Source organism: Dipteris shenzhenensis, chromosome 24 (assembly GCF_047967505.1).
Source record: "Dipteris shenzhenensis isolate YYH24624 ecotype China chromosome 24, Dip_SZ_1.0, whole genome shotgun sequence".
NCBI lineage: Eukaryota > Viridiplantae > Streptophyta > Polypodiopsida > Gleicheniales > Dipteridaceae > Dipteris > Dipteris shenzhenensis.
This window is the reverse complement of record NC_141619.1, coordinates 31,085,244-31,229,422: the sequence shown is the minus strand read 5'-3', so window position 1 is coordinate 31,229,422 and position 144,179 is coordinate 31,085,244. Positions and strand designations below refer to the sequence as shown.

Here is a 144,179-nt window from a genome sequence, read left to right as displayed (position 1 = left end):
AAGTCCCAGCTCCATCTCAAATTCGAAGAATTCATTTTCCAAATCCATGGGGAAGAATGAGGGTAATCGAGTGACGAGGGAATCGTGGAAGAGGAAGAGCTGGAGGACATAAACCAACTATGCTAGATGGCTACATGGAAGAGGGTAGGGGGCTGTGAGAATTCTGATAGAATTTTGGCAGAGTCTGGGGGAAACTGCTATGGCGATGACCCAGTGGGATAGGCCTCCTTTATGGGATCTTCAGATGGCGACGGCGAGATATGGGGATGGTGACGGTTGGCGGAATCTTTAGATGGCAATGGTTGGTGGGATCTTTGGATGGTGACAGTCGGCGGGATCTCTAGATGGCGACAGTCAATGGGATCTCTGGATGGCGACGGCCGGCGGGATATGATTATGGTCACAACTAGCATGAAATGTGGATGGTGATGATCAACAGGATCTTTGGATGGCAACGGTCGATAGGATCTGTGGATGGTGATGGTTGGTAGGATACGGTTATGGCCGCAATATGTGGATGTCGATGGTCAGTGGGATCTTTGGATGGCGATGATCAGTGGGATCTATGGATGGCGATGGTCAGTGGGATATGATTTTGGCCGACACGACCGGCATAATATGTGGATGGCGACGGTCAGTAGGATCTATGGATGGCAACGGTCGGTGGGATAGCACTATAGCAACGACTTGTAGGATACTGTCTGAGAAGAGTAGGGAAAGGTAAAGAGGGGGAAAAGTGGGAAGGTGGGAGGGAGAAAGGAGCGGGTGGGGTATATCAGTGAGGAATGGGATGGATTGTGAGGTCAACATGCAAGATTGCAAGAAAATGCAAAAGGGACGTACTGACCCTAATCACCTAGTACTAACCGTGAATGTGTGTGTGTAGGTGTAAGGCAGTGACTTGTGGGCTGCGGGTGCATTGAGTGATATGCCTACCGTATTGACTCACCTAGACCTAGACTTGACGATCATGAGGAATGCATTGTAGACGGATGCTGTGTTGTTGTATAGCATGTAAAAAGCCATGTGGATGTGAGAGTTACATTGGCGTTATGACTAGTCATCACAGAATGGTCCTTTGTCTCGGGAGAAGCGGGCTCTTGTGTGACCGCCTTCGGCATAGACATTTTCTCTCGTGAGTCGAATGGCACCGTTGGAGATGGTATGATCACAACTACCCTTAAGGGTCTGCCTTTGAATTTGGATGGAGGTTCTTGTGTAATTGTAGGGGTCAGTTCTTGTGTTGCTCCTTCACTATCTTGGGCGATTTTCACATTGAGTTGGATGATTCATGGTAATAGAGCACGTTTAGGATTCTAGGGCTGGTTTGCTGTGGTCGGTTCGTTGGTAGGTTCTTGTGGTTCTGCATCTTGGGTCAACACAGATTCTTGTGTTGCTACCTTCGAAACCTTTGTGGTTTGTAACTTAAACAACACCTAGATGGCCTGCTTTGCCTCGATCTTCCAAGAGCTTCATGGGGACCCAGTGTTTGGGGGGGTGTTGTGATTGAGGAGGTGGATTGGAGCCTAGAGTCTAAAGCACAATATGGCAGTGTATCCTTCCTTTGGGCATGGATGCCTTCGGCAGGGATGTCTCTAGAGCAATTACAGACTCCTGTGCTGCGACTCCCTTTGGTCGTCGGTTTCGGTTGAAGTAGCATTAAGAATAGAGGATAGCCTCTTGTACTTGTTGTTCATGACTTTCCTGAGTAGAGGATGGCAATGGTGGAAAAATGGGCAATAGCATCGGGTTGCCATTGTGGTTGGCCTTCTGCTCCCTTTGTGGTTACACTCTTTTTGGGGGGGTTGGAGGTGGATGGGGCTTTCAGTTCGCCCTCCCATAGAACTTCTTTGTCATGGGTCGGTGCAAGTGAAACTGAAGGAGCAAAACTTGGTCCACATAGCGGGACTACCACAGTTCTACCACCATTTGTGAGAGAAGCTATTTGGGCGTGCCAATCGATTTGACAGTTCACTGTGTAACACCAGGTCCTTTCCATATGATATGTTCGTCATTTTCTTCTGTGGGGAGAACATAAAATCATATTTCTACTGCCTGGCAAACAACCCTTAGACTTAAATTCACAAAACCCAAGGTACTTGTGAGTTGGCTGTTAATAGCCCTTACTGAAGTGACGGTGAGGTTTAGGGGTAATTCCACGTCCTCATTTAGATTGAAACTATGAATTTTTGTCAAAACTACTTCCATGGTAACTCGCTCCTTTGGATCAACCCTACATAATAGTGAGCTCCCATAATAAACCAAGATTTGTATTGCAATGCCTCCCTTCCCCGAGTTGTCACCGAGAGCACCTGCATCATCTATGACAAAGTTGGAAATTTTTCTAAATAGCCAACCAACAGCAAAACAATCTCACTCAGATGCCCATGCAGTCGTTGAATTGGGATGTGTATTCATACTAGCATACAATTATGGAGCAAACCATGGAAACGCCTTTGGAGGAGCATGATATGGGTCTTTTAGATACCTCCTTTCAGTCCCCGTGGAGGCTCCCTCCCCAATCAATAATCCCTACTGGCATAGACTCATCATCTCCTATGAAGTCCAACATGTATTTGGTTGCCTTGTAGATTGGTGTGAGCATATCTATGTTTGTGGACTACTCTCAAAACACTGGCAATAATAGCAAAAATGGATAAAGCATGGTGACCAAACCACCTTGCTCACAACCTGGTGAGTGGGGAGTTCTAGTCAAAGCAAGGTCTCACATCTGTTCCACAGCATTGTGAGAGACACATCAACATATCGTGCACAATTCCTCCATTGAAAAATGAAGTGACAACCCAAACGGGCAGCCAAAAGTTTCAATATGGAAACATTGGAAGGTGGGGTGAACATTTGATCACTAACTCACACCATAAATCCTTATTATTTATCCTCCTAGCCCTTTTTGTGTGGGAAAGTGTTCGGATACATTTTGTCATTCGTGTACCAAACTACTTACCTTAAGTAATCTATATTTCCTTTGGTGACATTTTAAGAGGAATGTAGTCGTGTGTTTTGGGAAATTAAACTGAGAGACATGAATAGAGAGGTAACGTGGAGAGTATTTGAAAGTCTCACTCCTTGCATGCATTTTGTGGTCACATCCCAATAGATCCAACTACCTTGGCAGCAAGATCATTGGCATGTTTATATGAAGCATAAATGCATTCACAATGGAACCTTTGAATAATGATGATTCTCAAACATACATGATGATTCTCACACCTCTTTTCCCCTTTTCTTTCCCTTTTCCCCTTTTCTTTCTCTTTTTCCCTCTTTCAAAGCAACAAAGAAGTCATGTCACTAATCCTACAGCTTAGAATACCTGTAAGACATTGAGCAAGCTTAGAATCCTACAGCCTGACATTGAGCAAACATTTACAAACTCCTGCATTCTTTGAATTAGAGTGACAAAAGTCTGTATTTGTTTGCTCAATGGTAGGCTATTGAAGCTTCACGTGGGGAAAAAGAGAGAAGGAAAGAGAGAAGAAAAGAGAGGAAAAGAGAGGAGAAAAAAGAGAGAAAAAGAGAGGAGAAAAAGGAGAAAAGAGAGGAGAAAAAAGACGGAAAAAGAGAGGAGATAAGAGAGAAAAAGAGAGTGAAAAGAGAAAAAGTGGGGATAAAAGAGAGAAAAAAAGAGAAGGAAAGAGAGGAAAATAGAGGAAAAGAGAGGAGAAAAAAGAGAGAAAAAGAGAGGAGATAAGAGAGAAAAAGAGAGGAGAAAAGAGACAAAAAGAGAGAATAAAAGAGAGAAGGATCAAAGAGAGTCACAATTCAAACATACATAGGCTTTGAATAATGATGATTCTCAAACATACATGATGATTCTTAAAACAAACAATATTAAAATAATGAGTCAAATTAATGGGGGAGCTAACCTCATTAAGGCCGAGACACTTATATCCGGCCACCCATACTTTGCTTGCAGATTCAAGATTGAGAGACAAGCCCGTAGTTTAGACATCCTAGCACCCTCGTACAACTATGTTGATTGCAACTCTCACATATTGACCTCAGACTCTGACATCACGTGTACATGTGATGTAGTATTGACCACACATACAAAAATTATAAATTGAAGGCAGAGAACCCTTATTGACCACACACACAAAAGTGTCTATAAGATCCTCCCAAATTTTGTTGAGTCAATGGCAAAAAAAAAAATCAAATCTTTCCTCACTACAATAAAAGTCCCCCTATACATGGCCTTGGGATACTTGACATGTCACATCAAAGAGCGGTCTTGTGAAAAGTTTTCCATGGCTCCACAATCAAATATATTGCACTTTACATCAACCTCTTCTACTTGGAAGTGATTACCATGTCAGCGCATTCATTGAATGAATGATGCTAATGATAAAACAAATTAATAGTGAGTCCTTATAAGTAATGGAGAAAATAACAAGGAAGGTACATAAAAGTAGTATTATGCTTAAGAAATTGGAGATGACAATTCATGAAAATTATCTTTCCCTATCTATCACTTTCCCCTTAGCCTCCATTAGAACTCCCTCCAATGGTAGTGCATTAAGTGGGCATTGTAGATTACTCTAGGGATAAGGCTTGCTTTTGCCATCCTCTCTCCTTATTTATTACACTCCATTTCTTCACAATTGTATGAACAAAGGTGTTGACTTTTAATTCCAAGGGCATTCTCATCTTTCTTTGCTTCCTCTTCCCTTGTGCAATTTCTCCCTTTATCCTTGGATCATCTATATCACATGGCCTCATCCCAAGTATATTCTTATATTTCAATTCTCCAAATAGAGGCAATGCATAGGTACATTTGTACTAAAAACTTAGTAACGTAAAACACTGATACTTGCACAAGCCATCCTTCCACCATGCTACCCTTTGGTCTTTCTTTTTGCCTTGCACATCCTTTCAATTTACCTTCATGAACTTTCAAAAGAGAAACATCCATTGACTATGCACAGTCCCTAGGGCGTAAGCAAATTTATGTGCTAGGTGCATGATTAAATGCAATTGCCATGCATAACACTCATTTGAAATGCCTTCTAAATTAAACATGGAGCTTGGATCAGCATCACCTCAATCAACAAATTTTTCATTTCATTTGAGTATCTCCATCTGTATACATTCGAAAGAAATGGGTTAGCTAATGTAGGTAGAAAGACTCCTCTACATGGATAATGCTATAGTTTCATGTAAATTTGATATCATACCTCACAAAAGAACTTACATTATTTATGGTATTTTTAACATCTTTAGTTAAATAGCCACGTAAAGAAACTAGAAGTACATACTATTGTACATGAGCACTATAATCAATATCAATAATTATGAGCCTGACATAAATCAAATGTAGTAGAAGATTGGAATAAAATATTGGAATCTACAAAAGATTGTGCTAATCATGTGACTTGAGACCACTAGTTTTCCCCGCTACAATAAAGGCAACCTACAAGGAATTTATGTAATGCATGGGAGTTTCTATACTAACAAGAACGTTTTTTACATATATCTCCTCTAATTTGGTAAGCACCCATGGTGCCTTTAATCAATTCACCTTCCCATTTGTTGTTGTTGAACACAAACTCCTCTTCATTCCCATCTTCTTCAAATCATCGCAGACTTGCAATAGGCTTGTAACTTGTCGCTATCATGAATTATATGCCTCCATAGAATTTCTTGAATATATACTTTGTATCCAAAACGTACATAGGCTATAAAATATAGAGAGACAGGGTCAATGCGCGATTGGGTGTCACCAATTGCGAGACTTTTTAGGGGCAATTTTGGGGATGCAATGCGATGCGCTCAAGCAATATTTTGAATTTTGCACAGACTCATGCTCTCACCAAAATTTTTCCTGTCATAATGATTGCCTGACTGGCATAATAATGAGATGTAATCTCTCAAAAGTTGCTAGACTTCTAAACACCACATAGCTCGACACATGTTACTACATGAGTAGTAGTTCTACCCTCCTTCGTGCAGCCTCTATCCTACACCTTTGTGTATCATCCTGCCATCTACCCGTAAATCCCACCTATCATCTAGTGTAGCTTTCCACCTATCATCTACGTGCATCTTTTTCATGCTGATCTAGATTCATGACCATCATGCAGATGTTGTCTTGGTGTGACCACTGTGTTGGTCCTTGGAGTTATTTTAGTGGTGGCTTAGCTACTCCTAATTAAACCAAAGAAAATGTATTTACCTTAATTGTTGGGTCATGTGAGACTTGTGTTGGAGTCCCACAATTGTTCATATATTTTGCATCGAGAGGTATCCTTTCCTAATTTGATGGCTATGTACAAGCTAGCAAAATGGCCAAAAGATGGCAATGTACAAGATCATAGATGCACTAAGGACCCCTTAAGGGCCATGTTGACAATTGCATTTTTAACACTACAAGGCACAGGCCATTTTTCGACGGAAATACCAACCTTTTTTACACAAATATTTTTTTTTAATGGGCGCAAAGGTCGGTATTTACGTCACTATTAGCATCTGAAAACAACGATTACTATATAAGTGTCACTATATAGCGACATTGGTAAACATCGCTATATAGCGACACTGGTAAATGTCGCTATATAATGACAATTAACAGAAGCTTTTAAAAAACATTAGTGAAGCTAAACAGGGCCACAACAAGCCCTGTTTTGCCCCATTAATGTTTTTTTTTTAGTAATTACAAAAGAATGTTGTTTGTTACAAAATTTCCCTTGTGAAAGGGGTGATACAAAATCACTCAAACGAGCCGAGCGACGGAAGCATATACATGCCGAAGATATACAACGTTGTTTGTTACAAAATTACCCTTTTGAAAAGGGTGATACAAAATTGCTCAAACGAGCTGACATACAGAAAGCATATACATGCTGAAGTATATGCAAACTACTACTACTACTATTGCTCATCTGAATCCTTGTCCTCGTCCTCGTCACGCTGGCCTGATCCCTGGCCCTCGTCAAAGTTGTATAAGCCTAATCCCTCATCATCACCACTCACCTTCACTGATGGGACGTTTGAGCTTTGATTCTAAGAAAGAAACCATATTAATTGAAAATTAGATTGGAACTTAAAGAATAAAACAGTTTAAAAAGTGAGATTACAAGTAGGAGTAGACTTATACTGTGCGAGCAACCACCTCAGCCCAATCGACCATCGCTCCTATTGCCTCCTACTCAATAAACCATGGCTTTATTCCTATGTGAAACCCACGTCTCGATCGTCTCTGCGTCTGTGGGAAGGCGACCCATCGTAGCTTGTTGTGGGCCCAATTTATGAGAGTTAGATAAAGTGCATGCAATATGTAATAAAACAAATAGAATAATAAATTAAATATTTATGAGAGTTAGATAAAGTGCATGCAATATGTAATAAAACAAATAGAATAATAAATTAAATGAGAAGAAGTAGACTTACCATGGTTGCCTCGAATGCCAACCATCCACTTGCACCAAAGTGTGAAGTACCTACAGAGTCCAACCATCTCCTTGCAGCCCTCCTCTAACCTTCGAACAGTTCGGGATGGTCCCTGTACTACTTTCTTGAAAAATTTCCAATCACCTTTGTCTGCCCAGCTGGGTAGCCTTCCCCTTTGTGATGGAAGTATGCAAGGTTGACCTACGATGCTTCAAGACCCCACCCATGCGCTCTCGCATGTAATCCAAATTGAACTCCCAATTTGGGGGGTTAGGGTATTATCTTTTCAATTCATCGATGAATGCCTGCTTCTTTTGGTCATCCTGGTACCACCAGTCAGTAGCTATGCCACTCCTGAAGTGGTGGTTCATCAACCACCTCATGGTGGTGGCCATCACTACTGAGCCCTTTTTATTTTCTATTATCTCTCCAACAGCCGTGATTTCATAGGATAGGTCCTCACTTGGGTAAGGAGGACTCATGGTAGTGGCAGAACCAGAGTGAGTGGTGTTATTGGGGTGTTACTGCGAGCACTTACGAAGCAAGGAGTAGCAGTGGGAGAGTAGGAGAAGGCAAGGGACCTAATTGGTACTTGGTCTCAGGACCAAGTGGAGACCTGTAGGGATGTGAGTGTGTTGACTCATCTACATCTCCAGAGTCAGCACAACTTAAGTGACCCTTCCTACTCTTCCTTCCCTTATGATGGGCACGCCCAGGTGATGACCCATTAGTCGAAGGGGCTAGAGGGGATGGTTGGACAGTAGGTCCAGCCATTGGTGTAGGAGAGGGATTTGCTGAGGTCCTCTAGGATAGCAGAGAGAAGAATCTCACTGCCTCCGCATCGGTCATCTATGCGACAAACTTGTTAGGACTCTCGACAAAGCCATGGGTTGCTAGCAAAGGGGTTCCCCAAGGGGTAGCTATAGTGCTAGGTCCGAGAGGACTCGGGCGAGGGGTAGTCATAGGGGTAGGCCCTTGAGGTGTCGCCTGAGTGGAATCAAAGTCATCTGGAGAGTAGAGAAATGATGTCTCCTCCTACGATGGTTTTCGTACTCATCAGATGTGCGACGTGATCCCATGTCTAATTTGGGGGGATTGGACAAACGTAGACACAAACACGAAGACAAAAAACAAAAAACAAAAAACAAGAGCGGGTAAGAAGCGGATAGACAATTAATTACTTAAGACAATTATGAAATTCAAACTCAAGAAATTATGAAAAGGCAATTAATCACTTGTGAAAATTATGAAAGGACATCAACGCATAAAGAATAAATATGAAAGGACAATTATTTACTTAAGACAACTATGAAAAGCTAATTTTGAAATGACAAATATTTATAAAAGACAAGTGGAATCCAAGAAGATTTTCATATATAAAAAATAGAGACCAAAAGTATGTGTGTCTCCAAAATTATGTATATAAAAAATATATGTCTGAGGTAGTTTCCTCCTCTGCATCACTAGGCGAGCCACTGGGGACCTCATCCTCCACCTCTTCTAATATGCGGTCATGCTCTTTAGTGATTATGTACTTGCAATCCACAAATGCCTCCACACAATCCATTATGTCATTCAAACAATCATATTTGAGGCTCCACCAATCGTGGTAGTCTCTCCACAGCCTACGGAGATCCCGTAGGTTGTGTCGTGCATTCCTCAATCGCCCTTGCGCCACTACCCTTCGGCTTAGACCCCACCCAAGCGCATGCACCCCCACGTTGTACTTCACCCAGTCGCTCTCTTGTGCAATCTTCTCTTTTACATGAGCTAGTAGAGAAGCTATGTCTATAATCCATGCGACCTTGAGAATCGGGTTGGGGTTTAGGGAGGACACCCATGGGTGATGGCATGGTTGTTCCATTTAAAATCTATTTGAAAAAAAAAAGAACCAAATACGGCTAAGGAGCATGTGAAAAAAGAACCGAATATGACAAAGGAGAAGTAAATAAGCATATGCATAAGAGGGAAAGCATATGCATAAGAGAAGGAGAAGCATAAGAGAAGCATAAGAGAAGGAAAAGAGAAGGAGAAGCATAAGACAAGGAAGAGGGGGAAATAAGAGAAGGAAGAGGGGAAAAGAGATTGAAAGAGGGGGAAAAAGAGCATAGCATAAGAGAAGGAAAAACATATGCATAAGAGAAAAAGAGAGAAAGCATATGCTTATGCTTATGCATGAGCATATGAGCATATGCTCATGCATAAGCATAAGCATAAGCATAGGCATAGGCATATGCTTATGAAAAGAAGAGAAAAAGAGAGGAAAAAGAGAGGGGAAAAGAAGAGAAGGAAGAGGGGAAAAGAGATTGAAAGAGGGAAAAAGAACTAAATACGTCTAAGGAGCATGTAAAAAAAGAACCAAATACAACTAAGGAGAAGGAAATAAGCATATGCATAAGAGGGAAAGCATATTCATAAGAGAAGGAGAAGCATAAGAGAAGCATAAGAGAAGGAAAAGAGAAGGAGAAGCATAAGAGAAGGAAAAGCATATGCATAAGAGAAAAAGAGAGAAGCATAAGAGATTGAAAAGAGGGGTAAAAGAAGAGAAGGAAGAGGGGGAAAGAGATTGAAAGAGGGGAAAAGAGCATAAGCATAAGAGAAGGAAGAGGGGAAAAGAGCATAAGCATAAGAGAAGGAAGAGGGGAAAAAGAGATTGAAAAGAGGGGAAAAAGAAGAGGGAAAAAGAAGAGAAGGAAGACGGGAAAAGAGATTGAAAGAGGGGAAAAAGAAGAGGGGAAAAGAGCATAAGCATAAGAGAAGGAAAAACATATGCATAAGATAAAAAGAGAGAAAGCATATGCTTATGCTTATGCATAAGCATATGAGCATATGCTCATCCATAAGCATAAGCATAGGCAAACATATGCTTATGAAAAGAGGAGAGCTGTTTCCCACACTCCGAACAACTAGCCAAATCTCCATGCTCACGGAAGAAAGAGAATACAATCATTACGGCAAGCATGGATGGTATCATAATCCATAACCACTGTTGTTAGCATCTTCTTCGCTTCATCTCTTGATGCGGGCATGGTATTTGGTGTAGGCAACATCTTCTGGAGCAACCTATCACAATTCAGACATACATAGGCTTCGAATAATGATGATTCTCAAACATACATGATGATTCTCAAAACAAAGAATATCCAAATAATGAGCCAAATTAATGCAGGAACTAACCTCATTAAGGCCGAGACACTTGTATCCAACCACCCATACTTTGCTTGCAGATTCAAGATTGAGAGACAAGCCCGCAGTTTAGACATCCTAGCACCCTTGTACAACTGTGTTGATTGCAACTCTTGCATATTGTGACCTTGGACTCGGACATCACATGTACATGTGATGTAGTGCCCCTAAAAATAGAATCCATCATGTCCACCATACCGTCGACATCATCTAGCACATCCAGGAGACTATAGTCTTACTCAAAGTGTGAAGATATATGCATACCCTCGCCACCCTCCTTATCCTGTCTCAAGATTTCGTTTAAATATAAGATCTTGTCTCAAGGTTTTGTGTCGTGTACATATGCAATATTAATCACAAACTCAAATAGCATTGACTTATCAATGATCCATCACCACATGCAACACCAACGGTGGGTGGGCTCCTCCCCATACATCCACAAGTGGCACATGACAATACGACGTTGATGTCATACTTATCACTTGCAATGAGTGCAATGACAATACAACCTCTCCGTAAGACACTCTACGCTCCCAGGCATTGGTGCATCATCTGACTTCCACTCATCCCTTCCATCTGCACACCTCCAAAATCACAACATGAGCTGCAAGGAAATCTATTAAGATGCAAAAATAGCCACCCATGAGCTCCTTTCCTCTCTTCTATCAATAAGTGCCCTAAAACGTCGCTATATAGCAACGCTTTGCCTTGTTCCATTGCTATATAGTGACGCTTTTAGGATATAACCATCGCTATTCAAAAAGGATCACATCCAAAGATAGTTTTTGCCATAATAGTATTATGTTAACATTGAAACAAAAGAGATTACATGCAGCGATGATAATCACTCAACCATTGCTGAGAGCCTCATTGACCAAAAGTTGAACAAAACAGATTATATTTAAAGAGGATATTATACAAATCATTCATTACTAAGAGTCTCATTGAGGCTTGCTGTGATAAAAATACATTATCGTATTTATAGAGGCCATCTTGTTGCATTTGAAACTTTGGGGAGCCGATGGAGAGCCCAAAGACCATGTACAATTGTAGGCATCAAAATAATTTGTGTTCATTCATGTTTGAAATTTTCCTTTTCGTGGATGAAAAGTTTGTTTCGTTGATGGAAATTTTTATCCATAGCCCTCTCTAGTGCCACCATCCAAATAATCATGAACCTCAGGGGGGTCACTATGTATAAACCCTCTATATCACGTGCGTTCAAGGCCTATATTTAAAATCCCTTATCTGTAAATTTTTTCATTAATAAAATGTACCCCTTTTCTATATAAATCTGTAAATTTTTTCCAACACTATTTTAAATAGTCCCTTATGTATATTTATTTCTGTAAATTTTAGAAATAAAAAATATCCTTCTATTGAACTCATGTGATAGGGTTACATATGATGAGTGACCCCCCCGAGTCATGAACCATCTTTAACTAACAAAAATTTGAGCCAGCAATTAATCACATGCTTGGCCATCGTGGTGCTGTATTTTGCAACCCTCAAAGGGCTACTTTGCCATACAAAGCTTCATCAAAAGGTCTTACAACATTTTGGGCTTCAAAATAGGTCCCCATTTTGAAAAAAAAATAAAACTTTGAAGGCTAAAGTAAAATTTGTGGGCACCACAATGACTGGCATGCAAGCCCATCCAATTATAGAATCATGAGTATTTAATCACATGCCACCACAGTGACTAATAATTTACTACACAAAATAATTTTAAAAATATCACTTCTCAATGGGGACATAAAATCACATGCAAACCCATCCATATAATCATGAAAGAGCTGCATACCTGGGTGACTGGTAATTAATCGCATGCAAGCCCGATGGACCTCTAGGATTTTTATAGTACAGGGTCATTGTTTGCTTGGGTGTAGCCATTTTTGGTGAGGTTCAGGGACTTTTTTGAATATAGGTATCTTGAATGGCCCATAACTTATGCATTGCTCAACAGAATTTAGCAACTTTAACTTCAAGTTATAGTACACATTCCAAACTTGAACATAAGAGCAAAAAATTATGGAATAAGGATTTCGAATGAGACCGCTAAAGCATTACAAGTGCAATGTCGCATGTGAAGCATGCATCCTGAAGACTATAGGATATAGCAATTTATTCAAAAACATCAAAATTTTGTTCTATACATACATGCAAACAAGTAATCATTCTAAAGTACACTACATGAGCTTCTTCTCAACCCAAGGACACACCTAAATGAGATCATTATGCATGGATCAATGGGCCTCCAATGTTCTGCTAAAGTGATGCATACCCATCTGAGGGCACGCTCCATAACTTTTTTTTAATTTGTTGAAAATCAAACGGATTGAAAATTTGGAATCCAAACTATTGGGACTAGTGCATGGTGGTCTTAAAACATTGATAGTTCTTGGTATTTGTATCTAGATTCACCCTAAAGTGGAAGAAGTTGGAAAAGTGCAATTTGTGCATATACAAATATATTTTAATAAATTCAACACTATTTACAATTTTGAATTGTTTCTTTTTCCATGCACTTGCTTGCTATATGGCTCATAAGCATGCCAAAGGTCATTGCATTTAATAATACATAGCATCAAACCCGACAGCGTGCCCTTTGGCCTATTTGTGTTTTGAAGCATTTTAGGCCACATTGCACTTGTTCGGGAAATCAAGTCTACTGACGTGTATCGTCGAAGGGGGGAAAACCGGCAGCTGAAATTTTGCTACTCCTATGAATTTTGAATTTTCACACCTCCCACCCATCAAATATTGGAAGATTAAGTACCTGCAACTTGTCCCCACCCTGCAACATGCACACACCTCAACATGACCTTGCGTAGACTTTGGTTTGCCATTGTCTTCTTTCGAGTAAGTTGTCTTCTATTCTTTGCTTGCCTCACCAGCTAGCTTCTCTAGGTCTATTCTAGACTGATCGTGGCCATGGCGTCAATGGCAACATGGCTTGCAAGAGAAGTGCACAGAGGCTGCAAGACAGGAAAGTCAAAAACCTAGGTCAAGGCACAAGGAACAGAGTGCGGGTCAAGGAAAGCATGGGCATGGTATCAAATCAGCAATGGAAGACACTTTTGCAACATCTGTAAATGGAGAAACAATGAGAAGAAAGAAGACTCCTTGCAAAGTAGCAGCAAGAAGCAGTTGTAGATGCATGCATTCGATCATTGCCATCGGAGAAAAGAACACGAGTTGTGGTGTCACAATTGGTGGGAGCATTCGAGGCAGCAACATCAGGCCATTCATGTGATTATAAGTCTTGAGTCTTCACAAGCTTTAGCCTATACCCTAAAGTTCATAGAGTAACAACCCTACCAACACCTCAAGAGATGCATGCCCAAGAGGCGATGCTCTCTAAACTAAGAAATGGCCTACAAAAAGTGAAACGGGTGCATAGCTTAAATCAACTAGCTACTGCAAAGAGGGCAACATTAGCTATGTTTGTGTCCCCTGAAACAGAGAAATGGCTTGGGCGTAGAATGTTGACAGTTGAAGATGTTGTCAATTAGAAGGACCAACATGGCTCGAGCGGTTGAACGTAGAGCAGAAGCAATGCACGATCATCCCGATCCGAGAAGGCTGTGCCTCAGCTTGGAGCAGTCAGAAGCTCTAGATTTGATGTAGAAGATATTCCAAGAAGACCCAGTGCTGCATAACCTCCAAGACAAAGGAGACTTGTATGGCTTTGATGACATGTCCATGGAGGAAGAAGCTTCACTAAAACCCTACGACAGTAACCCTACGACAGTGGCAGGGTGGTTGCCTTCCTATCGACAGAGGTAAAAATGCCGATCTCATCTCTGCTAAGAGGAAATCCCATCCTATGGCATGATCAGTCCAATTGGATGAACAGACTATTCCTGCCTCCAATGCCTGCCATCCCTAAGCCCAACCAATCAATGCTAGAAAAGGGGCAGAACTTACCCAAGATTCCCATCAACAAGTTAGGCTAGTATTTCAAGGGTGATGACACAAATTCCTCTATCCCCATAGTCTACCAAAACCAGAAGGTGGAAGCCAACCTAGATGGCAGAGCAGGAGTGAGTGTCTACACCAAGGAATGCTAGGAAAATGGGGAAAACCCGATAGTAAAGCTAGCCAATGGAGGAACCGTTGAACCCCTAGGAGCGTTGATTGGCATAAACGTTAAGGTGTTTGGATTCACATACCCTGTCAGGCTCGTGGTCATGGACTTCACTCGACAGCCAGGATATGAAGCTATCCTAGGCAAGCCCTTCTTGCGAATGTCCAACTCGTGCATGATTGCATAATGATAATATCTACTTGTGGCATGAGAAGCAAACCATGAGAGTGGACTTGCACACCTACAAGGCCCACCCATTGTTAGGACACCTCTTTGCCACAGAGTCCGACACCACCGCCTGAACCATCTCCGTAAAGCTATTCCAACCCTGTGATAAGGAAGAAGATGAGAAAGGGTCTGATGACTTCTGGTATGCAGCTCTCCCCAAGCCCAGAATTCTCACAGAACTAGATGCACATCTTAGCCAATATAGATGTCCCAAAATGAGTAGGGTTTCAAATCACCTCCCTAGAGCTCAAGGGTCTAACCCCAGTGGTCCCCTTAAGAATGTTTAACATGCTCAATCCCCAAGAGGTAAGTAAGGGAACCATAAGGGTAAAATCAGATCTTCAATGGCTGTCCTATGTAGGCACCATAACTGCTCACCACAGGAGTTCTCCTCTAACTAGGGAAACAAGGTAAGTAGGGTAACCACCCCTGTCGGCTCTATAAGTACAATGGAAGAGCCCCCTTCAGGTCCCAAATCCCCTGTATCCAAAGGTAAGGCTAAGGCCAAAAAGTCCACTACTTCGGCAAAAAAAGACAAGGAGATTGAGGATAAAGAAGACCTACAACAGGTACTAGCCCACTACAAGGCCTATACTATTCAGGATCGTAAGATCTTATACCAACAGGCCAAAAGATCTCGAGAGGACGGTTGTTCTCAAGGACATGATGGACCGGCGCCGATCAAGGAAGTAAACCTAGCCTCGAAAGGGCAGGACCCACAACCTGTATTTGTCACCGATGACCTCACTCCTAGTGAGGAGAATGCCTTAATAGCTCTCCTACAAGAATATAAGGACTGCATGGCCTAGAAATACATGGACATGAAAGGGGTACCTGTCGCAATAGTGCAGCATACAATCCCCATGATGGATGATGTCAGGCCATTACAGCAACGCCCCTACCCTATGAATCCTTAATATGCACTCATAGTGAGGGAAGAAATCCCAAAATTCATAGATTCATGATTCATCTATGAGATCAAGCATACAGACTGGATATCACCCATTATTATAGTCCTAAAGAAAAATGGAAAAATCAAATTATGTGTGGATTTGAAGAAGGTTAATGCAGCCACGAGACATGACCACTACCCCCTACCATTCACAAAACATGTTCTAGAAAGTGCAGCCAGAAAGGAAGCATATAGCTTCCTAGATGGATTTTCAGGTTACAACCAAGTCTCAATTGCCCCCCAAGATTAACACAAGACCGCCTTTGCAACCGAATGGGGTGTATATGTAGCCAGGGTGATGATATTCAGATTAACCAATGCCCCAGCTACCTTCCAACGTATGATGATCACGGTATTCAAGGAATACCTGAGGGACTGATTTGAAATTGCATTTGGTTAATGTACGACAACCTAGAGCACCAAAGAGTGAAGATAGGCCTCGAGATAAGAGTGGGGTCACTTGCAATGAATGTAATGAAAAAGGTCACTATCACCTTGAGTGTCCTAGATTGAGAAAGAAAGAAGAAAAACAAGTATCCTTGTTAGAAGCTTCTTTAGGGAATGAGGAAAGAGAGGTAATGATAGCTAAACGGGGGCATGGTAAAGCAAAAGAAGAAGAAGAAAGCAAAGGAAGAAATAGATGAGGAACATCAGGAAGAGGAATGCCGTATTAAGAAAAAGAGCACATCTAGAAGGAGAATTAGCCAGTCAGACTTTCCTTTAGGACAAGGAATTGGAAGCTATGACTTGTTGTCCAACCTTAAAGAAAAGGAAGCTCATATCACTTTGGTCAATTACTTGCTTTGTCTCCAAAACTATGGAAGGAATGGGGAAAGCTAGCAAGCACAAGAGTATCAAAGAAGAAAAAGAAAAAAAGTGTCATTCCTATTGTTCAAAAGGTAGATATAGATGTTGATGATGATGTACCTGTGGTTGATGTGATCATTGATCTACCTCTCCTTATCGCATCAAATTGGCTGACAACACTAGGGTAAAGACCTTGGGAGTTGTGAAGAATCTAGAAGTGGATGTATGTGGAATTTATGTGCCAATTACTTTTCAAGTGATCCCTACCAAGCCAGATGCACATGCCTATCCATTGATTTTGGGAAGGCCTTGGCTACGCAAGGTGAAGGCTATTCAAAAGTGGGATACTAGAGAATTGATTTTGTAGGGAAATGATAAGGTGTGCTACAACATCAAAAGTTGCAAAAAGGAAGTTGTCAAGGAGGAGTCTTCAACATCAGAGAGTTCAATAACCGATGAAGAAGAAGAGACAGGGTGTAGCTCCGAGGAGTCCAGCTCAGAGGGTGAGGTGGAAGGAGTGGCCTTTGTCTTTGTCTTGGTGCTGATCAGGATGAGTCAAGAGGGAACAAGGTGGTGGTACAAGAAGATCCTGTAGAGACACTTCATGTGGAGGATGTGGAGCACACTAAATGATGCCAACACAATGAAGAGCTTCTTGGTGATTCTCTATTAGTAGTGAGAAGCTCCAGTACTTGGATATATTAGATGATTTTCCATGTCTCTTTACAACAAGCTATTCATAGGTTCGACTAGTCTCTCTTGTGGAGCACAAGACTGAGTTGAAGCCAGAAAGCAAGCCAATTGTGCAACGCTTAAGGCGATTGGGTGTGATCCAAGCTGAGGCACTAAAGAAAGAGGTAACACAACTACTTGAGGCGGGATTCATCTTTCCTGTTGATGATTCAGAATGGATATCTCCTGTAGTTGTCACACCAAAGAAAGGAAATAAGTGGCGGATTTGTGTGGACTTTCATCCTTTGAATGCATGCGCTAAGAGGGATCATTTTCCTTTGCCGTTCCAAGATGAAATACTAGACCAAGTAGCAGGGCATGAGATGTATTCTGTATGTGATGGGTATTCTGGTACTTTCAAATTCATATTCGGGAGGAAGATCAAAAGAAAACATCATTTGTCACACGTTGAGGAGTTTTTGCTTACAAAGTGATGCCTTTTGGGTTGACCAATGCACCAGCTACATTTCAAAGGTTCATGAGTCAAGTGCTCGAGCCTTACTTGGGAAAGTTCATAAGGGTATTTTTGGATGATTTTTGCATTTATTCTCGGCGCATAGATCACATGCAGAAGTTAAAGATGGCCTTAGCTAGGATTGATGAAGCAAAAGGGTGTCTAAATCCTAGCAAGTGTCATTTGGCTCAAACAAAAGTAGTCTTATTGGGGCATACTGTGTCTAAAGAAGGCCTAGAAATGGATCCTGACAAGGTTCAAGCAATCATGGCATTGCCAAGTTCTGAGAGTGTCACTGGTGTTTGCAGAATTCTAGGAAAGAGCAAGTATTATCAATACTCAATACTTTTGTGATAATTTCATAGAGATAGTGCATCCCATGAACTTGTTGACAAGAAAAAGAGTTTCTTTCCAATGGGGTGTGGAGCAACAAGAGTCTTTTTAGCAACTTAAGGAGGCCATGAGTAAGGGCCCAATATTGAAGCCCCCTGATTGGTCTCAAGACTTTTATGTAAATCCAAGTGTATCTTTGCATTCAGTATTGCTACAAAAAGGAGAGGCAGGTAGAATGCAACCCATCTATTATGCCAACCGATAGCTTACAGAGTAGCTTACAGAGGTGGAAACAAGGTATGAAGAAATGGAACAGCAAGCCCTCTCTTTGGTGTTTTCAGTTAGAAAGTTTCGGTCCTATTTATTACCTCGGCCATTTTTCTTCCTTACCTCTCAGTCTGTATTAGCATATCTAATTCGCAAGCCTAATCCTGGGGGTAGATTTGCAAAATGGCTGTCAGAGCTTCAAGAGTTCTCTTTCTCTTTTGTCACTAAAAATACCACTAGGTCCACTATGGCAGATTTGCTCACAGGACGGCAGGATCTAAGAGAAGAAAAGAAATATAAGGAGGACATTAATGATGAAAGGGAGACACCACCAATAGCTTTTGTCTTGTATTTTGATGGGGATTTTAGTCCTTCATGCCAACAAGGAGCCGAGGGGATAGTCTTGATGAATTTTGAAGGTCAAGAGGTGTGGGCAAGAGGACAAGAGCTCCAGGTATCACAACTAACAATGCAAATGAGTATAATGCTTTGATTCTTGGTTTACAGGGTTGTCTTCAAAGTCAAGTCAAAGAATTGGAAGTAAGAGGAGATTCTCAGCTTATTATTAAGCAAATGCAAGGGCATTACAAGACAAGAAGTCCTCATTTGAAGGAGCTTAATCAAAAGGCTATGGCACTATGTAGTCAATTTGATTTTTGCAAGTTTGTTCATATAAACAGAAAAGAAAATCAAAGGGCAGATGAGTTAGCTACTCAAGCCATTGTAGTACAAGACCGGGGGGTGGTTTCTTTGGTAGACACTGGATGGCCAGAACTGCAAGATGTTCAACAATATGTGGAAGAAGGCATGTTTCCTCGAGGGCTAACTCCACAACAGAAGTAGAGATTGGTAAGGAAGGCTTGTCCCTATATTATTGTTGATGACGTTCTTTATAAATTGGAAAAAGACAAGGTGCTCCATCGGGTGGTCCATCCCATGGAGACTACAAGAATCCTAGAAATGTGTCATGAATGCTCCAGTCATTTTGCTTCAACGAGCACAGCTAATAGAATTCTTAATGCAGGTTACTTTTAGCCATGCCTCCATAAGGATGTATATGAATGGTGTCGAAGTTGTAAAGTATGCCAAAAGTTTGGAAGGCAACAATTGATTCCTGGGCCCTTGAAGCCTATTCCAGCATATGGACCATTTGAGAGGTGGGGGTTGGACTTTGTGGGACCACTCCCTTGCTCATCTCAGGGCAAGCATTATTTATTGGTGGCTACAGATTATGCGACTCGGTGGGCAGAGGCCAAGGCCACAGTCAATAGCAAAGCAAGCACAGTTGCAAAATTTCTCTTTGATCAAATTTGTTCACGCTTTGGTTGTCCTTTGGAAATTCTCACTAATGGAGGAACCTCTTTTAGAAATGAACTAATTGAAGATGTGGTTCATAAGCTAAAGAAATCATAGCATGTCCACGCCATACTATCCCCAATGTAAATGGCTTGGCTGAGAAAACAAATGGATTGTTGTGCAATTCAATGGGAAAGCTTGTAGACACCAAGAAAAGGCATTGGGATAGGCACTTGGTAGAAGTTTTATGGGCTTACAGAACCACACACAAGCTAGCTATTGGGTTTATGCCATTCCAACTAGTGTATGGAATAGAAGCCATTTTACCAATTGAATTGGAGATACATAGTCTTGGCACTACTGTTGCAAGAAAAAGATAGCAGGATGTCTATGCTGAAACGCTTGGTACAGCTAGAAGCCTTGGGTAAATGCAGATTATAGGCCTTACAAAACTTGGAAGCTTCTTAAAAAAGACACAAGGCCCATTTTGACACCAAATTACGAAAGAAGAAAGATATTGCAGAAGGACATTTGGTCATGAGATTTGATAGCTGTCTGGACAAGTGGCTAGACAAAAAGTTTATCGGCCGATGGGAGGGACCATATCAAGTCAAAAATAAGTTCACGAATGGAACCTATCAGCTTGAGGATGTTGATGGCATGGTGATACCCGGACGCACCAATGAGTATCGCCTTAAATTCTTCTATGCTCGACCACCTTGAGGCCAGCAGACCCTCTCTGTATAACTAGAGAGGATCTACTGGGGGGGAAAGATGTGACGCCAAAAATTGATATTTTTTATTTGTCATTGGTATTGTTTTCTTCTATGTTTGATAAGAGTTTGAGTATCAAGTGATAGCCTAGCGGCTCTCACTTATTTCTATTTTCTAAGATATTGTATGGGATTTAGAGGATGAGTGGAATGGATCATTGTAAATACCATAGGTATCAATGATAAATACCTTGGTATGGGGTGAGAGTTATTTGTGTATGGGATATTATGGGGTTTTAGAAAGTAGGAAAAGTGAGTCATATAAAGAGGTGGGCTCATGTCCATGTGTTCCAATAATATAAGAGAGGCCACATGCCAAGCATGTGGAAGGCATGTGGAGGAGTGTGGAGTCAAGAGGAATCCTTCTAGAATTCCTATGTGGAATAAGGAGGATGTGGACATATGGAAAAGAGAGGGTCCCTATGGGCTCCATGTGGGGAGACTCTTGACTTTCTCAATATTTTAAGAGTCTTGAGCATCTTTTGATGGGACACATGGCAAGAGTAGCCAAAAAGGACATGGATGGTGACATATGGGCTTATGTGATTGATGGGGAAAAGAATCTATAGGCTGCAATTGTAAATGGGTAAAGGAGGGTGACAAAATCTCTATAAAAGGAGCCCTCCTCTCCCTTGTTCATCATCTCTTCGACCATTAGGCCTCATGTTGCTATAGCTCTAGTGTCCTCAAGCCTCTTCCATGAGCCTCCTCTCCCTCTTGTAGATATTCTCTTATGTAGACTCTTGAGTCCATCTCTCTCTAGTTCATTCTCTCTCTATGAGTAGTCTTAGAGCTTCCGCTCCCTCTTGTACATATGAAACCTCTTCTTCTCCCTTGTGTTTGTAGTATTTTGAGTAGCATTATAGTGGAGTCTCACTCTATTGGTAATGAAGGTCACTTCAGGTTTTCTCTCTTGAGTGTCTCTTCCCTTTTTTCCATTGCTTTCTCTTCCAAAGTGCTCAAAAGTGTTGTCTACTCAGCTGCTCATTGCGCATACATGGTTTATCTATTTTCCAAGCCACAAAGGAGTCTCTTTCTTCCCTCCTAGGCAACCTCTATGGGACTTGGATCGTTGATGAAGTCTAAGCATGGAGGTAGTATTCTCCCAAGTCGGCACCAATAGGAGTAGGTGTTTTTCATGACAGTTTCACCCCCTGCCAGTATTTTGCTCATAACTTTTCGCTCGGTGGTACAATTTGGATGAAACTTATATCACCACGAAGCTCTCTTCAAGAAGCATCATTTTATGTCTTTAGTTATTGTATTGGATGTCAAACCAAAAAATCTATGACTCTCTGTGTGTGACTGTTTCTTTTTCAGACAGTTTTTACGCCATCTAGTAAACTATCCATATCTTTCCGACCGCTTCTCTGTTTCTCATGAAACTTATGTCAAAATGAAGCCCATTTCAAGGCACATTTGGATATGTGTTTGAATATTTTATATCATGTCTTTGCTGAAAGTTATGGTTCTCTATGTCTTATGACAGTTTGGAGAGTGTTTTGAGCTAAGTGTAAAGGTGTCTATGAAGGAGGTGCAATGTTTCCTCGGAGCCTACCCATCCAACCCAATCAGCCCCTTCAAAATCCTTGATATATGTTAGTTCATGTCATGTTGAATGACAAGATCTTCTTTCAATAATGTATCGCTCTTCTCTTTGGCGCAGACCAGCTTACTGAGATTATGGCCTCCGTTGATCCTTTCCTTCTTCCTATGCTTGAGTACAACATCACTTAGGATGTTACCATCTTCATTCTCATCTAAGGGAGGAAAGTATGGTGTGGTCTCTTGGTATAAAAGCTTCTTTTAATGTCCCTTTCCTAGTAATAAATATCTCTATCACTCAGTTCGAAAGCAGTAGGAAGTGAAGAGGTGCGTGAAGTTTATTACCCCCAACTTCATGTCACAATACCGACGTTTCTACAAAAGCTTTAAAAAAATTAGGTGGGGTAGGATGGGGTTTGTTTCAGTCCCATCCTACCCCACATGATTTTTTTCCATTAAAGTCACGATTAAATGTTACAAATGCGGAGGTGTACATTACAATTTTACAAAGAAAGTCTAAAAAGTAATGGCAATATGCTACAAAATGGCAAATCCGCCGAAGTAATGCGCTACAAAATGGCAAAAGTGCCGAACTCTAAAATTGGAAATCCGCTAAGGCAATCGACTACAAAAGGGTAGAAGTGCCGAAATATTGAACCACTAAATGTCATATCCTATTATTGCTCCTCCTTGTCCTCCTCGTCCTCCTCACCCTCAGTCTCTAGTCTGCATGTGCCCTCCTCGTCCTCGGTCTCTCTACGTGTGCCCAATCCCTCGCCCTCCTCTTTTGCATACCTAGCCACTTCTTTCTCAGATCTCGTTTCTCCGTTCAAATCTCCGGATGGGTCGAACGTGCCTCCCTAAGAATGAAACAAGTTAGAAAAAGTAAGAGTGTTGATTGTAAGACAATGGTGATAGTCAAGCAATAACAAAGAGGGATAGGGTATACTCAAATGACACGCCGCCACCCTTTCCCAATCAATGTGGACTCCTTCTCCCCTGGCTCCAATCTCGAAGGCCCTTCTGTACTCCTCATTGTCTAGAGGCCTTCCAATCACAGATTCCTATGTATCCAAATTCAATTAGTTAGATATGAATGACAAGACATTTGAACGATTGAACATATCAAAAATTAAGTAGAAGATAAATATATACTTACCACCCATGCCTCATTTTCGAGTCTACCATCACTCCTGAGGTTAGAAGGACCTATGGTCTCTAGGCATATCCTCGCTGGCCTCCGCTGAGGCTCAAACGCATCTAGATTCTCCCTGTAAAACTTCTTCGCTTTCTTCCAATCCTTTGGGTCTGCCCACCCTGGCTTGTGCTTACCCCCCTTAATAGCATCCCTTAGTTTGTATCTACGAGACCTAAGGAGCTCCCCCATGTGAGTAAGCATGGCATTTGTTTCAAACTCAAACCCTTTAGGATTTGGAAATTATCTCCTAAGGGCTTCTATGTAGGCTTCCTTGGCTTTATTGTCCAGTTGGTTCCCAAGGTCTGAATATATAATTGGGGAAGTGGGTGCTCACCAACCTCCTCATGTATCTTGCGACCGCCTTCATCCTATATAACCTCCCCAACGTTGTTCACTCTGCAGGAAAGGTCCTCATGCAAAACAAAGTCCAAAGGATTTGCGATGGATGGAGTAGTAGAGCTAGAGTGAGGGGTGGTGCAAGCGCTTAAGGAGCAAGGAGTAAGGGAGTAAGTGATCTCTGGGGTGCTGCAGCCTGTGAGTGGAGAGGGAAAGAGACTTGACTGGTATTGCATGTCATGAGGAAGTGTGTAGACTCATCTACATCCCTCGAGCCAGCAGAGTAGCCTTGACCCTTACTACTCTTTCTAGACCTATGATGGGTACGCCCACATGATGACCCCTCGGAAGGGGCTACAGGGGACAGCCTTCGAGTAGATAAAGCCATCGATGTCCCTAATCTACCCCCGAGGGGAGTAGGGGAGGGAATAGTTGAGGTCCTCTAACACAGTAGAGAGAAGAGTCTCGCTACCTCCACATGACTCATGGATGCGACAAACTCATCAGAACTCCTGACGAAGCCATGGGCTACTAGAGCAAAGGATTTCCTCGAGGCATAGTCTAGGGGTAGGCCCGAGAGGAGTTGGCTTATGGGGAGTCCACCCAAGGGTAGTCGTAGGGGTAGGCCCCTCAAGAGTCAGCTCAGTGGAAAGAAAGTCGTCTGGAGAGTACAGATCATGACATCTCCTCCTACGAGGGGCCCCATGATCACGGGCTCCATACTCTATGGACGTTCAACATGCTAACATGTCTAATTTGAGGGGATTGGACAAACACAAACACAAATGCAAGAGCGGGTAAAAATCGGAGAGATAATTTACTTAAAAGACAATACTTACACTTTACTTAAAATACAATTTATTACTTAAAACTCAAGTTCAATTTACTAAAACTATGAAAAGACAATTTACTTAAGACTTCATCGTATATTATCATATATCTCCATAAGTTACATTACCATATGTATCCAAAAGAGTAATTATATACCAAATTTGGGTCCAAAAGAGTGTTCAAGTACAAAATTTATATCCAAATGAGGTTTCATATACAAAAATACTCGCAAAAATAGTATTATTAAACAAAATTTGTCTCCAAAAGAGACATTCTCCTAAAATGCCAAAAGAGAGGAGGAGGTCTATTGCTCGTCCTCACCACTAGTAGATGGGTCACTTGGGACCTCATCTTCCACTTCTTCTAATATATAATTATACTCTTCTTGGACTATGTACTTGCGGTCCGAGAAGACGTCTACACAAACCATTATGTCTTTTATAGTGTCCTCCTTACTAAGTAGTCGGTCAAAGTGGCTCTCCAAAGATTACAAAGATCCCATAGGTTGTATTGTTCCTCCCTCAGAAAATGCCTCTCCATGCGTGATCGGCTCAACCCCACCCACGCGCATGCACTTCGACCTTATACTTTACCCAATTTGCATCATGTGCAATATTTTTTGCTACATGTGATAGTGGAGTTTAGATGTCCGCAATGATACAAGTCTGCATATGCTTGCTCAATGTCAGGCTGTTGAAGCTTCAAGTGGGTGGGACCTCAAGCAAAAAAGACAAGAGAGGATATAAGAGATGAAATAAGAGAGGGGAGAAGGACAGGAGTGGAAGAGAGAGAGGAGAAAGAGGATGTGAAAATAAGAGAAAGGGAGAAGGAGAGAGTGAAGGAAAAGAGAGGATGGAAGAGGAAAAGAGAGGGGGGAAAAGAGGGAGGGAAATGCGAGGAGAAAAGAGAGAAAGGAGAGGAGAAGAGAGAGGAGATAAGAGAGAAAGAGAGGAAATAAAAGAGAAAGAGAGAGGGGAGGAAGAGGAGAAAAGAGAAGACGGGAAATAAGAGAAGAGAGGGAAAGAGAGGAAAAGAGAGGGGAGGAAGAGGGATGGAAAGAGGGGAAAAGAGGGAGGAAAAGAGAGGAGAAAGGAGAGAAAGGAGATGAAAAGAGAGGCAAAGAGAGAAGCAAAAGAGAGGAAAAGAGAGAAGGAAAGAGAGGAAAAGAGAGAAGAAAATAGAGGGGAAAAGAGAGGGAATAAGAGAGGGGAGAAGAGAGGAAAAGAGAGAAGAGAAGAAAGAGGAAAAGGAAAAGAGAATAGAGGTAGAAAAAAGAGAATAGATCAATGAAGGAAAAGAGAGGAAAACAAAGAAGAAAAGATAAGGGAAAAGAGAGAGGAGAAGAGAGGGGGAAAGGAAAAGAGGAGAGGTAGAAAAAAGGGAATAGAGGAGTGAAGGAAAGAGAGGATGGAAAAGAGAAGGAAAAGAGAGAAGAAAAGAGAGGGGGAAAGAGAGGAAATAAGAGGGGGGGAAGAGAGAAAAAGAGAGAAGAGAAGAGAGGGGGCAAGGAAAAGAGAATGGAGGTAGAAAAAAGAGAATAGAGGAGTGAAGGAAAAGAGAGGATGGAAAAGAGAAGGAAAAGAGAGAAGAAAAGAGAGGGGGAAAGAGAGGAAATAAGAGAGGGGAGAAGAGAGGAAAAGAGAGAAGAGAAGAGAGGGGAAAAGAGAAAAGGAGGTAGAAAAAATAGAATAGAGGAGTGAAGGAGAAGAGAGGATGGAAAAGAGAAGGAAAAGAGAGAAGAAAAGAGAGGAAATAAGAGAGGGGAGAAGAGAGGAAAAGAGAGAAGAGAAGATAGGGGAAAAGGAAAAGAGAGGAAAAGAGAGAAGGGCAGAGAGGAAAAGAGAAGAAAAGAGAGGGGAGAAGAGAGGGGAAAAGGAAAAGAGAATAGAGGGATAAAAAAGAGAATAGAGGAGTGAAGAAAAAGAGAGGATGGAAAAGAGAGGAAATAAGAGAAGAGTGGGGAAGACAGGGAAAGAGAGGAAAAGAGAGGGGAGGAAGAGGGAGGGAAAGAGGGGAAAAGAGGGGGAAAAAGAGAGGAGAAAAGAGAGAAAGGAGAGGAAAAGAGAGATAGTTGGCCGTTTTGCGAGATGGGCTATAGCGAAGCTCGTGTGGGCATCGTTGATGGTGTCACAATTGGAGGAGCCAAGTAGAGCTATAGGTGGCTTGGAAACCTTTGAGATACTAGGCCGTCGATTGGCCGTTGATACTACATGGAGGTGGGGCTATCAGCCCATGGGCTTGGATCTTTACTCCTTGAGATTTGGAGGCAGTGCTGCACATCGGTGTGGAGGCGAGCTCGTTGAAGGAGCTGAGAGCGTGAGTGTTGTAGTTGATGAAGCGACTTTTGTGAGCTGTCACCTTCAATTAGGGATTGTTCTAGCATACGCATTTGGCTATGGCCTTGCAGGAGCCATGGGAGCCATTTGGAGCTGCAGGTCGGATGTTTTGGGCTATTGTAGAGTCGGTTGTTGGAGTAGAAGGAGCTGCTCACTGTTGCTGGAGTCATAGAAGAGGAAGCTACCTTTGCTATTGTCATGGTGTAGCTTGCATGTGCGCCTAGTTTGGCAACGCAGGAGATCAATGCACATATGAAAAGTCATTGGATGACTCCTGATGACTGAAGAGGCTTTTTAGTTGTAGGTGTATGAGGAAGAGCGAAGCATGCTAGCTATTGAAGAAGCTTGAAGCTATCGAAGAAGCCCTTGAAGGTGGGGTGGCCTTAGCTCTTGAAGGTCCTTGCTAAGGACCTTTGAAGCCCATTTCTCTCAAATACTACAATGAAGTCTCTCTCAAACTGAATGGATTTTAGTCTCTTTCTCTCAATGAACTCACAAGTAATTTCTCTCTCACTCATGAAGAAAGTCTCACTAACACTCAAGAAGAGTGAACGGAATAAATCAAAAAATGGACGGAAATTCTCTCAAAGAACTCTTGATGAATGTAAATTTTCTCTCACAAAAGAGAACACTCAAGAACTCTCAATCTCTCGATCTACCACACTCTCTCATACTCTCGCATACAGATCGTAGTGCCTCAACGGAAGGCAAGAGAGCTCTGATACCATGACAAAATATGAAAAGGGGAGAGGAGAAGAGTGGAGATGAGGAGAGAGGGCATAGCTAGAGAGCACACCACAAATGACTAACTGTACACTAGATTTAGTTGAAAATGTAGAATATATACAAACCCATTTAGGGTTAGGGTTAGGGCATCTAACACTTTCCTTTATAGCACTCTATATGTGTTAGTACTATGCACATGTAATCACATGATAATGAGAGTGGTCTTTCAACACCTTCAACTAGCAACTTTAAGAGCATCTTCCAACCAATCAATGGTGCATTTAGTTGGCATTTCTGATAACTCCAAGGGATACTTCTTACAATTGGCCCTTCACCAAGATTTTCTATCCTGCTCTCTTTTAGCTCTTTCTTCTTCATATTGTTTGATCCATTTCTCCACAATTGTAAAGACAAAAGGTATTCACTTGTTGTTGCAAGGAGTTACTCATTCTCTTCTACTTTCATTCCCTTGTCTGATCTCTCCCACAACACGTGGGTCATCGCCATCATCCCAAAGTCGAGGCATATCTGGAATGAGTCTTACAAAAAACTTCATAATGTAAAACATTGACTCTTGTATGAGCCAACCTTTTGCCATGCTTCCCTCTGGTCTTGCTTTTTGTCTTACATACCCTTTCAACACCTTCATAAACTGTTCCAAGAAAAACATCCATCGGCTATGCAAAGTGCCTGTAGATGCCACTTCATCTGCCAAATGCATGAGCAAATGCAATTGGATGTCCATGATACTCATTGGAAATGCCTTTTTAATCAAACATATGGCTTTGACTGCGGGAAGTCTCATTTGCAGAATGGATGGTTTCGTGATCTCTTTTAACGATATCCACCTACATTTACATGTCGATGGTAAGTAATGGAACTTGCTTTTGCAATGAGCATAAAATTTTGGCATGCATTTGTATATCCTTTAACATAGCTTACAAATACATTGAGCTTGTTGATGGCCTCGGATGCATCTTTCATACTACATCCTTGCAAAGCAATTGAAAGTAGATACTATAGAAACTATGCTTTGTCAATCAAATTCAAACAAGAGGTCAAAAATGGATCAAGCTAAAGTGGAAGCAATGTTATTTGAATCATATTGTGCCAATCATGAAACTTTAGACCACTTAGTTTTCCAAAGTAATTAAAGGCATCCTTTAAGTTATGCATGTATTTAGTTGGGGTTTTCATACCTGCGATAATGCTCTTCACCCAGGTTTCCTCTACTTTTGTCAAAACCCAAGGTGCCTTTGGTAAAATCACCTTGTCAGTATAGATTTCTCATATTGGTTGGGGCTCTCATACTAGTGATAATGCTCTTCACCTAGGTCTCCTCTGCTTTTGTCAAAACCCAAGGTGCCTTTGGCAAAATCACCTTGCCACCACAGGTTTCTCTTGCTCAGAAGGCTCCTTTGGTTTTCATCACTTTCAAATCATCTCATGCCTTTGGGGTGTCTCTATCCCCAATCATATGTTTCCACAAACTTTTAGACACATTTTTAAATATATGCATTGGGTCCAACAAATATGTGACTTTGTGTTGCCTCCAGTAAGGAAGAGTATAAGATATGGAGAGACGTTGCATGCCAGATGGAGGTGTTTTGATTTTTGGATCATGCCAAAGTCATCCCAATCTCCAGACCTCATCACTAGAGTATAGGAGCTAATTCTAGCCCCCCAAAAGATGGATCCACATGATACATATGCTCCATAGAAAGAAACCACCTATGCTTCTCATATACCAACTTGTTTAGGTATTTTGAGTGCTGTGACTAGACAAACTGTCTCCACAATTTGGACACATAAAGTATCCAAGCACTTGGAGGCCTATTAAACTTCCATTGGAAGGACACAAGTTGCATATTGTAAAAGTGAAAGACCACCAAGGCAAAGAGTATTGGCAAAAGTTACATCTTGCATTTTAATAGGCAGAAGAGAATTGAGAGGAATAGAAATTTGGTACTTGACCAATCATGCAACCCAGGATAATCATGCATGGTCCACATTAGAATGCCTTTCACTGTGCAAATGATGTTGACCCAAAGGCTTTGAAATAGGTTTGAAATGTCATAAACTTGCATGCCATTCCATAATATTTGGAACTCGTCCACCAAAGGGGCTAGATACACATCCATGCTTTTCACCTTGTGCTTGCCTGGCATAATGAGTGCCAACATCAAATGGCCCTTATTTATGGTCATCCAAGGGGGAATATTGTATATTGTGACTGCTATTGGCCACGTGGACCATGATGTGGACTGATGTCCAAAGGGATTAACACCATGTCCATAGCCAGCCCAAGACACAAATAATCAACCAATCTCTGGCCACCTCTTCTCTACATGTCTCCAAGCCTTTCCATCCACAGGGATCCTCAATATTCCATCCGTCAAGCAATTGTGAGAATGCCAATCCATAAGTCAGCTACTATCGATCCACAATGAAACAAGTGTGTGATGTATGTTAGGATCAGCATGTGTCACGATACCTTTCCCAAAATCTTGTTTCCTTGTGTGTCTTGTTAATATCGAGATGCACCACATGCAAATAGCTTATAGAGTGCTTGTATGTTCCTCTATAAATGATGTAATCATTGGGACATGCATGAATTTAATGTAATCCTTTCCTAATGATGCCAACATCTTCTTTGCATCCTTTCTTGAGTCGGGCATTGTATTTCCTTTTTGAAGTAGGGTTTGGAGTAAACTTGGAACATTGACCCATTCAATGAATTTGAAGCAATAGTTTGGAAATACATGCATGAAACTATATCAAGACTCTTACCAAAGGAGGGATGTAATGCTAGTGTCTGACCATCCATAAGTTTCTTGTAAATTCAAGATCAGAAGAATCGAGGGAAGATGTGTTGAGAGTTCACGCTCAACATCATGTGATCATGTGTGCATAGCACCATCACGTGATCATATGTGCATAGCACTAACCTTATAGAGTGCTATAAAGGAAAGGGTTAGATCCCCTAACCCTAACCCTAAAAGGGTTTGTATATTTTCTATTTTTTCAACTAATTCTAGTGTACAGTTAGTCATTTGTGGTGTGCTCTCTAGCTGTGCCCTCTTTCCTCATCTCCACTCTTCTCCTCTCCCCTCTTCATATTTTGTCATGGTATCAGAGCTCCCTTGTCTTCCGCTGAGACATTGAGATTCTTGAGAGTGTGAGAGAGATTGTGAGATTGAGAGTTCTCTTGAGTGATTGTGAGATCCTTCCCTTCACTTCCGTTGAGAGAATTTCCGTCCATTTGGTGAGATATTTCCGTTCATCTCCTTCAAGAGTTTGTGAGAGATTTGATTCTTCTTCTTAAGAGAAATAGAGAGAAAGTTTCCATCCACTATTCTTGAGGTGTGAGAAAGAGATAGATTTCTGTTTGAGAGAGAACGAGAGAGATTTATTTTCTTGAGAGTCTTTGAGAGAGAGATTTGTGAGAGTCTCTCGACTTGCTTCTACTCTAGCGCTTCCTCTCCAACAAGAGTGCTTCCTCTCCTTCGAATGTTGCTTCACGGGATGCTCTAGTCAACACGGCTCATCTTCTAAGGCACCTACGCGACCTACAGCAGCTCTTAGTTTTCGGTGTATAGCCAGCTCCTTCAACGACTGGCTCCTTGGCTCTGCCTCCTTCAAGCTCTTTGCAAGAGCACACGGGCAACCAACCGACCATTTAAAGCAAACAGTAAGCGCATACGCACCTCTGCCAGCAAGCAATGACCATGGTTCATCTACGGGCCTCCCAAATCTCCAAGCGCACCTGACTTTGCATTTCAGTCGCTAGCAGCAGCTTCTGCACTACAGCTTCTCCAACGACTCAGTAGCAGCGGCGGCCTCCTACGACCTTCCTACAATGGCTCGCCCGCAACCTTCTACACAAAACGACCAAGCAAACCAAGGCACATCCACCGATTCCAGCGGCTCATGGCAGCAGCAGCTTACATCACGACTCCTTCAACTGGCTTCACACACAACTGATAGCCAGCCTCACGGCTCCTCCGCCAACCACGCCCTGCGCCAACGAGCCTTCGAAAGGCTCAAAGGCCTTAAGCTCTAGCCTTCTTCTCAAGACGGCCGACAATGAACCTTGCAACGAGCTCAACACAGCACTCGCGGGCGCCTCCAACGAGCTGCATCTTCGACAACTCTATCGATCAGCGGCCATCTAACAGCCCATAGTGCTCCTCCTCTGACGGCACCTCCTCGGACTCCTTCTCGGACTGCAAGCCGCTCACTGCTCTTTTGCTACAACCGCCCTTGTAAGCTTCTACGAGGTAACGCCTCCTACAGCCAGCTCGCCATAGCCTCATCCAACTGGATGAAGCTCTCATAGCCCGACCGACAGCTCCTCTACAGCACCTCTGCAACAACGTGCTCCTCCATGATGGAATCGGAACCTTCGATGGAATCTCCAGTAGATTCCGACAGACCACAAGGCGACACGTGGCAGCCCACACTCAACCCAACCTTATTTTCAGGGTCACCACTCACCCCAGAAGTGGTCTGCAGGTTGACACGTGGAACTCTATCCTCCACGTGGCATCCAATCTGCCACATCATCACCTTATCCTTGTGCCACGTGGCAACATCATCTTATCTGCCACGTCAGCTGACACGCCAGCACTGCCATGTCATCAGGCCACGTCATCACTGCCACATCATCAGGCCATGTCATCAGTGCCACATCACCCTGCTGACATCATCTGTGCCACCTCAGCGCTGCCACCTCAGCAGTCCAGTCAGCACTAGACCCCTGCAGGCACAGTCCCCTGCCAGGCACACTGTGCACACACTGCATGTGCACACTCCTGCCACCTCAGCACAGAGCTTCACTGGCACACCTCTTGCTAAGCACAGTGCCACATCATCACTGCATGTGACTCACAGTGACACATTATCATTGAGCACCATTTGCACTCCTTTTGCCCCTCCACCTAGATCAAGTCATATCTCTTGATCCAGGAAGAATTTGAGGGTGCTCCAGAAAGGAAAATCGCTCGATTTTTTGTGCTCTACGCGCTCGTTACATCACGCGCACATTTCGGCGCAAGTTACACTCACATTTAAGCCTCGCCGACAAAACCACTTCCTTCACGCACATTTGCCTCTACATCGACTCATCTGACCCAGCACTTAAAAAGAACAAAGGAAAAGGAATTATTTGCTGCTCTTTCATCGATCGGTTTAGATCTAGATCAGAGTAGACTAGATTGCCATAGAGGGGACGCTTTGAATTCCCCAAGTTGCCAATCTAAGCCATGCCCGAAATTCCCGACTAGTACCTACAGTCCATATGCTCACATCCGATTTCACATCATTACATTACCTGAAACCTTACGTTCATCAGTTCAGTGAGCAGACTTCAGAGTTCAGAGGCATTGCAGATTGATTCAGTGGGCAGATAGCACTTGATTTCACACACACATGTCACCATTGTAAAGCCTATTTGACTATCTCACGGCATCGTGCACATCATTTTTTCAGCCTTGTAAAGCCTCTTGGCTATTCCCGACATCATTGCCACAAGCCTTGTAACACAGGTCAGATCTTATTTACTGCAGTTCTATCTTCACCGACGGTACAGAGATTTCACTTGGCATCTTCAGTGTATTTGCAGTAGTGTATTTGCAGTTGATTCATACAGAGTTTTCCAGGACACTTTTGAGTACATTGTTTGCACCATGTCGACTAGCAACCTCAATCTGGAGGCATCTGCTAAGTTAGACAACTCCAATTACGGTACATGGAAATACCGAATGGAGACCATTCTTGTGCTTCAGGACAAATGGGAGTATGTCGATGGATCTATACCTAGACCATTGGCCGATCCAGCCACCAGTAGCTCTACTCCATCTGTTGTCACAGCACCAGCAACGGGATCTACATCGGGATCTACATCTACACAAACAGTTTCCACACCAGTAGCAGATCCTGCCATTGCCCGAGCTCAAGCAGAATGGGATAAGAAAGACAAGTATGCCTATCACCTGATCAAGCAGAATGTGCAAGATGTCATGCTAGGACAGCTCAACACAGTCAAGACATCAAAAGAAGCATGGGATATGTTCGTAGCTCTCTACGAGTCCAAGAACACATCCAGGATTCTCACCCTGAGAAACCAGATCAACCAGAGTTTCCGCAATAGCAGTGAAACCGGTCATGCTTATGTACTCCGCATCAAAGACTACAACAATCAAAACTTGCAGCAGCAGGAGAGACTATGAATCCCGCAGAAATGGTTCAAGTAATCCTGAATGGACTAGGAGAAGGATATGAGAATCTAGTCCAGAGTATTGCCATCCAACGGCAAATTCCAACACTAGAAGAACTTCAATCAGTTCTACTTGGTGAAGAACTCAGGACTCAGGCCATTCAAGCACGTAAAGGTCATTCTAATGATCAGGCATTCACAGCTTCAGACAGAAGTAGAGGCAAAGGTAGAAACAGAGGTAGATCATATCAGAAAAGTGGTCATCATCAACAAAATCAAAGTCAGAATCATCATCAGCATCAGCAGCATCCTCAGCAACATCAAAATCAGCAAAGAGGAAATCATTCCAACCAAGGAAGATTCCAAGGACGAGGGAATGCATCCACCAATGTGTCAAACATTCAATGCAACTATTGTCACAAGTTTGGACACTATGAAAGAGATTGCCGCAAGAAGCAGTATGACCAAGGCGGTCAATCCAGCAATAATCGAGGGAATTCCCGAGGAAGAGGAAATCATCGTGGTGGACATTCTAGTCACAGTCATTTTGCAAATGAACATGGAAATATGTTTCTTGCAAGTGAGGAATTGCATCAGACTGATACAATGCACCTAGACACTGATTTCAATCCCAAAGAGGATTTCAGCTATCAAGTCGACCAAGTGGAACAGGATCCTTGGTACATCGACAGCGGTGCATCATCTCATATGACAAATCATCAGGAATGGTTCACAGAAATGAAGCCATTAGAAGGTCAAAAGAATGTCATCTACACAGCAGACAATACACCGAATCCGGTTCAAGGGATAGGGGTTATCCCTATGAACAATTTCACTGGTACAAAAGGATTAGTCAAAGATGTGCTCTATGTTCCGAAGCTCAGCAAGAACCTTTTGTCAGTAGGTCAAATGACGGAACACAACTACAAAGTCATCTTCGACGGTGATGAATGCACTATCAGAGACAAATCCAAAAGAGGTCAGCTAGTAGCAAAAGGTGTCAAGGAAGGACGCTTATACAGGATGCTAGCTACAGTACCAGATAAGCATGCCATGTCAGCTCAAATGCAACAGATGCCACTATCTGCAAAATGGCACAAGAGATATGGTCATGTCAACTTCAAGTACTTGTTAGATCTAAGGAATCAAAATATGGCAATTGGGATTCCGAAGCTACAATTTCTTGGAAAAGTTTGTGAAGCATGCTGCTTCGGCAAACAAAAGCGAACCAACTTTGTCAGAAGTACCTCTCGTGCATGAGGTATTCTTGATTTGATTCATACAGATGTATGGGGTTATGGCCAGACCCGCAGCATCAATGGTTCACTTTATTACTTGACCTTCATCGACGACTACAGTAGATATTGTTGGGTCTACTTTCTGAAAGAGAAATCTGAAGTGTTTGCCAGATTTCAAGAATTCAAAGCCATGGTAGAAAACCAGACAGGCAGAAAGATCAAAGTCATGAGATCAGACAGAGGAGGTGAATACATGTCTTCAGCATTCATGAATTTTTGCAAAAATCACGGCATTCGAAGAAGACAATTCACATGTGCAGATACTCCTCAGCAAAATGCAATAGCTGAAAGGAAGAATGGGACTTTAGCAGACAGTGCTAGAGCAATGCTTAGTGAAAAGCATCTTCCGAATCAGTATTGGGCAGAAGCAATAGCTACAACTAACTACTTGCTTAATCGGCTTCCTACCGAACCGATACAAGGTATGACTCCTTATGAAGCATTCACTGGACACAAGCCACGCATTGGGCATCTCCGCATATTTGGTTGCATAGCATATGCCCACATACATGATGATCATCGCAGGAAATTGGATGCGAAGTCACGCAAATGCATCATGGTTGGCTACAGTGAAGAAAGCAAAGCATACAAATTGTATGATCCCATCAACCGCAAAGTCATTATCTCCAGAGATGTAATCTTCGATGAGGAATCAGAATGGAAAACCTCACCTACACAGGAGATAGAAGCATCGACTTCACAGTCATCTACAGAACAGGTTGATGAAGAAGAGCAAGAATTGCCAGCAACACCCCAAGCAGTGCCACAGCAGCTTAGACGGTCTACTAGGGAAAGCAGACCACCAGCCAGATTGACTTATGCTCAGAAAGGCAAAGCAATTCAAGTGGAAACCACCAACTATGCTCTTATGACTACCATCATGGCTACAGAAGAGCCAGTGTACTTCGAAGACGCAGTAGATAAGCCCGAATGGCAAACTGCTATGAATGAAGAAATGGATGCTTTGTATAAAAATAACACTTGGGAATTATGCGACCTTCCACCAGGAAAGAAGGCCATAGCCAACAAATGGGTATACAAAGTGAAGTACAATCCAGATGGCAGTATTCAGAGATACAAAGCCAGATTAGTTGCAAAAGGATTTGCACAACAATATGGCCAAGATTATGATGAGACTTATGCTCCAGTAGCAAAGATGGATTCCATATGGTTCTTGATATCCCTAGCGACACTCAGTAAATGGAATGTGTATCAGCTCGATGTCAAGAATGCATTTCTCAATGGTTATCTAGACGAGGATGTCTACATGCAACAACCAGCCGGTTATGTTGAACCAGGAAAGGAGAACAAGGTTTGCCATCTCAAGAAAAGTCTCTACGGCTTAAAGCAAGCCCCCAGAAGTTGGTACAGCCGAATTGACAAGTATTTTGCTGATCTGGGATACATGAAGTCCAATGCAGATCATACTCTCTACTACAAAGTTCAAGGGGAAGATATTACTATTGCACTTTTGTACGTAGATGATCTCATTGTGACAGGAAGCAAGGATAGCTTCATCAGAAAGCTAAAACAAGACTTATCTGCAGAGTTCGACATGAAAGATCTTGGACTTATGCACTATTGTCTTGGAATTGAGTTCTGGAGAGATTCAAATAGCACATTCATGAGTCAGCTCAAATATGTTGACAATCTCCTGAAGAAGTTTCATATGGCAGATTGCAAGATTGCAGCCACTCCCATGGAACAGAGTTTGAAACTTACTAAAGATTCAGAAAAGCCTACAGTTAATGACAGATACTACAGGCAACTCATTGGATCTCTTATATATCTGACAATCACACGGCCAGATATTTGTTATGCAGTAAGCTCACTAGCACAGTTTATGGCAAATCCAAAACAGTCTCACTGGAATGCAGCCAAAAGAGTCTTGAGATACATCAGAGGTACAAGACAATTTGGGATAGAATACAGAGGAAGTCATCCACGGTTGCATGGATACTGTGATAGTGACTATGCTGGAGATCATGAGACCAGGAGATCGACACAGGGATATGCATTTTTCCTTGGTCAAGGTGCTATATCATGGTTATCAAACAAACAGCCAACTGTTTCTTTGTCTTCGACTGAAGCAAAATATAGAGCACTCACTACAGGTGCATGTGAGGCTATATGGCTCAGAAGACTATTGTCAGAAACAGATTACTTTGATGAGTCAAAGCCAACAACAATATACTGTGATAATCAATCGGCTCAAGCATTGGCCAAAAATCCAGTATATCACTCCTAAACAAAGCACATTGATGTCAGAGAACACTTCATCAGAGAAAGAGTGTTACTTGGTGACATCACACTGCAGCATTGTGATAGCAAAGAAAATGTTGCAGACATCTTTACCAAACCACTCGGTAAAGAGCTATTCGAGAAACACCGACTAGCTCTTGGTTTGATGCAGAGGAAGGACATTCCCATTAAAGGGGTGTGATGGAATGTAATGCTCAGTCCTTCTTCGATTCCCCAGAATCATCATCTTGAGGGAAGGCCTACTTCATGATGTTGATCTTGCGGGAAGGTGTTGAGAGTTCACGCTCAACATCATGTGATCATGTGTGCATAGCACCATCACGTGATCATATGTGCATAGCACTAACCTTATAGAGTGCTATAAAGGAAAGGGTTAGATCCCCTAACCCTAACCCTAAAAGGGTTTGTATATATTCTATTTTTTCAACTAATTCTAGTGTACAGTTAGTCATTTGTGGTGTGCTCTCTAGCTGTGCCCTCTCTCCTCATCTCCACTCTTCTCCTCTCCCCTCTTCATATTTTGTCAAGATGAGAATGGCTTGCCCCTTCATACAACATGGTGCTTGCTACACGTTGCAAGCTCTCCTCTTCAGGACTCATGGTATCCTCCCTATTCACTTCCACATCTTCATCTCTTTCATTTTGTGGTGAAGGAGCATCAAAGTAAGCGTTTATCATGTCCTACATTATTTCATCCTCATTCAGGGCATCTTCCTCTTCACTATTGTTGCTCTTCCAGTTCTCCATCTTCCCTTAGAGTGTTTCGATATCATTGCGTCAACATTGACTCATGTGGATGATTATACATTACATGTGCTCTCAAATTTCTCGGAACAATGTCATCTCCATGCATGAAAATAATTTAGTTAATTGTCTCACATAAGTCACATACAAGCATGGAAAGTTAGTACATGAAATGAATTTAATGAATTCACTCATAAAGAATTAATTCTACCTCATCATTCAACTATATCTCTGGAAAGGGTTGAAAGCGACCATATCTCCTTATTTGTGTTATTGATAAATTGTGTAATCTCCTTATTTATCCTTTGCGTCATGCACAATCACACAAGACTCATTGATAAATATTTGCTCTACTAGTCTCTTCTTCCGACTTTGATGAGCTTGAAGACCTACAAAGGTTACACATGATCATTAAAACACCATAATTTATACACTCGGGGGAACCACCTCAAAAACTTTAGTATACCACATGCATTCACAAGGCGGGGTATTTTAATTCAACTTTTGGAAAAAATTTAACAGGATTACAATAATAGGAGGGGTTTTTTAATTCAATTTTAGAAAAAAATCCATTAGTTCATAAGGAGGGGTGATTTTATTGGACGAAAAAATTAAGTTGAGGGATTTTTTTAATACCATATGAATGCATGTGATACCTAGGGCTTTGTAGTAGTGCACCCCCTGAGTCCATACATGAGAACAAAACATGCCCAAATTGAACCCCTTTTGTTTAATCATTGATCATGCTCTGTTCCATCAATATTTCCATCGAAAAACATTCTGGAAATTTTACCAGAGTCGATATTAACGTTGAAAAAAATGTCAATAATGTTTTTTTGTTGATAGGACCTTGAGCACTATCCAAAAAATAATAATCTATCATAGGGAGCTAATGAGAGCTCCATAACATGTGCTCACAGTTTGATGCATAAAGCATAGCATTATGGCAGTGCATTATGATTATTTATGAATCAAAAGAGGGGATGCATGGGAAAAAACATGGAAGTGTTTGTTCTTGACCATGTAGATGGGATTCAAAGGCCATGACATTTTGTACCGGCCTCAATTTAGCTTATTTTAAGTCTCTTGCAAATTATCGTGACCACCATCAAGTCGCATTTGCATGACTAAAATACCACCGAGGCATTATTTTGAACCAGAAGAGGGGATGCATGGGCAAAATTTCGAAATGTTCATTCTTGACCATGCAAATGGGTTCCGATGGTCATTATATTCTACACGGGCCTTGCTCCTTGCAAAGTATCATGGCCATTAGATCCCATTTGCATGACTGGAATACCATCGAGGCATTATTTTTTGAACCAAAAGAGGGGATGCATGGGCAAAAACATGAAAATCTTTGTCTTTTACTATCGAGGCATTATTTTGAACCAAAAGAGGGGATGCATGGGCAAAAACATGAAAATGTTCATCCTTGACCATGGAAATGGGATCTAATGGCCAGGATATTTTTTATAGGCAGCAATGAAGGTGATTTTAAGTCCCTTTAAAAGTATTGAGGCCATCGGGTCCGATTTGCATGACTAGAATACACCGAGGCATATTTTTAAACCAAAATTGGGGATGCTTGGGCAAAATCATAGAAATGTTTGTTCTTGAACATGCAAATGGGATCTAATGGCCATGATAGTTTGCACAAGACTCAATATAGGTGATTTTAAGTCCCTTACAAAGTATCATGGCCACCCAATCCCATTTGTATGACTAGAATGCCACCGAGGCATTATTTATGAATCAGAAGAGGGGATGCATGGGCAAAAACATGGAAATGTGCATCCTTGACCATGCAAATGGGATCCGATGGCCATTATATTTTTCACATGCCTTAATATAGGTGGTTTTAAGTTCCTTACAAAGTATCGTGGTGATTGCATCCCATTTTCCATGACTAGAACACCACCGAGGCATTATTTTGAACCAGAAGAGGGGATGCATGGGCAAAAACATGGAAATGTTGACCCTTGTCCATGCATCTTATTCATTGAAATTTGAGAACTTTTGTCTTCTTGGAACTTCAACATGCACAAAGTTCTTCTACCCAAAAGTATACAAAGTATAAGAAGAAGCCATGTGATGTCCTCTTTGCCTTAGTTTTTCTTCAATAGACTCAAACACTTCTTCTTTTCTTAAGCCCACTTGGAAGGTGCTTTTTAGTGACCTCTTCATTGTTAGGAAGTTTATGAGACAAATGGGGTTGAGATAAACCATTTTCCTCTATAAAATCATCAAACGTGCTTCTAGCTTAAAGTTGTGCTCCTTGTTTTCAACTTCCTTTGTGTTTGTGTGTTTGTGTTAGCAGTCCTTATTTGGCCTTTCTGACCAAATCCCACTATATTCCATGTGATGATCCCATAATAGGTCAATATGCATTAGTGCAAATCGTCTTCCCATTTAAAAGAGAATTGATCTTGAGTATTAAATTCCTTTTCTTGTCATTTTGAAGAAAGAAAGAAAATTTTGTGAAGATGCATTCATTCCTTTCAATCCCTCTCCTTTACATTTTTTCCACATGTCCTAATATTAAGCAAGTCAACAAAAGCATGCATCTTTGTTTACAACACCTAAATCCCAACATATGCTCCTCATTCATCATTCTCATTCTCTTTGGTGGCTTATGAGGATTTGTTTGGACCCCTTCCTCTTCATGCATCTGTATGTTTGTTTTGGTTCCTCATGCATGTCATTCTTTGTATTTGCTCTTTTTTCTCCCTCACAATTTTTTTCACATTCCATCCTTTTCATGTTGCATCCTTGATAAATGTCTATATCAAAGTCAAAGACCAAATAATCCTTTGGTAATTCTATCCTTATGTTTGATATAATCAAGGATTTTGGAAACCAAGTTTTGTTTGCTTTCATTTTGTGACTACATCCTTTTGCATTAAACGTGTTGTAAGAGTTTGAGAATCTTTAAACTCTACTACCCCCTAAGATAATATCACTCATTGACACACATTGCCTACTTTTCACAACACCACAACTTCCTTCACCATTTGTTATTATCAACAAACTCATCCACACCTAACAAGACATCACTAATGATACCTTTCCCTTTCTTAATGTTCATGAATTCATTTAGTCTAGATAAGGCATAAGTTTTGAAACCTTTTACAATGAGCTAATCACTCTTGATAATGTATCACTTCTGTAGTTGAGTACTAAACATCCATAATTGAAATCATCCACATTTGGGACACAATTTGTATTGTGTCCTTTGATATTGTAGTATCCCTTTGTTATTCATGTCTCATTTTAATCTCCAAAAATTTCATACTCCATATCATAGCCTTGATTACCTCATAGTAGCGACCATCCAAGGAGGTTGTGTTATCATCCATTGTTCATGAATTCATCTAGTCCAGATAAGGCATAAGTTTTCAAACCTTTTACTTTTTTCAATCTCAATGAGTTGATCACTCTTCATAATGTATCACTTCTGTAGTTGAGTACTAAACATCCATAATTGAAATCATACACATTTGGATAATTACTCTAGTATGGTGATTAATTTCTAGAAGACTGTGCAAGCTTAACGTGTGGGAAATATTTTTTGGTCCTTTGATATTGTATTATACCTTTTGTTTGTTATTAATGTCTCATTTTAATCTCCAAAAATTTCATACTCCATATCATAGACTTGCTTACCTCATAGTAGGGACCATCCAAGGAGGTTGTGTTATCATCCATGCCATAATCAGTGACTTTCAAAATGCAAATGAAAAGTTCTCCACTTGTTCAAATTCCAATACTTTTTCTTAAGCTACAACCTCATTTACAAAATGAAACCATTTGTAAAATATCTCCTACTCTAAAATCCAAAGAGATGTTCTTTGTATTCCTTATGACATCTTTTGGATAAGAGTCATCTCTATATCATGTGATTAAAGATTTGCTACATGTATTATAGGGCATAAGATCTCCAAGGGTTCCATAACTCCACATTTATGCTTTAGCTCGACATGCAAGCTAAGAACTTTTGATCAACTTTTCTTTGTAAGGTATTCTAATATCGCACACCAAATTTGGACACTATCTTGAATTGTAGCAAATGCAACTTCTTCTCCTTTACAACGTAAAATCACCTCCATCCCAATAACATAAAAAACCATTACTCTCAACTCAATAATATACTTATTAATTACAAAACATTTACAACTTTTTTCTTTTAGCTTCGTGATAGAAATTTTAAAAGGGCTTATTTTGAGCCAACCAAAATTACAAATTTCTCAAACATTTTTTACATAAGAATTTCCTCTAAGTTTTCTAACATGTATGGAACATGAGTCTATAAAAATGAGCATATGAATAATTATAACCTACATGTATGTGGTGTTACATGATCATGAAACGTTTTTCTTATGGTCATGAAACTTGTTTCTTATGTTCAACAATACACGATGCATAAGTGCCAAAAACTTATGCATCGCAATGCTTATACGATAGGTGTATGTATTCGATGGCCATGAAACTTTGCAAATACCTTTCAATGGGAACGTCCTTTATAAGTTAAAGTTTTATAAGATTCTTGCATCACTTGTAAGGTGGGACATGTACATCTTCTCATTTTCAAGCATGAACAATGCATAAGTGCCATAAAATTATGAATTGAGATGCTTATCCCATAGGTGTATGTATCTGATGGCCATGAAACTCTGCAAATACATTGAAATGAGTAAGGCCCTTATGCTTAAAAACATTGATAATAATAAGACAAGGTTTATGTGGTGGGGCATGCACATTTTCTCATTTTGGGACCATGCATTGTGCACAATTGTCAAGAACTTGTGAGTTGACATACTTATACCATATATGTACGTATATTATGTTCGTGAAGCTTTGATACTCATAGATTTTCATAAGTGTTGTACATAATTTTTATGGTGGGACATGCATATTTCCTCATTTTTTAACATGGATGATGCATTACTATCAAAACTGATGCAGTGTATGCTTATATCATACCTCTATGTACGAAACTTTGCAAAGATATTTCTATGAGTAATAACCTTGTACTCCCAAAGTTTCATAATCTTCGTACACCATTTGTTGGTGGGAGATGCACATTTACTCATTTTCGAGCATGCACAGTGCGTAAGGGCAAAAACGTTATGCATCGGGACGCTTATATGTGTCCAATGGTCATGAAACTTTAAAATGACCTTTAATATGAGTAAGAAAGTTATATTTGCAAAAACTCATAAGGATCGACAATCATTTTGATGGTGGCACATTCACATTTTCTCATTTTTTACCATGCGTTGTACACGATTGTCAATAAATTGTGAATCGGTATGTATGTATTGTATGGTCATTAAACATTTTGATGACTGTTTAATGGGATGTCATTGTAACTCACAAATTTTCATAAGGATTGTACATCATATGTATGGTGGGACATGCACATTTCCTAATCTTTGATCATGCCTTATTGTCAAAAAATTGTACATCGATATGCTTATACCAATCCTCTGTGCGTCTGATAATCACAAAAATTTACAAAGACCTTTCAATGCGTAAGTCCCTTAAACTCTCAAAGATTCATAATGATCAATCATTTATATGTGGGACATGCACATTTTCTCAATTGTGATCCAATATTCTACACAATTCTCAAAAATTGTGAATCAGCATCCTTATATAACATACATGTATGTATGTATAGTATAGTCATGTATGGCGGGAAATATTCTACACAATCGTCAAAATTTGTGAATCCGCATCCTTATATAACATACATACATTTATGTGTCCGATGGTTAAGAACTTTGCAAAGGCCTTTCAATGAGTAAGATACTTATACTTTCAAAGTTTCATACCATTATAACATCATTTTTATGGTGGGATATGCACATTTTCTCTTCGTTTTTTCCTCTCATTTTTCTCATTTTTGATCATGGATGGTACTATCAGCAAATTGTACATCAGTATGCTTTTACCATACCTCTATGTGTCTAATGGCATGAAACTTTTCAAAGACATTTAAATGAGTAAGGGCCTTATGATTATCAAAGATGATAATGATCTTACATCATTTGTATGATGGGCATGCACATTTTCTTTTTTTGGCCACACTTTGTGCACAATTGTCAAGAAACTATGAGTCAGCATATACCATACATGTATGTATGGTATGGTCATGAAAATTAGTAAATACTTTTAATGAGGAATCACCTTTTTCTCACAAAGTTTCATAAAGATCATACATCATTTGTATGGGGGACATGCGCATTTCCTCATTTTTGACCATGGAGGGTGCATAACTTTCAAAAAACTGTGCATCGGTATGCTTATAGTAATACCATAACTCTATGTTCAGATGGTCAAAAAAAATTGCAAATACCACTCAATGAGTAAGGCCCTTATACTTTCACATAGGCATAATGATCGATCATTTGTGTGGTGGAACATGCACATTTTCTTATTTTTGACCACATATTCTGCACAATGGTAAAAAATTCTTGAATCAGCATGCTTATGCCATTTATGTATGGTATGGTCATAAACGTTGGAAAGGCATTTCAATGAGTAGTCTCTTATACTCGCATAAGGAACCTACATCATTTGTATAGTGGAACATGCACATTTCCTCATTTTTTACCACGGATGATGTGAGGATGATGCATTGCTATCAAAAAATAGTGCACCAATATCTTCTATCATACATCCATGTGTTTGATGGACAAGAAACTTTGTATACTTGAAAATTTTCATAACATAATGACATCATTTGTATGGTGGAACATGCAGATGTTCTCATTTTTTACCAAGGATGGTGCATAAGTGCAAGCAATTTGTGCATCAATATGCTTATACCATACCTCTATGTGTCCAATGGTCATGAAACTTTTCAAAGACCTTTAAATGAGTAAGTACCTAAATATAATAGAAAAGATTAATAATGATTGTACATTATGTATGGTGGGACATGCACATTTTCTCATTTTTGACAACACATTGTGTAATTGTCAAGAAATTATGAATCAACATACTTATACCATACATGTATGTATGGTATGATCATGAGACTATGAAAAGACCTTTCAATGAGTAAGGCACTTATATTCTCAAAGTTTCATAAGGATCTTACATCATTTATATAGTGGTACATGCACATATCCTCATTTACGACCATCGATGAAGAACTACTATCAAAAAATGTGTGCATCAGTGTGCTCATGTCAAAGTGCAGATCGTACTAGCCTAGTACACACAAGATCAGCGGAAGAACTAAGGAGGCTCAAAGCACACTAAATAAGACATGAGAGGGAGATAGCAAATCTATATCTCTTGCAATATGTGTGTGTGTGTGTACTCAACCATACATGATAGGCCTCTTATATAGAGAGTGCCCTTTGAATAGTCAACACATGTGGGATCCTCTGATCCACATCTCTCCTTGTGGATATCCTCAATCCACATCTTCACATCTTGTAGTCCACATCCTAGGGTGGTTACTTTAATTCTTTCCTGTACCATACCTTAGCCTTTAATCTATGTGCTCATGGCACCACAACTCTCAACACCTCCCCTTGGTGCCATGATCCTTTGGCTACTGCAAGGTGGTCAGATGTGAGCTTTTTTTTTAACATGTCAATACCTCCCGTGGGTGATTTCATAGCTACTCTCAGGTGGTCAGGTTTGATTACAAAATATAGGCAAGGTTGGCAAGGTTTTTGTTTCTCAATACATTCCATTGATGTCACCATTTGGCTCATGGCTTGATGACGATGCTATGTAGTTGGCTTGCTGGTTCTTCAATCTGCAATCTTCTTCCTTGTGTAGCTTCATGTATGATGCTTTGTTCTTCCATGTGCCTTAATGCTTTATGTGTGGATGCCATGCTCTATGCTATGGTCATCTCATGCACTTGTGCTTTTGGCATGCTTATTGCATTCATGCGTCGCTTTTCCATTTGTTGCAAAGGTCTTACCATGAGTGTTTTTATTTCAATGGCAGTGTCTAATTGCTAACAATGATTCTGATCCGACAAGCATGTAGAGCTCAAAAAGACGATTACTTTTTCTTTTTGGAGTGTGTGCAAATTCTTCCTGGATTGGAAGTTACGCTTTGTTGAAGCTTTTGTGAAGAAGAGGGGGCCTTGATGATGTGGCATAGGGATTCACATGTAGAATTCAAACTGTGCTTAACAAGAGGCTATGTGCTTAGAAGGCACTGCTAACTGTGCATGCTGATGTGGAATAACTAACCCTAACTATAACCATGGTGGGTTAAGTTAACCAGACCAGAGTCTTATCTGCCATGTGTCACATCAGTTAATTAACCCTATCCAAAAAGGTAACCTTACCCTAGTCAGTTTGACCCAACCTTATTTGCCATGTGGTAGAAGGAGGTTAAGAGAGGCTTCTTCATGGTGGAGGCGACGACGATGAATTGATTTGGGAGGCTACGTAGCATCGAAGATGAGGCATCGTTGTTGGAGTAGAAGAGCTTGTAGGTGCTCATTGCTCGTTGTCTAGAGCCCGGTTGGCGCTCACGTTGGAGGAAGCTGCCCATCGGTGGAGGGGTCTAGAGAGTCGCTATTGTTTGCCTCAAATCTGAAGGTGAACTTGGTTACAGGAGGGCCGGTTGTAGAGAATCGGCTGGAGGTGTCCCGTGAGGCAGATGGAGTAGCCACTGTAGTTGCGCTTGGTGGCTAATGCTCGTTAGTAATGCGCTTGCTGCATGTCTTCTACTGTGGAGAATCACAGAGAGCATGTCGTCCTGGCTGAGGCTGGAGCATGTCATCCTGGCTGAATGACAGAGAGCTTTGAAGCTGAGCGTGTGTTGGGAGCAGCCGCTTTGGAGTTTTGGAGCACTTGAAGTTACTGGCTGGAGCCATACGTCTCTCTACTATGCCTTGTCTAAGGCTTTGACACGGGCATTACTGACTACGATGCTATTTCATCGACCGTCAAGGCGAAAGTGGGTTGGAAGCCGATTATGGATGCTGGTCGTGGGCTGTAGCAGCACCCTTGAGCTGTTGTTTCTTGAGCAAATGGGAGCCGTGCTTCAGTTGGGAAGCCAATGGAAGTCATCTCCTGGTGAAGCCGGTGAAGCATCCGTTAGCTTTGGAGGCATGCGTCATTGGAGAGCACTGCTTTCGAGAGTTAGCCACTGTCCTAAGGTAAGCAGCTAGAGCCTCGTATGGCTTTTGAAAGCCTTTGATGGAGAGAGGCAATTGAAGGAGGCTATTCACAGCGTGAGCAGACTTGCAAGTCTTCATTTACAGAGCAACATCTTTGTAGGAACACCTTTTGCAACAACACCTTCTTCACAGGAGCATCAATCTTGAAATGTCTTCCATGGACATAATTTCACACATAACAACTCTCCCTAAAGATACTATGGGTGTGCCAAATTTTATCTTCTCTATACACAAAGCATGGGAAAGAAAAAAAAAACTCACTAATCTACCTAGGCTTGTGAAGCACCTAAGCTCTGATACCATGTCAAAGTGCGGATCGTACTAGCCTAGTACACACAAGATCAGCGGAAGAACTAAGGAGGCTCAAAGCACACTAAATAAGACATGAGAGGGAGATAGCAAATCTATATCTCTTGCAATATGTGTGTGTGTGTGTACTCAACCATACATGATAGACCTCTTATATAGAGAGTGCCCTTTGAATAGTCAACACATGTGGGATCCTCTGATCCACATCTCTCCTTGTGGATATCCTCAATCCACATCTTCACATCTTGTAGTCCACATCCTAGGGTGGTTACTTTAATTCTTTCCTATACCATACCTTAGCCTTTAATCTATGTGCTCATGGCACCACAACTCTCAACAGCTCATACCATACCTCTTTGTGTCGGATGGTCATGAAATTTTTTGAAGTCCTTTTAAATTGAGACTAGCAAGGAAGGTGTTGCCACGTGTAAGGGGGAGGTAAAGCATATATGAAGGGGTGATGAGTTGTGAATAGTGTGATAGCATTTTCAAAAACTTGCCACCATGAAGACCGATCAATGGATCTTTGCCTTGTTTATGACCAAAAGAAAAAATGGAACGTTGTACGCAACACGTGATCTTATTGTGTTTTGTGTCACACGAAGGAGGTGTGGGAGGCTTATGAAAAGTGGAGTACCAGGAGGTAGTTCATGCGGTTTGGACGTTCACCCACTTGAGTTAGCTGCCCACTCTTGATTCCATCGGGAAGAACACCGGGCCACTTGTGCTTGATTCCTTCAAGAAGAATACTTGTTGCCTGTCAACGTAGGCCATAGGAAGTGTGCTGCTCATAGTTGGTCGTGTGAAAAGGGGAAAAAAAGAGACTTCCCCAAAGATGTCTACCAAGAGAGGTATCGCGACATGTAAGGGAGGCAAAGCATATATAAAGAGATTTGTTGTGGTGTGGTGTGAGTTGGGGGCCTATGATGACCCCCAACTCACACCTCATCCTTCTCCTTTCGATCACCACACCAACGCACTTTGCATGAATTTTTTTTGTGTAGTGGCAGAAGGATAAAGTTTGCGTCAGTCTGCATTTGTTCCATCACCATTACACGAATTTTTTAGTTGCCCATGGAAGTGGGTGGCCTTCATGTGCTGGAACACAAATTATAGGTGTGGGTGGGTGCAACCTGGAGGACAGGTCCTTCCTCCTATTGGGTTAGCTAGGATGGCACCCCTTCACCTTACCTTTTTGGAGGGTGGCCACCGGCTTGGCCCAAGACGTTCTTGTAAACGTCTGTAGTCGGCTTAAATCTGAGTTGTACGATCGACAAATGTGCAAAGAGGGAATTTGCACTCCCGACCATGATCCAAGGGTGGAAAAGAGGCGCTCGATGCGCACCATCCGATGACTAATATCTGCATGCCTGTCGTGATCTCATGTGTACAACACGCCTCCCCACGACTATCCGGGATGCACCATGGTCGAGTGTTTCGAGCAAGAAACTTTGGCTCGCGGGGCGGCCGCCGACGATTGACTTTTGGATTCCGGGCAGTGGAAGGCCCTCCCTCCGCCGCTGTCCGTTCGTTCGGATTCCGGGCAGGATTCTACCCTCACCGACGGCGCATCGGATTCCAGAAGCGGTGGTGGAGGAGGTGCTGCCAAGTGTAAGAGGGAGGGGCAAAGCCTATATAAGGGGGTGATGAGTTGTATGTGGATAGTGTGAACTTTGAGCTATGGCTATGGCGACCTCCACCTTGTTGTGTGTGGATACTGTGAGAGGCTTTGGGGCTGTGGCTATGGCGACCTCCAGCTTGTTGGGCACTGCCCATCATCCTTCCCCTTTCCTCCCTCCCTTTCTTCCTCGTAAGCCTTCTTCCTTCTCCCTCTCCTCTCGCCTTCCACTCTCCTCCCTCGTTCGCGCTGCCAGCCAGTTGGAAACCAGCACCCCTCCCACCTCCGATGCCTCCAAGGACATTGTTCCCAATACCCAGTTCTCCATTTTCAAGGCCAGTCTCCTTCTCACTCGCTTTTCAGAGTCCTCGCATCATCTGCCCTTCAGCACTTCCGCTGTCACTCAAAGAAACCATGCGCACATGCGTTCATGTCATCAAAGAATCAACTATTAGCGGTGTCACGGAGACGACGCTCGAAGCTTTTACTGGGGAATGATGAAGTTTCCAAGACTTGTTGCAATATAGCTAAGAAATTTACGAAGTGGGCAGAGTGGAATTGATTACACAAATGCTGGCCTTGAAAAAAATTCCAGGATACACTGCTCTATGACGTTCTTCTTCATTATGAAGAAGCGAGAGTTTTTCGAATGGCTTAATCACCCTCGCAAAGCTGCATATTGCTAAATGTCTCAATCCTGCTACTGTTGTCCCCGAGCCTTTAAAACTGCCAGGAAGTCTGCCTTTGCAACTGCGAAGAATTCTGTATGGTGCTGGTTGCGCAGCACAATCACTTTTATATCAAAAGCCTACACTTACAACCTCAATATTGACCTTTTATTTTACAGAAACTTGATTTCACGTCTCAGCAAAGGAGGTTCATGTTATTTTGCTTTGTAACTTAACTAATTGAATATTTTCATGTCTGTGGCTGGCTACAGACATCCCTAGGTACCATTGGATTGGGGGTCGGAGTTACCCTGCTTTCGTAAGTTACTATATTGAAGCAATTCCTCCCCCAAGATTACAGTTGTTTTATAAGGTTGTTGATTTGCTTGCACGTTTGTATTGAAGATATGGATTTGGGGCTTACTTCAATATTCTTGCCGGATCGGAGTGGTCAGCTCTTATGCTTACTTACGGGTTCCCTCTTGCAATCATTGGCATGGCTCTGAAGGTAGGCGAATCTGTACTGTAGGATTGTCTTTCAGCAGAACTGATATCCAGTGTGATGGGATTGGTTGATGAGAGTGTTTGAAAATGCCAAATAATGTAGGCTAGCCCATAGTGGCATGCTCATTTATCAATTTATAAGTGGACAACTAGTAGTATGTTAGGTTGATTGTTTCTTGCTTGCATTGTCACTCTTTATCATGTCTTGCACCACTTATTTGATACATAACAAATAAAAGCATTGGCTATAATGTTCTCTCTCTTAATTACTTTTTGCATACCATTTATTTTGAAGGCAATAGACAAGCATTCAATTTATAGTCACAAAAGTCGAAATGTTGATTTTATATTAATTGAATGGTCTCACTCGATTGCATTCTTTAACGTTATTTTTTTGAAGTGAGTGATTAGGGCCAGTTGACACGCACATAATGGTGTGCAGCCAGAGAGGAAAGCATTCTGTTCACTCGTTTTAATTCAAAGGAGGAGATTTAAGGTCATTCAATGTAGGCAGAAGTAGTAAGGATGCTGAGAGCCTCTGTCAAGCCTTAGTTGGCATTGTTAGATTGGCTCTTGATCATCCCTGGCAACTGTTCAGGGTTCTCAACCAGTGTGCACAAGGAGCTGCAGGGTTCTGCACCACTGTGCAATGGAACATGATTGGTTGAAACAAAAATCACGCATTGGTGCTCGTTTCGTCACGCCCCGGTCCATAATTAGCAATGCAATTCCATGTAGCTCTCATATCATCGTGATGGATATCCTGACTGCAAGATTGATCTACCAAGTACATACTGTGCATCCTCCAAATCTTGAATCCATATGCTCTTAATTATCGTGGGTTGCCTGAAGTTAGGCATCACAGTTGCCGATCTAGCTTCACGTGTGAAAGCGCATGGACCGAGCTCTCCTATGGACCCTAATCTACTCTAATGACAACACTAATCTAAGGTGGATGAATCTTAAGCAAAAATCAAATGCTCCATTTATGTGTTTGTGCGCCACCACTAATCTGGATTTTCATGCTGAAGCATCCCTGGCTGCGCATCTTCTGCATCGTGTGCACTGGCCCTTAAAGGTTTTTAATTTATTTGACCTTAAGTTGGTGGAATCCAATGGAAAAAAAGTTTCATTTTCTCTATATCTTTCCCCTCTTGTGCAATCTCTTGTTCACATTTTTTATAAGGCACAATTTTACAGAGAGTGAGAATTGACACAAAAGACGAATATAAAATTGGAGAAGAATGTTCATTGGATCTCTAACAAGAGAAAACACTTCTGGAATGAAGAGAGAAGTGACAGTGCGCCACCCCCATGCTCTACCTCCAATATCTCTATCACAATCTCAATCGGATGTTGAAGACGAATCACAATTACAATCTCGTGATCTATGTCTCAGACTTGATCTCACGCCCAATCCGATTCTTCTGTCCAGATCTCTTCAAAATCGTAGAGAAATGTGCATATCAATCTCTCTTCAAAAGCTGAGAAGTGACTAAAGCTATCTTTCTTTTCAAAATCTGACTTTTTCCCAAGTGCGAATCTGCTTTCTTAATCTGGAACTTGCTTTTAAAAAATATATCTACCAATTTGATTCAGAAAGGTTTCTTTTATAAAAAAGGAAGACTCCAAGAAATTAGTCATCTTCGAAGATCCGTACCTCCCGAATGGTGAAGAATCCGAAGATAATGAATACGACAACTTTCATCGACCTACTATTCTCTTTAATTCCCATCTCAATCTGTCAAAACCCACTTTTCCGGGCTTCAAATCTGCATTTTAAAATTCAACACCAAAATCCAAGCAGAAAAACCAGTCTAAATTGCTTTTCCAAGGATCTTTTTACCACTGTTTCATGTTCTAAACAAAATTAGTGTATTAAGATTGTAGCCTATTGAACTTTGTCATACATAATTTCTTCAAAATGAAATGGCTTCCCATGCATATTTTACCTTCCAAGAAGGGCTAACATAAATATTATGGTGACAAAACACCCAAAAAAATGATAAACAGCATAACATAAAAGAAATAGAGCCCAGTGAGCTGAGGACTCAGATTTTTTGATGCTTTCATTCCAGTCCTTCAAAGCCATGTCTTGGGTTTAACATGGAACTATGTAGATGATGGTGACGCGGGATTATTGGATATGGAATGATACCCATATATGTGCCTTTGCTAGATACAAATGATACATTTTCTGTAGCTAAAATACAAACATGAAAATATGACCATACTATGCTGGCGGTCAGATTTGCAGGTGTCAGCTTTTTTCACCCTCTCTTTCCTCTTTTTGACCAAGGCCTTTAGACAGTGCATGATGCAAGAAGGATCTGTGAAAGCATTGACATAAGATCGTATATAAGGAGACCTTGACAAAGAACAAAGGCACAAAAGAATAAATCTCTTGAATAGGCAGCAAGAAAAGAAGCAACAAGAAAAAGCTGTTCCTGGCCTTGAAGCTGGTGAGAAATCTATCATGAGGCGACTTCTATGTTTCAGTATCCTTTCATTGACCAAAGCCCACTGGTGCTTCTTGTAACTAATGGGTATGCTTTTGCTAATTTCCAGTGCTCTAGAAACAGCGATGCATGCACATGGTTCAGACAAATGCATCGTAACTTTGAGAGTGGCTGTATAGATGTTCGTCGATTTTACAATATTTTAATTTGTAAGATACATTCTAGTCTTATGAAGGTTATATATATGTATCTTTGTGGATTTTATTGCTTCAGAATAAGATTTGGAGAGATGGGCAAGTTTCCTGGGAAGTCATGTCACAGTTCCAAATGGACCATGCAAAGCCTTTTGCCACTCCAATGGACACAAGTTATGACAATTTCAATGCAGTAGATGCTACGCATAGTACCCGGTTTGCAGCCTTGTATATTTCCAGAACTCCATTTCTTCTTTTATGGGAGTACTCAGTCAGTTCCTGCATCAGCCCATAAACATTTGTTTGGAGCTGCCCAAATAGAATTCAATACATGGCAGGCACAATTTATGACTTGAAACAAGCAGGAAATTTTTTCTCAATTTGTTTGATACAAGATGCAGATTAGGCAGGAAATGTTTATGATAGATGATCAACAAGTGATATATGACGATCTTAGCCACCTCATGGAAAAGTAAAAAGCAACGTCTTAGCATTGCCATCTATAGAAGCAGAATACAGAGGTTCTACTTTTTTTTTCCCCAAAGAATACAGAGGTTCTACTTAATGTCGAATGTCAAACAATATGGTTTAGATGGCTGTAATCACAACTTAAATCCATAAATCACTGTAAATGTAGACATAAATAAGTAAATAAGGACACAAATGAATAAAAGTAAAAGTGTGTAAATAAATGAATATAAATATAAATATATAGACATAAATATAAATAAATATGTAAAATAACCTATACATGCGTGCCCACACATGCGCGCGCACGCATGCACACACACACATTTTTAAGCGAAAATTTTGTTGCTTTATATTACAAGAGAGCTTCCTAGAAAGGGAAAGTTGGACAATACATCAATAGAAAATCTCAGTGTAGGAAAAATATAAATGAGAATCTAGGTAGTGAGTTTGCAAACAATCAAAGAGAGATTGCTGCAAAGATCTGTGGAAAAACAAGAAAAAGGATAACTGAGGATCACCAAAGACTCTACGATTGCGATCTATCCATAGAGTCCAAAGTGCCCAGTATCTAACCCAAGTAAAAAGTCGCCGTGGATGAATGCCAAAGAGTTAAAAGATTTTCCAAACACAACATTTGAAAAACGAGCTCTCAAATACTGCCCAATGATACCCAGAAAATCACGAGTAAGCGGACAAAGCCAGAAGAGATGAAGCACAGATTTCCGTGGAGTATGACATCGCCGGCAAACAGCAAGAGCAATATGTCTGCGTGCCATAAGCTGCCCAGACAGGAAAACTTCCAACAAAACTCGCCACAAGAAAATTTGTTGCCGAAGAGGAACTTTAGAATCCCAAATATGGCGTAGTCTTTTCCGCCATCACTTTGCATGTCGATGCATATGCCAAATATGATTTGCTCGGTCAGAAACCCAAGGTGAAGGCAACATAACTTTATACAATGCCGATACCGTAATATGAGAGAGTTTCAGTGGACGAGATGTGGATACAGAAGGCTGAATAGTCCAGTCTTGAAGCTTGTCTTCGATGGTATGCCACACAGGAGGATAATGCATCCCTAGACCATATTTTGCAGCTACTAAAGGAAAAGAAAGGAGAGTACCATCATCATGAATGATGTCTGCCACCGAATAAATACCTTTAAAATTGAGAAAATAAGAAAGCTCCTGCATCTCAATAGGCGGATCAAAAGCTCTAGACCAATGTATGCTTTCAGCTCTCAAAGAGTTGCCTTGCATAGAATTACGACCATGCCATTCCAAGTGGGAGAGAATGTGCTTCCAATCCAATAACAGTTGAGAGACAAATAGACAGCCTTTGACCTTGCCTTCAATAGAACCAAAGAGAAAGTCCCACTGCGTGGGCTGCCAATGACCAAAGGCAAGGGTGGTGATTTGCAAAAGCAAAAAACGAATCATGGCAGCCCAAGGCTGATCACCGTGCATGAACTGTAACATCAATGAGCAGCATTTTGTGCCCAAAACCCAATGCTCTCATAATCTGCGAGACAAAATCCCATTGGATAGTGTCAAATGCTTTAGCAATGTCAACTTGTAGCAATAAGACGTCTTGCCCAGTGTATTTGGCATATTCTATGTCAACATATGCATTGGCAATGTTATGTGTAATATGCCGACGAGGAATGAGACCATACTGTCCCGGATGAAGGCCATCATGTAAAAAACCTTTGATATGATCAACAACCATCTTAGCAATGATCTTATAAATAACGGGCATGAGAGTGATAGGCCTCCAATCAGTCAAAGATTCACATAGTTGCTTCTTAGGAAGAAGCTTAACCAGCCCTTTTTTCCATGAAGCAGGCATGCATTGATTCTGCCAGGCAGAATTAATCATACACAGCAAAGTAGACTTGAGAAAATCCCAATACTCAAGAAAGAATTCCACAATGAGACCATCCGAGCCAGGAGATTTCCCTCTGCCACATGATTTTACTGCAGCAGACAATTCTCTTTCAGTGAAAGGACTCCAAAGCCTACACAGGAGCGATAATTGGATTGACATGATGCAATAAAAGGTCTCTTGCTGAAAGAACCTTAGGAGTAGAAAAATCTGCATGCCCAAAATGTCGAGAAAAATAATCAACATAAGCTTCAGCGAGCTGTGATTGAGAAGTCGTCCAAAACCCATCAGGCAAGAGAACTCTGCAGATATTTTCAGATTGTCTCTTGTGATGTAAACTCTTTAAGAACTTTTTAGACGAGCAACCTTTGTCCAAAAAATCCCTTTGCTATGCCCCGGTCTCCCACTTAACAATTTTCCTGTGATCATTGGATTGGAGATAATGTTTTGCCTGGCATAAGGACGTATTTTCTTCAACTGATAGAGCACGAAAGTGGCTGAGTTCAGTCAATGAAAGACAAATACTTCTGGCCTGAGCGACATAGTCTCTCAAAATTTTCATATAAAATTTCCCATATTCATGAATAACTGCTTGCATTCTAGCAACAAAAGCAGTCCAAGCATAATCAATGTCAATGAGACTCTGACGTGAAAGAGGCTGAACAGCATCAGAAACCATGGCCTTAAAAGTATCTTGCCCCAGGTAACTATTATTGATTATGAGCATCCTTTTTTGTGAGAGCCTGTCATCTGGCATGTCATGGAAAGAACTCCTGAACCACAGAGGAGCATGATCTGAGTATGTAAAAGCATAATCAACCCATATTTTGCAAGTAAAGTTATCATAATGTTGTGGATCAACTCAATACCAGTGATCCAAGCGAGCTTGGTAAGAGGATTGTGCATTATGTTGAAAGGTATAACCAGGCTGCATAGGCTGTAATTCTTTCCAAAAATCAAGAAGACCAACATGAAGTAAAAACTGAGACCAACTCTGCCTTTCAGAGGCCAACATGTGAGTATTGCCAGAAGTATTGTCACCTTGATGCGGAGCATTATTAAAATCTCCACCAATGAAGGCATAATGTTTCCAAGGACAAGATTGCATGGCATCCCAAATCAAGCCTCTACTTCGAGAGGATTGAGGTGCATAGACATAAGCAAATTCAAGATCATGCCTGACAAGAAAGAGTACGCCAGAAAAAGAAAGCTGTCCCTGTTATGCTCTAGCCGAGATAGCATGACCTCGGATAGATCGGTGGGCATTTTCTCTTAGATGGCCAACTTTTGTAATAATTAATGTGCGTAATTAAATGGTCAAGAGAAGTAACTGCCAAGGTCCAAGGTGAGGGCGTAATGGCATTGACTAGATAGTTCTAATAGGGCTAGGGCCTAGGTGCATCTAATGTGTAAATTGCCAAGGGGCAATTGTTTTAAAAGGGAACTCCAAGAGAGGGGTGAAAAAAAGGATGCATCTAAGTAAGGGCCTAAAATGTGACATGTGGCCAAGAACTATCTAGGGAGATTGGGGTCTCAAGGATAAGGATGAGAAAAGAATAATGAAAATAGAGACGTAATGAGACGAATCCTTCCTTGAGAGTTTGGCTGGGTGGATAAACGAGTTGCCAACGCCCGTGATTACTTGAGTTTTAGGAACGAACCAAGAGAAGGGTGTTACATTTTGTATCAGAGCACAAGGTAAAGGAAGAGGTTTGTGAACTTTGACGGAAGCTAGGGACGAATACGTGGTTGTAATGACGAACTTCAGGGGTGAATTACTGAGCGTGACGTCCGACGGAGACACAGACAGGGAGACACAGACAACGATGAAGATGGCGAGGTGACTGGTCGTGATGAAGGATTGCAGGCACACGACCTGTGATTGAGTGGCGTGCACGATCTATGACGATTTAGGTGAGGCGCTGCTTAATGTGAGGCGTTGCGCGGTGGTTTGGAAGAAGGAGCGATTTCATAATCAACGAAGGAATAATCTGCGCCAGGAGGGACTTGAAGAGGGAATTGTCGCTCGAATTGCAGAAGACCTTGTCTTCTACGCAGATGGCTTTCCATCCTTACCTCTGGACCTCGCACTTCTAGTGACCAAGCGAAGGCTCAGTCGGAGTTCTCGACCTTTCCTCCACGAGCTCTTTATCCTTTGACAGTGTTTGACTTTTGTTGGAGGAGATCGTAACCGCCAGAGTCAGGAGCGCACGAATTCGGACTGCGTGGAGATTCCAGGGAGTAGTCCTTCTTTTTTGTTAAAAAAATTAAAATCTGAGTTTTCAGTCGAAGTTGTCTGTACAGCAGAGGCTGTCGTCTATTCATTTCTGTGTATAAGAAAAGGGGGAAATCCATTCCAAAAAAAAAAAAAAAAAAAAAAAAAAACCTCCCTTTCAACAAATGGAAGCAGAAGGACAGACTTCAAGAATAAATCCTAGCGAGTCTAGAGTATAGTCAACACAACCAATGTCACATCAGGCAGCACCTACATTGGCTGGTAGGATTTCAATATTAGAGGATGCTTTACAGCAGATTATGAACCAGCAACTTCAGGCGAATGCTGGTCAAAATGAGATTAGGGAGATGGTGCAAGCCTTGTCGGCTAGACCGTCTAGGATTGACAAGGGCAAAGCTCCAGCAGAGCCAGAGCCCAGTGTACATTCCTTAGAGCGCGCTAGGGTCAAAGTGCCCAATATTGCTAATTATAGACCGGAGAAGTACGCTGGTCGGATGACCGAGCGCAGCTCTGATGTGATCGAGGTTTGGTTGCACAAGTGGGAAGAAGCCTTCGCCATTTGTGAGATTAGATCCGATCTAAAGAAGATCCGCGAGGCCACACATCTGTTTATTGAGGCAGCGGATAGATGGTGAATAAAGCAACAGAAGGATCAAGTTGCTCCAACCACCTGGGAAGGGTTCAAAGCTGAATTCAAGAAACACTTTCTCCCACCTGATGAAGAATCCCGAGCTTGGGATGCTTATAGAAGTCTTCGTCAGAGGAGCTTGTCAGTGGCAGAGTACACTGACAAATTCAGGGAATGTGTTATGAAAATAACAGACCCTCTCCCTATGTCGGTTCAGTTAAAAGACTATATCTATGGACTGAACGACAAGATAAAAATGGAAGTTCGGGCTAAATATGTGACTACATTAGATGAATCTATAGCAGTAGCCCTGAACTATGAGGATGCCAGAGGTAGGTCTGGTGGATTTGTGCAGGCAGGGACTCAGTATGAGCACCCGAGGAAAGGGGGATTTCAGAGGAAATGGGTTTCAAAGACAAGTGTCTCGCAGCCAAGTGGCCAAACCAAGCAGGTGAAGCCGGTTGAGGGACCAACAAAAACAAGTACCACCGTTGGGGTGAAAAGGAAAATAACTCCAATGGCAGCCCGGGCTTGGTCAAAGTCCTCATTGACCCCTGAACAAAAAGAGAAAGCTAGGAAAGAAGGATTGTGCTTCGGCTGCCTTCAGCGACATCAGTGGAAGGATTGTCCACTGAACAAAGATCGTCGCACGGCTAATATGATAATATCTGAATGCGACGTAGAAATGCAGGAGAGTCCCAGTGCGGAACATATGCAGATGCAACTGGCGGGACCTTCTCAGAGGTTAGTACCTTGTTTGTTATGTGTATCTGTTGCTAAGTTAGTGACGAGTGCACCTGATAACATCCTATCTAAGCCCGCAGCAACGGGGTATACAGCCTTTAATGATACGGAGCTAATCAAAATGAAAGGGCAAGTGGCCAATCATGATGTCATTGTGTTGTTTGACTCAGCGTCAACTCACAATGTGATTAACTCCAAGCTCGTGAAGAGGCTGAAATTAAAGACAAGTCCATCTGACTATGCGTACACAGTCAGGATGGCAGACGGAAGTTCAACTGAAGTATGGGACCAAAGGGTTACCCAGTTGGAGCTTCGGATTCAGGACTATGCTGAGAAGCTTGATTTTGAAATGACCAAGCTTGCTCATGCAGATATAGCCCTGGGAATGGCGTGGCATTCTAGGAAGAATCCAGCCATTGATTGGAAAAAGCACGTATATCAATTCAAGATGAATGATGTGCTTTATGTCTTGCGAGGTGAAAAAGATATACCTCAGGGACCGTTGGTTTCCGTGATGGAAATCAGAAAGGCTCAAGTAGAGTTTTTATACCTTTGCACAGCATCGGTAGAGTCGGTGGATGAGTCTTCGGCTAGCACTGATGTTATGCAAAGTGATGAGATGGCCAAGCTGGCTAACCTTATAACAGAGGAGTTCTCTGAATGTTTTAGGGATGAACTACCTTATGGGTTACCTCCAGAGCGGAAAGTTCAGCATAAGATTGAACTGATCCCGGGGGCAGAACCTGTAAATAGACCTCCCTATAGAATGAGTTTTACTGAAGAAGCAGAGGTGCGTAGGCAACTGGAAGAATACCTCAAGTTGGGGCAGATTCAACCAAGTTTCTCACCTTTTGCTTCACCAGTGATATTGAAGAGGAAAAAGGATGATACGTTTCGCCTCTGTATAGATTACAGAGCATTAAATAATATCACTGTTAAGCACAGGTATCCGATGGCTCGGATTGATGATTTGCTAGATGCATTACATGGAGCCGTGATTTTCAGCAAGATAGATCTTAAGTGCGGCTATCATCAGATCCGGATTAGAGCCGAGGATGTGCATAAAACCGCTTTCAGGAGCAGGTTTGGTCATTATGAGTTTTTGGTAATGCCCTTCGGACTTACCAATGCTCCAGCGACCTTCGTCATGCTTATGAACGATTTACTACGTCCGTATATCGGAAAGTTCGTAGTACATTTTATTGACGATATCTTGATATTCAGTAAAAGTGTTACTGAGCATTGTGAACACTTAAGAATAGTGTTCAGTACTTTGAGGAAAGCCAGTCTTTATGTGAATAAAAAGAAAACTATACTGTGTATGGTTAGGCTTGAGTACTTAGGATTCATAATTACTCCACAGGGGGTAGAAATGGATCCGAAGAAAGTGGCTGCGATACTAACTTGGCCAATCCCTCAGAGCCTGACCGCGTTGCGATCATTCTTGGGATTTGTCCAGTTTTATAGAAGGCATATCAAAGGATATTCCGAAATAGTATCGCCATTGACTGATCTGACCTCAGATAAAGTACCTTTTATTTGGGGACAGAATCAACAAGAAAGTTTTAACACCATAAAACAAGCTGTGGTCTCAGGACCGGTGTTAAAGATAGTTGATCCCCAGAAACCGTTGTTCCTAGAAACCGATGCGAGTGGCATTGCGGTAGGAGCAGTCCTCCTTCAAGAGGGAAGGCCAGTAGCCTTCGAAAGCAAGAAGCTTTCTCCCTCTCAAAGGAATTGGCCAACTCATGAATTGGAGTTGTATGCTGTTATCCATGCTTTGAAAACATGGAGGCATTACCTGTATGGTTCAGAGTTTTATGTGGATGTAGATCATGATACTCTGAAACATTTTTGTAAACAGCCTGACTTGAGGGGCCGCCAAGCTAGGTGGGCAGAGCTCATGCAGGAGTTTAATTTAACGATTCGGTACCGAAGAGGAAAAGACAATAAGATAGCTGATGCGTTGTCTCGCATTATGCACAACTTGAGTTTCACGGTATTAGAGAGTGCTCTAATGACCGAGATCAGAGAAACTCAGAAGGTGGACGAGTTTGTCCAGAGCTTGTGGCCTAAGGCTCATATGTTAAAACCCGGGGAAAGTGAAAAGGATGACCTGGCATCCAGAAAAGGCCAAACTTATGCAAGATATACCATAAGGGATGGTATGCTAGTTAGAAATGGCAAGGTTGTAGTACCTGGTCAGAATGATCTCAGGCAGAGAGTCATTCGACAATGCCATGATAGCCCGTGTGCGGGACATCCAGGAGTCGAGAAGACATATGATCTCGTGAAGCGAGATTTCTTTTGGCCAAAGATGAAAAAGCATATTCATGAATATGTGACACGGTGTTTCTTGTGTCAGGTAAGTAAGGCCGAGCGGGTGAAGCCACCCGGACTTTTACAGCCCTTGGAAATACCACTAAGTAAGTGGGAGAGCATTTCCATGGATTTTATTGTAGGACTACCTGCAACGCAAGGAGGGTATAATTCTATCCTTGTGGTGGTTGATCGTCTAACCAAGATGGCTCACTTCATTCCGACTAGAGAGTCTATTAGTGCCCCGCAAGTAGCGGATTTATTTATTAGACATATATTTCGTCTGCATGGATTGCCTAGATCCATAGTGTCAGACAGAGATGTCAGGTTTACCGGTCACTTTTGGACAGCGGTATTCGAGACACTGAGGACTGAGTTAGGAATGAGTAGTGGGGATCATCCTGAGACGGATGGTCAGACGGAGAGAGTCAACCAGACTTTAGAGGATATGCTGAGAGCATATGTGTCATTGAGGCAACATACATGGGACAAGTGGTTACCATTGTTGGAGTTTGCCTACAATGATAGAAAACATTCATCTACTGGGTTCACTCCGTTTGAACTGAACTATGGTTATAGGCCAGCCAATCCGACTATAGTTGGAGTACCTCAGAAAGTGCCTAGTGCCGCGAACTTTGTAGTTCAGATGCGGGAGATGCTAGCACTTGCGAGAGCTAATATCCGCCAGGCTATGGATAGAGCCAAGGTGTATGCGGATGAAAATCGGTCTATAAGAGTATTTGAAGAAGGAGAAAAAGTTTTTCTCAGAATTCCTTCGCACTCGAAGTCGTTGACTTCAGGAGAGTGTGCTAAGTTATCACCTCGATACTGTGGGCCGTGGTTAATTCTGAAAAGAATAGGCAGTGTAGCCTATAAATTAGAATTGCCACAGGGGTGTAAGGTGCACCCGGTTTTTCATGTTTCACGCTTAAAGAAATTTTTGCATACAGGTGACTCACTAATCGAAGGTGTGGTTTTGTTTCAGGAGATAGAGGATATTGCAAGGCGCAAACCAACAAGAATCCTGGATCGAGGAACAATGCAAACACGAAATCAGAAGATACCCACGGTGTTGGTTGCATGGCATGGTCAGCCTCTATCGGAAGCTACTTGGGAATCCGTGTACCAGTTGCGGAGAGCATTCCCAGATTTCATCATCGAGGACGCTGATGCTTGAAGAGGGAAGGAATGTTATGCTCTAGCCGAGATAGCATGACCTCGGATAGATCGGTGGGCATTTTCTCTTAGATGGCCAACTTTTGTAATAATTAATGTGCGTAATTAAATGGTCAAGAGAAGTAACTGCCAAGGTCCAAGGTGAGGGCGTAATGGCATTGACTAGATAGTTCTAATAGGGCTAGGGCCTAGGTGCATCTAATGTGTAAATTGCCAAGGGGCAATTGTTTTAAAAGGGAACTCCAAGAGAGGGGTGAAAAAAAGGATGCATCTAAGTAAGGGCCTAAAATGTGACATGTGGCCAAGAACTATCTAGGGAGATTGGGGTCTCAAGGATAAGGATGAGAAAAGAATAATGAAAATAGAGACGTAATGAGACGAATCCTTCCTTGAGAGTTTGGCTGGGTGGATAAACGAGTTGCCAACGCCCGTGATTACTTGAGTTTTAGGAACGAACCAAGAGAAGGGTGTTACAGTCCCGCATAAAAAATATCATAGCTTGCAAAGTGTCCTGTCTGGCCTGCATACACATGCTAATTATGCTCTTGAAGTGCTACAATATCAGGCTGGAGTTTAGTGACATACAGCCACAGCAACTTCCATTTTCGACTATCACATATACCCTGTACATTGAGAGTAAGACATTTGATAGTCTAAAGCATATTTACAGATATGTACCAGAAAGTGAGAAATATACAAAGGCAACCAAAAACTGTTCAGGATTGCATGTCAATCTCAGGATTTGAAGCTCTTCCTTGAGATGAAGAGACAGCTTGAGGAGAAGACAACAAAGTAGCAACTTCCTCTTCCGGGAAAAGAGTGCGACATGCTGTCACTGCAGCCCATGTAATGCCAATGCCGAATTTTCTTCAGGATTATTACCATTTGATGATGCACCATTCCAAGTGCGAGAAAGCAAAGGTCTCCTGGTTGAAATCATTTTCCTGGAATTTTGCCCAGCATCATTCAAAGTTTTCCCCCCTCGAACCTGTGCTGGAGAAAGTGAAGGTAAGGAAGGGGATACATGTACAATAGAGCCATTTGAAACAATCGGCACTTTGCCTTTGTCTTGTGCTGCAGAAATCTGCTTGTTTTTATTTTTGACCACATAAGACAATCTAGTATCTTTAACTGACATGCTGTCACTGCAGCGGGAAAAGAGTGTGTGTCACGAGGACGTGAAATTATGGGACTTTTGATTTGCGACTCCCGTAATTTGCACGTGACTGCCTTGAGCCTTTGGGACGCGAGGGTCCGGCCATGGGGCGGGACTTGGGGAATTAAAATTCCTAGTGGGCCCTTGTAAATAGTGAATGTGCGCCTAGTTACTAGTGGTTTCGACAAAAAGAGAATGGATTCCTTTAGACCTTAGTCCCGGATGCGCAATTTCTGGAAGCGGTCTATGTCGTGCATTGTTGGCCGCGATGTACATGGTGTACTAGTCACAGTGGGTATACTAGTCGCTTGGTTTGCAATGCTATACGGATTTGTTATTTGCAGCTCTACAAATCGTATATGCATTGTTGGTGATCTGTTGGCGGCATGGTTGGCTGTCCACTTAGATTTGGATTTGATATCTCAAGTACTTCATAAGTTCATGATGTACCACTAATGTGGGTCTGAAGAGATGGCCATAGGTGGATAAAGCATGCATGAACCATCCTTGGGAAGTACAGTCTGAGTATCTATGTGCATGCATTAAGTGTTTACATATGCTCATGATGTGCCACTGGCAGTGGGTCCTTAGGGATGGCCATATGTGAGGTGGATCAGACATCGTGGGAGCATATTGTTTGTGAATGCATGTATGCATGTATGTGGAATGTTTGCTTGTCTTTTGCTTAACAAACATTGTAGTATTTCCACTTGGTTTTCTTTTGTAGGTAATTTTAGGCAATCGAGGAGGTTTGCCTTCTTTCAAGAGGGGGGTCTGTCACGAGGACGTGAAATTATGGGACTTTTGATTTGTGACTCCCGTAATTTGCACGTGACTGCCTTGAGCCTTTGGGACGCGAGGGTCCAGCCATGGGGAATTAAAATTCCTAGTGGGCCCTTGTAAATAGTGAATGTGCGCCCAGTTACTAGGCAATTAATTCCTAGGGCCAAAGTGTGCAACAAGGGGGCCAAAAAATTGGTGCAATTAAAAAACGCTGCTTTTTGGAGCCTAGGGCTTTAAAAGAGGGGGGGAGCCCTTCTTTTGGATGCAGTTGGCCAAATCAGTTTTAAAGGAGCCAGATCATGAGTTTCAGGTGTTCCAGAGCCTGCCAGGGAAATTCGTTTTTACCCAGGGGTCAGTTTCAAGTGATCCAGGGCCCTGCCAAGGAAATTCGTTTTTACTTAGGGGCCAGTTTCAGGTGTTCGAGATCCTGCCAAGGAAATTCATTTTTAGCCAAGAGCCAGGGGCCAGTTTCAGGTGATCCTGAGCCTGCCAGGGAAATTCGTTTTTTACCCAGGGGCCAGTTTCAGGTGTTTGATCCAGAGCCTGCCAGGGAAATTTATTTTTACCTAGGGGCGAGTTTCAGGTGATCCAGAGCCTGCCAGGGAAATTCGTTTTTACCTAGGGACCAGTTTCAGGTGATCCAGGGCTTGCCAGGAAAATTCGTTTTTACCCAGGGACCAGTTTCAAGTGATCCAAGGCCTGCCAGAGCAAATTGCAATTAATCTAGGAGCCCGTTGCAGGTGGCAATTTCTGCCAGGGTGTTTGTTCCAGTTTGCGATTTGCTTTTGGGCTGTTCCAGGTGCCTGCGATTGGTTCTAGGGCTGTTTCAAGTGTTCATGACTTGACCAGGCTGCTTTAGGTGAAATGTGACTTGCCTTTTCAGGCTTTCAGGCTCTGTAGGAGATTTCGACCCGACTTCTGGAGCTTTGTGGGTGTTGTGGCTGGTTTTGGTATCTTTCCAGGCGTGGGTGTTCTATTCTAGGTTGCTTCTGGGCTGTGCCAGGGCGAAATCAGCTTATCTCCGTAGGATCTAGGGTTTTCCAGCGAGGGTGACCTTTCTTCTGTGGATTCTGGGTAGAAGAAGGCTTGTCTTTGCCTGTTTTTGCCGTTTCCTGATTGGTTGTTGGCTAGTTATTGTGCTTGGGTTTCTTTCCTCGCGAAGAAGGGTTGATTTATGTTGTTGGGCAGTGGCCAGGGAGGCTATAGATTGAAGAAACTTGCTGGGAAGTGTTTGGTTGTTTGATTGCACCAGAGTTCAGCTGTTGAGGGCTTTGTCTTGCAGTTGTTCAGCTGTGTTTGGCTGGTTGGGCACTTGGATGTGCGATTGTAGGAGTGGTTCAGATAGTGGATGCTATTGGGATCTCTGTTGCATGCTTGCGCTTGGGTTTCTTTCCTCGCGAAGAAGGGTTGATTTGTGTTGTTGGGCAGTGGCCAGGGAGGCTATAGATTGAAGAAACTCGCTGGGAAGTGTTAGGTTGTTTGATTGCACCAGAGTTCAGCTGTTGAGGGCTTTGTCTTGCAGTTGTTCAACCGTGTTTGGCTGGTTGGGCACTTGGATGTGCGATTGTAGGAGTGGTTCAGACAGTGGATGCTATTGGGATCTCTGTTGCATGCTTTGGTTGGAGGAGGATACAGGATTGCCTAGGGATTGGATGCCGTTCACCGTTTGAAGTTGAGCAAGGAATTACAGGGTGGGTTGGATGGGAAATCTGAGGGCGTTGGTTTGCCTGTGGAGTAGCTTCCCAGAGACCTTTGTAATCAGCCTCTTGGCTTCAAATGAATGTTAAATAAATACCGCAAGGGGCACCAGCGTTTGGGGCCAATCGGTGTCTTGTTTCTGAGTAGGAGCGTTCTAGCTTCCCTGTGATTTGTTCTGTGGTGCATATTTACTTGTTTATTTACTGTGTATGCTGTATTTAAGTGGATCCTACCACCCTTTACATTGTTGAGGCTGGTTTCAGTGCGACATGCTGTCACTGCAGCCCATGTAATGCCAATGCTGAATTTTCTTCAGGAGTATTACCATTCAATGACGCACCATTCCAAGTGCGAGCAGGCAAAGGTCTCCTGGGTGAAATCATTTTCCAGGAATTTTGCCCAGCATCATTCAAAGTTTTCCCCCCTCGAACCTGTGCTGGAGAAGGTGAAGGTAAGGAAGGGGATACATGTACAATAGAGCCATTTGAAACAATCGGCGCTTTGCCTTTGTCTTGTGCTGCAGAAATCTGCTTGTTTTTATTTTTGACCACATAAGACAATCCAGTATCTTTAACTGACATCTGCACAAGCATGGGTTCCTGTTGCATTTTTTGCGCACGTAAAGGACATTGAGAAGCCATATGGCCAAATTTTTTGCAATCAAAGCAAGCTCCTGCAAACAAACCCCACTTGAGTTTGTAAAAAGCACTTCCCATGTTAACATTATTCACAGTGACAGAATAAGAATCTGGCATGGGATGATCAGTATCCCATAAGATGCAGAAACGATTGGAATTTCCATTTGGCCGTGGAGGGCAAACTACGTTGCTCAAAGAGGCTGCAATTTTGGGCAAAAGGGAAGCCAAATATTGTGGAAAGTCCACAATCTCAACCCAAACTGGACAACGATGTCGGATGAGGGCTTGGTGACCATGGAATCACATGCACCATTTGCTGCCCATAGAAAAGGGGAGAATGCTCCAAGAGCATGTGCTTATGTTCTTCATGTGTCATTATAACTTCAAAAAAACCCCTTGCTACATAATGGACTTTACGAACAAAGGAACCACCAAGAGTTCGAGTTAACCAATTACCCACATTTGCAGCAGCAGGCATACGTCCTGGGAAAAAAATTATGACAGCATGTTTGGCATAGTCCCGCACAGGGTCGACAATGTCATCCACTTCGACCATGAGACCAACTGTAGGGACTGAATCTTTCCATGCTTTACGAGTGTCTTCAAAACCCTCAGAGTGTCTTCAAAACCCTCATGCATACCTTCATAAACAAGCTTGGCTTCAAAAGAGTCATGAATAGGGTCATCCTGACCCACAGTCTGCTTTTTCTTTTTATTATGGCCCGATCTGTCCTTTTGAAAAGTCTTGTCAAATTCATATCCATCCATCTTGAGCTGATAAGAAGAGAACCTAGAAATTGAAAGGACCAGGTACAGAGAACAGAGGACAGAGAGTAGCCAAAAAAAAAAAAAAGGGAGATTAAGAAAGCAAAATCAGCGACCTTGTGTAAATGGAGAAGGAATGTACGGAACAATGTATGGGAAAAGAACGGAAACTGAACCGAAGCACGTATGGAATATTGAAAGGAAATTTGTACGAGAAAAGGTATGGCAAACAGTACGGAAGTTGCACGGTAAACTGTACGGAAACTTTACAACAAACAGTATAGGAAATAGTATTGATATTAGACAGGAAAAAAGAACGAAAGTATAGGAAAGAAGAAAGGGACGATGAGAGGCACTGGAGTTTGCACAGAAGCCGAGGACCTGTAACGAAGGGAAAATAGGCCATACGTCAAGTTGTATTGAAGTCGTACAAACATTAACAGATTGTACGGAGAGGTTGTACGGAGGCTTGCAGGGGCTGAGGAAGCTGTACGACTCCTCTCATCACACTCTCTCTCACGTGTACGTACGTCACACCACACACACACACACACACAAAAAAAAAAATGAATGCCACATTGTGTCACACACACTTTTTTTTAATTTAGTGAAAGCTTTTATTTCTGTGTGGGAAATCCCAGAAAGAGGTAAAACCCACCAATAAGTACAAAGGAAAAATTTACAAGTAAAGCCTTAGAGCAAAAGTCATGAGGCAGCCAAGTAAAAAGTTACAAGATCAAACTGGAGGAGGATCAAACACAACATCCTCCAGTTTCAGATTGTTGCTTTGCAAAAATTGATGCAGTGCACCGTCAATAAAAACCACCTGTTTTTTGCCCTTGTGATTCTTCTTAATATAAGCGGGGAGCTTTTGAATCACAGGGTCAAAAAGCTGTTGCAACATAGGATGAAAAGACACACAGGCACACACACACACACACACACATGCATTAGGTAACATACCCAAACTCATCCAATGCAAAACAAATAGCGCGGCTTTAATCCTAGGATAGCCATGAACAAGGGAAAACCATGGATCCCATCAAACATAGCAAGTACTAGCTATTATTATTATTTTTTTGGGCAAAAGAATTGATTATATTAATTTTACAAAAAATTGTACATCATCAGAGTCTATCTCCTTGGAGTTCACCTAGTCCATCAGAGGACATACAACATAGCAAAACTTTCAAAAAGGGAACACAAAAATATCTGCATGTAGAAGTCCAGGAAGGTACTTCAGATCCTCCTATAAATGCAAAAGGGAACCTGAAACTACACACTTACACATGAGTATTCTTTTATACAACAATTTTTGCATCTCCCGTTGCTTGGTGGGAAAACTATGGTTCAGATACCCCTCAATTGCAGAAGTTGGCGATCAGGCTCCTCTCACAAGTATCGGGTTCATCTGCAGCAGAGCGGAATTGGTCCACCTATGGATTCATTCATTCTGTGAAACGCAATCGGCTTGCTCATAAAATAGCTGAGGATCTTGTGTATGTGCACAGCAACCTTAGGCTTCTTTCTAGAAGTGATCCATCATATAAGTCCGGCCCTTCTCAGAAGTGGGATGTTCATGAGGGGGAAGAGGATGATGGCACACTTTCCACGTAATCTTTCAACTTGTAATGTCTATGTGCAATGAGCACATTTTATTTATATGCTGAAATTAATGACATTTAGCTTGTGTACATGCATGTGCTCGCTGTAAACTTAAAGTACTTGCATGTGTTGGCTGTAAATTAGTAATTGCTTGTCATGTACTTGCTGTAGCAATTTAAGTGTTAATGGATGGAACAAGTCATCCAGCTTTGCTCAGCCTACCCTTGCCCCTTCATCACCCAGTTTTCTCTTGTCTTTACTCACCCTACCCCTAACGTTTCCTACTGATTCAATCAACATTTGAGAAACGTTTCAAGCACATGACGTTTCCTGCATGGAAACGTTTCGTGCAACCTTGTATATGTATGTGTGTGTGTGTGTGTGTGTGTGTGTGGCTCTCTTTTCTCTGTGTGTGTGGGTTACTTTTGTGATTGTTCGTGGCCTCTAGAAGACATCAATACATCTCTCTCTCTCTCTCTCTCTCTGTGCGCATGTGTGTGTGTATGTGCATATGTATGTGTATGTTTGTGTGTGTGTGTGTGAGTGTAGTGTGTGTGTGTAAAGTCTTTTGTGTGTGTGTGTGTGTAGTGTGTGAGAGAAGTGTGCGAGTGCGATGGCGAGTTCAGCCCCTCCCTCACCTATCCCTGTACCTTGCTTGCAGCTTGCTTGTGCTGCTATGCCTGCATCCGTACCCCATACAGGCTCCCCCCTCCATACAGGTTCCTTTACCCGTTCTTTTTCCTTCTTCTGTACCTGCTCCCATGTCTGTACAGCCAGATTCCGTACCAAATTCGTCTTTCCCTCTGTCTCTGCAGCCTTTTGCTCTTCAGACACAGAGTGGGCTCGAGTCGAGCGCCTACAGATACTGACGTTTGCTCGGATGATCCGCAGCAAACCATCGGTACCACACCAGATCATTCTAGCAGAGTTCGACGCCTCACCCCTACAGCTTGATGCGGCTTTTCAGGCTATCACCTATCTCCACAGAGTCAGGGATTTCAGCTCCTCCGCCGACGGTCGGCTCCGCCTACCTTGGCTAGCCCTATCCTCCTCTATGGCCTTATCCGTTGATGGGGACCAGCGATGCTGGTATAGTCGTCTTTCCAGTTGGTTCACCCGACTAGGCCTAGACTTGGACCGGTTGCCTCCTTTTCAGTACAGCCTCGACGCTCCACCATCTCCCCTCTCCCCCACTGACCAGGAGGTCAACTGGCTCATTCGAGCGAATCTGCTCCAGCTCCACACCTGGCGGACATGGTTTCTTCACTCTGAGCTTCCTGTGAAGCTCGACTTCTACTGCCGACACTGCCTCCAGATCTCACAGGAGAGCTTCATCACACCTCCGGGTTACACACAGCTTCATCTACCACATGCGCTCCGGATCTCCCTCGGTCAGTTTAGGGTCTCGTCACACCGATTACGGATCGAGAGCGGACGCGCAGAGGGTATCCCATGAGAGGGCCGCCTTTGCCCACTTTGCGACTTGCAGGAGATCGAGTCGGAGGAGCACTTTGCTTTCAGATGTCCTATCTATTATGCCATTCGAGGCCGGTACCACTGCCTCTTCCGCGACGGATTCGGCCCCCTCCCATACATGCTGCAGTTCCCGGATCAGCGATGCCTAGCCGCTTTCTTACATGAGATGACTCGCCATCGAGATACCTCTCTCCGAGCACGGCGACACGAGCAGCACACACAGCGTGAGGACACCCAGCGGCCTATCACTGATTTCTTCCAGTCACAGGATACCTCTCCTCAGTCTAGCCGATGATGCGGACGTGAGCGAGAGCCAGAGCCACGACAGTTGCGCCAGCAGACAGACTCACACATCCGGGTCCATGACATCTCATCTCTGCTCTCTGCTCGTCCCATCGGGGTTACCGTTGCCCTCATCCACAGGGCCACCCGCCGCCCCCGACGACCGAGCTCGACTAGGCCGCGTGATGTCAGAGGCCAATCATCTATCGCAGGGTTTTTTTCGGCCTCCCATTCGACGGCCCCTCGATGATTGGTCTCTGACGATCACCACCTACACATATATACTGTATCTCCCCCCTCTGCCCCATTTTTGGAGCCCCCCCCTTCCTTTTTGTATCATCTGGAGGTAGACACATATTTCTTGTATCAGGACTAGACACACCGTCCTTCATAACCTCTTTTTTGTAGAAACGGTTGGCTGGCCCGTTTTGAGACCGCCACCGTTATGCTCATTGTATCAGTTATCTTTAGTCTCATAGACCTTCACGGTCTCCCGAAGACTTTAATAAACTTTCTTTCTTTCTTTCTTCTCACGCCGGGTCTTGTAGTCTTTTCCTGATGTCTCTTCCTCCCGTCTTCCTGCTGCTCCGACAGATGGCTCTTTCATTTTCTCTGCTTCAGCCTCCCCTTTTGCCTCTGCTCCTCTTGCACGTGTCTTCTTTCGATGGAAGCGTGGTGGTTTGCCTCCTTCCACCTTGGTTAAATCGGCAAAGTTGGATATCGCGGATGGTCTTTCGTCTTCCCTTCAACTGGACCTTCTTCGCCAGATGTGTTTTGCTTGTGTCACAGACGTTCCTTCATCGGGTTCACAGCTTGTTTGTTCTTTGGACTCTGTCGTTCTGGTTTTCGGTCTTCGACAAGCTCAGCAGTTTGGGGTCTGTCTCTACTTTATGGGTAGGGTTTCAACTTCGTCGTTGGGTTGAAGTTGCAGTGGGTCAGGATTGCCTTTCCTCCTTTGTCTTTCTTGGCAAAGGTTTTTATTATGCCCACTGCTCTTCGACTGATGTGGTGGAGCGACTTGTCAGTCGTGCTGGTATTCATGGGGCTGGTTTCTTTGCTTATGTGATGCCCTGGGATACACTATTTGATCCGTTTGTCTCTCTTCTGATTCATTGTCCGGTCCGGATTACCCTCAAAGTGTTGCCTCTGCCTCTTTTTCAGCATCTTCCTACTCTTGCAGCTTTTTTGGGGAGGCTTCTACATGTTCCGAGATAGGAGTTTTTGCAGGCTACTCGGGATGTTCGCCTTTGTATTTTATGGGATATGATGCAGCCCGTGCCCTCTACTCTGGATCTTGATTTGGGATTTGCTCATTCAATGCGCATCAGGCTGCATTTTGCCTCTTTCCCTACAGCATGTTATCGGTGCCGGCATGTTGGTCATTTTGCACGTGCTTGCCCTTCGGCTTCCATGACCACTCCTCGTGCTCCTTCTTCAACAGTAAAGTTTACTCTTCCTTCTTCTCCGGTTTCTGCTAAGGCTTTACTGGATAAGCCTTCTTTTACTACTCCGAAGCATTGTTGGAGGAAGGTAGAAAAATCACAAGTTAATCTTTCTCTTGCTGAAGAAGTTCAGGATCCAACTCCCGTTGAGCATCATCAGCCTCATCCTCTAGATATGGATGTGTCCCTTGCAGAGGGGATCATACAAGATGTTGCACATGCTCTTTCTCAGGTTGGTCCTCGAAGTGAAGCTGAAATGCCGAGTCGTGCTTTATCAGATGCAGCTCTTTCGTCGGAGGATACAGATGTTGATCTAGCTCCTTTGCCTTTGATGCCTGTGCCAGAGTCTTCTTCTATTCGGGATGCAAAAGTGCCTTTTTTACTGGAATCTTTTCATCCCATGTTACAATAGGTTTTTGACCTTGTGATTCAGAAATTTCGGGTACCAGCCTATATCAAGAAGAATCACAAGGGCAAAAAACAGCTGGTTTTTATTGATGGTGTGGTTTCATCACTGCATCCGTTTTTACAGAGCAATAATTTGAAGCGGGAGGATGCTGTGTTTGATCCTCTCCTCCAGCTTGATATGTAACTTTTTACTTGGCTACCTCATGACTTTTGCTCCGAGGCTTTACTTGTAAATTTTTTTATTGTACTTATTTGGTGGGTTTTTACCTCTTTTTGAGGTTTTCCACACAAAAATTTCACTATTAAAAAAAAAAGTGTGTGTGTGTGTGTGTGTACATGTGTGTGTGTGCATCTTGGTAGCCTCATGAGTTTTTCTCTTTGAGGCTTGCTTGTAAATTTGATCTTTGTACTCAATGGTGGGTTTTCACCTCATTTGAGGTTTCCCACAAAGAAATATAAGATTTTACTATTAAAAAAAGTGTGTGTACACACACATATAGATAGATAGATAGGTACATACATACATATGTGTGTATGCATGCATGTATGTGCATACTCATATGATACATGTATGTATGCATGTATGTACATGCTCATATGATACACACGGACACATCTTTGGTGTACTAGTGGACATGCCACTTCACCTTTGTAAAGCTTGCAGCATGCTGATATCTGATAGTTCTTTCTGTTTTTAGCATGCTGATATCTGATAGTTCTTTCTTTTTTTAGCAGCAGTGCCACAGTTGATTTCTAAGCTCTTTTTCTTAAAAATAGATGTTTGTGGGGTACACGATGATTTAAGCTTTGTCTTCGCAAGCAATGTAACTGAGATGAAGAGAATGTGTTCTACTTTTTGATAAGCTGTCTGCTCAAATGCTAACACTCTGGACAAGGTAAAAGCACGTGTAGTTTGACCTATATGTGAAAATATGCCACATCTTCTTTCTTTGTAAACGTGTCTTCTCTGTGACTCTTTTCCTCTTGGAAGTATTTTCCACTGTTCTTTAACCCTTGTGTGGCTTCTCTGTTTGTTTCTTTTTTACATGATGAGTTATGCAGGTTACAGGTTCCATCAAGTGACCTCTGTGAAGTAGTGCAGGGGCTATATTTTATTGTTTTCAAAAAGATGAAGTTTGGTAATTTGGCTACGTTGATCTGCCTTGTGCCTGATTCCTTTTGAACCCCTGCTGTATTTTGGTCTGACTTGGTAGTAGTGTCAACATTGGTAAGCATGTTAGGAAATCGTATACTGTTGTCATGATCAAATTTCCACATCAGACACTGGAGCTAGTGGTATTCACTTGTGTAGCTTTGTTTGGCAGTATGCTGAACTCAAGCCAGTGCCTTGTACAACATATGCGGATGCTTTAGCTTTACGTGAAACTGGAGCTACACCTACACTTCAGCAGGTACCATAATTCCTTCTGCAAAAAATCTATGCAATTCTTATTGCATTCCAGTAGCTGTGCAGAAGCATTTTTTACTTTATATGAGAGAAACTGCAGTGGACTGGTGACATCTGAGCTGGTGATTAATGCATATCTTGTTAACATTAGGTGATCATCATAGGTTCCTGTTGTTATCCGTATCTAAAAATGTTCACACATATTTTTCTGTATGGAGAGCTTCTCTTGTAAACTAGCCAGTGAGTTGTATCTCGTTATGAATGGTGTGCTTCAGGTACTCAGTCAAATTCTGTCACTGGTTCATCTACATCAAAAGCATCACTCTTTTCCAGATTTGTTGAAATGAACAATCTTGTTGTTTTATAGTAATAACATGGTCTGAAATCTTAACTTACCTCATAGTAATCATTCATAGTAATTGCATGGTCTAAAATCTTAAGTTACCTCACCTCTCATTGTCAGGTGTATCCATCTAATGCTGTCTCAGTGTATATTACTGTAGGGGTTTAAGAGCCCACAAGTAGTTTGTCAGCATTATGTTACTGTGGGAGGCATAGGAGTCAACAATTAAACAAACAAATAGAGCTACATTAAGACCTGAACAATACAGTCATTAACTGTACCTTGGCATGAACTTCTGTTCAATATCTATTAAGATTATCAAATTGTATGATAACTGTAATGGCAGAGAAATTGTCTTGACACTCTGTTCCAAGTCAGAAAAGAGCGCTTAAATGCTTTGCAAAATGTCTATGAAACCAACCTTCAGAAGGATAACAATCTTTCATGGCACTGCTTTTTGAAAGGAACCATAATTTATGTCAAAGTGGACCTCAACATGTGCAAGTGGGGTGCTGTACATGTTCGGTCTTTTTGTGGCATCCTATAATGTGACATGCAAAAGGGTATTGCTTGGATTTGCTCATGCCTTTACGCATTTAAAAGGGTATTGCTTGGAGTTTGTCATGACCTTCACGCATTTCAAAGAGGATGGGATGCCTTTCAATGGCAGATTGTGTTCGCAGATTTGTGCTATCTAGTATCCAACCAACATCCTTTGTCTCTTGTGTACTCTTCGGTGTTGTGAACTAGGCATCCTAGCTCATTGACAAGAAATCTAAAAGTTCTCCCTCATGCATCCAAATGATGCTTCTAGAGCCTAGCTTGAAGTCTTCCGTTGAAGAATGGGACCCAAAGTCCGAAAAGGCTGCTCTAAGAAGTTAGTAGCTAGCTATTCATGTTTTCTTCCGTTGAAAAGATTCCCAATTTGATTTATTCCAAAGTAGCCTTTAATTGGTATAGTTTGAATGCAGCGATGGAGTAGTCTATAGTAGCTATCTAGGAAGAGTATGGGCAATTTTGCAGGCATGGGCCACTCTCTCAGGGTGTTCTTTCGGCATTGTACTTTCCACAAATTATGAAAGAGTGCAATGCTCCATGACCAAACTCATGTTAAATGGCCCTCACATGTGCAGGGCCCCCGTCTACAATTTTCATCTTTTTGTGGCATCCAATTGAAAGTGAACGAGGATGCCAAAAAGTAAATGAGTAACACACCACCGTACATTTGATCGAACACTCCTTTCTTGGAATTGTTGGGTGCAACAGAGTGTGGAAAGTAAATGCTGAACGGAGAGCACCATGAGAGCATCATTAAGGCCTCAGGAGACAGATTAATCCTGGTCTCCAAAGCTACTAGTAGTCATCCTAGATGGCCATTATGATCCCAATGCAAGGGCTACTTTGGGACAGGGTTCATGTACCAGATGATTGTAGCTAGATCTATATTCAATGGGTGAAAATATCCCTACTAACAAAAACCTTGCCCGTGCGGGGCTAGTAAAGCTTGTAGCCCTTTCTTTTTGAGCTGTACCGAATAAAATTGCATTTGACAGCTTTATCATCCAGCTTTGTTCGTGTTTGAGAAGGCACATGTGTATATGCCAAGCATCCAAAAGTCCTCATGTTAGAAATCTTGGGCTTATGACCTATCCAAGCCTCATAAGGTGTGATGGTTTTCAATGCCTTTGTGGGACATCTGTTCAAAATATAGTTTACACACATAACGGCATCCAACTATAATTTGTTAGGCAAATGTTTGCCTTTCAACATACACCCGGCCATCTCCATGACTGATCTATTCCTTCTCTCAGCTACGGGATTCTGCTGAGGAGTATAAGACACAATGCATTGATGATGTATGCCACGAGAGGCCATAAAATCAACAAATTCCTTACTCACTCCTAGTGTCTATATTGATGTGGGCAATTTTCAGCCCGCTTTCATTCTCTACTAAGGCAATAAAATGTATGAAACATGCAAAAACTTCAGATTTGGATTAGGCAAAAATCCAAGTATATCTGGTGAAGTCATCAATGAATGTGACAAAATAATAAAATCCCCCAATATCTGCAACCCGCATGGGACCACAAACATCACTATGAATCAAATACAACTCGCGAGATGCACCAACTCTCCCATCCTTGGGAAATGCAAAACGGTGCATTTTTTCAAGCAAGCATGCTTTACAGACATGCTTTGAAGGCATGTGCATTCTAGGAAGATCAACAACCATATCATCTTTATATAACTTCACCAAAGCCCCAAAGTTGAGGTGACCAAACCTCTCATGCCATAAATGAGTATTTGCCATGGCAGAAGCATCAACAGCAAAAGCATCTGCATCTGTAAGTCCAGTATCATCCAAGCATCTATCATATGCATCAAGTCTGTAGAGCCCTCTAGTCAATGTGCTAGTCAACACCAGGTAAAGGCATGTGTAGCATCATAGAATGCACACCTAACACCATCAAAGAGAACATGATATCCACAAGTAGCTATGGCTGAAATGGATATAAGGTTTTTGCGGATGCCTGGACCTACATAAAGTACATTGTGTAGAGTGACTAGACCACCAGAAACAGAAGTAATGGCAACTTACCAATGACTTTTACTGAATAAGATGCATTATTGGCACATGTAACTATCCTTCCCTTTGGTGCATTTGAGCTGAATAACTCCTGCAGGAATTGATGTACTTGCTAGTACCACTATCATAGAACCAGGCATTAGAAACATCAGAAATTGTCATGCAGGCATTGTGAATGTCATGATTATATTGACAAGTAACAAGAAAAGTCCAATGCTGATCATGTGCAAAATTAGCTGACTCATGTCGATCATCTGGACTAGGAGTATCAGAAACTGCAAGTCCCGACTCCTCCTTTTCAGATGCAATTCTCCTCTTGCACTGAGTGATAACATGCCTAGGTTTCCTACAATAAGTTACATCTCTTTTTCTTCTTCTTTTCCCCAGAAGTAGATGCATCATGGGAGTGACCAGCATGTGTATGAGGGGGCTCACCAGCTGAAACCTTCCCTTTTTCCTTGTTTTTATGCTGTGCAGTAAAGGCTTGATCACTAGCCATAGAAGCATTTCTATTAGCACGGCTTTGTTCCAACCAGTTGGTCAAATGAGTAATTGCCACTTGCAACTAACCTCAAAGTAGTAGCAAATCCCTGGTAGGAATCATGCAATCCATCAAGTGTCATGGATACAAGCTGAGAATTAGGAACCACCTCATCAATGTTGCCAATTGCTCTTTTAAGTCCTTCACACTGGTAAGACAGGCATCTACATTACCACCCTCTTCAAGCTTTAAGTCCTTCAACTACTTGTAGAGATAGGCAACTCTAGCCTCATTGCGCACCTGATATAAGGAGGCAAGCTGATCCCATGCTTGTTTAGTTGTCTTGCATGAATAGATATGAGGGATAATGACCCTTTTCACTTAAAGAGCAATCAATGCATGTGCTTTGGCATCATGTCCATCCCATTGAATCTGCTCCTGAGTAGGAGGCAAAGTACTTGTAATGGAAGATGCAGGTGCACTAGAAGTAGCATTAGACCCATTACCAGATGAGCCCGAGGCAATACTTATCACCAATTGGTATTTCTGCCAAGAAATAAAGAAGAGTCTTTATCAGATTGACTATGGTCAAAGAAAACTGACTTTGATTTACTAGAATAAGTTTTACTACTTTCTCTTTGCATTGGTAAAAGAGAACTGTGGGGACTCCCACAAGGGACTAGGATTAGTCCAAGAACTAGGAATGCATGCATTTCGTTAACCTTTAATGGGTTAAAGTGTTGGAATTTGTTTGTGCCATGTGTAGGACCTAAGAGAGTGCAAAAAGGATCGAAGAGTGGGGAGAAAAGTATAAAAAGCAGGTCCCACAAGGCTCAAAAAGTAAAGACAAGGGCGTGCCTCATTAAAAGGAGGGTAAAAGGCGCCTAAAAGCTCCAAAACACTAGATTTAGAAGGAAAGACTAAAAGCTTGGCTTTTTCTAAAAGTAGCTTTTAGAAAGCAGGCCCTAGCTTTTTGCTATGCCTAGTCTATAAAAGAAAGGCCCTTGGCCTCCCAGATTCATTCAAGATTGTACTCAGACTTAATGCTCTTTCATGAGCTAGTTGTACAAAGATTATTCTATTACAATAAAAACCTTTGGGGGGGGTCCAACCCTTATTTCTGGGCTCTTGTATTCTCTCTCCTAGACCCCTCTTTCCATTGCTGCAATTCACTTCTACTCCTCCCAGGCTGAGTTGCAATTCATCCCAGTATCATATCTTCGACTCTCTGATGAGTACAAGTGCCCAGAGAGTGCAGCTGCAGCAATCCAGCTCCCAGCCCTTCTGGAAGATCAGCTACTTGCTGTGATTAGGGTTTCCAGCCCTACCTGGCGCCCAGAGATGCTGCGAATTGACTCCAAAGCACCCAGACCTGCTGCGAATTGATTCCAAGGAGCCTAGCATTGCTGTGATTTGGTGTAAGGGTGCCTAGGATCCTCTACAAGCTATTCCAGGGAGTAGAGCCATATTGCGATTTGTTCCAGAAGCTGTTTTGTGTGTTGCAAACTGCTCAAAAGTGTCATAATACTAGTGATTTTATTGCTAAAGTATTTTCAAGTATCTTAAGGTTTGGTTACTATGGTAGCATAGGAAACGGTCCAAGGCTAGCACGGAGCTGTGAATCAAGGTGAGCCACACCTGTTTTTGTATCAGTTCGAGTGCTGGAGGGTGAGGCGCACCGACTGTGACATGATTCTTACTCGAGAAGGTGGGGCGCTCCCGTTATGTGAATTAATACGCATCCAAGAAGATGGGGCACTCTTGTTTGGAGGCTCGGCACTAGGAGTTGAGGTGCATCTTTTAGGAGGCACAAATTCATCTCAGCCAGATGTCTCTTCTCTCTCTATCGCCCTATCTCTTGGGGCTATTTTCTTCTCTTCTTTGTGATCTATCAAGTGGTAAAGACGTCCATCTTGTCGTTGATAAAAGAAAAGAGGGGAAAATAGAGAGAGTGGAAAAAGGGTGAAAGAAAAGCTCAAAAGACTTTTTTTTCTAAAGATTCAATGTCCATTCACATGAAGTCTTCCTCTCACAAAACTATAGATGCAAGATACATTCAGGGAGATCTTCCTCATCAATCAGAGTTATTCCTACCCATTCTTTTTCTATTACTCGTAGAAGTCATTTCCATGAACCTCACTAAACAATACCTCAATTTGGAAACCTTCAAATAGAACCTCCGAGTCTAACTCCAAAGACAGAATCATATTCAACTTCAAAAAAGTACTTATGAGACACAAGCTGAAGGCAGGACAAGTAGGATCAGAAACAGTGTGGGCCCCAAGTGGTGAGGTTATGCACCGGGCTCCAAAGCATGTATTCAGGAACAAGACGTCCCACAATTTGACTGAAAATGGATCACACAAACTCAAAGAGAACCCAAAAACTACACAACCCAAGACATAAACTTCAGACCTAAATTTCTCTTGACAACTTAGAGAACAGTCAGCCTCAAAATACTTCGAACCCATAGCCCACATGAAGGCTATCTTTCCATTTCTATCCGTAGCCTGATCGACCACGAGTGCTAATATTTGGTTGCTCTTTTCACACATCCAATATCCAAACAGCCTACACATAAAAAAGGAGTTACACCTGTGCCCACAGAGCATCCAACGCTTACTCACTCTCTTGTGCTCACACCTCTCCAAAAACAACCAGCTCCCATCGATCACTCCTCCGTGAACACACGCGAGCCAGGCCACACATCCACAAACCTTTCACTTTTGTCTATCAGAAATAAAGGGCGAGCAACATTCTTCAGCAATGATCAGTCAACCATCACCATTCAACCAGGGAGCGTCCAGTTCCCTTAGGATTGTCCCTATCTGTGTGCATGGATTCACTGCTTGATCGCTCCAACGTCAATCTTTGACGACTGCTCCCCACATGACAATCTCAGTGTCTCACTCGTCCATTGCTTCCAGCAGGATCCCCGGCTTGCATAGTAGAGATGCCCAAAGCTAGTAACCCGTCACCCACTATGGCCTTTACGCGATGGTTTCAGCCTCCTGCCCACACGCTACCTCTGCTATCACCCACTAACCTCTAAACCCATAGTCGTTCAGCCCCTCCAATTCAAGAAGCCCCTCGTCAAGAGCAACAAACGATCCTTCCAGCAAGCTCCCATTGATGAGCTCCCAGCCGCCACCTCGCCATCCAGAAGCTCTCAGATCAGCCTCACGATGCCAAGTAGTGCATGGGCATGCTACTTCCCAAATGATCCAGCCACCTCAAGATTTCATTACGTGACACGATCAGCCGAGAATCCTAGATTCTTCATTTGCCGATTTCATCCACATGCATGCAACTCCTTTTGGACTTAGTATTTGCCACGATCACCCACGTGATGCTTTGCTTTTTAGCCCCCTCTACTTTCAAAAGAATTTCAACATTTAATGCCAAGGCCTTTTTCCCCCTTTGAACCTACTAGCACCTAACTTTGCCAAAGCCTTCATGGAACACTTTAACATGAATTTACTCACATACCCTCATGCAATGCTCACAACAAGGGCTGGAAAATGCCCCAACCCATTACATGCATGGAAACATGACCCTCAACAAAGGTGATCATCACCCATAACATTACAAACATGAGAAATAGGACAACAATTAGGAACACATGCCATCCCATCACCACACATACGAAATTGGATACCACGCTTTGGATTACCCTGGCGCAACCGCACTGTGTTTTCATCATATCCCAAAAGTCCCTGCAAAAGCATTGACAATCTCAAAAAAATATTTACATCAGTATAGAGTCTTTTGATGAGAGTGTCCATAAGCTTAAAACTACCACCCACTAGCTATGTGCCTACTCTCCAGTACAAATAGTGCTCAAAAACTTATTATAGATTTTAGTCTATCATCGTCATTCTTGGTGATGTGCTTCCAATTTCTTGCTCAGAATTCTTGCAGCAAAAAGCACTTGCTTTTCACGAAAAGCCTCTGCTTCTCTTTAAAAAAGCACTTGCTTTTCACAAAAAGCAACCATTTTTTGTGCATACGTGGCCTTCTTTTAGTAATGCAATTTCTTTAGTAGTGGATTGTGGTTGTTGATTATTTGTGTGTTGCAGACTCAGTAACTTGCACAAAGGAAACCTTGTTGATGTCGCTGGGCATGCTTTTTCTTCTGGTGGTCCTCTAGTGATTATGGGCTTGGGAAAACTCCCAAAGGATGGGCAGTTGCTGAGACAATCATCGATCAACAAATCTACAAAGAGATTGTCACGAAAGGCCTTCCAGGCAACTGCAAAAGCAGCATAGGCAATAAAAGCAACGAAAATCAGCAGTTGCTATTTTGTTTTTCTCATCATGGACGTGCCCTTACAAGTACAAGCGCCTAAGCAAGATTGCGAGATGAAGAGAAGGTCCCAGGATGAGGATTCCTATATAGAACTATTGGCTGAATTGGCAAAAGCAAGAGAGAACCACTTCTTAGTTGAAGCTTGTCCTTGGACAAAGTGGCTTCAGAGATATGATGGGACATCTAAAGAAAAGTATTTCTTTCATGTTTATTAAGCTTGTCTTATTTTGATTTAAAGATCTAACCCTTGTATCTTATTACGAGGAAAGAAATGTGTTGTTTCCTTGATTGTTTCAGGAATCAAAAGCCAAGACCCAATATTCCTTGATGGGAGAAGCTAGTTATTCCGAGTTATATTTTGGTTTTGGAGGATTCCAAGTTATTGTACATGAGTGATATAGTCTCTATCATGGAACCCGTTTTCTGTGACTTATGTGGTCATGGCTATGGACTATTTTTTTGGTCTCATCAAACTTTTGTATACGTAGTATCAGGACAAAAGAATCTAAAAGTTATTACATCCAGTTTATGGTTTTGAGCCAAAGAGGAGTAGTGTCAAAGACTACTTGTATATCTTTCATGAATTGAAGAGTTAGATTCATGACAGATTCAAGATCAGACCCTATTTGAGGGTAGTATGTTTAAAGTTGGCAAGTTGATAGTCATGCGTCTCATTTTATGATCTTCAATTAGGGAATTGAGTTATGATAACTAGTCATATCATAAGTTATGTCCTTATGGATGATGAGATGATCAAGTATCCGATCCTTCATGGTGGAATTCCATGTGGTCATTATTGACCAAGTATCTGAGTTTCAAGTTATATTATCTCATTTCCAGAGAAGTTTCAGTTATGATTTTCAGTTTTGTTGTTTTCTTGTTATGGAGCATGACATGCTCAAGTACCAGCCCTCAATGTGGCAGTATTTTATGGCCATTATTGACCCGGTATTTTCTTCAAGATTCTATTATTCAGTAGTTTCCATTGGGATTTGCTTTATACAAGAACTCTTATGGTTTCTCATGGATTATTATGGCCAAAGCAAATAATTTTACAGTTCATCTATCAGTTATATGTCTTTTTGAAAAGTTGAGAACTCTCCAAGTTTATGTCTGACCAGCATGAGTATCGGTATGGAGATTATCAATTTATTCAGAAAGATTTGAGAGGATTCTCAAAGAAAGAGGATATGGAAAGATTCCAAGAAACAGTTTTATTAAGGCTAAGTATCTCCTTTATGTTGATAAAGTTTGCCATATGAAGATCTAACCCTTGAATGGCAATACAAGGAGAAAGTTGACTATTTTCTTGAATTTGTTTTAAGAAGACATCTCTCATGAATGATAAGTCAATGAGTGTGTATGCCTAAATATTGGCCATGTGATTTATTGCTTCCTTTTTATTCGAATTTAGAGTTGCAGCCAAAGAAGCCGAGGGGAATACAGAGCCCTTGGAAGAAGCAATCATTTCATAACTATCTCTAGTCCGGCTTGTGAAAGTCAAAGAAGAAGCAGTCAACTCCAAGTGAAAGGAGCATGGATTTGCCAAGAATGAAGGACATTATAAGTACTGGATGGGAAACTTCTCTGAGTGTATCTACAGACATTATGTTGATTCTTAGAAACAGAGATGTCGAGCTTTGTCATTCCAAGGAATTGGACCCAGAATATTGATATGATGGAGAATGGCACTAGATTGAAAGGACTCAGGTGGGTTGATCATAGCAAGAGGATTATTGCATAGCAGTGGCATGGAAAATGCCTGGATGGAATAATCAATCCAGAATCAGAAAGAAGGGCCTATGGCTGCCCAATGCTCTTAAAGAGCAAGAAGCACAAAAAAAAAAAAGGGCCTATGGCTGCCCAGTGCTCTTGAAGAACAGGAAACGCCAAGAAAAAGAAGGGCCTATGGCTGCCCAGTGCTCTTAAAGAGCAGGAAATGCCAAAGAAAAGCAAGAATCTCCATGCGAAAAGCAAGTGTTTTAGATGCAAAAAGAGGGGTGTGTGGCTGCCTAGTGCCTTGGAAGGCCAATCGGCCAAAAGGATCAGAGAATGCCACAGGACTGATCTAAGTCAATGATCGGAAGTTACCAAATTCCAAGATCCACTTTAGGTGGAAGGGATGGAGGAAACCCTCTAACAAGAACTGACTGTGTACCGCACAAAGAAGAAAAGCACCCAGAGGCAAGTTTATATGCGGGTATCTTGCCAAGTACCAGAACTATTAGGCAATTGATGTCAAGAGAGGAGGTATCCCCAAGTTTTACTGCAACTGACTAGAAGCTGAGGGGATGTCACCAATTGGTATTTCTCCCAAGAAATAAAGAAGAGTCTTTATCATATTGACCATGGTAAAAGAAAATTGACTTTGGTTCACTAGAATAAGTTTTACTACTTTTTCTTTGCATTGGTAAAAGAGAACTGTGGGGACGCCCACAAGGGACTAGGATTAGTCCAAGAATTAGGAATGCATGCATTTCGCTAACCTTTAATGGGTTAAAGTGTTGGAATTTGTTTGTGCCATGTATAGGACGTAAGAGAGTGTAAAAAGGACCCAAGAGTGGGGAGAAAAGTTATAAAAAGTAGGTCCCGCAAGGCTCAAAAAGTAAAGACAAGGAGGCATCTCATTAAAAGGAGGGCCCACAAGATTCAAAGGCGCCTAAAAGCTCCAGGGCACCAGATTTAGAAGGAAAAAGACGAGAAGCTTGGCTTTTTGTAAAGGTAGCGGGGGCTTTTATGCACATCAGAAATTTGACCATCATTTGTAATTTTCAAAGTGAAAGTATTGTCAATTTGTCAGTAGAAATGGTTTGTAATAAATGCAAAGATTGGGCTAAATTAGTGAGGTCAAAAGTAATTTGGATAGGGGTTGTCTAGAGGTAGAGAGGGCTATAAGGAATATATGGAGGGGACTTATCCCACTCATTGTTTTAACGTTGAGCGTACGTGCTTCCAGTCCCATTTTCAAGATTACAGGACCACGGCTCTCCTCTTTGACTCTTCGTTGCCTAGTTGGGATGTATGATAGTCCCTTTTGGGGCCCAAATCCATTGAGGCAGACTAGTCCCATGTCGAGAGACTACAGGTTCTACTTTTTGGACAGATGATCCGTAGCAAGTTGTCGGTCCCACAACATATCTTGCTAGTAGAGTTGGGGCTACCTCTCCATAGATTTATAGAGTTAGGGACTTTGACACCATGACATCAAGATGACGCAAACTATCTTGGCTGGCCTGACCTGCTCTATGGCACGAGTGACGGATAGGGATCAGAGGAGTTGGTATCACCGTAGATGCAGATGGTTTGTAGGCCTGAGACTCCATATGGACACACTGTCACCATTTCAGTATAGCCTTGAGGCCCCATCCATTGTGCTCACTTATCATGAAGTGAACCAGAGTGGATCTGCTACAGCTCCACACGTAAAAGATCTATCTAGCATGCCATGAGATCTCAGTGACACTCATCTTTTACATAGATCATTGCTTGCAGATCTCGAAGAAGGTTTATCGACCCCCTTGGCTATGCTTGGATTCATTTCCCGCATGCCTTGAGGATCTCAATTGAGCAGTTTCGAGTGTTATCTCATCGTTGAATTTTTGGCCCACTTCAATCAATGATGCATGGTGACCTTCGTACTCAAGGCCCTGTGACTCCTTCCATTGTAGAGGTGAGACCAAGAGGATTTGGAGTCCATCCAAAGGATGATCCCATACTTTCTCCACCTAGGAGATCCGCACCGGAGGTTGCAACAAGGAACACAACACAATCGACATCTAGAGAGCATGACACGACGGACTCACCCGTACATTGACTCACACATAAGGATGGCAAATATCTCCTCCTTACGCTTCTACTTGGGGAAACAGATGATTGGAGTGAAGGTTGTGCTTGCAGATTACGAGCTATCTCCTGGAGATGAAGAGAAGCAATGTCCTATTACTAACTTTCTTTCTCGATGACACTAGCCATCACCAGAGCCATCCTCTATCCTTAGCTGACTAGTGGATAGATTTCGTGGTTTATTTCTCTATTTTGCTATTATCATCAGACTTGGGTGTGGATGGTTGCTTTAGTGGCTCCACCCCTTAGCTTTTATTGTATTTGGTTTTCTTCAGTCTCATAGACCCTAGAGATTTGAATAGTACGAGATGGACGACTCCTTACAGGCCCCTGTCGGGCACCCATCTCTCCTCCCGCATAGGGAGGTGGGGTATGAGACTCAGATATCCGAGACCCTATCGTGCACCATCTGGAATTATAATGGTACCTTATGGTCAGAACCATGGAACAACTCGGAATCCTATACAGGTCATGACATAGTCTTTTATACAGAGACACATCAGAGTCCAGAGCGCCCACTACCAATAGTCAACGGGTATACATGGGAGTTTGCCTACAGAGATGAGACGAGGGATACAGGAGGGGTTCGAGGGTCAGGAGCAGTCGTAGTCCTTTATGGATCCACACTTTTAGGGGCCATCTCAGTGGAGCAGAGAGATACACATTCTAGGTTCTCTGGATATGGATTCGACACATGGACAGCCGGGATCTGTTTATTGTAGTTTGCTACTTCCCCCCGAGACCTCCCGCTTTGCCAGAGATATTCGAGGGGAGGATGAGACATCCCCATTTGTTGCTCTTTATCAGTTCATTGTTGACTTTTCTAGCCGCGGAGAAGTCCTCCTAGCTGGGGACTTCAACGCGAGGACAGACGCTCGTTAGGCACCACTTCTCGACTTCAGGGATGATTCCACTTTACTGTCAGACATTGACCTTGAGGAGGCAGGTATGCTACGAGTTGCAACTGGCAGACAAGGACCGTTCACATCTTATGGGCAGGCCCTATTAGACCTTGACAAGATGCATGATCTCATTATTTATAATGGTGTTGACAGATGGCCCGCATCAGGTGGCTTTACAAGCTTTCCACATGGGGGAGGCTTCAGTGTTGTGGACTACATCATGGGATCCCCTGTCTTCACATCTCGCATCACTGACTTTACCGCAGCACCTCTTCCTCCAGGGGCTGATCATACCTATCTTTTCTTTAGCATTTCTACCCCCCGCCGCAAATCACTTTCTACTCCGTTGAGTTCTTACTCCGCCTACCATGATATGCGCTTTGATTGCGATCACTCACCTACTTACTCTGGCCGTCTGTACATTCTTCTCACATACATTGACTTTATACTCCTATTAGAGGATCGTGCTGCCCTAGTCACCCGCTCACTACAAGAGGGTGCTTTTCACGCCTTCCCCCACACCACCCACTCCACCCGTCCACCACCACTTGGGACTGTACCCTGTAATAGCTGGTACGATGATGAGTGTAAGGCTTTACGCCGTCAGCTCAGATTCAAAACCAAAAACAGTCTTCTGAGTGAACCAGAGACGCTATGCGAGTACCGTCGACTGGTACACAGGAAGAAACTTGACTTTGTTCCCGGAACGAGGAGGAGCTATTGAACATTATGTTCAGTAATAATTCTAAGGACTTTTGGCGGAGATTTTTAGAGGGACGGGCCCCTCACCACTCACCGACACTCAGGTGTGGTTTGATTATGCACGCACACTCTATGATATCCCAAATCAGCCAGTCCCTAACCTATCACATATGCCACGCTCCACATCCTACACCCTCTTTACTAGGGGGGGTACAGGATGCCGTAATGAAACTTCATAATGGCCGAGCAAAGGATCATGAGGGACTATGTACTGAGCTCATTGCATATGGGATTAACCTCCTAGCCCCGATCTCAGCAAAGCTATTTAATGAAGCAGTTTGCTTGGGGTTTCCACGCACCTGGACCATTAACACTATCTTACCCATTCACAAGGCAGGGGATTCCATGAGCCCGGAGAACTACAGGACCATTATGATTGGACATGTCATGCCCAAGATTTATGCATCAGTACTTGATTCTGAGGTCAATAGATTTACGGAGTGTCGAGGACTTAGCAGCAAGACAGGCCGGTTTCAGGCGTGATCATGGGACCATGGACTACATTTGCATGCTCAGATGTATCATCGAGGAGGCGAGGGCACGGAAGCAGAGGGTTTATTGTTGCTTTGTGGATTTCGGTAAGGCATTTGACACGGTTTCGAGAGCCCGCCTCATACGAGGCCTATAGGATTTGGGTTACGACCAGGAGATCATTTGGCACTTTATGATCGAGTTTTAGGCAGAGTCCCTTGTTCGCATTTGTTGGGTCCCCTGTTGAGGTAGTTTCATCATACACTTATCTTGGGGTCGTCTTTTTTGGACACATCTTCACTATGAGACCCGCGATGCATGCACGCTTGAGTTTAGAGTCGGAGCCCGACCGATGGGGGTCATAGTGGCCTTGGTTATACACAGAGCTATGACCAGGAGACGTACCAGGACTGCACCCTTGAGGGGCCGACAATGCTCTATTGCTGACCTCATGCCTCCACTGTCTCATTCATCCTGATGTCTTGCTGTTTTGCTGATGATGATGATGATGATTATGATGATGTTGATGATGATGCTGAGATTGATATATAGTCGACTATCGACATGACTATGTTGTACTATGTTGTACTTAGGACGTTGTACTTAGGACCTAGTACTGCCATTTTGGATTTTTTGCATTCTGCATTGGTGCGGATTCTCGTTTAGTAGCTCCACTACCACAGCTCATTGTATCAGGTTTTTTACAGTCTCATACACCCATCGGTCTTCCAAAGACTTCAATAAACTCTCTCTCTCTCTCTCTCTCTCTCTCTCTCTCTCTCTCTCTCTCTCTTCCCTCTCAGCTTTTCCTTCTTCCTTCAGTTTCTCACCTTTTGTTATCATCACTTGCTCCTCCAAATCTGAATCCCATTTCTTACAGCCTTCTTCCCTCTTTGACATGCATGCAGGTCATGGCAGTTTCAGTAGCCTAGATGGCATGCATTAGCAAGTGGACCTCGTTCTCATATTTGTTACACACATAAGGTATCCCACTTGTAATCTAGAGAAAAACTCGTTTGCACCATATTGTCCTGCGGCAGCTCCAAAATTGTAGGCTGGCATAGATATATTTTAACTGCAAAGAGAAGTGTATCTAGATGAGCAACCAGCTTGTTGACAAAATATGAAGAGGGGAGAGGAGAAGAGTGGAGATGAGGAGAGAGGGCACAGCTAAAGAGCACACCACAAATGACTAATTGTACACTAGATTTAGTTGAAAATGTAGAATATATACAAATCCATTCAGGGTTAGGACATCTAATCCTTTCCTTTATAGCACTCTATATGTGTTAGTGCTATGCACATGTAATCACATATTGTTGAGCGTGGTCTCTTAACACCTTCCCTCAAGATTAACATCATGAAGTAGGCTTTTCCTCAACATGATGATTCCACTTTGTATACCCATTTGTTTGCTATGGCCTTCTTTCTTGTGGAAGGTCGCATAATTCCTAGGTATTATTCTTGTACAAAGCATTCATTTCTTCATTCATAGCAGTTTGCCACTCTGTCTTGTTAACTGCGTCTTCGAAGTACACCTGCTCTTCTGTAGCCATGATGGTAGTCATAACGGCGTAGTTGGTGGTCTCAACTGGAATTGCTTTGCCTTTCTGAGCATATGTCAATCTAGCTAGAGGTCTGCTTTCCCTAGTAGACCGTCTGAGTTGCTGTGGCTCTGCTTGGGGTGCTTCGGGCAATTCTTGCTCTTCTTCATCAGTCTTTTCTGTAGATGACTGTGTAATTGGTGCATCTATCTCCTGTGTATTTGAGTTTTTCCATTCTGATTCCTCATCAAAGATTACATCTCTGGAGATAATGACCTTGCGATTGATGAGATCATACAACTTTTATGCTTTCGTATCTTCACTGTAGCCAACCGTGATGCATTTGCGTGACTTCACATCCAATTTCTTGCGATGATCATCATGTATGTGGACATATGCTATGCAACCAAATATGTGGAGATGCCCAATGCATGGTTTGTGTCGAGTGAATGCTTCATAAGGTGTCATATCCTGAATCGGTTCGGTCAGAAGCTGATTAAGCAAGTAGTTTGCAGTGGCTATTGCTTCTGTCGAATACTGATTTGGAAGATGCTTCTCACTGAGCATTGCTCTAGCATTGTCTGCTAAAGTGCCATTCTTCCTTTCAGCTCTTGCATTTTGCTGAGGAGTATCTGCACAAGTGAATTATCTTCGAATGCCGTGACTCCTGAAAAGTTCATGAATGCTGAAGACATGTATTCACCTCCTCTGTTTGATCTCATGACTTTGATCTTTCTGTCTGTCTGGTTTTGAAATACCATGGCTTTGAATTCTTGAAATCTGGAAAAGACTTCAGATTTCTCTTTCAGAAAGTAGACCCAATAATATCTGTTGTAGTCGTCAATGAAAGTCAAGTAATAAAGTGAACCATTGATGCTGTGGGTCTGGGCATAACCCATACATCTGTATGAATCAAATCAAGAATGCCTCTTGCTTGAGAGGTGCTTCTGCCAAAGTTGGTTCGCTTTTGTGTACCGACATAGCATGCTTCGCAAACTTTTCCAAGAAACTGCAGCTTAGGAATCCCAATTGCCATATTTTGATTTCTGATTTCTGATCTCTATCAAGCTTTTGAAATTGACTTGTCCATATCTCTTGTGGCATTTTGCGGAAAGTGGCATCTGGTGCGGTTGAGCTGACATGGCATGCAAATCTGGTACTGTGGCTAGCATTATGAACAAGCGTCCTTCCTTGACTGCTTTTCCTACTAGCTGAAATCCTCTAGCTTTGTCTCTGATAGTGCATTCATCTCTGATGAAGATGACTCGATAGTTATGTTCCGTCATTTGACCTACTGACAAGAGGTTATTGCTGAGTTTCGGAGCATAGAGTACATCTTTCACCAATCCTTTTGTACCAGCAAAATTGTTCATAGGGACAATGCCTGTCTCTTGAACTGGATTCAGTGTATTATTTGCTGTGTAGATGACATTCTTTTGACCTTCTAATGGTTTCATCTCTGCGAACCATTCTTGATGCTTTGTCATATGAGATGATGCACCACTGTCGATGTACCAAGGATCCTGATCTACTTGGTCGACTTAATAGATGAAATCCTTTATTGAATTGCAATCAGTGTCTAGATACACCGTATTAGTCTTCTGCATTTTCTCGTTTGCAAGGAACATATTCTCAGGCTCATTTGCATGATGACTGTGACTAGTATGTCCACCACGATGATTTTCTCTTCTGCGGAAATTCCCTCGATTGCTGTTGGATTGACCGCCTTGGTCGTACTGCTTTTTGCGACAATCTCTTTTATAGTGTCCAAACTTATGATAGTAGTTGCACTGAATGTTTGACACGTTGGTGGATGCATTCCCTCGTTCTTGGAATCTTTCTCAGTTGGAATGAATTCCTCTTTACTGATTATGATGTTACCGAGGATGATGCTGATTCTGACTTTGATGATGATTTTGTTGCTGATAATGACCACTTCGCTAGAATGATCTACCTCTGCCTCTGCCTCTGCTTCTATCTCAAGCTGTGAATGCTTGATCATTGGAATGACCTTTGCATGCATGAATGGCTTGCGTCCTAATCTCTTCACCAAGTAAAACTGTCTGAAGTTCTTCCAGTGTCGGCATTTGCCGTTGGATGGAAATAAATTGGACTAGATTCTCGTATCCCTCTTCTAGTCCATTCAGGATGACCTGAACCATTTCTGCTGGATTCATGGTCTCTCCTGCTGGTGCGAGTTGATTGTTGTAGTCTTTGATCCTGAGTACGTAAGCATGACCGGTTTCACTACTATTGCGAAAACTTTGGTTGATTTGGTTTCTTAGTGTGAGAATCGTGGAAGTGTTCTTGGACTCGTAGAGAGCTGCGAACATATCCCATGCTTCTTTGGATGTCTTGACTTTATTGAGCTGTCCTAGCATGACATCTTGCACATTTTGCTTGATCAGATGATATGCATACTTGTTTTTCTTGTCCCATTCTGCCTGTGCTTGGGCAATGGCAGGATCTACTACAGGTGTGGAAACTGTTGGTGTAGCTGGAGATCCCACTAGTGGTGTTGTGGGACAATAGGTGGAGTAGAGCTACTGTTGGCTGGATCGTCCAATGGTCTAGACGTAGACCCATCGACATACTCCCATTTGTCTTGAAGTACAAGAATGGTCTCCATTCGGTATTTCCATGTGTCGTAATTAGAGTTGTCTAGTTTAGTAGATGCCTCCAGATTGAGGTTGCTAGTCGTAGACATGGTGCAAGAAATGTACTCAAAAGTGTTTGTGAAATCACTGTCTGAATCAACTGCAAAACACTGACTGTGGCAAGTGAAATCTGAACTATGAGTGAAGATAGAACTGCAATATATAACCCAATCTGTTACAAGGCTTATGGCAAATGATGTCAGGAATAGCCAAGAGGCTTTACAAGGCTGGATTAAAGTGCACAATGCCATGAAATAGCCAAATAGGCTTTACAATGATGGCATGTGTGTGTGAAATCAAATCATGTGCTATCTACCCACGGAGTAGTTGATCAATACCTCTGAATACTCCGAAGTCTGCTCATTGAATTGATGAACGTCAGGTTTGAGGTACTGTTATGATGTGAAACCGCATGTGAGTATTGGGACTGACTTCGAGTAGGAACTATTTAGGAATTTTTCGACTTCGATTGGCTGCTTTGGAGTTCTCTCCGCTATGGATGATCTAATCTACTCTGAACTAGAATTAGACCAACAGTCGAGCGATGAAAGAGTAGCAAATAATTCATTTTCTTTGCTCGTTTTAGGTGTTGGGTCAGATGCGTTGATGTAGAGATTGATGTGCATATAGGAAGTGGATTTGTCGTTGAGGCTCAAAAGTGTGTGATACTTGTGCCCGCCCAAATGTGCACGTGATGTGACGAGCGCGTAGAGCACGAAAAATCAAGCGATTTTCTTTTTGGAGCGCCCTCAAATTATTCCTGGATCAAGAGATATGACTTGATCTAGGTGGAGGGGCAAAAAGGGTAAAAATGTGCTCCATGATGATGTGGCAGAGTGAGTGACATGCAGTGATGATGTGGCAGCTGTGCTTAGCAAGGTGTGTGCTTGTGCAGTACTGTGATGATGTGACAGGCAGGTGCACATGCAAGGTGCCAAGTGTGCCAGTGAAGGGGCAACTGTGTGTGACAAGGGACAATGTCACGTGGCAATGATGTTGTGGTACTTTGACTTGGCCAAAGGATGATGTGGCAACTGAGGTCAGCTTGATGACATGGCAGATGATGTCAGGATGATGACGTGGTCAAAGGATGATGTGTCATGGACCAAGTTTGTTGACATGGCACGCGGGGGTGCTAGCCGACGTGGCAGATAGGAGCTCCTTGTGCTGACATGGCATGGTGCTGCATGGAAGATAAGGTGACACGTGGCTCTTTGTTGACCAAGCCTTGGGTGGTGACTCTCTAGGATAGGGTTGGACACATGTCATCCTCCAAATGACGAGAATCTTGAAAGATTTCGATTAAGATGCAGATTCCGGTGCACTCTTCCGTCCAGAGGGTCGCGGTAGTCGCTGAAGATTGTTGGATGCACCGCTCGTTGGATGGTTGGCTACCCGAGAAGCTAGAGCCGCCTTGTGATAAAGCGTTGCAGTCGTTGATGAAGAGCCTGGAGGCTGTCGTTGCTTGAGAGTGCTGCTTGTATTGCTTTGAGTGGCTATGGAGGCTAGACGACTATGGCTCCGTTGTGGCTGATGAAGGCAAGAGCATATGAGTCGGGTCGTTTCATGCAGTGAGGAGTCTGCTGCAGATCGTTGACGAGAAGTGGTCGAAGTCAGGCTTGTAGAGGCTGCTTGCCTTTGCTGTAGACGAAAGAACTCTCTCTCTCAAGGACAGAATGAATGGACGGAAATTCTCAATGGACGGAATTTTCTCTCAAGGGAAGAGAATGGATGCTCACTCAATCATGCTCACTCAATTGCTCTCAATCAATCTCACTCTCTCATACTCTCGCATACGAATCGCAGTGCCTCAACGGAAGGCAAGGCTGCTCTGATACCATGACAAAATATGAAGAGGGGAGAGGAGAAGAGTGGAGATGAGGAGAGAGGGCACAACTAGAGAGCACACCACAAATGACCAAATGTACACTAAATTTAGTTGAAAATGTAGAATATATACAAACCCATTTAGGGTTAGGGTTAGGGCATCTAACCCTTTCCTTTATAGCACTCTATATGTGTTAGTGCTATGCACATGTAATCACATGATGTTGAGCGTGGTCTCTCAACACTTGCCATTGTAACTCGATGCATAAGTCTATGCCAGGAATTAAGATTCTTGTAGATTATAAAAAAGACCTTACAAGATAGCCCATAAACTCCATTGGCTTCAGCTTGGAATACCTCTACATAGGGTAGATCATTCCATTGATGCAATGTTTTTGATAGTTAGAAGATGTAATAACATACAATTTGCGAGTGAAAAGCCACCATGAAGCATGTTTCACAGATGCTATCAGATATATTTCCCTTACATATATGCATCTCTCTCTCTCTCTCTCTCTCCATACACACATGCACACATGTAGACATGCTGCCGCATACAGATGCACACACTTTTTTTTAAATATAAAAGTGAAATCTTTATATTTCTGTGTGGGAAACCTCAAAAGAGGTAAAAACCCAACAATAAGTACAAGAAAAAAGTTTTTACAAGTAAAACCTCAGAGCAAAAGTCATGAGGTAGCCAAGTAAAAATGACATATCAAGCTGGAGGAGGATCAAACACGGCATCCTCCAGCTTCAAGTTGTTGCTTTGTAAAAACTGATGTAGTGATGAAACCACACCATCAATAAAAACAAGCTGTTTTTTGCCCTTGTGATTCTTCTTGATATAGGCTGCTACGCGAAACTTTTGAATCAGAGGGTCAAAAACCTGTTGTAGCATGGGATGAAAAGATTCCAGTAAAAAAGGTACTTCTGCATCCCGGACAGAAGAAAACTTTGGCACAGGCAGCAAAGGCAGAGAAGCTAAATCAACATCTGTATCTTTCGATGAAGAAGCTGCAGCTGATAAAGCAGGGATTAGCATTTGAGCTTCATTTGGAGGATCAATATGAGTAAGAGCAGAGGCAGCATCCTGAGAGAGAGCTTGCATATCATCCTATAAAATGCCCTCTGCAAGATGTACATCCATATCCTGAGTAGAAGGAAACTGATGGCACTCAACAAGGGTGCAATCCTGAGCTTCTTCAGCATGAGGAAGATTTGCCTGTGATTTATCAACCTTCCTCCAGTAGTGCTTCGGAGCAGTAGAGGGCTTCACCAAAGAAGCCTTAGCAGAAATCGGAGAAGGGAGAGTAACCTTGACAGCTGAAGAAGGAGCAGGAGGAATGGGCCTGGATGTAGAAGGGCAAGCACGTGCAAAATGACCAACCTGTCGGCATCGATAACATGCAGTCGGAAAAGATGCAAAATGGAGCTTGATGTGCATCGGATGGGCAAATCCCAAATCAAGATCCAGAGTAGATGGTACGGGCTGCGTCATGTCCCACAAAATGCAAAGGCGAACATCATGGGAGGCTTGCAAGAAGTCTGCCAAAGACTCACAAATTTGCTTTTTTGGAAGGAGTTTAACAAGACCTCTCTTCCATGTGTCTGGCATTTTCTGATTTTGCCATGCAGCATTCACCATATGTAGCAATGTATGCTTCAAAATAGGCCAATATTCTAGAAAAAACTCAACTGTTAAACCATCCCATCTTGGAGATTTCCATCTGCCACATGATTTGATTGCATCTGACAGTTTCCTCTCAGTAAAGGGTTCCTCCAATTCCAAAGCTTGAGTAGTGGAAATGATAGGAGAAACATGTTGCAACAGTAAATTTCGTGCAAGCAAAATCTGTTGTGAGGGAGGAACTGCAGAACCAAATTGCTGAGAGAAATGATGCACACAAACAGAAGCAAGCTGTGACCGTGAAGTGGTCCATGATCCATCAGGCATAAGCACCCTGCAAATTTCTGTTTTGAGTCTCCTCTGATGCAAACTTTTGAAAAATTCTTTGGAAGAGCAACCTTTATCTGTAAAGGCTCTTTGTCTTGCTCTAGTCTCCCATTTGGCCAGTTTCCTGTGATCATTTAGTTTAAGACAATGTCTGGCCTGGCATAGTGTTGTTTGCTCATGCATGGACAACGAACGATGATGGCTGAGTTCAGTGAGGTCTTGACAAGTAGATTTGGCCTGAGCAATGGTTTCCCTCAGAGTCTTCATGTAAGACTTGCCATAAGCTCTAATCACAACTTGCATTTTGGAAATAAAAGAATCCGAGACATCATCAATATGAATATGGCTGCTAGAGGACAGACAATGAGATGCTTTAGTAACCATTGCCTTGAAATCAGCATGTTGCAAATAGCTATTGTTTATGATTAGATGTCTCCTTTGTGGCAATCTATCATCTGGCATATCATGAAAGGATAACCGCAACCATAGAGGTGCATGGTCTGAATGCACAAAGGCATAGTCAATCCACATTGTGCATATAAAATCCCCATTTTGTTGTGGAGCTACACTATACCATCAATCCAAACGTGCCTGATAAGAAGAAAGGGCATTATGTTGAAATGTGTAGCCCGGTGACAAAGGCTGCAATGCCTTCCAAATGTCAAACCAAATCCAGATGCAATAGTTATTGAGACCATGCATGCCTTTCAGGAGTTAACATATGGTCATGTCTGGAGGTGTTGTCACCCTGTTGTGGAGCATTATTGAAATCCCCACATATGTAGGCATGATATCTCCATGGATATTGTTGCATGGCATCCCAAATTCTCTAGAGGACTGAGGTGCATAAACAGAACACCTCTCCTCGAATAATGCATTGGAGAACAAGCCATCTGCCTTTGTTGTCATTTAAAGCAATAACTGGTTGAAGCTCATGTTTGATCAGAAGGACTACCCCTGAGAAAGAGTGCTCCCCAGCATAGAAAATATCATAACCATAGTAGTGTCCTGTCTTTCCTGCATAGACATGTTGGTTGTGTTCTTGTAATGCCACTATGTCAGGCTGAAATCTATTGATGTACAGCCACACAGATTTCCATTTCCTACTGTCACACATCCCCTAGACATTGAGTGTAAAACATTTGATATGAGCAGTCATCTTTACAGATATTTATAGTAATATAACAACTATGTACAGCAGCAAAATTTATGAGGTCAGCCTTGCATTTCTATCTCAGGGTCAAGGCCTCGCTCCTGAGAAGAAGTAGCCACCTGAGGAGTAGACAGCAAAGCAGCAACCTCTTCTTCAGGGAAGAGTGTTCTGCTGGCTGTTACTGCAGCCCATGTAATCCCAATTCCTGTATTTATCTCTGGGGTATTTCCACTAGAAGATGCACCATTCCAAGTGCGGGGGGGTAGAATTCTTTGAGCAGAAATAACTTTTCTTGGACTTTGTCATCCATCAGTTGGAGGTTTTTGTCCTTTGGTCAAGGGTTGAATAGTAGGAGGTGAATGTGAAAAGATATTCCCATTGGAAACGACTAGAGCTTTGCCCTTATCTTGACTTCCAGAAAGCTGTCTACTGCCTTTGTTTTTATTTGCAACTGAAGTAGGAGCATCCTTAGTAGGCATGTGAACCGGCAAAGTGATATGAGGCATTTTATGCTGATTCATTGGACATTGTGAAGCCATGTGTCCAAATTTTTTGCACTCAAAACAAGCTTTTGCAAATAATCCCCATTTGAGTTTATAAAAAGCACTTCCCATGTCCACATTATTCACCGTGACTGAATAAGAGTCTAGTGTGGGATTATCAGTATCTCAGAGAATGCAAAATCTGTTCGAGTTGCCATTTGGCAGTGGTGGGCAGACCACTTTACCTAAAGATGCTGCAATTTTAGGCAAGAGTGAGGCCATACATTGTGGGAAATTGACAACTTCAACCCAAATCGGGCATCTGTGTCGAATTAAAGCCTGAAAATCCCTTGTGGGAGACCATGGCAATACATGCACCATTTGCTGCCCAAAAAAGAGAGGCGAATGTTCCAAGAGCATTTGTCTGTGTATCTCATCCACCATGATAACCTCAAAAAAACCCCTGGCTGCATAGTGTACTTAACGAACAAATGAGCCAGCCAGTGTGCGTGTCAACCAGTTGCCTATCTTTGCGGCAGGTGGCATCCGGCCTGGAAAAAATAATATGACTGCATTCTTAGCATATTCTCTGACTGGATCCACAATTTCATCTACCTCAACCATGAGGCCAACTGAAGGAACCGAGTCTTTCCACTCTTTCTGTGTGTCCACACACACACTACATACATATACACGCACACACACATCATACAGATGCGCGCGTGCGCGCGCACACACACACACACACACACACTCACACACATGCGCACGCTGACACACACATGCACACATGCAGACATGTACTCACCAATCCACCCATCCATACTCACACAACTTTTTACCCTTTTGTGAGTAACGAATTCTTTACATTTAGGTGGATGTATGTATAAAAATTATACTCAAAAAATCATTATCAAAGGAAACTTTGGAACTCTTTGTAGTCCTTTAAAAAGAAAAAGTCTCAACTTTTCTCGCAACTATTTGTGATACCAATAATTTAGATACAATGTTCACAAATACCAAGCCTACCTCTTTAGTATTAATTACAATACCTCCTATGTTTGGAGCCATTGGACATAATACGGTAGCAAGGCTGGCTTCCACTATTGCAAAGTTTCTTCAAGGGTATCCACAATCAGAGGTCTAATTTATGAATGCTGGCAAGCAAGAGACCAGTACTATCTATGTTCTACATTGATATTTGGAGGAACTTATTTAAAGCCTTTCCCATCTCCTAGAAAAAGCAATCTGCATTCCAAGATATTTGACTACTTGCCCATGCTTAAAGCATGGCAGAAAAGCACTCTTAAAGCCTCACCAAAGTCTTCTTTTATTAGACCACACTCTTGTAAGTGTAATTGGTAATTTTGTAATAATTTGATTTGGAGGCTTTTTGTATGAGTATGCTAAAGTGATGAATGCTAAACAGATAGCCATGCTTTTCTTAGCTTTAGATTTAGTGCTTTCTTTGGCAATGGATGAGTCTGACCTTCCTTTACAAGACAATGATACAAACTTAGCGTCGTTGTCCAAGTTTAAATTACGATTATTGAGTTGCACTGATCCTCATGCATGTATCTTGTCTCTAATTTGCTTGTGTCGATGAAGTGATGAATCGAGTAGCAGCTACTCTATGCTGTGTAGAGTTTGGTCATGGTGTAAGGGATCATCTTTCATGAAGTTGGCAAACAATTTCTTTACAACACTATTTATCACAGTGCATGAAAGTGTGTACTTTCTTTTATTTGTAGGTAAGGAGAGATGTGACAAGATACCGTTATGGGGATGAGCAACATCTGGATGAAGCACTGAAGAGGATATTCCGTTATGGCCAAGTAAGTGCAGCATCTTTTACCACCTTGTGTGATCGTATGTGAGTAGGGGTGACACACTGTCCTCGTTTGTAGTCATTAATTTTATCCAAATTGAGATACACTCATCATTTTTGAACTTCAAAAGCTTGCCCATGTGGTAGTTTCTTCCTTTAATGTGATCTAGACAGCATCTTTTGCTTATGGTTTGAGGAGCCTAAATGAGGCGATGTTCACTTTTTGTAAAGCATTCAAGACTTACGAGAATTATTGTGTAATAAAAAAGCATGTATTCTTTTTGCAAAGCATTCAAGACTTACGAGACTTATTGTGTAATGAAAAAGGATAATGTGTTTAGGTTTATGAATTAGGTTGCTTTCTTTACTAACTTTGGTAAGAGATTGGGATATTTAAAAAAAAAACGTTTATTTTTTATATGGTTTGGGAATGAGGGAAGGGAAGGGGGACTCACACAAGCTCCAATACAGTAATCAAACAAAGAATAGTGATGCCGAAGTCCATAAAGCATTCTGCTCACTTAGCCTTTCACTGATACAAAATTGCCATTTATATAGAGCTCTCGACCTACATTGATGTTTTGTCTAAATTTACTTTCGTCCAAAGCACCTAGAAGTTATATCTCCTATACAACCTTCTTGATAGAGTATGTCTAATTGCCACTTAATACAATTAATCCTCACTATGTCAAACACTCATGTATTACAAAATATTACTCAATACGTGATCTCTCAATTTGTTATCTCAATACATGATCTCTCATATATTTCCTCAATACTTGATCTATTAATTTGTTACTAGAAGTTTTTAATCGCCCCTTGTCCTCCACATATTGTTCCTTGCATCTCCACAGAAGATGCAACACATCAGCCATGGCATGTATCGGTGTTTGAAGACAACTTTGTCGTATTTGCTAGGTATCCTTAAACTAGTAAAGATTATACATTACGTACAATAAAGAGCACAAAACACCCTAGAAAGTGTCACACACAATGCCTTATATAGTAGATTTTAATATCTATAAAAACAAAGATGCTGAAATTTACAGCATCACACAATGACATTCCTATTTGACTATAGTGCAATGCTTGATTGCAAGTTCTTGCCAATACGATCCATGAACTCATATAGAAGACCAAGGTAGAGCCCTTTCCCCTTTCTATCTATGAGCTGCAGTTGGCCAGCGCAACACATTGAAGATGGGCCACAAAGATGTTGTGAGAGCTATGGTAGTAGCCCAAAAAATGTACTTCCTGAAAACTCTTGTGCTTTTTTCCTCATGTTTATCCTAGCAACCCACTCATACGAGACCACAATGTTGAGCAATCCCATTTTCACCGTAATTAGGGTCTCCAAAACAATGCACATGTATGAGAAATGGGTCTTGGATGGCTTCAAAAGCTCTAAGTCATTGTGTGCCCTATAGACCATCCTCCCCTTTGCCTTGCAAGTAGAGGTGTTATGATTGTGGATGGTCGTGGACATAGCATCACAACAATTCCAGCAAGACTTTGAACAATGGGAAAACCAATGACAAAATCCATATTGTACTCCCAAGGTGCCTTTAGTTGTAGTTTCCAATAGTCAAACTTCACCTTGCGACAAATAGTGCAATATGAAACATACTGAAAGACGAATTCAAGGCCAATAGAAGTAACTTTTGAGTTGTCCCATTGTCGATGACATGCCTTGATGTACTACAAATTCTAGGCTATGACACTCTCATATGCTTCTCTCGCACAAGCGTTTGCGTGGGTGATCAATCTAGATAAAAAAGTCAACACATAATAGATCGTGCTTCTAGTCTCCCAGATGCATGAGTCATATCTAGAAGCTCTTTCTCATACGCGTTGTAATTCTAACCTCCTTCTCTCATAGGCTATTGTGTGACCTTCTTGTAGAAGGTTTGCTCCAAATGTAAGCACTATTAGCAATAGCTTGAACCACAAATGGCTTCTGCAAATTAAGCATAAGTAGAATAGGTGTTGATGTTAGTGGTTTCTTCAATTACTCAAAAGATGGTTTTTCTTTTTTTCTCCTTAGGTGAAAGCTTTACTTTTCTTGGTCAAATCATGCAAATACAAAGCTTCGTGTGCAAAGTGGTGTATGAATTTTTGTAAAAAGAGCATAACCGTAGAGAGGAGGCCAAACATAGGCTAAGAGAGCATATTGCTGTTTTGCAGATTTTTGGAAGGCCTTTGATTGTGTAGCATGAGCTCAACTCAGTTCCTTTGATTTTGTAGCTGGAACTCATTTAGTCCACAACTTGGAGACTTGAGTATTGAGGATGCACCCATATGGGACGTCATTATGACTTTGAGGCATGGTCGTCTCCCCTGTTGTTTAGAACTTACATTAATATGCTGGCATTATTCTTTGATATTGTGGATAGAGAGGAGTCTCCATTGGCACATGGATTGCTCCCTATCTTGCTATATGCAGTAGATGCACTATATACTTCAACCATAGTAGAGGGATCACAAAGGCATTTGGAGGCATTTAGGCATTTTTGCGGTAGTCGAAGCATGAAGGTCAAATTTGGTAGGGTTTATATAGATGATTTGGTATGGCTCAAGCACGTTTATGGTCAAAAGTAAGCTCCACTTTTGTCTCCTATCCTAATTTCAATGCATATTGGTAAATTTTGGGCATTGATGTCAATTTGATGATGCAGTATAATGAGTTTGACCAATCTGATAGAGACTTTCATGGCAATCTTACTCTAGATAGTCATATGGTATCTTGTTCCAGTCATTTCATGATTTTGATCATGTTCTCTATAGAAGGATTTCATGTGCACATGGATACTTTGATTCTCTTGTAATCAATGATTAAAATAAGCTTTTTCATGATGAAGCCCATTTTCTACAGGGATACTCGTGTATTTTGAGATTGATGATGAAGCTAATGACTGGTTAATCTAGACATCCACTCTCCATAGGAAGATTAGTATATTGCAATCAATATGAGAAGCTAGTGGGCAAAACATAATCTGTTCCAAAGCTCACACATGACATCTGAAAGATGAATCACATTCAAACACTCTACAATAAAGAGATGTAGAGAGAGTACTTCCAATAGAAGTTCACTTCTCTCGTAGGATGAAATAGATCCAAATAATTATACAGTACTCCTAAAGAATATCCAAAGTCACAAAGAGACCTACCTAGGTCTATTTAAACCATGCTAAGAAAGAGGCATCTATCTACTTGAAAACCCAAGGGCCTATCACAAAATGTGCATGCCAACATCTCAAGTCTCGCTCCCAGGACATCTATCTCAAAGACAATATGCTAGCTATAAGAGTCTTGACATTCCCTTAATAGTATTGCAAATTCATGTCACCATCTGTGGGAAATTCATCGTTTGCAAAGTCCCCTCTTGAAACTAAAGTGATGTCACAACTACAAAATTGCAAATGGCCTCTCCCAATCAAACAATAGTTCTAAGAATCTATATCCCCTCAAATACAGCTAGTCAAGGTCCTTACAATCAAACCTCCAAATAGGACACACATAAATGGGTGATATCTGTAAAACTATGATGAGGAGAAGCAACTTGACATCCATTTCCTCAAGGTGTGCCGACATTCTAGCCTAGATAAGGTGATGTATCTTTGCCTAGAGGAGCTCCACCAAATAACTTACAATATTAAATCCACCCATATTTTGTGCTGCAGCCGGATCAATTGTCATTTGATTTGCTCTTGTTGCTAGAGTTCGGGGTGCTTGCTGTGTCGGATTCATTCTTGCATTCAGGTTATACCAACAGTCTTCAGTTGGATGGTTCTTGTAACATATTTCAAAACGGTTGACTTAGCCCAAATCTAGCAAAGGAATAACTGGAACTAGCAAAGGAACAAATGGAACCAGAAAGGCAATTGGAACCAGCAGCGAAATGCTTGGAGGCAGTTGGGGACTACATTGAGTCTAGATAAAATGCATGACCAAAGGACAAGTCCAAGCTTCTCTAGGAAGGCCCATGTTACTTATTTCCCAGCACTTAGTTTCAGTACTACATTGCGTCTAGATAAAATGCGTGATCAAAGGACAACTTCAAGCTTCTTTAGGGAGGCCCATGTTACTAATTTCCCAGCACTTAGTTTGTGGAAGATCACCCTTCCTTGTGCTATTGACATAATATAGGCAGTCTTAACTTTAAACTATCGAGATGCTTGGATTAACTCAGCGACTACTCTTAGAAGCATGCAAGCTTGGAGTTGTGAGAGAGTTTGGTAGTTGCTAACTTATATTTATTTACTGTAGTTTTAGCAATCTAGGTGATGAACATGGACCCAAGAGCAAGTGGAGGCCATGAGGTTCTTTTGTAGGAGCATGGGAGGTGTCTTTTGAAAGTTGTGCACCTTAGGTCTCAGTTATGAGACCCTTAGAACTTGAGAAGGGAGGGAATCGAATATTAAAGCAAAACGCTTCTCTACTATGTCTCATGAAGTCGCAAGTACTCGGTGCATAACATATGAAATTTGAGTGATAGGGTTTTGTCATAGTATGGATGATCCTATCTTCCCCCAATATTTCAAATATATGAGCATTTCATAGATGTAGTGATTGGAGTTTTCTCATGAACTTTTGAGCCTTAGGGTGGGAGAATCAATGGGCCCAAGAGCTATTGCAATTGGTTATTAACTTTGCGCTAGGTTGCAACAAAAAAATTTCTTCTCCACTTATTAGATTGTGTGAATTGTAGGATTTTGAGGTATGTGGAAGAGCACACAAAGTTTAAGAGTGATAGCTAACCAAGAGTACCGATATTGTACATTTTCACTACGCCAAAAGAATGAACATGGGGATTGCTTTTAGTCATTTGGATTTGAGATCAAGAGCAATGAGCTGCTTAATTTGTGTAGGCTATCTCATGGGCTATCCATAGATGCCACTTATACCTTGGTATGAGCCTTGTAGGCCTAGTTATAGTCAGTCAGGACTATTGGTACAGTTAGTTTATGTACCTCTAGGTCAGTTAGGACACTTAGTCCAGTTAGGACAGTTAGCCCTAGGGTTTTGTTATGTTGGCTCTCCCTTGAGTCTCCACACTTCAGTTTTGCAGCAATCTATCACAACATCTCGTTTTTCTCCATTGTGCTTCCATTTTTGAGCTTCCATTGCTTCCAACACCCAATAGTGGTATCAGAGCAGGTCGGGAATCCATTCCCTCAGCCATTGACAGCTTTCCCAAGCTGTTTGGCAGCCTCTGGAGCTCTCATTTCTGCTGGTTTTGCTGGTTTTCACACTCCCACGAGTGTTTGAGGCCTTTCCAAGCACTTCTGTCTCGAAAAACCTCATTTTGTCGCGAGAAGACCGCACTTTGCAGCAACTATCGCGAAGGGAGTTGTGTTTCAGTGCATTTTCCAGCCTGTTGCAGCAAAAACGACCACACGTGTGCATTTACAGCAACTGTACAGAATCCGTACAATAGTACGGAACCTGTACAGCCATCTGTACACACTGTATGGACTGTACGGACAGCAGTCGCCTGCATTTATTGCATTCCAGAACATGTACGGGCCTGTTTCGCAGCTGTACAGACCTGCTGACATGCATTTAATGCAGTACAGAATCCGTACAGCCCATTAATGACTGTACGGACCTGCTGCACCTGCATTTAAGGCTCTACGGGACTGTGTACGTACCTGTCAGCTGCATTTATTGCACTACAGACTGCGTCAGCAAGCATTTACTGCAATACAGAGCTGCCTTGGGATGCATGCCAGCTACATTGAAGGTTTCTCAGCATTTCGGAGCTGCCTCGAGCTGCGTGTCAGCATTTTGGAGCTGCCTCGAGCTGCGTGTCAGCATTTTGGAGCTGCCTCGAGCTGCGTGCCGACGTTTGGAGCCATTTGGGCTGTTGAATTGACTCGGAGACTTCTCTTTGAGCCCTTTCCTCCTCATTAGGCATCCCTTTGCCTCGGGCTGCGAGCTTCTCTCCATTGGATCTCTTTCTCTCCATTTCTACATGCTCTCCTTCTCGTGGGAGCAATTCTTTTGCTGTACTTGTCATTTCCAGCCCTCATTTGCTCGCTTTGAGAGCCTGTCACTACTGTACATCATTGGGTAAGCCGTTGTTGCATTGGCTTTTTTCCAAGTTCTGCTTCATTTGCATTTTGGAAAGGCCTCGTGTTGCCTTGGAAGGCCTCGTGTTGCCTTTGGGGATTTTTCTTGCAACAGGTACACCTTGGGACAGCAAAGTCTTTTGCAGGCATAAGCTTTGAAGCTTGGGCAGATTTTTGGCACTTGATTCTGAGAGGTTGCCTTTCTCTCATTTGCTTTGCCAATTGGTGCATTTGCCTTGTATTTCAGCACCATGTCTGGTGTCAAAGATGATTTGTTTGGGCTGATTGGGGCTGATGACAAGCTTGATGGCACCAATTACCCCATGTGGTCATACATGATGGGACATGTTTTGGTTGCCAAGAATCTATGGCATATTGTTTCCGGTTCTGAGACCAGGCCTACACGCATTGTTACTGGTGCTACACCTATAGGCTCTGCTTCTTCAGGTGATGGGCCTTCAGATGATGGTTCTAATGCTACAGCTAGGACTCTTGCACCTCCTGCTCTAGGTGCTTTGCCTCCTTCACAAGAGAAAATTCAGTGGGATGGTTGTGATGCTAAAGCACATGCATGATTGCTGGCTACCCTTTACATCCGCAAGCGTGGGACAGATTTGCTGATTTTAGTCCTTTATGTGGATGACATGCTTGTAATTGGGACACATGCTTAGCAAATCGCAGATTTTAAAATTGATTTGCAGCAGACATTTGCTATGTCTGATCTTGGTCTTCTGCACTACTATCTCGGCATTCAATTTGCTAGTAGTGAGGGGGACATTTTGATGTCTCAATCCAAGTACATTGGACAGCTTTTGTAGCGTTTTCAGTTTAAGGATTGCAAGCCAGTATCCACACCATTAGAGACTGGTTTTCACTTCTCTTTTGAGGATGGCAGCGGTACATGTGATGTCACTCTCTATCAACAGGCAGTTGGTTGTTTGATTTACCTATGCCATACGAGACCTGATCTACAGTATGCTGTCTCACAGTTGAGTAGATATATGCACAGCCCATCTATGCACCATTGGCATGCTGTGAAGCGTGTTTTAAAGGCCTTCTTTATGGGGCTGATACTTCACTTGTCATGCATGGATTCACTGATAGTGATTGGGCTGGTTGTTCTGACACTCATGTGTCACATAGTGGCAACTGTTTATGCTTGGTACTTCATGTCTTTCTTGGTTCAGCAAGAAGCAGAGTATAGTTGCTACTTCTAGCTGTGAAGCTGAGTACAGAGCGGCTTTTACAGCTACAGTGGAGTGTGTTTGGCTTCAGAAGCTACTTGCAGATCTTTGTGCATGTTAGACTGCTCCTACTGTCATCTTCACTGATAGTCAGAGTGCTTGGGCTGTTGCACGGAATCCAGTTTTCCATGCTTGCACAAAGCACATTGAGGTTCACTATCACTATGTCAAAGAGCGATTATTAGCAGGTGATATTGAGTTGTCTTATGTTCCCACTGAAGACAACTTGGTTGATCTTTTTACGAAGGCTCTACCTCGACCTAAGTTTGAGGCTTTTCGGCAAGCTTTAAACTTAGTATCTTTTGTAACTTGATCTGTTGTACTCTTTACAGTCATAGGTTGCTATATCTTACGGGACGAACATGTGCAACCATGACACTAGATATTTAGGTATCCTGAGCCATGTCCAAGATACTTCAGCCCATACCATGGAGGGGGGTTTGTAGGCTATCTCATGGGTTTTCCATAGATGCCACTTATACCTTGGTATGAGCCTTGTAGGCCTAGTTATAGTCAGTTAGGACTTTTGGTACAGTTAGTTTATATACCATCTAGGTCAGTTAGGACACTTAGTCCAGTTAGGATAGTTAGCCCTAGGGTTTTGTTATGTTGGCTCTCCCTTGAGCCTCCACACTTCAGTTTTGTAGCAATCTATTACAGCATCTCGTTTTTCTCCATTGTGCTTCCATTTTTGAGCTTCCATTGCTTCCAACACCCAACAATTTGATGTATTGTTTATACTTTGGTTATGATATCCTTTTTTTTTTTGGACAAAAATCTTTGCTTATGAGCTCTTGATAATGCCTTTGAGGAAATTAGGTGTTTGCACCTTCAAATTTATGTAACAGTATTTGATCACGTTGAAATTTTGCAATTGCAAAGGTAAATCTATCCGTAATTGTGGCATGAACATTACAAATGATCTAAGGGTGGATAGATGTTCTTTATATGCGATTTGATTCACCAGCTATCTTGCTTTCTTGTTCTGTGTAGGAATTTATCTTTCTTGTAATTTTCCATCTTCCTCTCAAATATTTGTAATTACTGCAGGGAGGAGGCATTCAACGTCGCAATGCTCCAGTGCTACAATCTCTACGAGAAGAGGTATTCAAACCCCCATTCCTATATGTATAAGGCATTGAAAGCTCAAGAACATCCACTTATGTGAATAACTTGAGATCCACTTGAGAATTGTTATGTAATATATTTCTTATGCTGATCACTCTTTCAATAGAAACTAGGTTATTTGTCTTGTGGAGTTCTGCATAGGTGTGTTAGTATCTCGACTTGATTATGAGTGTTGTACATTTATAATTATTCCCATCAAGATCCATTGATTCAGACACATGCCTTTTGCTAGAAGGTTCATATGTTGTGAATGTCAGAAAATCAAACATTACTTTTATTCTTTTCGCACTAGAGGGGAGGAAAGGTAAGTCAAGAACTTTGGGATTGTGATTAAATATTTGTTGTTTCAAAGTTGTGATGCAGAAGACTGAAAAAGGGACTTCAATCAAGCACAAAAGTTGGGTTGACATGCATCTTTATAGTGGTTGGCCTTGCATGATCATATTTCAAATATTGCATCAAAATGTCTTCTACATGCTTCTAAGAAGAGTTTATATTTTGATTTAAAAAGTCATCCGTCATCATGTCCGGATATTTTGCCATGTGAGGTCTTTGACCGCCCTAGGTCTTGTTCGACTCTCTACAAGATAGCGACTAGATTGGTTGAAAATGTTGAAGAAGACAATGACCAAATGCAATTACTCCCTGCGTGGGATGCCATTATGCATAGGGAACATCTATATAAGAGATTGAATGTTTCCAAGCTCTATGAGAAACACCTATTGTTGAAGCCTTTCAATATCCTCATGCAGTTTGAAAGCTAATAGTTGAATTTCTTGTTTTGACACATTATTATGCTTTGGTAGTGACCTTCTTATTGTTTTTGCTGCAATGTGACTTTGGTGCAATGTGCTTGTTCAGGTTAGTGCAGAGGGAAAGTACACGTTGGTGCTTGTTTTTGAAGTAAAAGCATTGGAACTAAAAGATTTTATGGACAGACAGGTGATTTGGCTGTTATACTGAGTTATCTGCAGCTAGTGATTCTTCTATTGTTTGGATAGTGTCTTGGGACCCAGCGAATTAAAAGCATGTCCATGATTCTGTTTGATATAAAATGAAGCACAAATAATTGACCTTAAGACTGACCTTTACAATAGGGATATTTGGTGCAAGACTACATCACAAAGGTGAATGATCAATTTCCAGCAGTTGGTCAAAAATCGAAATTGTCCTGGGTTTCCAGAATGGTATTGGGTATACTTCCCTGAAGCTATAGAGGATTTGTGATGATCATGTGGTGAATTCAGAGACAAGGCCTTCTTGGCTAAAGGGAACATCAGAGGGACCCCCAGCAAAAGCAAAGTTGGATGAGGGTTCAAGCTCTAGAATGGCCAGATGTTAGAGTAGGCACAAAGTGTGCTTCAACTGTGGCAAACAAGGACTTGTTGAAGCAAGAGGGTATCCACAAAGAAGCGGCTTTCGGGAAGCTAAGTCAGATCCAGTGAAGGCAGGGGCAATGACTGTCATTATGGAGGATTTGTTTGTTGTCGGCAAGATGTTCGGCACTGGCAGCAACTCAGATGGGTGATGTTTGGTGGTCTGCAGGCAATGGTGCATCGAAGCACATGTCACAAACCGTGGAGTGGTTCTAGAGACTCTCAAAGTAGGGTCCAGTCCAATGTCATGGTGGGAGATAACTGAAGATGTCCCATCAAGAGAATTGGAATGGTGCCATTCTAGACGACAACCGGAGAGGAGAAAGTACTTAGTGGTGTACTTTACATGTCAGATTTGTGCAAGAATTTGCTCTCGGTGAGCCAACTTGCAAGAAGTGGGATGAGTGTAGTCTTCAAGTTGCAGATGACATCCTCATTCAGTCCAAGGCCATAGGGGCAGAGATTGACAAAGGAGTAGAGGATGAAGGTCTCTAGAGGATGAGTGCATTGATGGTGACAAACAACAAAGATTCTTCAAGGTTGTGGCATGAGAGGTCCGGTCATGCTTGATATTCAGTCCTAGAAGCCATATGGAAATCCGAAATGGTGGACAGGCTAGCACCATTTGTAGGTAGCCACGAAGTGTGCTGGCCTTTGTTGGAAATATGGTAACTAATCTTTAAAGGTAGTGGCCAATGTATAAGCTTATTAGGAGGGTTAGGAGCACTTGTTCCTTCTCCCCCTAACCATAGTTAGTGGTTGAGTTAGTAGTTCAGTGAGTCTTAACTTACCCTAGGCTCACCCTAGGGTTTGAGGAATTTTATCACATTGATAGCCCTCTTGTACTCATTCTTGCAACTTCAATTCAGCTCAGCTCCATATTATTGAGCTTTGTCCATCTCCAAACTCTCACATGTGGTATCAGAGCAGCTGCCCTTGGCTGTCTTCATCTTCATAAAAAATCCATATCATCCTCCTTCCTGCCTGCAACATACACTCAACTCTCGTGAAACCTTTCGGGCTGCATTGTCTATTCTTTGTAGGGCTTTCCCTTGACCTTCTCCTTCTCCTGCTCCTTTCCTAGAGTTGATTTTTTGTCTCCCTTCTGGCTGTCCTAAATTTCCTCTCTTATGTGACTTTCCAAGGGCTTCTCAGAGCACTGAACCCATTGTAGGAAATTTATGTTCTAAATTAGCTTCAATATCAGCGTTGAAGGACCCAAAGAGCTCATACACACCTTCATTTTCTTGTCCTTTGGCTGGTACCTCATCATCACTCCTTCCGGTGGGCAATTCTTTCTGAACGTTAGATTGAATTGGCTTCATCATGTCTAAGAATGGGACTGATCTCATCTTCTTCGTGGGCATGGACTTCTTAAGGATAAGAGATGGTCAAAGTCACACAACATTAATACTGCTATGAACTAAAAATTAATACCAGCACACAACATTCATCACACATAGTGAATTAACTAGGAAATACTAAAAGAATGGAACAGAGAAAAAGCAAGGCCACGTGGCAGACCGTATGAGGAGCACCCCCTTGCCAAATCTTATGCACTTGGCATATTTCGGTATTCCAATAGTGCTGAATCTTAATAGAAGAGTATTCCATAATTTAGGATGGAACCACTAAAATCCTAGGACATAAAGAATACCTCTGGAATCTTTGTTAGATGCCCAAAACTCAGCCAATAGAGTAGTCTGAAATCAAATTCCTCATACTTCCATCACCCTCCTACCACGAAGAGATTGTCAGAGTCACTTCCCACGTTACAAGAGTTAGGAATCCAATTCCCACAAGTGAATATAGGAAAAAGCATTGGAAATTTCTTCAAATTTCTTAAAAAGCAGCTGATAAAAGCCTCAATCTTAGCTCAGCAATGAAATAGTCAATTGGGTGGTGACAGCCCAACAATGACTGAAAGGCATTTTGACATAGGATCGTCAACTTAGTAGAAGAACTGAAAAGCGTCAACTAGAAAAGGAAAATCTGTAAAATCGCAATACTAGATGATTCTTGGATGTGACTAGATCACAGAAACAAGACCTTGGATCAAATCACAACTGATCTAGGTGTGTTCTAGCAAATCACAATTGTCCCAGATGCTGATTTTGTGAATTTCTTGGCTGAAACAAGTGCTAGTTGCCTGGCCACTAGCACTGCTGCTTTTCGAGGTGTAAAAACCATACACGGAATTGAGTCTGGGTGATGCATAAGATTAAAAAACTAGAGTAAGGAAACCTGGAAAGAATGGAATTTACAAATCAGCAACCAAATAAGCCACCATATCAAATCACAATTATTCTAGAGCCTGATTTTAGCTTGCAAGCACTCTCCCACAGCTCTGCGTTCAATTCATGGCAATATGTAGCGCCAAAACAGCAGCAATTGGCTGGAAAATCAATCACAATCTTGCCTAGCCATGTCTGGTGAATGAAATGGAGGCAAGAATTCAATAAGAATTCTCTGTTTTAGGGTTCAAAAGCTTGAAAAACGAGGGAGCATTTAAGATCGCAACAGCAAGCATGCAAGAATGATGTTGTCAAAGCAATTGGCACTTCATATGGCTGGTTCTCACCCTAAAACTGATAAAAAAGCTATAAAAATCAGTCAAGAAATGTTTTTTTTTTTTTTTTTTCAAAAGCTGCAGAAAAAGTACTTCTATTAAATATGAAAGAAAACCGCAGGAGCAAGCTCAATGTCGGAGTACATCATGCCATGCACAAGAAAAACCAAAACTAAAAAAGAGCTAGCAAATAACCAGGGTGGAGGCTGAAAATGCCACGTGAACCCTGAAGCAGAATCAGAGAAGAAAGGTGATCCCCTCCATACTCTGAAAATAATCTCTCTGAGGCTTCTCTTGATGACCTCTGAGTCAACCCTGAAGCAGAAAATGAGAATAAAGGCGATCCCCTTCATACTCTGAAAAATATATCCCTCCTAGCAGAGGCTTCTCTCGATGACCCCTGCATACTAGCCCAGATGGCCATCAAAGTATGTATAGTGTCAGTCCATATACTGGCCAATGTCCGAGAAGGGTGAACTTGAGATCCATCCAATGCCTTTTTTTATCTGGCTCTCCAAATATGCCATGCTGCAATACTAGCCATAATCTCCCATGAGGTGTCTACAGAAGCATGTGCAGCTTTGAAAGAAACATCCTGGCGAGAACATGACTCTACTATGCCAAATATGCCATGCTGCAATACTAGCCATAATCTCCCATGAGGTGTCTACAGAAGCATGTGCAGCTTTGAAAGAAACATCCTGGCGAGAACATGACTCTACTATGTATTGACGCTGGAAAAAGGCCCATCTGAGTCATGTCCCACAAAGAAGACTTGATGCCCCGTAAGAGATAGCCAAGCAACTAAGCCCTAGGTCATGAAGAAGGGTGATCTATGAGAAGTCATGAAGAAGGGTGATCTATGCAAGCTCTTCCCTTTCATCATGCATTTGACCATTTCCATCAGAGTTATGTTCCTCTCTCAGCAACACCATTTCGCTGAGGCGTTAAGAGGCTGTACACTGATGTATAATCCCTCTTTCCTTCAAGAATTCGTTGAAGGCATCTAACATGTGTTCCTCCCCTCTGTTTGTTCTCAAAGTCTGCACGTTGCACCTAGACTCACGGAACAACAAATTGCAGCTTTCCCAAAAGCAAGAGGACTGTTCCAGCTCAAAGCTGGGTCTAAAACCGAATGAAACACCTCCAACCAGGTCACGTCACATCTGACCCTGGTATGTAACAACATCCAATCCAGAGTCCTCGAAACTGCAGGACAATCCTGCAAAATAATCCATAGGTGGTTCGAGCTAGCAGCTCACCTCCCAGACATAGGCTCAGTTCATCGAACAACCCCCGAGCCTGAGGTCTAGACCACAGAAGGGGATGAGAGGATCCTAGTTGAAAAAGACAAGTTGTCGATGAAACTCTTTGCTTGTAGTGAAGCTGGCTTTAGCTTTTGCAGGAGTATGGGCTGACTTTGAATTATTGTCTTGAATCAGTTGGATCTGCTTTGGATAAAGAACAGCCTATGAGGACTCTCAGCTTGCAATATGAAATTTGCATGCATCTTCTTGAGGAGGTCACCTCCAAGACGTTTTCCCGGGCATGTCTACTGTGCTAGGTCTCACTGAAATTTAAAAGTTTTCTTTCCATTTATGGCAAAGATTCCAAGAGGGATCTACAGCTTGCTTCTGGATGTCTACATCTGCCTTTTATTTGCAGCCTAAATAATTGTAACCCTGATCTGACAAAGCTGGAGAGCAGATTAAATTTTCACTTAGTATTAGAAACATGAGCAAGAAACCTGTGTTTGGGTGCTGATGTCTAAAGAAAATCATAGTGGGGATTCAGCATGAAAAATTGCCTGCATCCTCCTCTTTTCTCCAATAAAGGAGGGACAGATCCAGTAATCTCTATGTACAATTAGAATCCTTTTCTGTTGTTTAATAAGGAGAAATAGGACCCTCGAGTAGAAATGCTGCATTAATTAATTTGTTCGTGTTTTGGGGGGTGCTGCGATGCTCGATTAACATAAGGTATGTGCATTTAATTGAGGAGGGGGTTGCAGATGGCACATCATGGCAGCAATAGGAAGATTTGAGAGAAGGGAGCTTCTTGGAGAAGCTTCTGCTTCCCAGAGGCTGCTATAAAGAGCAGGCCAGTCTTAAGGGAGAAGGGTAGAGGAGAAGGGGGGCTGTGAAAGCCTCCTGTGAAGGAGGAACAGGAGGGAAGGGCTGAGTGGGAAAGGAGGGCTGAACGCAGGGGAGAGGGAGGGGAGGGAGAGGGAGGAAGGAGAGGCCGAGCGCATGGGAGAGCTGAGCGCAGCAGAGCAGGAGTGGAGATGGCAGCGAGGCAGATCACAAACAGAGGGGAGGCAGAATTGCACGAATTAAGCATAGGTTAATCCAAATGAGGGGCACGATCAGTTAACATCAAGCTATCAGGCTTGTCCATCATCAATACAAGCTCCTGCGAACGTCCCCCCCTCCCTCGCTCCTGTCTACCCCCCCCCCTCGCGCTGCACGGCCCCCTCCCCTCCCCCTCCTCCCTCACGGTCGCCTCCCGGCGCGGCCCTCTGTCCCCCTCTCCTCCCTCTCTGCCTGCCGTTCCCCCCCCCCCCCTCCCTTCCGCTCCTCCCCTCTCCGCTCTCCGCTCCCTCCCCGCCTGCCCCCCCCCCGGCTCCTCCCCTCTCCGCTCTCCGTTCCCTCCCCGCCTCCCCCCCCTCGCATTGCGCTACCACCCCCCCCGCCCCCCCGGCTGCGGTGCAACGCTGCCCCCCCCCTCCCCCTCCTTCCTCGCCTCTCCTCCCCACCCCCTCTCGTGCGGCGCTGCCACACCCCCTCCCTTTCCCTCCTCCTCTCCCCCTCCCTACGCTGCGCTGCCCCCCCCCCCCCCCCTCTCTCCTTCCTTCCCTCCGCCACCCGCTCCCTCTTCACCACCTCTCCCCCCCGCTTCCCCGTACCTCTCCATCCCTCCCTCTTCCCTCTTCCCTCCCCCGCCTCCGTACCACTCCCCCCCTCCTTCGTCTCTCCCATTTCCTTCTCTTTCCCCCGACTTTGGAGCGTCGCAGTTTGTCGGTGCGGTATGGCGGCCAAGAGCCCGGAACCGGTGGCCCAGACGGACCCCCCCCTCCATCAGCCTACGCGTAACACTGACAGAGCACCAGGTCTCCTTGGTGAAGCAGGCCGCCACGGACTTCTCCCAGACATCCGTTTATGGGAGAGTCATTGGCTACTCCCCTTCACGAGCAGACATCTGGTTGCAATCCACCCTCTACCTTGAGGACAGCCACATTGAGGAGGTTGCACTCATGGGACGTGGTATCTTCTGGCTCAAGCTCTCCTCAGCATAGGCTACGAGCGATATGGTTAGGCGATCCCCTACTCCTGTGGGTGGGAAGATCATCCTTATGGTCCCATGGTGTAGGGGTTTCAGTGTAGTGGACTTCGATGCCCGCTTCCGCATTCCTTGCCATCCAGTTACCCTCATTTTCCCAGGCCTCGCAATCGAGCTTCGCTCGATCATCAAGGACCTGGGGGCGCACTTTGGCTGGCCCATGCAGGACACCTACGTTGATGCGGCGGCAGCCCAAGGGGTGCCACGTGTCAAAGTGGCAATCCTAGATCCACAGAGTATCCCCTCGGAGTTCGAGATCGAGACGGACACAGGTGTGGTGACACAGCGCATTATGGTCACTGGTCGCCCAAATCAGTGTCTGAGATGCCACGGCTTCGGGCACCAGGCACGCTCCTGCCCTCGCTTCATGAGGACAGAACCTCAGAAGGCCCCCATCCAGGCAACTCAGGATCCCCCCCACCAGGCATCGACACCCCCTCCCGAAGGGGAAGGCTGGACTGAGGTCAAAAGAAAACGGAAAGGAAACAAAGCAAGACCAAAAAAGCCTTCCCATCTACAGCGAGAGCCCCCCCCTGTGGTCACCAATCAGCAGCAACCCGGTAAGGAGAAGGAGAAAGGGAAGGAGAAGATCAGCCAGCCTCCCCCTCATCCTTCACCCCGCCCTCCCTCCCCTCCCCCCTCCTCCTCGGTCCCTCGACCTCCACCCCCTCCAGGATCCCCCCCAGCACCGGTGGTTTCCGCTTCCCTCTCTTGCTTGAGCATGATCCAGAGGGAACCCCCCTCTTCGCCTGCGCCACCTGCAGCCCTGAAGCCAGCACAGACCTCCCCCGCACCTATCCCTCCTGGCCCGGCGGAGGGGAGAGGCCCTTCCCCGCAGAAGGCCAGCACCGCTCCAGCTTGTTCGACAGCCAGCACTCCTCTCTCTGGTTCAGACTCCTCATCCTCGTCCCAACACCCAAGGGCTGCTCCTAGAGCTCTACCTTTGGAGTTTTACCGAGCAGGACCTTGGGATTATCTGGATGCAGCGGGTATTGGCTCCTTCCCTGCATGCCTAGACAGCAGCATCTTCTTCCTCCGCAAGGGGGCGGAGGGTAAGGTGTCCGTCCTTGCCCCCCACGATGGTCCTAGCTATTCCTTCACTATCACCAGTGACGGGAATGAGCAATGGACGAATGAAAATGTTTGGGAGACGATTCGAGATCAGTCCCAGGTTCAGGTGCAGGACTGGATTGGTAGCAGAGCAGCAGAGCTTCTTCAGCAGCAGTGGAAGGAGGGTGACGTTCGTCTAAGATGGCGCCATAGCGCCAAACGATTCTGCCTTTTGGTCATTATTCGGCCACCTTTGGAGTGGGTCTACGCGGAAGGGCTCCGCCCGTGGAGGACCTCAGAGGTAGCGGGCTTCTACAGTATTTCCCTAGCAGAGGCGTCGAGCTGGTTAGAGAGATCTTACCACCATGGGACGAAGGGCCTCTCCCCTCTGTTGAAGGTTTTAGAGGATGGGTCCGATGATCTGGCCTCTCCTTCGAAACCCTCACAGAAGCGCCTTTGTCTGAACACTGGACATCCTCCGACCACCTCGACATCGACCGCAAGCAGACAGCTGTTTGTGGTCCATCTCCTCTCTTCATGAGTATACGCATTATCTCTTGGAATGTCAACGGGTTCCACTCATCAAGAACCCGCGGCCCCAGGAAGATGGTGCTCAGACAGGAGCTCCAGCTAGCCTTGGTGGGAAGGGTAGATGTGCTCCTATTGCAGGAACACAAGCTTTCGGCTTCTCAGACCAGAATTTGTGGGAAGGTCCTCACAGGACGCTCCCACACCTACTGGGAACCTTCGATTGGCGAGCAGGGGAGGAGCGGGGGTGTCTGTACCTCCATCGATGCTTCTCTAGTTCAGCATGTGTGTGGTTTTGCCACCTTGATCCCAGGACGTGTGCTTTGGGTGGGCTTGAATATTGAGGGATCCCGTATCGGCATCCTTAATATCTATGCCCCGACCGACCTCAGACGGAGAGCCGCTTTTTGGAGCTCTTTGACAGACTTATTGCCAGAGATGGATTCTTGGATTGTAGGAGGGGACTTCAACAACCTTGAGACCCTAGAGGATCAGCAGGGACGGGGCCCAGAGTTCCTCGGTATAGCTCAAGCGGAGCAGGCAGATTGGGACTCCTTCCTGTTTGCAATGGGAGGTCGGGACAGCTGGAGGGAGCCTTCCTTTCGCAGATGGACAGGGATGTTGGAGATAAGTGCACACTAAGTGTACTATTTCCTAGTCTACATTTGTCTAAGTCTAAGTCTAGTCTTTAGTGTGTGCCATGTGGCACTTCTACAATTATCCCATAAGCACTCTTGCTTTATGTCTTGTACTCTGGCCCATATATTCAATGGGTCACATCATTGTAATCTATCAGTCTAGCTTGTGTCTTGTCTACACTCTTCTCAAGGTATTTCTAGTCTTTTCAGTCTTGTCATTTCATTTCTAGTTTCTAGTTCTAGTTCTTGCTTCCATATTCCTACATGGTATCAAAGCTAGATTGATCCCTCTTCTCCCTCTTCTCTCTTCTCAAGTCTGTCCCTTCTCAGATACAGATCTGCCCCCCCCCCGCTCAGATCTGCCTCTTCTCTCCCCTGCTGCAGATCTGCCCCTCTTTCTGCCCCGCCATTGCGCTCCAGATCTCTGTGACTCTGCTGCATGTTTTCCTGCTCCAAATTTCTGCGCCTGCTCCGAATCTCTGCGCCAGATCTGCGCTTCAGATCTGCGCAGCTCAGTCAGATCTGAGCGCCAGATCTGCTGCCACGTCAGATCTGCGCAGCACCTGCTGTCACCGACAGTTCTGCGCAGTCTAGCACCACCTCTGCTATCCGTACAGCGTCGCCCGACTTTCGTACATCATCCGTACTCTTCCGTATGCCGCCGTATGTCGTTTGTACTCCGTCCGTACGCCGTCGTACGTCGTCCGTACTCCGCCGCCGTACTCTGCGCCGTCGTCTGTACTCTGCGCCATATGTTCGTACTCTGCGCCGTCGTCCGTACGTCCGTACAGTCCGTACGACTGTACCTGCACAGACTGACTTCTCCAGCTCCATCTTCACAAAGATCTGCATCCTTCTGCAGCTCTACCTCTGCCCGGGTTTAAGGTACTACACTTTGCCTCTTTCAGCTTGATGAACAGTCTCTCCTTTTTTGCTGGTTCCTCCTGCTTCGATGGGCTATCATATGCTATGGCCCTGACAAAGTGGTGAGAGAACTGGCTTCTGGGATCTCTTCCTCTCATTTATTTCTGCAATATTGTAAGGGAATAGACACTGCCCTTGCATCCTAGCAAGAGGTAAGACCTTCCCACATGGCATCCTCCTCTCATTCTCTCATATCTATCGACAAATTCAATGGGTCCAACTTTCATACTTGGCAGATCAAAATCACGTGCCATCTTATGAAAGAAGGCCTTTGGGACATTGTTCACCGTGATGCTCCCGAAGGTCCATCTGAGCAAGTTGTTGCTGCCAAGAACGACAAAGCCTATGCTATCATATTGCTCGGCCTTGGAGATGATTACATTCATCACATCTCCGACATACAGTCTGCTCCTCAAGCATGGATCACTCTGGACACTCTTTTTGGAGCCCGATCTAAAAACTCTAAAATTGCACTTATGATCTCATTCTTTGATCTACATATGCAGGAAGGAGCTACTATAGCCTCTCATGTCAATTATCTTCGCAGTCTTATGGTTCAGCTTGCGTCAGTCAAGTCTCCCATCTCCGAAGATATTGCTATTGCTGTGCTTCTCAAAAGCTTACCATACTCTTGTCACTACCTTCAAGTATCATAATAATCCTTCTCTTGAGGGTATCATCAATGCTCTCCAAGAGGAAGAAAGAACTCAACAACGAAAGGTAACTGACACTACATTTTTAGCAAAGAAAGGAAGTTCTAAGGTAAGAAAGCCTTGCACCCATTGTGGCAAAACTAATCATGTGGAGAAGGACTGTTTCAAGGCTCATCCATGCACCATTTGTGGCCGTGATAATCACTGGGAGAGGGACTGCTACTCCAAAACCTCTACATCAGCTCCTGCATCTACCTCAGCCCATGTTGCTGCAATATCTCCATCAGTTGATCTTGCTATTCCTTCCTCACATGATGAGAAGTGGGCTTTCTGATTACTTCTATGTCTTGTCTACCACCTTGACCACCGATGATGTAGGTCAAGGGGTTCTAGTGTCTTGGTCTTTCTATTTGTCTACAGTTAGTCTTCTGTCTATCTAGTCTTGTCTGTCTGTCTATTTGTCTATCAATCTGACTATGCTTTAGATCCATCTTGTCCCTACCCTTGTGGACCCATATGAGGATATCACTTGAGGAGGGGTGTCTCAGGATCTTTTTGTTATGTCATGTTTTCTATCTTGTCTCTCAGTCTATCAGTCTATCTTCTAGTCTTGTCTTTCTGTCTTACTCCTAGTGTCCACTTAAGGAGGGTGTTGGAGATAAGTGCACACTAAGTGTACTATTTCCTAGTCTACATTTGTCTAAGTCTAAGTCTAAGTCTAAGTCTAGTCTTTAGTGTGTGCCATGTGGCACTTCTACAATTATCCCATAAGCACTCTTGCTTTATGTCTTGTACTTTGGCCCATATATTCAATGGGTCACATCATTGTAATCTATCAGTCTAGCTTGTGTCTTGTCTACACTCTTCTCAAGGTATTTCTAGTCTTTTCAATCTTGTCATTTCATTTCTAGTTTCTAGTTCTAGTTCTTGCTTCCATATTCCTACAAGGGAGTCTGGACTTCTCTTGGGGTTACAGGAGGGAGGGAGGCAGACTTCTGGAGCGGCTGGACCGTTTCTATGTCAGCGATTGGGCACTTGGCAGAGGTGGAGAGTGAGGAGTGGTTCTAGGGACGACACTCTCAGACCATGCCCCAATCATTCTAGTCCTGGACTCAGCCTCTCACTCCTCACCTCCACGCTCATGCCGGATCCCAGACTCCATCTACTCCAGAGCAGCGGTTCGCAGCAGGATAGTGGACCTGTGGGAGCAGGATTGGGACCCCATGGGGGATATGGCAGCACAGGTAGCTCAGGCGCTTGCCGAGTCCAGTCTCATCTGTTAGCAGGAGGCGATTCAGGTCAGGCAGCAGTGGTGGGCGAAGGAGAGGGGTCTCAAACGAGATCTCGCCTCGATTCAGCGGATGCAGCAGTCTTCTCCAAGCTCTGAGGAGCTCAGACGACAGGAGGTTCGAGCCCGAGCCATGCTAGAGGAGATCACCCAACGACGCTCAGAGTTCTCGTTTCATGCTTCCAAGTCCTTCTGGGCTAGGAAAGGCGACATGATGTGCAGAGAGTTCTTCAGGACTCATGGCTAGAGGTCAGCAGGGGAACAACTCCTATCTCTTAGAGCGCAGGATGGTAGTGTCAGGACAGATCCAGACGAGGTCCGGGACTTGGCGACATATTTCTACAGATCCCTGTTCCAGTAGGAGCCCCCAGACCCTCGTGGCCGCCTATGCAGGGAGGAGGTGTGGAGGTATACACCGTTGCTCGTGTAGCCTAGCATGAGTGATTCCCTTCTCGCCCCTTTCACCGTGGCAGAGATGCAGGATGTGGTGAGCGCTATTGATGGGCAGAAATGCCCAGGTGAGGATGGCCTCTCTAGAGCTTTCTTCACCACCTTCTGGGAGTAGGTCCACCGGCCCTTGCTCGCAGCGTTCCATCATATCTTCTCCAGCGGATAGATGCCAGAGAGCCTTGCGACAGGCTTGATTTGCCTCATCCCCAAAGGGGGGGACCGTCAGGAGATCAGACAGTGGTGCCCTATCACCCTACTCCCGACTGCCTACAAAATCCTCGCCAAGATGATCAGTAGCCGCATCCGCCCCCTGCTACACGACTTGATCCATGACACCCAGACTGGTTTTGTCCAAGATCGCAGCATTTTGGACAACATTTTCACTTTCTCAGAGGCGACGGAGTGGGCCCAGCATAGTGGCCAGCACCTTGCCATACTCCTTCTTGACTTTGAGAAGGCGTACGACAGGGTAGACTGGTCCTTCTTGGAACGTACACTCTCTCGGTTCGGTTTCCCGGGACGAGTGGATCAGAGGTATTGCTAGCCTCTACAGGTCGGCCTCCAGCCGGGTTATCATCAGCGGTAGGATGGGGGAGAGATTCACCCTCGAGCGCTCGGTGCGTCAGGGTTGCCCGCTTGCGCCCTACCTCTTTCTATTTTTTGCGAAGGCCATGACCCACTTCCTACGAGCTCGTACCACTGGTCTTCGCGGGATGCGTCTCCCTATTCGAGACGATGCAGAACTTTTGGACTCCGAGTATGCAGACGACACAGTTCTATATGTGCAGGATGATATCGAGTCACTGGAGCGAGTGAGACTGTCCTTAGAAGTTTTTTGCCTAGCCGTTGGGGCGAAAATCAATTGTCATAAGTCAGTTGGTTTTCTTACGGATCCGGGAACCAGCTCACAGTGGGGTATTTTCCTGGGGTTTCGTTGGATCCCTAGAGGACAGACGACACGTTACCTGGGATTCCAGGTAGGCCTGGACATCACGCCGGCTCAGCAGTTCCTACCGGTCCTAGCCTCCATACGATGGAAGCTAGCCTTCTGGAGCACGGCTCGGCTATTCTTGGCAGGCAGGGCCCTTGTGATCAGCCAGGTCCTTCTTGCCACCGCTTGGTATGTGGCCTCTTGCTGGTGTTTTTCGAGATCATGTGTAGCCCAGCTGAGGAGACTGGTGCGGAACTTCCTTTGGTCTGGCTCAAATGGTTCCGGCACCACCAGAGCCCAGGTCGCCTGGCAGACGGTCATTCTCCCCCAGACAGAGGGCGGCCTTGGCATCATAGATCTAGAACTGTAGAGTCAGGCACTATTTGGCAAGTTAGTTATCCGCGGTTCGACCCCAGGAGGGCAGACATGGAAGCTCTTGCTTCAGCATGGTCTCAGCGCGTGTATCCCCCAGAGAGGGGGTGATTGGCAGCCATCTATCCGGTGGATCTTCACTTCTGCCCCATTGACTCAGCCCCGTTTCCCCTTTCTCCGTAGCCTCGTCTCGGTCTGGAGGAAGTTGCGACACAGCCTCTCCCAAGTTCCCCCTAGCTGCCGAGAGGAGATAGACAGATAGCCCCTGATCTGGAGCAGCCAGGTGACAGATGATACAGGTCGCCAGCTTGGAGAGAGATCCCATATTCCTTGGGCGCTCTGGGCGCGTGGGCCCGCGTGCTCGCTTTGGGTTTGGAGGGACGTCTACAGCCAGCTGAGCCCAGGCGAGCTGGCAGCAGCAGTAGGTACGGCACGTGGGATCCAGGCTCGGCAAGCGGAGTTCGATGCTGCCATTCCTGCAGGTTGGAGGATTCCCATGGTCACCAGACAGCTCTTCCTGGGAGATGAGAGGTGGCTAGGACAGTTCACACCTCGGGGCATTCCTTTGGTGGTTGCAGGCCTTTTCTCGGACTCCTCGATCCACTTCTTCTCCGTCGCCAATGATAGCCGCCTCCAGAGTAGAGAGGCCGTGATCGACCCCCAGCTTCCCTGGCAGCGCCTTCGCATCATAGGTCTGCAAGGGAAAACGTGGAATATAGACCCCCTGATTATGCAGGACCAGGACCAGAGACTCTGGATATGGGAGGGCCGTTCCTTGACAGAGGTGGAGTGGGACCTAGGGGAGTGGCGCTGGCCACCATTGGAGACCTCAGAGAACCCTATCCCCTTCTTCTCTTACAGTGCGCGTACTGGTAGGCGTGCTCTTGAGGCTCTCCAGCGCGGGCTACCCACACAGGCACATAGTTGGTATGCCCAAGGGATATCTCTGGTCTTTCTTCGCACATTCTGGAAGACTCTTTGGGCAAGTTGGCGGCCGAGAAAGATCTCTTACTTTCTTTGGATGGTGGCACACAAGGGGCTACCAGCAGCTGGCTGGCAGATGGGGCACGAGGGGCACTGCCAGATGTGTTTTCAGGAGGAGTCGTCCCTGAAGCACTGCCTTTGGAGCTGCTCGCATGCTCAGACAGTGTGGAAGGGAGTCATGGGGATCTTAGCGAGGGCTGCACCCGAGCTAGGACCGGTCACTTGGGGAGCCGTTTGTTGGTGCAGCACCGAGATGGGACATCACTTGGCTTATGAGTTCTCTAGGCAGGATCCAGTCTTCTTCATCACGCAGGCCACCTGGGCATACATGGATAGCTTCCCTTGGCATCTGACAGAGACAGATGCAGGAGCGATGACTCGGCACCTAGTTTGGAAGATCATAGGGAGCATTGCAGGCTGGCATATCTGGACTTCCAGATGCGCGTAGACCGTAGGAGATCAGGCTTCTTCTGTTACCCAGACCCTAGCAGACATTTGGAGCACGATCATTCACACGCTCAAGGGTCAATGGGATCAGATTCAGGGGAAGTCTCGGGCAGGGAAGGAAAAGAGACGGCGCTTCGTTTTGACTGGGACCACCGGGAGCTGTTCTTCCAGCACTCTGCTCAGAGTCTTCAGTGGCATTACTCCCACCCACCGTGGCTGTTTGTCCACTCTCCGATGATTATGCCTGAGAGGCTTGTAATTAGCATTTTGGCTCCTCGGGCTGTATCCATTTTGTGATTGCAGCCCGCTGGCCTTTAGGCCCTCTTGTACTCTCGTTTTCAAGTAATATAACTAGCACTACTTTTTGCGGAAAAAAAAAATGAGGGGCATGATAGAGTGATTAATTGAGCATAGAAATATGTAAGGAGGATTGATTTCTTGGTTTGACTTCTTATCCAGTTTACTGCAAATAAACAAGCAAGAACAGGTTTTGACCTATGTCCTTATGTATGACCTCTGGAGTCCATTTTATCTTCAAGCATCTACATGGTCTTTTCAAGATCTTAATGTGATGCTGTGACCTACATCTCATCAAGTAGTTGAGTGTGCCTACTGCTTGTTTGTACAAAGTTCATCTTGAGCTGTCATATCATTAGTTCTCAAGTCTGGTTTCATGGTAGGTGGATTTCTCCCTTGGCCCGTCAAATTCCTGTACCTTTTCAATGGGGTGGTCCGTGCCAGTGGATGCCTTATGCAGTTCCATTGCCTGTATGGCTAGTAAATAGAGTCATCCTAGGGCTAGGATTCTTACATCATGATGACTGTCTTGCACATGAGATATTTGTAGTCTCTCCCTCTCTCTCTCTCTCTTTGTGCCTGGTATACTGTCTGCGGAGAATTGAAAGATATTTGGACTACTTTTTGATTAGCCTTCTCCTTTAGTGCTAGCCTTCGTCGTGGCTGAGTAGGCCCTTCACCTCCGGAGTGCCGACAGAGACTCAGTGCGAAGACTTTGTATAAATGACTTAAGTATGTGTGGGTGTGTGGATTTGTATGTGTGAGAGCATACTTTTATACTATGGTCTACACCCACTGTTGGGCGCTGATGACGTCAGGGGATGTCATAGTAGCTAGTCCCTGCTATGCGTGATGGAGTTTATGGTTTTCAATCTTATGAGTGACTATCGTGAGATTGAAACTGCACTATGTTGTGTTTTTAGAGGATGAGTTTGGGAATGTTCCTGGATTCATCTAGGTATATAAATATTTTAGAGTGACAAGAAAAGGTAATTTAGTGGCCTAACCAATCACAAATAAGTGGAGCAGCTCTTCTGAGATGCAAAGGCCTAGTTGGTTTGATTTGTCCCACAACTTGGTTGAGTTTCCAATGGATCTCTCTCTCTTTCTGTCTCTCTCATGTGATTTTCATATATGTGAGCGTAATTGCTTGTTCTAATCTACATAGGTATAAAATTCTTTTGCAGGCGAAATTTAGCTCTTTCTTTGGACCTGGTGTCACTGCAGAAATAGGTATCTTGCCATCTTTCATATTCTTATTGACAACACGACTTTGTGGAATTTCCTTCTTAAGAACATGCCCTACTTTCTTTGTTACTTGTGCTGACCTTGGTAGTCGTCTGAATTTCACAGCTCCAGGTGGAGGAAACTTATATGAAGTAAAACTTGTAGCTGATGGTGGCCAGCAGTAGGTAGCATTGAAGGGCAGCTACTAGTGTCCAGCTCATGGTAACTTCTTGTGAAAGAGCTGCATATCTCTTGTGAAAGCTACCAAACAGAGAGATGGCAGACCTCTGAAACCTGGTGACCATCTTGCGTGTGAAAGAACTGAGGGATGTTCAAAAGTCTCTGCACATGATTTTGCAGTACAACTTCAATGTGTTTGTAGATAGCATGCAGCAGAGTTGTTGCTGATAGACATAATGCCGACGAATAGGGTTAAGGTGGATTAGATATCATGATTGAGCATGGTGTGATAATGTTGCAAGTCGATGGAGTGGGAAGGATGATTTGGCTAAAGTTCATTACTTCATCAAAGGGTTCGGTTTGCTACCCTGCTTCTTCATATGTAGAGGACTCTGTCAAGAGAGTGTGAGAATGACACCATTTATGTGGAGCTTAAAAGCTTCTAGTACAGATGTGAGTGAGATCAGCCATGAACTGGAAGGCTAGCATTGGAAGATGTTCATGTTTCTATGGAAAGGCAGATCTTAGAACTTCTATTGATTTGGCCAGTTCGTTTCTTGAAACAAGCCCAAGGTGGAGGGACCTGTATGGTAATTTGTTAAGTAGTTGTGTCATTGTAATAAACACCACCTTCTTGTATTTTACACAATGAAAAAGTTCTTTCAATATTTGCTCACGTCAGTTCTTCTAAAATCACTGATTTTATGTGATGTTTGAGTTGACACTATTCATGTACATAGACGTAGTATGTATGCACTTATGTGCACATGCACTATGCAGCTGAACCTCAAACCTTAGTCTTACCAACTTTGCTTGTTGGGTGGTCAGACTAAACATGCATGCTTGCAAGGTCATAGAGAGAATTGCCTAATACTCATGCTTGTTGGGTGGTCAGACTAAACATGCATGCTTGCAAGGTCATAGAGAGAATTGCCTAATACTTAGCATATAAACCCATCATGCAAGGGCAGTCTCTTTGCTGAATGGGAAGTCCAAGCACAGCAATATCTACTTGGAGTGGAAACCAAGAAAGGAGAATGGTGGCTCCCATACGAACAGGCTGGCATCACCTGAGATATGAGACCTTGGGGGCAAGATTGGAGACCTTGGGAGGAATGACCTAAGGCTTTGGCTGCTCAGCAGTGCGGCACTAGTATTAAGCCGCATGTGTGCAAACACTTGCAGCAACACATATCACACCATGTCATAGAGACCAAGACACAAAAGCCTTGGAGCAACACCACTGCATTGCATTCACCAATATGAGTAACCACTAGCGTTGCTCCCACATGACTTCATGTTTTGCTGCTTTTGTACTGGATGTTAACACCACCACCACCATCATCATCATCATCATCATCATCATCTCTCTCTCTCTCTCTCTCTCTCTCTCATTGTGCACTTACATACATGCACACACTTGCACATGTAGTAACCTGCCCATCCACTCCCATGGACGTATGTGTGCATGAATGCAAACTTAAATCTCACACTCTTTTGGGTTGAAAACTAGTTGTCATTATTAAAAAAAAACCATTCCCAAGGAAAGGGACAAACCAAGGAAAAAACCTCATTATATGACAAGAAAGCAAGATAATCTAAGCTCTGGGCATGTAGACAATGATACAGCAATTGTCATAATGATGCACGAAAGAATTGATATTTGGCAAGAGAAGGATCATCAAAGACCCTATGTTTATGGTCCTTCCATAAGGTCCATAGTGCCCAGAAACGAGCCCAGTAAAAAAGATCATATCCTTGCCTCATATGATGGAAACCAAATAGCAAAAAATTCTTCCCAAAGGAAGCATAAGGGAAATGAGCCTCAAGCCATTGTTGTAGCAATAGCAAGAAATCATGAGACTCCGGGCAATACCAAAATAGATGTGGCATAGGTTTTCGTGTAGATAGGCGACGTTGACATGTGGCAAGGGCTACATGACAATGAACTTAAAGCTATCCAAAAGGGAGAACCCCAAGCGTAATCGGCCATAAAAATAACTTTTGTCAAATTTAAATCACAAAACACACACACGCACCCGCACATGCACACGCACACGTGCTCACATAATCCTTTTCTTTCTTTCTTCCATGCACCTCTTTAGTAAAACTTTTTAAACTACCTCTCCCCTCTCTCTCTCTCTTCAAATAAAGCTTGCTCCCACACTCTCTACCCGTCCCCTCTCTTTCTTCAAATTTCCCTCACACCCTTTCTCGGCTTCCCTCCCCCCTCCTTTTTTTCCTAATCTAAAACTTGATCTTAAATAAAAATATTTTTTCTCCTAACTATTTTTTAAACTTTTTCTAAAATCTTTCTAAAAATTGTAATTATCCCTAAATTATTTCTATTATTTTTTCTCTCTATTTTCTTTTTTTTATATTTCTCTATGTTTTCTCTCCCTAATCTCTCTCTCTCTCTCTCTCTCTCTCTCAACTTCCACTTAGTTCTTTCAATCTTCCTATTTTCTCCTCTCACTAATCACTTCTCTCTTTTTCCTAAATTCCCTAAGTTCAACTCTCTCAAACTTCGTCTCTTCCTATTTTTTCCTAAGTTTTGCTTTTCCTCTTCCCCCCCCCTCTTTTTTTTCTAATTTCTTTTATTTTTTCATAATTGCTTTCTATTTCTTTACTAATTTCTTCTAGATTTTTTTTTTTTTTTGGGGGGGTATTCTCCAAATTTTCCCTCCTTTTTTCTTTCATTCTTATCCTAATTTCCTATTCCCCCCTATTTGTTCTCTATTTCTTCATATTGCTTTGTATTTTTCTTAATTTCTTCAAATCCTTTCTATTTTCCCTAATTCTTCCTAATTTTTCTAATTTTCCCTTCTTTGAAATTTCTTCTTTAAATTTCTTTCTTTAAAGTTATTTCTTGAATTTTCTTCTTTTTTTAAAATCCTAAAAATCTTTCTTTAAATACCTTTGAAATTCCTTTAGGCTCCTCTTTCTTATAAATTCTCCTTTCCTTATGCTCTAAATCCGAAAATTACATTCATTGCTCTAATCCTTAATTTATCTTCTCCTTCTCCTTTACATTCACACACCTAAATACACTAAGTTTTTTCGCCTTACATAACCATTTATTTACTTTTTGTTAAACTCACCTTGCCTTATAAGCTTTCTAAAATTTTTTGGTCAAAAACTAGCTTTATAAGTCTATAGCGTGAGCAACTATTTTTATTGTAATTCCGATAACAAGGGGGGGGGTGTTTATGACACCTGGCTTTCCAACTAAGTTAAAATATGGTTCTTATCATTTTTCTTGTTGGATGGTGGCAACTATGGGGACTCCCCTCTTTAATAAAAGTGATGCTTGTGAGATGACTTATCAAAGAACTTGTCTGTACAATCATGCATTCTATAAGTCTTTTGCGAATTGTGCTCCTCTTGATTTTTTGTAATGTCTCATAGCAGTTTTCTCTTTTGTTTCTATTACCAAAATTGTTTATAAAACGGGGTTTTGTCGAGTTTGCATACACACAATCATGTTTCGCTTGTAACTATGGACGGTTGCACATAGTACATTTAAGTCATTGTGGTTCTTTGCCTCTTGACTCGTGTCATTGCTTACTAGAGCAACACTTCCTCTCTTAGTAACCATTTAAGTTTCACATCTTCAATTACTCTTGTATCCCAAACACTTCTTAAAATATACCACTTTCCCCCTTTTTCCTTCCCTTCCTTCTTTCCTTTCCCTTCCTTGGCATTACTATCATCTAAAGCTTCACTCTGTGATTTTTGCTTTTACTCTTGAAACCCTCACTTGAACCTCTCCCTTCCCCCTCACTTCTCTCTCTCTCAATCCTTAAATTGGGCTTCCAAATATTTCTCTCTTTTGGGTAGACAGTAGGTCATCACACTAGGTGATGACCTACTGTCTCACCTAGTGTGGTGTACCCTACTAGGACAAAGGTGGGTACACACATACACACACACACACACACACACACACACACACACAATCCTTTTCTTCTTTTTTTCCATGCAACTTACATTCTTTCCCTTGTTACCCCTTTGGTAAAACTTTTTTAACTACCTCTCCCCTCTCTCTCTCTCTTTAAATAAAACTTCCTCCCACACTCTCTACCCTTCTTCTCTCTTCTTCTAATTTTAAATACCTTTGAAATTCCTTTGAGATCCTCTTTCTTATAAATTCTTCGTCCCTTATCCTCTAAATCTTAAAATTACATTTATTGCTCTAATTCTTAATTTCCCCCCCCTCCTCCCCCTTTACATTCACACACCTAAATACACTAAGTTTTTCTGCCTTACATAACCATTTATTTACTTTTCCTTAAACTCACCCCAATTATTTTTACACTTAAAGCATAATATAAAAAATTATCTTTATAAGTCTATAGCATGAGCAACTATTTTTATTGTGATCCTGGTGTTTATGACACCTATCTTCCCAACTAAGATAAAATAGGGTTAAAATATGGTTCTTATTATGTTTCTTGTTGGATGGTGGTAGGTATGTAGACTCCCCCTTTCAATAAAAGTGATGCTTGTGACGACTTATCAAAGTAGAACTTGTATGTACAGTAATGTCTCATAGCAAATTTCTCTTTTCTTTTTATTACCCAAATTGTTTTCATTTCACTATGAAATGGGCTTTTATCGAGTCTTCACTCACGCGCGCGCACACACACACACACACACATACACACGCATGCATTTAGACGAAAGGCTTTTATAAGTGCCATGTTTTCACTTTGAAGATGGTTCTAGCATCTACTTTATTTAGGCACATGATGTTTCAACAAAGAATGAGGCAATTGTGCTGGGAGCCATTGATTTATTCCTACCTTAGTGGATGATTTTGTCAATATCAATCATTTAATTTTATCTTCAAATTGAGTCACATGGTTGGAGGAAAAAATGGATCAGGCATTGTAACATATACATTGGTAGTTGTCTTATGCAAGATTTGATATACTTCCCAGATTAGTTTACTTCACAATTGCATCTTGTGGAATTTATTTCAAAATCCACCCTCAACTTGGCCTGCTTGACTTCACCGATGATAGAGATCCATATATAGTCCCATAGCTAGATGCAGCGAAGCTCGATATATTGAGACACTTTGCAGATGCCCCATAGGTGATAGACATGGACGACATCTACTTGAGCTAGGGGAAGTCCACGACCTGATCAGTTATAATGGTCTTCAGAGAGAGGGCCATCATCAGGAGAACTCACCTGCTTCCCACAGGATGGTGGATCTAGTACGGTGGACTATCTACTAGGCCCATTAGATTTTGTCTCATGAATACACGACGTTGTCATACCTCCCCCCCCCACTCGAGAGAGCCCACTTGAAACAGGAGCGACGGGCTCTAGGTCATATGACACCACCCGAGACAAGGATCTTTCGACGATTGACGCATTGTAAGAGGCGTGCCTTGCTCACACATAGGATGGACAAGACTGTCATATATTTTTGAGGAGGAGGCTTGACCTATTCCCATCACTGATCTAGATGTGTGGCACATGTATGCATGTTCCCTCTATGATGCCTAGACACAAACACCATCGGATATGTCCTTTATGCCCATGCCCACTACTTGCCACACCAGGGATGATTTTTTTGTGTTAGTTTCGTTAAGAAGAAAATTTTTTATATTGGTTTCAAAAGTTTGTATGCCTTAATAAAAATAAATCTTTGAAACATTTGCCAGAATTTGAAACTTCCATATAAAATTTTTTAAAGTTTCGCTAGGATTTATATATTTTACTTTAGAATTCAAAAGAAAATATACAAAAGTCTACTATATTCTATCAATATTATGAAACTAAAAAAACTATATTGATAAACTTTCGCCATGATTTTATATTAATATATAAACATACCTTCAATAAAAACATCCATGCTTGCCACTTGTTCACCACACAGAATGTACGGGCAGCACTTCATAGATTACACAATCGGGGAGCGTAGGACCATGAGGGCCTATAGAACAAGCACTTTGCACCTAGACAGGAGGTTCTAGCACAGATGTTCAACTAGGCTGTGTGCCATGGTTTCCCACCTGCTTGGAGCACTACCACTATTTTACCGATACATAAAGCATTCTAGACTTCCATCCAGCATTATTTGTTTGAAGATGTACATGTAGGAATGCATGGTCCTCAAGGATTTACATCTCTAGTGCTTCCATGGCATCTAAGCATGTAAGCATTTCCATGAATTTTATGAACCACTTTCTCTTTCACCTCTGGCAAAATGCTATAGTATGAACCATGTGATAGTCTAGTAAACCATTGATATCCTTGATTACAAATGGTTGTCCCATTAACCATGGGTTTCAATCTCAGTTTATAGTGGCTTGTCTTAAAGTTTTCATGACCTTGATGAAGAATGCAAGAAAACTCTTGAAGAAGATGGTTATATCTAGTAGGCCCTATCTTACTCCAATAACATTTCTTAAAACAAAGTCAGATAAGATTCTTTTCCATATCTCCTCAAATAACAGTTCACATCTCTTAGGTTCTCAAATTGGTGCAATGATTTGTCACTCTTGATACTCACATCCTTACTTTTTTGAGAATATTGTCTTGCATTTCCTAGTTGTGAGACTAGTACCTAGTGAACTCATTTCTCTTGAATCTTCATCTCTAAATAATCAATGCTAAGTGGTCTTGGGAATTATTTGATGCTTTATAAATTCTTGGAAATGACAATCTAGTATATAAATTCATTGAAGTCAAATGGTTGCCAAAGCCTCTTGAATTGTATGGTTGAAATGTTTCTCCTACATAATTAGATGTTCTACCATAGATATGCTACATAGTAGTAAGAAAATTAGGACCATGGTGTTTTGCAATCTTTGCCCTCCACTCCAGTGAGAACATCACGCTCATTAGCATGAATATGATCAATTCTTGTTATTGCATCACCTATCATTAGGTTTCCTAATTTCAAGGTATTAAAGGGGGATCTGAGGTGTACCAATGAGATTGATCAATTGTGTGTTGTAATGGTATGTTGAGGTAGAGGGATGGCAGGCATGCAGAGAGCCCCTACTGGCTATTACTCTTACATTAGGGACCACCAAAATCATCCTCCACCCCCCCTCCTTTAAGCCATGATTGACCCTCTTCCCATGTACATCTTCCCTATATCAGCCCCAAATATCTTTTAAGGCTCTGTGGGACCTTTTGGGTGAATTTCTCTTCCCCTAAAGTCTATTGTAGATCTTTCCCCTCTTTCTCTACTCTTTTCTCTCATCCAACTTCCTCTCCCTCCATGGTGGGTCCTTTTGAACGAATTTCTTTTGTCCTCTAGTCTACTATAGGTTTGACCAGGCCTCTTTCTCTTCTCCTCTTCTCTAGTCCAACTATTCTCTCCCTCCATTTTTCAAAATTTGGGCTATAACACCTCCTATAGCTAGATTGCTTCCTCCTGCTCTTTCCCCTCTTTCTTTTCCTCCTCTAGATCTATACCCTCTTGCTCTAACCCCCCCTTCTCTTTCCTCTCTTACTATACCCCTACTTATTGTGTGCCTTCTTACTCATCCCTCTCCTATAGCTACTCTTTCCCCTCCTAGAGTTGCTTGTCCCCTCTTACTCTAGCCTCTCCTATAGCAACTCTTTTTTTTATAGGAACTTTGTACCCTCTTGATTCTCCCCTCTCCTATAGCTTCTCTTTCCCCTCCTATGGCTTTGTTACCCCCTCTACCTCTAGGTTGTAGCCTCTATATTGGAGCCTAGGGTGCCAACTCCGTTTAGTAATAACAAAACCTATCAAAATATTGAGTATGAGATGAATTTAACATTATGTCACGAGTAGAAATTAGTCAAATTAACATGTTTGTGTTCTACACTAAAAGAGCTTCAAATATGTCTTTACACATTGAAATTTAGGTAACACATGAAAACGTTACATAAATTTGAAAGGAGATGGGTTTTCATATTTTAGTGTATATTCTGTTTTACCCCCCTCATCCAAAAGACCGCCCCCCTTGGGCGTCACATATTATGAAAAATATGTACAAATCTTAAAAACATGCATATTTTTGAAGGTATATGCCTTATATTTTGTGGGAGGGGGGACATGAGATTTTCATATTTTTCCCTTACATATCTAAAATCTTTTTAGGAAATCCATGCATATTCTATATGGACATTATCCCCCCATACCATAGATTTTGGACAAGGGTAGTAGCATCATACATATTGAGTTGGCACCCTAGGTATTGGAGCTCTTATTGTATTGGAGCTTCCCTCTCTCCCTTGAAGATGTACTCTATTCTTGCTGTGGTGCATTCTCACTATGGTGACCTCTTTTCCTTTGTATCTTTCCTATTACAAGATCTTCATTACCCTATAGGCATGGGAAGGAACAAAGTGACAAAAGTAGGAAATATTTTAAAATCCAATGTGTTCAAGAATACTAAAAATGCATTGGATGAGTGGATGACTTGACAGTTTCAATTACTATAGATAGTGATGAAAGGTCTGTTAAGAGCCCACATAAGCTTCCCAAGCACAAGAGAGGTGATGTTTTTCATGAGATAGAGGGCCACATATTAAAGCTCAAGTTTGGAGAGGGAGTATGGCTTGCCAAGTCACAACATGTGTATAGGGAAAATAAAATTTCTAGGATACTATTAGATGCAAGTCATTCTTTCTATGTATCTTCTTTGTCTACCTTCTTTACTCATAAGTGTAAAGAGTCTATTTGAAATTTTATGTTGATTTTAGAAGAAAAATATTCATGAAAAAAATATTATCTATTGAAACTTAGATTTGTGGGAACCAGTGGAATCTTTGATAGTAGGTAAGTTCACTGCCATTCATTGTGATCTCTCATTCGCTAACCTTGTCATTCAAACTCCTTGATGCTCACCATCAGGATCCCATTGCCCGAGACATCATTCGATGAATTCACAAAGGCAAACCACCACTGTACTTTTATCTAATCGATGGTCTCCTATAGTACCATAAGCCACCCTTCCAGCCTTGTGTGTATGTCCCTCCCCAATTCTGTGATGAGTACCTACAGTCGTTCCAAGAGGATGACATATTTGGTGGACATCTTGATTTCTCAAAGTGCTAATTAAGATTTAAACATAAAGTTCTTCTCACCTAAGATGCAATAGTCCCTCAACCATTATCTCCGTGCTTGCCCGACATGTCAACGTTTCAACTCTCCTACCTTGAAACCACCCGGTAATATGACATCTATTTCATTCATCTGGCCCTTTGAGCTCGTGGCCTATGATATTGTGGGTCCTCTTTTGGCCTTGACAAATGGTAACAAGCATATTATTGTACTCACTAACTATTTGATTCACTGGATGATATCACAACCCCTCTGTTCTGCCATCGATACATAAGCGGTTGACTTCTTAATTCACCATCTCATTTTGCCGCATGGATACCTTCAACATATTCTCTCTGACTAGGGCTTGAACTTCAAATCTAAATTCCTACAGATAGTAGCTGATTGACTCAATATAAAACAACTCATCAGTCCCCATCACCCGAATTGCAACAGTCTCACTAAGGTCTTAATTGCACAATTAAATTGATGCTTTCTTTGTATCTCAATCCTAACCATATGAATTGGGATGCCTCCCCTCCTTATAGTGTATCAGAATATAACATAGCTATCCATGGGTCCACTAAGTCTAGACCATTTGAGGTTCTGTACGGTCATCCTCTAATTTTCCCCCCTGAAGTTGGTCTCATTGATTGATAGCACATCAAGGTTAAGGAGGCAAGGTAGTGGGCTGATTATCTCCAAAATGTGCTCAGGCTTGCATGTCAAAATGCAGCTGAACATTTGTGTCATGCTCAAAGGCATTAATAACTCAAGTATAGTTAAAGACACCAACCAGTCATCTTTTAGTCAGGCCATTTATTAATGACCCATTACCCTACTAGATGCAAAGGTTTGGTAGAAAAAATTCTAGCCAAGTGGACCGGTCCGTATCAAATAATAAAACCCGTAGGGAAAACTGCTTATGCAGTTGAATGTTGTACTCCTAAACGTAATAAAACTATAGCTCATGTATCTATGATAAAATTTTTTCATGCTTGAGCTGTTCAATCCTCAGGGGGGATAGACATAATGGTGACCAAGAAAGGGAAACTCCCTGAATGGGAGCCTTATGACAAGTAACATAACTTTTGATCTTGATGTAATGTTAAGCGCTTGATAGAAGGGCAAGATGCAAAGCTTTCAGGTAGCTTTTTGCTGACCCCGTTCTAGATCTTATTGTCTCGTTTCTATCTCCTCCCTTGCTCCCTCTGTGATTGTTATGATATGTTTTAGGGTGTTAGTTCCCACCACATTTCTTACCAAATCCCTCTAATTAAAGGCACTAAACCTTTGGTCAAACAATATCATAGGTGGTGTTCCTATCTTAGCTTCTTGCATGGAAAATGGACGAAAATTGTTTGGTTTCCACCATCTCTTTATCATTGATGCAAATAGAGGCCCCTAGTGAAAAAATGATGCCAATTAATTAATTTGTGCACGGGGGTCCCTTGATTAAGGCGATTAACATAAGGTTCGAGGGTCAATTAACAAAAGTTTGAGAATCATAGATTAATGATAAGGTTGGAAGGTTCGAGATGGGGAGCTTCTTTGAGAAGATTTTGCTCTCCAAAAGGTTCTACTGGCTACTATAAAGAGCAAGCCAGGATGAAGGGAGAAGGGTAGAGGAGAAGGGGGCTGTGAAAGCCTCCCAACCACTACAATGAGTAGTATTGAAGAAGGAAGAGCAAGAGGGAGGGCTGAGGGGAGAAAGAGGGGAGAAAGAGGGGAGGAGCCAAGGGAGAGGGATAGGGAAGGGTGGAGAGGAAGAAGGAGAGGTAGGAGAGCGAGTCAAGGGAGGAGAAGAAGAACGAGAAGGAGAGGGAGGGGCGGAAGGAGGAGAGTGAGGCGAAAGAAAAAGGGGAGGCTGAATACAGGAAGGAGAGCAAGCGAAGGGAGGAGGGGGCGGAGGGAGATCAAAGCATAGTGACATTAGGTTAGTTACAAAAAGGGGAGGGGCATGTGTTCAGTTAATTATTTAATAGGTAATGGTTGCAGATGCATTAGGTCATGGTTTTTGGAATCATCATCAAGTTTTCATGTCTTGACATCAACAGTTCTTATTGAATCATCAGCTTTTGGTACTGTAAGTACATGATCTTAATTTTGAGAGCAATCCAATTGTCAGGTTGGGATCAGATGGCCACAAACCATTGAGGGTGAAGTGTCCATAATGACCGTGTCCATGCCCATGGGTAATCATTCCAATGAGTGAAACCTGTAATTGCCATGCGGAATCGGTGTCCTTGGACCTCACCCGAAGTCTTGGAATTTTCATCTTTTTTTGATCCATCTTATCATGGATTATGCATACATACTTTTTTGGATCCATCTTAGAGTACCTACGCCATGCATAGTACAAGTCCTTGCAACTCTGTTGCTGTATCATATGCATCTTTCTCTCCTCCATCAATGAATTGTGCTCATCTTGACGTTTTGTGGCTGCCAATTGAGCCTTGATCCGATTGCACAAGCTACATTTAGAGAATTCACTTGTCTTAGCAAGGGCTACATTTTTGAAGTCTGACTTCCAAATAATGCCAAATGTGGATGTGGATAAGATCTGATAACCACATTGATTAAGCAAAGTGTTGACCTCACACATGACGTCTATCTTCTTATACACTTAAGGTATCACTTGTTGTGTGTCTCTAGAACCATCTTGCATGGTTTTACTCTTGTGAGGCATACGCTCTGTGCTATTATCCACAAAGTGTTGAATGAGAGCCCACCCTATACATGTGTGCACCTTGCTCCTCCTCACAATTCCAGAATTCCCATGCACATATCATTGCACACCACTCTCGAATTGCTCCCTATATTGATAAAATGATGTCCTTGGGATTCCATGCATCTCGTACCATGTTCTACAACACACATCCCAACCATTTACCCTGAAGTTGTAGTGTATCCTCCCAATGCAGTCACGATGCCAAGCCGTTGACAACACATTGTATATAAAATTTGTACGAGACTCCAAGGAGCTGCCCCAAAGTTCTTCCTTACAGACATTAAGAGGTCTTGCTCAGCATGCTGGCAGCACCTACTACCACAATAATCGATGGACGAAACTTACTGCACTGACTCTAGTGACATTTTGTACTTTGGCATTGGAGACTCTCTTTGCTTAGGCACCCTGCTAATGAAAGTGTACCTTCTTTTCTTTGAAGGTGGAGCAACCTGGCTCATGGGCACATATTGTTGCAATGGGCTTCCATCAAGTAAGGTAATTTGCTTGATGGGCCACTTAACTAGGCTGAGAGATCTGACATCTTGCATAGAAGACCCAAAGTCACTTCCTATAATTTGTTCTTTCTTTTCAATACCCACAGCAATGCAATCGTTACCCAATAAATCAAAGTTTATAGAGTCACTTGAGAAAACTTACAAAATCACACCTTCCTCCATGGTCTTTGTTTTGCTGTCATCCCACAAGACAACCTTTTTCTCTTTCCAAGATTCACGAATGCAATTGTTAGTTTCAATGAAGAAACTAGTATTGCCTCAACATAAGGTTGCTTAGGCTCACTTGGTGTATCTTCTTGAGTTACCTGATCATCTAAAGAGTCACCAACATGTTTTAGAGAGGTCTTAGGCCACTTGAAAACGCTCCAAATTGCCTCATCAATAAGCACTGCATCCATAGTGGGAAATGGCAAGAGCATGTCACTATTGATAGACTTCTCCACTATCACGGATACGTTTTCTACCCCAAAATTCACAGCACTACAATAGCCCTCTGGATCTATTACACACATTGCACCAATTGCAACCACTTTATTCCCCACCATCATCATGACCTTGTCCCCACATCTGGTAGCCATCCCCTGCCATTATGATTACAAGAAATAAAATTTTGAAAAAATTACAACCAAAGAATTTCATAAGACCAACAGAGAATTATGCCAATCTGTCCTTGCAATGGGAGAATGGCACCAGTGCCATTCTACATGTAGGATTGTGGAGAATGGAGCTGGTGCCATTCTCTATGTGAGCCCGGATGTTTTACAGAGAATGGTGGTGCCAATCTCCATTGCGGGTTTTTAGAGAATGGCACTGGTGCCAATTTCTAGAATCCATGAATGGGTCTAATTAAAATTTCCATAAAAGCATGAATTATTTTCCTAAAAATTTTAGCAATTTGATAAAACTTTCTCTAAATTCCAAATGTAGAGATTGGCACCAGTGCCATTATCCACAATCCCACATGGAGAATGGCACTAGTGCCAATCTCCATGTGAGTCTAGCAAATTTTAAATTTTCCCATGTAGGTTTGTGGAGAATGGCATTGGTGCCCATCTCCATAAACCAACATGGAGAGTGGCACCAAAGCTATTCTACATAGGGAAATTTAAAATTTGCTAGACCCACATGGAGATTGGCACCAGTACCATTCTCCACGTGGGGTTGTGAAGAATGGCACTGGTGCCATACTCCATAAATCCACGTGGAATCTCCAAAAACCTTGGAGGGAAAGGATATAGACAAAATTTACATGAAATTATTTTTCTAAAATTTTCTAATGATTTTCATGGAAACCTTCCATGCAATAAGAGACATACTAGAGATTGGCACCAAAAATGGCGCACGTACTAACCAAATATGCATGTGGACTTATCTGTTGGGATGAAACTTTGCACAGCTCTTAGGCTACCCTAGACCTACATCCATGCAAGATTTGGTCTCCAACTGATTTGGTATGTGCCACGTGGAAGGTATAATGCATACACTTTTACAATCCCTACTAGTGACTACGCATGAAAAATGGCGCACGTATGAACCAAATACGCATGTGCACTTATCTATTGGGGATGAGACTTTGCACGGCTCTTAGGCTACCCTAGACCTACATCCACATAAGATTGGGTCTCCAACTGATTTGGTATGTGCCACATGGAAGGTATAATGCATATATTTTTACAATCCCTACTAGTGACTACGTATGAAAAATGGCGCAAATACTAACCAAATACGCATGTGGACTTATCTGTTGGGGATGAAACTTTGCACAGCTCTTAGGCTACCCTAGACCTACATCCACACAAGATTTGGTCTCCAACTAATTTGGTATATGCCACGTGGAAGGTATAATGCGTACATTTTTACAATCCCTACTAGTGACTACGCATGAAAAATGGCGCACGTACTAATCAAATAGGCATGTGGACTTATCTATTGGGGATGAAACTTTGCGCGGATCTTAGGCTACCCTAGACCTACATCCATGCAAGATTTGGTCTCCAACTGATTCGGTATGTGCCATGTGGAAGGTATAATGCATTTATTTTTACAATCCCTACTAGTGACTACGTATGAAAAATGGCGCACATACTAACCAAATACGCATGTGGACTTATCTATTGGGGATGAAACTTTGCACGGCTCTTAGGCTACCCTAGACCTACATCCACACAAGATTGGGTCTCCAACTGATTTGGTATGTGCCACGTGGAAGGTATAATGCATACATTTTTGCAATCCCTACTAGTGACTACATATGAAAAATGGCGCACGTACTAACCAAATATGCATGTGGACTTATCTATTGGGGATGATTTTGGACCAATCGTACATAATCATGTATTAATGTTTGACACATGTTACTACCAATGAGCACCATTCCATGCTAAACATTGACATTTTTTTCTTAATCTACAATTTACAAAAATTAGTGACAATATTAGTGTAATAATTGCAAGCATTGATATATACGAAATTCAATATGATATTCAAAATGATGAAGTGCATAGCACGAGAGAGAGAGAGAGAGAGAGAAAGAGAGAGAGAGAGAGAGAGAGAGAGCTTATACTTGAACACCTTTTCAATGCTTAATGTTTACAATTACTTCACACGGCATTATTTTTAAATACCTAATGTATTAGATGTGTGAATTGAGATATCTGAAATTCAAAATGATTTTAAATGTTTATGTTAGATTTGAACAAACTATAAACTGAGATAAACAAAGTAAGAAGAACATCATGAAAGTACCAAAATGCTCATACATCATAAAAGTAAGAACAACATCATGAAAGTACCAAAATGAATGTGTACATCATCATCATCATTGTGCAGAAGTGCATTTCTAAACAAGATATGTGTGGAGCCTAAACAATCATCTTGAATCAAAATCTGATAACTCCACATATGATCCTGTCATCCTCTGACATGGCTCCTGTATGACCTGCTGCCCAACCGTTCGCTATGTGCCCTCAGGCAAAGCCGGATCAGATGGGCCAACCTCATCTCCTCGATCAGATGGGCCAGCCTCATCCTGATGAAGAGGAGGGCATGCTGCATGAGCCACCGCTGCCATCTTTACCTCCCTCGCCTCCTCTATGTATGTGTGCCTCAGCTCCCAAAATCGTGCATCTGTGAATACTCGTGCCTCAAATCCAACACGAGTAATTGTCTCTACATGTAGAAGATGCTGGTCTCGGCCCCGCCCAAGCTGCTGCTCCACCCACTACTACAATGATATATGAAGCTCCACCTCTCGCTCAATACGACGTGCCTTCTCTGCTCATGTCCCATCACCTGGCATGAAATCACCATATGAGAAGCGTCACGGAACACACGCTGCAACCACTGAAGTATCAGCATCCTCCTGCTGCAGCAAAGCTCTCTGTGCCTCCTCCCTATAGTGCTTTGTCAAGACCACGCGTGCAAATGGATCAATGGCCTGACGATGACCAGGATACAGATCATCCATGCCTAGTCCTCTGTATGTGGCCACATCAATGTCAGCAAAGCATACAAGGCACACTGATCGTGCCACCATGTGGCAGGTCATGCAATGGAGATGTGCGATGTGGCCGCACCCTAGTCCAAACCACCCTACAATGTCAAAATCATCGTGGCAAAGGATGCAAGTGGTGGTAGGAAGCCTGGCTATGACTGGTGCATCTATGGGTGTCCTAGTCGGCACATCTATAGGAGGAGCGGGGTACAGGGCCACATTGGGGTCGATCCTATGGTGAGATGGATCATGACTAATACGTCTCAACTGCAAAATATAGTGCTCTGCTCGATGGTAGGCTATGCATGTCTGAATCCTCTGCTCCTCCAAATCTGCCTCTAACTGTCATACACGAGACTCCATATCCTGTCGCAATAGATGTGCCTGCCAAGCAAACATGTCGCGTACATGGTGAGAATGAACCAAAAAACTTCAGTTTAGAACACGCAACAAAAAAATAAACTAAAATAATCAGAATAACTAACCTCGACCCTAGACTCAGCCAACAATGCCTCCAACTCTGCAATCCATGCGTCTCGAGTATCCAACTCATGCTGAGGCGGTGTAGATGTGGGAGGTGGTGTAGATGTGGGAGGCTCCATAGATGTGGGAGGTGGGGGAGGTGGACTCGAAAGTGATCTCGATAGGGCAGAGACCATGTCATGCAAGGATGATGCCACTAAATGAACATCCCCCCTAATCCATCCTCTAATAGCTCGCAATGTCGGTGCAGGGATAGTGTGCAGCTCTGGTGCCTCGCGTTGATGCTGAGAACACCTACAATCTGACGCTCCTGACGCCCCATCCTACCATGTCCCGCTCCTGATCCTGGACAGGTATTAAGGTAGTCTACCCGATGACCAACCACAAACTCGACGTATAGCTGCATGGCAAATGACTTGGCTATTTGATGGTTGTGAGGTAATCGACCACCATTAGCAGCAAGATATCTTGGATAAATGTGTGTTGCTATGATAGGGTGCCTACAACGTAAAATATAAAAGGGCAGTCTTGATCGTGGTCGCATCGCCTCAGTGTGACCATCCCAAAACATATCCTCTAAGGCCTGCCTATGAGGTGACTCATGCTCAAACAACTCTCGAATGGCTCTCCAATCCAAGCCATGACCACCGATCTCTGCCTCAGCTTGTGCTTGAAAGGTATCCAAAACGTCCTCAACTGTGTCTAATCGACCCAGAGCATCAATGACTGAATCTAGACTCGCAACCAAGTGAGGGGGTGCCCTAGCATCCTGCAGTGCCCTCATCTTAGCTCTCAAAATCGCTATCTACATATGAACAGTGGTGCCAGAACCTGCGCGTTGGCTGGTGCATGCACAAAAAAACACATGGAAATTAATATTCTATTTGGGTAATGAAATTTAATATTCTATTCAATGGGACTTAACAATCTATTTGTGTAATGAAAACTTTTAGCTAGCCAATTTTGATTGAATTTTTGCAGAAGCTCATGATAAGGTTTCATGGAATCACATAAGTCTTTGTATTTGTCTATGTCACTATATCCACACATAGATCTACAACCTTCCCTAGTTCTCTATTTCTATAGATTCATGTGCCACCTAAAGGGATTACTAGCCACATGATCTACCCTCTCCTTGCATCAACCTCTCGCACCATATGATTTGAAAATGATGTGTAGGCGAATGTGTTGTTCAAATCATCCTATTTGTTTGATTGATTACACTTAGTCACGTACTCCTTGATGAGGTAGGGTGTCGTTGGGATCATCCTATGCACCTAACAGTAGATGGGCCAAATGTGTGGCTATGCCTACAATAGTCCTATCTTGCAAATGCAACACATGCACTTCCTACATGCTCTAAGTTGCTCCACTCTTCAATGGAAGATGCACACACAATAGTTATTTAATGCTGTTATTGAAAAAGGGATTTAGATGTACATCCTTGGTCTTATTTCATTTTCAAAGAAATTTCAAACTTTGTGTTAAAGATGCTACACTTTCCTAATTTGAAAAATAATATAAAAACTACTTTAATCTCTTTTTTAAAATAAAGGAAATAGATGATTTTAAAAAACAAAATATATACGTTTTGACATTTAAATAAAAACTTCACTAACTTGAAAAATAATATAAAAGCTACTTTAAACTCTTATTTTCTTTTTTTTAATAGATGATTTCTTAAAACAAAATTTAAACGTTTTTATATTTAATTCAAAACTTCACTAATTTAAAAAATAACATAAAAACTACTTTAATCTCTCTTTTTTTTAATAGATGATTTTAAAAAACAAAATATATACGTTTTGACATTTAAATAAAAACTTCACTAACTTAAATAATATAAAAGCTACCTTAAACTCTTATTTTCTTTTTTTCTTAAAGATGATTTTAAAAAATAAAATTTAAATGTTTTTTAATTTAAATAAAAAAAGCACTAATTTGAAAAATAACATAAAAACTACTTTAATCTCTTTTTTTAAAAATAGATGATTTTAAAAAACAAAATATATACATTTTCACATTTTAAATAAAAACTTACGTAATTAAAAAATAATTTAAAAAAACTTTAAAATGCATTTAAAAAATTTGAAATATTTTATAATTAAATTAGATATTACTATAAACTAAAATTTAAATAAATTTTCGCAAAAAAAAAAGCTACATAAAAAAAACCTTACCTGGAATCTCCCGCTCTATCCATCTCCGTCGTTCTGTCGTTGTTCGTCGGTCCTTGTCCGTCGCTCCCGCAATTCCGTTGATTTCGATGAGGAGGAGCTCGATCGAGGTTTGAAGAATAAGGGGGTCCCTCTCTTTATATATGAAAATTTAGGGTTTCAATACCACGATCAAGGTATTGGGATGTCACGTACCTCGATCGTGGTATTGGACATGCAACATACATCATCGGTCCAACATACCACTTGTGATGCCATATACCTCGATCGTGGTATTTCACATGCCACATACACATCGGTCCATCATACCTCGATCGAGGTATAGACATGCCACGATACCTCGATTGAGATATCTCAGCTGCTAGCACAGTAGATGTCGGATGCCACATACCTCGATCGTGGTATTTGACATGCCACATACACATCGGTCTAGCATACCTTGATCGAGGTATAGACCTACCATGATACCTCGATCGAGGTATAGACCTACCATGATACCTCGATCGAGGTATAGACCTACCATGATACCTCGATCGAGGTATGTCAGCTACCAGCACAGTACATGTCGGATGCCACATACCTCGATCGTGGTATTCGACATGTGGCCAAGTTATCGGTCCAGCATACCATGATTGAGGTATGTGGACTTGCCACGGTACCTCGATCGAGGTATGTCATCTGCCATGTCGGATGCCACATACCTCGATCGTGGTATTTGACACGACCGATGTCATCTATCCACGATACCTCGATCGAGGTATGTGGACTTGCCACGATACCTCGATCGAGGTATAGGTGGCTTGCCACGATACCTCGATCGAGGTATAGGCTCGGTTCGGTGAAAGA

General features: G+C 42.6%; 1 protein-coding gene across 2 annotated transcripts; it reads left to right on the top strand.

Moving 5' to 3' along the window:
- Positions 1-49,071: 49,071 nt before the first annotated feature.
- On the top strand, positions 49,072-125,556 carry APE1 (acclimation of photosynthesis to environment). 2 transcript variants are annotated; one of them, XM_087395965.1, is made up of 10 exons: positions 49,072-49,443; positions 50,049-50,095; positions 50,182-50,284; positions 73,967-74,053; positions 99,119-99,202; positions 107,561-107,614; positions 108,500-108,580; positions 124,672-124,717; positions 124,838-124,933; positions 125,031-125,556. In XM_087395965.1, exons 1-9 carry the CDS (start codon positions 49,171-49,173, stop codon positions 124,894-124,896), a joined length of 834 nt encoding a protein of 277 aa, XP_087252091.1. In that variant the 5' UTR covers positions 49,072-49,170; the 3' UTR covers positions 124,897-124,933; positions 125,031-125,556. The 2 variants fall into 2 exon arrangements, with proteins under 2 accessions (XP_087252091.1, XP_087252090.1); XM_087395964.1 differs by having other exon boundaries at positions 49,073-49,443; positions 124,838-125,554.
- The last annotated feature ends 18,623 nt before the right edge of the window (positions 125,557-144,179 follow it).

Excerpts from the sequence above, each read along its gene's own strand:
- APE1 (XM_087395965.1), top strand. The coding sequence starts at position 49,171 with ATGGCTATGGCGACCTCCACCTTGTTGTGTGTGGATACTGTGAGAGGC. Across the intron at positions 50,285-73,966 it reads TCATTGGCATGGCTCTGAAG|TATGCTGAACTCAAGCCAGT; the intron begins GTAGGCGAATCT and ends TTTGTTTGGCAG. Across the intron at positions 107,615-108,499 it reads TACAATCTCTACGAGAAGAG|GTTAGTGCAGAGGGAAAGTA; the intron begins GTATTCAAACCC and ends GTGCTTGTTCAG.